The sequence below is a fragment of the Dasypus novemcinctus genome, chromosome 12 (genome assembly GCF_030445035.2).
Source record: "Dasypus novemcinctus isolate mDasNov1 chromosome 12, mDasNov1.1.hap2, whole genome shotgun sequence".
Classification (NCBI taxonomy): Eukaryota; Metazoa; Chordata; class Mammalia; order Cingulata; family Dasypodidae; genus Dasypus; species Dasypus novemcinctus.
Window position 1 is genome coordinate 107,272,092 of NC_080684.1, and position 137,618 is coordinate 107,409,709.

Sequence of the window (137,618 nt, forward strand, 5' to 3'; positions counted from 1 at the left end):
CCAAAGCCAAACAAAGACATCACAAGAAAGGAAAATTACAGACCAATTTCTCTAATGAACCTAGACGCAAAAATACTTAACAAAATACTTGCTAATCGTATTCAACAACACATTAAATGTATTATACACCACGACCAAGTGGGATTCATCCCAGGTATGCAAGGATGGTTCAACATAAGAAAATCAATCAACGTAATACACCATATAAACAGATTGAAGGAAAAAAATCACATGATTATATCTATTGATGCAGAAAAAGCATTTGACAAAATACAGCACCCTTTCTTGATAAAAACACTCCAAAAGATTGGAATACAAGGGAATTTTTTGAACATGATAAAGAGTATATATGAAAAACCTAAAGCCAATATTGTTTACAATGGAGAAATCCTAGACTCCTTCCCTCTAAACTCAGGAACAAGACAAGGATGCCCACTGTCTCCGCTCCTATTTAACATTGTCTTAGAAGTACTTGCTCGAGCACTGAGGCAAGAACCAGAAATAAAAGGCATTCAAATTGGAAAGGAAGAAGTCAAAATTTCATTATTTGCAGATGACATGATCCTATACATAGAAAACCCTGAGAGATCTACAACGAAGATTCTAGAACTCATAAATGAGTTTAGTAAAGTCACAGGTTATAAGATCAATGCGCAAAAATCAGTAGCATTTCTGTACACCAATAATGAGCAAGATCAGGAGGAAATCAAGAAACAAATACCATTCACAATAGTAAATAAAAAAATCAAATACTTAGGAATAAATTTAATTGTAAGATTGTTCAAGGAAATCAAAGAAGACCTAAATAAATGGAAGACTATTCCTTGTTCATGGATAGGAAGACTGAACATTATTAAGATGTCTATCCTACCAAAACTGATCTACACATTCAATGCAATCCCAATAAAAATCAACGCAGCCTTCTTTAAGGAACTAGAAAAACTAACTATGAAATTTATTTGGAAAGGAAAGAGACCCCGAATAGCCAAAGACATACTGAAAAAGAAAAACGAAATTGGAGGAATCACACTACCTGACTTCAAAACATACTATAAAGCTACGGTGGTGAAAACAGCATGGTATTGGCATAAGGAGAGACACATAGACCAATGGAATCGAATTGAAAGCTCTGATATAGAACCTCACATATACAACCACATAATATTCGATAAAGGCACCAAACCCTCTCAACTGGGAGAGAGTGGCCTATTCAACAAATGGTGTCTGGAGAACTGGATAGCCATATGTAGAAGAATGAAAGAGGATTACCATCTCACACCTTATACAAAGATCAACTCAAGATGGATCAAAGACCTAAATATAAGAGCCAAGACCATAAAAACCTTAGAAAGCAGTGTAGGGAAACATCTACAGGACCTTGTAATAGGAAATGGATTTATGAATATCTCACCAAAAGCACGAGCAGCAAAAGAACTAATAGATAAATGGGACTTCCTCAAAATTAAAGCCTTCTGCACCTCAAAGGAGTTTGTCAAGAAAGTAAAAAGGGAGCCCACACAGTGGGAGAAAATATTTGGCAATCATATATCTGATAAGAAACTTATAACTTGCATATACAAAGAACTCCTATATCTTGAAAATAAAAAGATAAACAACCCATTTAAAAAATGGGAAAAAGACTTAAACAGACACTTCTCCAAAGAAGAAATACAAATGGCAAGAAAGCACATGAAAAAATGTTCCAAATCTCTAGCTATCAGGGAAATGCAAATCAAAACTACAATGAGATACCATCTTACACCCATAAGATTGGCAGCTATGAAAAAAACAGAAGAATACAAGTGCTGGAGAGGATGTGAAGGAAGGGGAACACTCATCCACTGCTGGTGGGAATGCAGAAGGATCCAACCATTCTGGAGAACAGTATGGCGGTTTCTCAAAAAACTAGCCATAGATTTGCCATATGACCCAGCAATACCACTGCTGGGTAGATACCCAGCAGAACTGAAAACAAGGACACAAACCGATATATGTACACCAATGTTCATAGCAGCATTGTTCACTATTGCCAAAAGTTGGAATCAACCCAAATGCCCATCAACAGATGAGTGGATCAATAAAATGTGGTATATACACACAATGGAATACTACTCGGCTGTAAGAACAAACACACTACAAACACATGTGATAACATGGATGAATCTTGAGAACCTTATGTTGAGTGAAGCAACCCAGACATTGAAGGACAAATACTACATGACCTCAATGATATGAAATAAACAAGCTGCCCTAGATAGCAAGAGACTGAACGATAGGCTTACAGGAAATCGGAGGGTGGAGGAAGGATATGAGCCGATGTCTGCAGGGGTGGAATTTAAGACGAGATGGTGGTAAGTATGAACACAAAGAAGAGATAAAAGGGGGGCAAGGGGTTGCCTTTGGTTGGGGCTTTGCGGGTTTGAGGGTGGCTGGGGAGGGAAGGATGGGTAACGTTGCCCAAAAGTGGGGGGAGGGAGGGGTAGCATACGAACACAGGAGAGGGTCAGGTGTTGGTGGAGAGTAAAATGCCGAGAAAATCATATCAAAATATAATAAAGAGGGTTACCTGTTTAGAATGCTCGGAGGGGAGGGTCTGATGCAGGACGGGCTCCTGGGGAATGTCTAAATGCTCATTCTGCCAGAGTGGGTGACACCATGGGGTAGAAACCCAAGTAGTGAGAGTGGGGGTGGACCCACATCCTGGGGAGGACTAATGCCATCAAATAGAGGGAACTGTATCCCTCGAGAGAAAGGGTGGCTCCCAGGGCATTGGGGCAGTTGAGCAAGTTAGGCCCTGAACACTATTCCATCTATCTCTGGAAGTGGCTCCTCAAGAAACGGAGGTTGGCTGTCACTGTGGGCACCAAGGTGGAAGGGAAAATGGACGTTAAATGTGTGGAACCAAAGTAAATAGGGGGTAAGAGAGGAGTTTCTTAAGAGTACACAAGGATGGATATAAAACATGTAATATTACCCCATAACATATAGGAGATGACAGACTGATAATGTAAACCATAATGTAAAACATAGGATAACTAAAAATGTAAAGAACTGTGTATCCTAAAGTATGCAGCACAATGTAAGCACAGATGTCACCTTGCTAGAAAGCTAATGTCTCAGACTCTGTACATCACTTTAAGTAAATATGATATGAATAGGTCGTAAGAGTATCACTGTGGAAGGGAAAAGGTTTTCTGGTGGATGTGTGGGAGTGCTGTATATTATATATATACATTGCTGTGGTCCAGGACTCCTGTGAAGAAAAGCTGAATAATTAGGGGGGGGGAAAAAAAAAAAAAAGAAAAAGATAGGATGTGGAATTTTTTCAAGTCAACATTCTTTATCTAAGTTCTTCATCTAACTTTATCCAAGTTCTTTATCTATCCTTTAAACCCATCGCTATATGCCATTCCCTAGTAAGGGACCATGACATTATATTGGGCTTCAAATTTCGGGGAGTTCTGGATCACAGAGTGTTTCAACAATGGCAATGGAGGGATACTGGTATGGGATACCAATGACAGGTGATATATGGCTGACAGGGAGCTGTGCAGAACATATGTCCAGGGTGCATGGTAATGTATGGATATACTCATAGTGGCAACAATTAAAAACCACAGTAGGGGGGGTACTGGGTTCCTGGCCAGTGGTGCTCTGTTGTGGTCCCTAGGGGAGCAGCGACAGTCTCCCAGGTACAGTGGCGGGGACCGGGAGGGAGTGAGGGTTCAACAGTGAGCCCCCGATGCTAATGACTATGCTTGTGAGCTGATAAACCTAAAATAAGAACAAGGCCTAGAGCAACATTGTGCCTGGGAATTTCCTCCTGTCAGCCTTCATGTTACTCAAATGTGGCCAGTCTCGAAGCCAAACTCAGCATGTAAATGCAATGCCTTCCCCCCAGCGTGGGACATGACACCCGGGGATGAGCCTCCCTGGCAACGAGGGACCACTATCAACTACCAACTGATGATGCAACTGGAAAATGACCTTATTCGGAAGGTTCAATGCGGAGCGGCAGAATATCCATGTCTACATAAAATACCATGACTTTAAAATGCTGTTTGACCTAGAGTAAGGGGGAAATGGAAAGGAGAAATGAGTTTATATGGCTACGAGTTTCTAAAAAAGAGTCTGGAGGCTGGCAGAAGGATTGCCCTCATGCACAACTGAGCAGAGTCAGAGAGACAGATAAAGCAGATACAACCCCCAGATATTGGTTCCTGTGAGGGCTAAAGAGACCCATGGGAGTTATGGTCATGGCCGATGGGGTTAACTACCAGGGCAGATGGCCCCTCTTTGGAAATGGTGTTTATGTGTGATGAATCTGGACTCAGATGGGCTCTCCCTTCATAAGACTTTCATGCTAATGTGCTGGAGGTGCAGTTAATGTTGGGGTTTAAGATATATTTAGGGGATTTGAATCTCTGGACTGACAATGTGATAGCCAGGTCCTGAGCCTCAACAGACTCCAGCACCTACAATCTGATCTATTGGACTTACCACACTCAGCTAAGATGGAGTTGAAGGACAACCACCACACCATGGAGCCTAGAGTGATTACAACTGAAAATGGGAGGATTGCATCCAGCATCCATGTGGAATCTCAGCCTCCTCTTGACATAGAGGTGCAATGGACACAACCAATCCAATGTCCACATAGAAGAGGTGGCATTGGATTGGGAAAAGTGGACATGGTGGACGATGGGTATGGGGAAAGGCAGGAAGAGATGAGAGGTGGAGGCGTCTTTGGGACATGGAGCTGCCCTGGATGGTGCTTCAGAGGTAATCACCGGACATTGTAAATCCTCACAGGGCCCACTGGATAGAATGGAGGAGGGTATGGGCCATGATGTGGACCATTGACTATGAGGTGCAGAGGTACCCAAAGATGTACTTACCAAATCCAATGGATGTGTCATGATGATGGGAACGAGTGTTGTTGGGGGGGGGGAGAGGGGGGGTGGGGGGTGGGGCTGAATGGGACCTCACATATATATTTTTAATGTAATATTATTACAAAGTCAATTAAAAAAAATAGAAAAAAAATAAATAAATGAATAGAAGAGGGAGTACGTACTAACTCTTTACATGGGGGCAATTATTACCCCGATTTCAATATAAGACAAAGTCATCAAAAGAAAAGAAAACTGCAAACCATTATCTCTAATGAATATAGATGCAAAAATCCTCAACAAATACTAGTGAACTGAATCTAGCAACATATAAAAAAGATTAGATGCTATGATCAGGTGGAATTTATCCCAGGAATGCAAGGTTCTTTTTACATTTAAAAATCAATCATGTAATAAACCATATTAATAGGATAATGGACAAAAACCACACGAACATCTCAATAGATGCTGAAAAAGCATTGGCATAATACAGCACTCTTTCATGGTAAAAGTAGTTTAAAAAATAGGGAGAGAAGTAAACTTCTGCAACCTGACGAAGGTCATCTGTGGGAAACCCGCAGTTAAAATCTTACTTTATGTGAAGGACTGAATGCTTTCCCCTTAAGATCAGGAGCAAGACAAGGATGCCCTCTATCACCACTTCTACTCAGCACCATACTGGAGGTACTAGCCAGGACAATCAGGCAGGGACAGGAAATAAACGTCACTCAGATTAGAAAGTGTGGCAATTTGAAATTATTTTATGAATTCCAAAGAGAGAAAGATTGTTCTTAAACTAATCTGTTCCTGTGGGTGTGATACCTTTTGCTTGCATTAAACTCAGTTGAGGACCCTTTGATTAGATTTCTTTGTAATTTATTTCTTCCCCTTCCCCCCTCCCCCCCAGTTTTCTGCTGCTCTCTCTGTCCATTCACTGTGTGTTCTTCTGTGTCCACTTTTTTCACACGGGGCTGCTCTCCTTGCAGGGCGCATTCCTTGTGCGTGGGGCTCCCCTACATGGGGGACACCCCTGCGTGGCGCGGCACTCCTTGCACGCATCAGCACTGCACATGGGCCAGCTCACCACATGGGTCAGGAGGTCCTGGTTTGAACCCTGGACCTCCCATGTGGTAGGCGGACGCTCTATCCATTGAGCCAAATCCGCTTCCCTGATTAGATTTCTTGATAAGGTCACTTTAGGGTTTTTGCACTACATCAGTGAGGTTCCAGCCAGCTTGGGTCTCTGCCCTCTGGCTGGGTCTGATACAAATGGAGACACAGAGGGAGACAAACACAGACACAGATAAGGGAAGCTGCCATATTTGATCCTGCAATGATGAGAGAAAGGACTCCAGTTTTGCCACAGCTGAGCTGCAAGGAGAGAAGCCCCAAGAAGCTCAAAGAGTGGAGGTCCAGGGAACTCAAAAAGAAACTGGGGTAGTGGAGACAGAGAGAGGAGGCCTGGTAAGAGACAAGCCCTATGCCAGACAGAACTCTATGCATATCCAGATATCCAAGCACAGGGATCCAAGTCCACAGAGACCCAGGGCAGAACACAGGCTGCCGAGGAGTGCTGCATACAAAAGAGCCCCAGGGGAGAGAGAGACAGAGACAGAGAGAGGGTAGCGCAATAAAAAGACTGGTAAGAACTGTTGTGCCTTCACTCTATCCAGTTTCAGTCAGCTGGGCACCTGAAGGCAAAATGGAATTTTCTGGAGTGAGTCAACTTTCTGGATTGACACCATCTGGCTCCATGGGGGCAGGATACCCTAACAGGGAATACACCAGAGGCAAAAAAGCCTTACAGAAAAAAAAGGGAGGGAGGGTTGTTAAACTGAACTGCTGTAAGATAAGGTGGATCCCAGAACTGAAAATTATAAAGAAAACAGGTCACCTGAGTGAGAGAGAGAATTTAAACAAATCACAGGAGCTGGGGAGAAAACTTTGCACAAAAACAAACAGAACAGATCAAGATTCCCAGAGAAGGAACGGAAGAAAGAAAGCTCTCTCCTGGAGATGAAACAACTGTACAAAAAGTGTGATCTTAAAAATTGCATCCAAGGCCAGAATCAGATGAAGAAGAGCTGAGAAAACATAGAGTTAAACATGGGCTATTCTAAAGGTCTAGAATAAGAGAGACCAAACATCAAAGAAGAATCTTAACACAAAGCCAATAAAAATAAAACTCTAGAGAAGGGGGAGAAATGGCCCTTCAGAGTTAGCTCATCAAGATAATCAGATGTTTAGACAGCAGCAAAAAATTAAAAGCCATACTAAGGAAGAGGAAGATATGGCTAAATCAAAGGAACAAATTAAAACTTCAGAAGAGACCCAGATGTTGGAACAAATAATCAAAGATGTTCAAACAAATCTCTAAATCAATTCAAGGAGATGAAGAAGACATGCAGAAAGAGAAAAAGGATATTAAAAAGACAATGTGTGAGCATAAAGAAGAACTTGAAAGTATAATAGAAACATAACAGAAATTACAGGGATCAAAGGGACCATAGTAGAGATTAAAAATACACTGGAGGCATGTAACAGCAGACGGGAACAAGCAGAAGAAAGAATCAGTGAATTAGAAGACAAGACAACTGAAATCATACAGTTAGAAGAACAGATGGCGAAAACAGGAAAAAAATTGAGCAGTGTCTCAGGGATTTGAGTGACAGCACAAAGCACACAAGCATATGCACCATGGGTGTCCCAGAAGAAAAGAGAAAAGGGGCAGAAAGAATATTTGAGAAAATAATAGCCAAAAACTTCCCAACTCTTAGGAAAGGCATAAATATGCATGTCCATCAAATGCAACATACTCCAAACAGAATAAATCCTAGTAGACCTACTCTGAGATGCATACTAATCAGAACGTCAAATGCCAAAGATAAAGAGAGAATTCTGAAAGCATCAAGAGAAAAGTGATTCATTGCATACAAAGGATCCTTAAAAAGACTAAGTGCCAATTTCTCATCAGAAATTGGAGGCAAGTAGGCAATGTGATGATATGTTTAAGGTACAGAAAGAAAAATTGCCACTCAAAAATTCTTTTATCTCACAAAACTCTCCTTCAAAAATGAGGGAGTGTTTAAAATAGTCACAGATAAAAAGAAACAGAGAATTTGTTGACAAGAACCTACCCTACAAGACTTACTAAAGGAAATTCTGCAGGTTGAAAAGGAAAAAAAAGGAGAGAATGGTTTGGAGTAGTGTGAAGAAATGAAGATCGTCAATAAAAGTAACTAAAAGGGTAAATGCAAAACCCAGTAGTACTGTATTCTTAATATACACCTCTACTCCTTAATTCATATAAGAATCAGAATACAGTTGAACAAGAAAAAGGCATATTTCCTGATAACAGTCATGCAAAATATAAAGTGGTAAAGTGGGACAGAAACCAAATAAAGAGGGGAAACAGAACAATGCTGGAGCAGAGAATGTGTATGCTATTGAAGCTAAGTTGGTGTCTTTTCAAATTAACAGGTTATAGATGTAGATTGTGTGACATAAATCCAAAAGTAACCACAAATAAATTATTTTAAAAATATTCAGGGAAGCAGATTTGGCTCAACTGATAGAGCATCCATCTACCATCAGGGAGGTCCAGGGTTTAAACCCAGGGCCTCCTGACCCATGTGGTGAGCTGGCCCACATGCAGTGCTGCGGCACATAAGGAGCGCCTGTGCCACGCAGGTCGTCCCCGCGTAGGGGAGCCTCATGTGCAAGGAGCGCACTCTGTAAGCTCAGCCCGCCTAGGAGTGGAGCCACACACAGGGAGCGCTGACGCAACAACAACAAAAAAGAGACGCAGGTTCCCAGTGCCGCCAGATAATACAGGTGGACGCAGAAGAACACACAATAATGGACACAGAGAATAGACAATGGGGGGATAAGGAGAGAAATAAATAAAATCTTTTTAAAAAAGCATATTACAAAGCTACAGTGGTTGAAATAGCATGGTACTGTCCCAAGGATAGCTATATTGACCAATAGAGTCAAACTGAGAGCTCAGAAATAGACCCCCACATCCATGGTCAATTGGTTATTGACAAGGATGCCAAGTCCACTCAATTGGGAAAGAATAGTCTTTTCAACAAATGGTGCTGGGAGAACTGGATATTCATATGCAAAAGAAAAAAAGAGGACCTATCTTATACCATATACAAATATTAACTAAAAATGGATCAAAGACTAACTATAAGAGCAAGGTCTATAAAACTCCTAGAAGAAAATATAGGGAAATATCTTCAGGATCTTATCTGAGGCAATGGTTTCTTACTTTTTTTTTTTTTTTTTGGAATTTTGGGGCTATGTTAGAATTTTCTTTTTCTCTTTTTTAAGATTTTTATTTTTATTTATCCCACCCCATCCCCCCTGTTGTCTGCTCTCCATGTCCATACACTGTGTGTTCTTCTGTGTCCACTTGCATTCTTGACAGGCAGCACTGGGAATCTGTGTCTCTCTTTGTTGCATCATCTTGCTGGGTCAGCTCTCCATGTGTGTGACACCACTCCTGGGCAGGCTGCACTTTCATTGCGCCAGGCAGCTCTCCTTGCTGGGTGCACTCCTTGCATGTGGGGCTCCCTACACAGGAGACACCCCTGCATGGCATAGCACTCCTTGCACATGGCAATACTGCACGTGGACCAGCTCAACACATGGACCAGGAGGCTTTGGGTACCGAACTCGGGGCCTCCTATGGTAGGAGGACGCTCTATCAGTTGAGCCACATCCGCTTCCCTAGGCAATGGTTTCTTAGACTTGATACCCAAAAAGCACATGCAACAAAAGAAAACAGAAAAATGGGAGCTCCTCAAAATTAAAATCTTTGTGCATTAAAGGACTTTGTCACAGAAGTGAAAAGACAACCTACTCACTGATAGAAAATACTTGGAAACGACATATGTGGTAAAGTTTTAATATCCAGAATATATAAAGAAATCATACAAATCAATGATGAATAGATAAAAAACCCAATTAAGAAATGGGCAAAAGGGAAACGGACTTTGGCCCAGTGGTTAGGGCGTCCGTCTACCACATGGGAGGTCCGCGGTTCAAACCCCGGGCCTCCTTGACCCGTGTGGAGCTGGCCATGCGCAGTGCTGATGCGCGCAAGGAGTGCCGTGCCACGCAAGGGTGTCCCCCGCGTGGGGGAGCCCCACGCGCAAGGAGTGCGCCCGTGAGGAAAGCCGCCCAGCGTGAAAAGAAAGTGCAGCCTGCCCAGGAATGGCGCCGCCCACACTTCCCGTGCCGCTGACGACAAGAGAAGCGGACAAAGAAACAAGAGGCAGCAAACAGACACCAAGAACAGACAACCAGGGGAGGGGGGGAAATTAAATAAATAAATAAAATCTAAAAAAAAAAAAAAAAAAAAAAAAAAAGAAATGGGCAAAAGACTTGAATTGACCTTTCTCCATAGAAGATAACAAACGGCTCAAAGCATGTGAAAAGATGCTCAACATCATTAGCTATTAGGGAAATGCAAATCAAAACCACAATGAGATATCATTTCACACCCACTAGAATGACTATTAAAAAAAAATTAAGTGTTGGAGAGGATGTAGAGAAATAGGAACACTCATTCATTGCTGATAATAATGTAAAATGGTACAATTGCTGTGGAAGACAGTTTGAAAGTTCCTCAGGAAGCTAAATATAGAATTTCCCTGTCACCCAGCAATCTAACTACTAGGTGTATACTGAGAAGAACTGAAAGCAGGGAGTCAAACAGATATTTGCACACTTATGTTCGTAGATGCATTATTCACCATTGCCTAAAGATGTGAACAACCCAGATGTTCACCAACCAATGAATGGACAAAATGTGGTACAGACACGCAATGGAATATTATTCAGCTGTATAAAGGAAGGAAGTCCCATGCATGCAACTACATGGATGAATCTTGAGGACCTGGTGTTGAGTGAAATAAGCCAGGCACAGAAGGTCAGCTATTGTGTGATCTCACTGATATGAACTCATTAGACTAAGCAAACTCATAGAGATAAATCTAGAATATGGGATACCAGGGGTAGAGAATGGGGAGCTGATGCTTATTTGTACAGAATTTCTATTGAGGCCGATTGTAAAGGTGAGGAAATGGATGGTGGTGATGGAGGCACACTATCGTGAGTGTAATTAACAGCACTGAATTAAGTATGCAAATGTGGTTGAAAGAAGGGGAAGTTAGAAGCCAAAACGTGAGCCTGTGTAACACAGTGAACCCCATTGTGGACAATGGACTGGGGCTCACAGTGCAAGTGTAAGAATGCTCTTTCATGGATTATAACAAACATCTGACATTAATACAAGGTGTTAAGGACGGTGGTGGTTTACGGGGAAATACATCTCCTGTAAGCTCAGGATGGTCGTTAACAGTACCGCTTTAATAGTCTTTCTTTTTTTTTTTTTTAAAGATTTATTTATTTATTTAATTCCCCCCCCTCCCCTGGTTGTCTGTTCTTGGTGTCTATTTGCTGCGTCTTGTTTCTTTGTCTGCTTTTGTTTCTTTGTCCACTTCTGTTGTCATCAGCGGCACGGGACGTGTGGGCGGTGCCATTCCTGGGCAGGCTGCTCTTTCCTTTCACGCTGGGCGGCTTTCCTCACGGGCGCACTCCTTGCGCGTGGGGCTCCCCCACGCTGGGGACACCCTTGCGTGGCACGGCACTCCTTGCGTGCATCAGCACTGCGCATGGCCAGCTCCACACGGGTCAAGGAGGCCCGGGGTTTGAACCGCGGACCTCCCATATGGTAGACGGATGCCCTAACCACTGGGCCAAAGTCCGTTTCCCTTTAATAGTCTTTCATCAGTTGTAACAAAGGTGCCACACTAATGCCAAGTGTCAACAGCAGGGGTATATGGGAACACTTTTATAGACTTTTCTGTAACTCTAAAACTTCTCTAATTAAAAAGAAATAATTTTTAAAAACAGTGAAAGAAACAGACAAAAATACTATATATTGGATGATTCTTTTTCTATATAATGTATATCTAAATAAGTCCATAGAGAAAGAACTAGATCAGTGGTTATGTAGGAGTGGGGTAGGGTAGAGGGATTGAGAGATGACTGCTAAGGGTGTGGGGTTTTTCATGTTGGAGTAACGAAATTGTTCTAAAACTTGATTGTGGTGATGAATGCACAACTCTGTGAACATACTAAAAGCCATTGATTGTGCGCTTTGGATGGATTGTATAGTATGTGACTGTATCTCAATAAAACTGCTTTTTAAATATAGACAAAGGATTTCAATGGAAGTTCCTCCAAAGACAATATAAAAATACCCACTAAGCACATGGACAGATGGTCAACGTCATTATCCATTAGAGAAACACAAATCAAAACCACCATGAAGTGGACGGCTACGATTTAAAAAGCACACAAACTGATCATGACAAATGTTAGTGAGGATGAGGAGAAACTGGACCCTCACACCTTGTTGTGGGAATGTAAAAACCACAGGCACGTTGGAAAACAGTTTGGCTGTTCCTCAAAAAGTGAAACACAGAGTTACCGTATGAGCTGAAAATTCCACTCCTGAACACACACTCAGAGCGGAATTACTCGTCATAGCCAAGTGGAAGCACCCAAATGTCCATCAGTGGATGAATGGATAAACAAAAAGTGGTATGTATACACACAATGGGATAGTGTGCAGACACAAAAAGAAACGGGATGACACATACTACGACACGGATGAACGTTGAAAACATCACGCCAAGTGAAGGAAGCCAGTCACAGGGCCGCCTATTGTATGAAAATCCAGAACAGGCAAATGCATGAGAACGGCAGGAGGATTGGTGGTGTTTTCAGGGGCTTCTTTGGGGCTTTCTTTTGGAGGTGCTGAAAATATTCTAAAGACGGACAGTGGTGTGAGTTGTACAACGCTGGGAATATCCTAACGCCACCGAGGTTTAGCCTTTAAAGGGGTGGATTTTGTACTAGTGAATTATACCACTAAAAGCTGTTCTGCTACAGAGAGGGGTGAAAGAGATAAAAAAAGAGAAAGAGGAGGGAGAGAGGAAAAGAGAAAGAGAGAAAGGAGAGAAGCAGCCACGTGCTGGCTTTGCTGCAGTCTAAACGAGGAGCATCCACAATCACCTGGAAAAAGGTGTTAAACTTCACCTCCCTCTTCCACCTACTGTGTGTGCGACTGCATCTTCTCCAAAGACTTCAGTAAAAGCCGCAGGGTGCAGGAGATCGGATGTGGAGGCAGATGTCAAAATCCAGCTGTCCTCTATCGAGCCAGTCATGAACGAGATCTGCAGTGAAGTCAAACAATGTCATTCTTTGGTTTGAAAAATATTATCATTTTCAAAAATGCTGTTTATTTAAGCATGGATGGTTTATTGTTGCTTGTATTTGGTTAATAAATATTTGGCTTCTTTCTCAATTTTACTTTCTAATACAGTAAATATAAAAGGTAGAACCCACTTTTTGGGATTCTCAATGAGTTCTGAGAACGGAAAGGAGGCACGAGACCAAGGCGTTTGAGAACCGCTGTCCTCCACAACCGCAGCACAATTTCCAGTGCCGGGAAGCCCGCACTACGCCACCGAATCAACTCAACTACAGGCCTCTTTCAGATTCACCAAATACCCCCCAAATCTCTTTCACAGCAAATGAAAGTTCTGGATGACGCGTTGCCTTCCGTTTCCTCTTCCTTTAGTCTCCTTTCATCTGCAACAGCTCCCCCGCCTTAGGGTTTTTCGTGACCTTGGGGTTTTTGGGCCAGTGACCTTGAAGAGGGTCCCCCACCACAGAGTCAAGTTTACGCATTTAGGGCAGGAAGTCCACAAAAGCCACGTCGCGCTTCCTGTCTGTCCCATTCCTGGAGTGCATGGTGTCCAGGGGCCTCTCCCAGCCTTCTCCCCGAAAAACTTGCCATCTTCCCCCTTCGTGTAATTAATCGGCATCTGATGGGGCCATATTTCAAGACTTTGTACATGTTAATCAAACTTTCATCCTTAGTTTTAGCACCACTGATGATTCTTGCCCAAATCAATTATGATAACAATTGTTAAGTGGTGATTTGCTTTTTATTTCATCATCATTGTTGTTGTTAATCTCAGATAAGAACCGGACCCCCAAGAGGCTCCAGGCTAGGGAGGGGGATGGACCAGTGAGGCGGTGCGAGGCTCTGGGGCTAAGGGGGCACAGAGCCTGGGAGGCCTTCCTGGAGGAGGTGGTAGCTCAAGTAAGCCCTTACAGGAAAAACCGAAGGTGGCAGAGGAGATGCCCTGCAGAAGGAAGAGTGAGTGCAAAGCGGGGGAGAGGCTGGAGACAGAGGCAGAGTGGGGGCCACAGGCCTCCGTGAGGGCCGCAGGCCTCGCCAGCGCCTCTGGAGACGCGCCTCCGGGGCCGTTTGGAGAAGCGGGCTCTCGCGGCCCTGAGCAAGGTGGGCTGCCCAGTGGGACAGAGCCTGGAAGCGGACGGAAGGATCCGGCGAGAAAGAGGGTCCATGCAGAAGGGTGGGACACAGGGGGGCTCACGTGGACCTTCACCCGGGCAGGTCAGGTGGTCTCACGGTCCCCTGAAGAAACGCAAGTGCAGAAAGGCGAGGCACGGGCCGAGGCGCCCCGCAGAGCCTGGCCTGGCGCACAGCCCCACGGGTCGATGGCACGGGACGGAAACATGGGTGCAGGGGGGAGGGCCCCCGGCGGGCCTCCCTTGACCCCTGTGCCTGGCACTGGAGACCCTCCGACGAGCCCTGGAGCCCCGCCCTCAAGCAACCCCCAGGCTGAAGTGTCCCCCGCGGCCTTCTCAGGCCCCCTTCCCAAGGGGACGGGAGCCAGGCGCAAGGAGTGGGGGGGACCGCGCAGAGTTGGGGGCGCCGGAAGCCGGCCCTCAGTTGCTGCTGTTCTAGTGATCGGCCAAGGCAGGCCCCACCTGGAACTTTCTTCCTCCCAGGGGTAGGGTCTCTTAGCCCCGCCGCTTTCCAACAAGAAGCCAGAGCGTAATTTTAGGCCAAAGGCGTGGGTGGGGCCGGGAAGGTCCCGGCAGTGGGCGGCTGTTGTGACGCCGAGCCCTGGGCTGGCCCGAGCAGTCCAGTGTGGGCAGACAGCAGAGGGGGGGCTCTCCCCTGACCTGCCTGGGCCGCCCCGTTCAAGGCGAGGAAGCCCCAGGCCCAGCGCTGGCGGCGAAAGCATTTCCCAGCAGAGCACCAGCCGCTGGGCACAATGGATTGCGCGTGCTCGGCCCGGGACAGCCCCGTGTCTGCTTCTCCCAGCGAGTAAGGAAGCATGCCCTCCCGGTGCGCGCTGGCGGCTGGCTCCTGGGCCCTGGCACGGTCAGCACCCTGCGCGGGAGGGGATGCTGGAGCCGGGCTAGCTGGGGGCCCGACCAGGACGGCGGCTGGGTCACGGAGCTGGGAAGGAAGTGGTGGCACGGTGGAAAAACCGAGGGCGAGGGAGACAGCCTGGCGGGCACCAAGCCCAGGCCTGCCGCTCCCAGGTGTGCGGCTCGGGGAGGCGGCTCGGCCTCTCCCAGACTCAGTTTCCACAGCTGGGGAGCGGGGAGGGGAAGAGTTGCCGGCGGGGCTCTGCGGAGGTGCTGCGGATAAAGCACCTGCCCGCAGCGGGCGCGCCACCAAGGGGTGTGCGGGCGCCCGACCCCTCTGCTTTCCTCTGGCTCAGCAGCCCCCATAAGGGGCAGGCTCAGAAATCCCTGTCCAGGTGCCAGGGGGCCGTCCCCTCGCACCTGGTGTAAGGAACAGGCCAGTCCTCGAGCGGCTTGAAATTGGGATGGGAAACAAGACAGGTGCGTGAAATGTCAGAGTCACGGCCAGTGGACACCGCCACTCAAGCTTCCATGCGGGGAGTGGCAGCCTGCGCTGCTGGAACCAACCCTCCCCTGGCAACAAGTAAAGATTGGGGGTAAAAAATCATTTTTAAAGTTTACCTAAAAGCACCTGAGAGTTGCCAGGAGGGTGAGGAAGCTCTGGGCCAGTTTTGGGGGCTCCTGGAGAGGGGCACCAGAGCGGTGTCCGCAGTTAGGGCTTGGCCAATTGGCTTTGACTTTGAGGAGGTGGATGCTGCACCGAAGTCAAGACGCCAGGAGACACCTCACCCAAGAGGAAAGCAGGGGCGGCCCCGATGTCCCCCCAGACCCGCCTCCCACCCTGCATCGGGACGGACGGTGCCTTCGGTCTAAGAGGGGCAGCACAAGGAGAGGGAAGGAACGGCTCAGCCGCGGGGAGCCGCGGCCTGCAGCTCTCGTTGGCCCGGGGAACGTCAAGCCATGACCTTGGCTTCAGGTCGTCTTGGGCTGATAGATGTAGATGCAAATAGACCCTACGAAACCCCCACCAACACTTTTCCAAGGGTCCTGAGAAGCACCCAAGACAGCCATGCCGAAAAGGAAGCAGGCCGGAGAGCGAGAGCCGGCGGGGAACATCCCAGAACCCTGCCCGGGCTTAGCGCGCCGTCACCATCGCCGTCAGGCAGGCAGCACGTGCTCCAGCGAGAGAAGGGAGGGCCGAGGGGTGCAGCCCTTCCTCCAGGAATCCAGGGGGACCCACGCCGGCCAGGGTGGCAGGGGAGGCGGTGCAGTGCGCGTGGCCTGTGGCTGATGGGCAGGTGGGAAGGAGCGGGTCCACGCGGGCTCACCTGGCGCTCCTTCTCCCTGGTCCTCTGTAAAGGTAAGTTCAACCTAAGCAGAGAACAGGGAGAAACTCACTTCCTGCCTGCGAACCGCGTAGCCAGAAACAGGTTCACTCACGTCCACTTCCACCTGCGGTTGAAGGGACTCTTCTTTCCCCGCGAATGGACTTGGCACCCTTGCCAAAAATCCGCCGGCCGTGGACGTGGGGTTGATGTCTGGGCCCTCGGTTCCACCCCACTGCGCTTCGTGTCTACCCTTGGGCAGCACTGTTTTCATTATTACGGCTTTGTACTAAGTTTTGACATCGGGAAGTGTGAGTCCTCAACTCGGGGCTTCTTTTCCCTTTTGGCTCTTCGAGGCCTCGTGCGATCCCGTATGAGTTTGAGGATCGACTTGTCCGTTTCTGCAAGGCTAAGGGGTGCTCTTCAGCTTCCACTCCAGCCACTCTCTGTGGCTTACAGCAAGACCGCCTTCCACACTGGCCATCTCTGTGGCAGTGTTACAGAGCTCCCGTGGAACATGCTCCCGTGGAACGGTGCTCCCGTGGAACAGTGCTCCCGTGGAACGCCGTCCCTGCTCCTTCCTCCAGCTCTGGGCAGGTGAGAACATGCCCCCCGAGTCTGAGCCTGCTAGTGCTCAAGAGCCTTCCTTGGCTCCCCAGTGTCTGAAGGACAATGTCCCAGCAACGTGGCCTGTGTTTCAAGGCCCTCCACGAGCCAGGGCCAGTGTCTTCTGCAGCTCCAGCCTGGCCTGCCTGGGTCCAGGGCTGCCTCGGAAGAAAGGTCATTTCTAGATAGTTCTGGTCTGTTCTGCACTCTTCTCGGTAAGCTTATTAGGTGCTGCTGCCACAGCCTTGGGGGACACAGAGCCCTTGCGCAGGAGACCCTGTCTGATGAGGGAGGCAGCAGCCAACAGGCCCGATGAGAATGACGTGGCAAGAGCAGAGGCTGAGCTTTGCCTGGGGCCCTCGGGGCCACGAGGACAGGCACCCCACCCAGCTGGGATGGGGGCCATGGGCAGTCAGGGTGGGCTTCCAGGAGGAGAGTCCCTGAGCTGACAGCAGTGATCAGACAAGAGGGGGGGATACCTGCCCAGCTCACAGTGCACCCCAAGTCCAGGGAGCAGGGGGTGCTGGGAAAATACCTGGCCACTCCCCAAGAGCCCAGAGCCCTCCTCACTGCCCTGGAGGATGCCAGCGCTGGGTCACTGGGGGTGGAAACAGCATCACCTTAGGAAGAGCCTGCTCAGTGCTTGGCACCTACTGGCACTCAACACGTAGTTGGGTTTTTTGTTTGTTTTAAATTTTATTTTATTTCTTAATTATCTTTTTAAAAATTAATAGATCACATAAAACGTTACATTAAAAAATATAAACTGTTCCCACATACCCCACTCCCCACCCCCATCATTTCTTTATTGTATTTTTTTGAAGATACGTAGATCACAAAAAATATTACACTAACAAATACGAGAGGTTCTATTTTGTTGAACGTAGGATGGACAGTCCCCGAGGTTTGATTTACTCTAACGCTCCCTCCTGGAGAGGTGCAGGGGGTTTCGGTTCCCGCGGGCCTTCCCACCCAGCCGTGCAGGATGCTGTCTGCCGGGGAGCAGGTCCCTGTCCTCGGCCAGCCCCCAGCCACCGCCGCGACCCGAGAGGCGCTGGACCGCCTTCGTGTGCGAAGCTGGAATTCAGCTTGGGTCCCGAATCCAGGAAACTCCCAGCTCGCTCGGCACACCTCGAGGCTCCGGGTCAGAGGGAAGGCTCTTCCCCCAGCCGGCGCGGGTACAGCGCCTGCAGCTTCCAGGCAGCCGCCCGCGCCCTGCGCCCTTGCTTGGTGGAGATCAAAATCAGGGCCTCACGTGTCATTCTAAATTCCACGCTGCAAGTCCCAACACCAGCCCAAGTGTCGACTGGAAGGGAAGCAGCACAAATAAAACCTGAGCTGAGAGTCGGGCCGGGCGCGGGAGGCCTGGGGAGTGGGCTCGCGGGAGGGGCGCGAAGGCTTCGCCGGGGCCGGGGGCTCCGGGCACAGGGCGCCCGGGCTTCGGGCTGCTATGAAGCAGTAAACGGCTCCGGGGTGGGGGGCTGCCAGCTTTTGTGTTTTGCCAAGTCAAAACAAACCTATCCCTACTGCCGATGGCTGACACTTCATCCAAGCCAGGCATTTTCATTAAGAAAAGGCATTTTCAGCCACAAAAAGGAATGCAAAGCGTGTGACCACAGCCGGGGGTGGCGGGGAGTATTTCTTTAAACTGAAGAGATGTTGCCTTGCTTTTTTTAAAAAGATTTATTTTATTAATCCCCCCACCCCCATTTTCTGCTCTCTCTGTCCATTCACTGTGAGTTCTTCTGTGTCTGCTTGTCAGTGGCCCTGGGAATCTGTGTCTTTTTGTTGCGTCATCTTGCAGCGTCAGCTCTCCGTGTGTGCAGCGCCATTCCTGGGCAGGCTGCACGTTTTACACACGGGCAGCTCTCCTTGTGGGGTGCACTCCTTGCACGTGGGGCTCCCCTATATGGGGGCACCCCTGCGTGGCACGGCACTCCTTGTGCAGCAGCACTGCGCATGGGCCAGCGCCACACGGGCCAGGAGGCCCCGGGTTTGAACCCTGGACCCTCCATATGGTTGATGGACGCTCTATCAGGTGAGCCACGTCCGCTTCCCTGTCCTTGCTTTTTATCTTATTTTGCTGCAGAGCAGGAAAACTTTGCGGGATGGCCTGCCCCTCCCAGGGGGCTGGGGCCACTGTCCGAGTCCCCATTTTCTCAAAAACCAAGGCCCGCGGTGCCAGTGTCACATCCTCTCCATTCCCCGGGCCCCATTTACGGAGTGTGTGGAGCATCGTGGGTTCCGGGTGTGGAGTTCGCAGCCAGAGGCGCGTGCACGCAGCCCGGGCAGGCTGGGAGGGCCTACGGGGCGGACCTGGGGAGGACCTGGGGCCACAAAATCAGCACCTTACCAGGTATCAGGGAGGGGTCAGGCCCGGGCAGGAAGCCGCCTGGAGATCCTCGCCGTATCCAGACAGGAGCCGGAGGCCGCAACGCAGGGAGGAGGGCGGTTTTGCCAGGGGGTGGGGGTCCAGCAGGCTTCCTGGAGGAGGCGCCCTCCCGGAGCAGGCAGAGCCCTCAGGCAGGTGGTCTCTGCGTCCCAATGTGGCCTTGTCCTAGCCCTGAGCTCGTGCTCTCCCTTGTCCTCGCAGCAGGACCAACTGAGGGAAGCACCTGCGCCGTTTTACAGGTGACCCAGTGCAGGCCAAGGGGACGGGGAGGCGGTGGAGGAGGGAGTGAATGCAGGTGCACGTGACTCCAGATCCCACCACCTTAATGCAGGAAAATGGGTGAAGCGAGCCCGGGGCAGGGGCGAGGCGGGGGGGGGGGGGTGTCGACATGCATATACGGCATTCGTGGGGAAGGGGCACCGCCTTCTCCCTGCACGCCCCTCGCCCCGGCCACCCACAGAGGTGCAGTTCAAAGGACCGCTGGGCTGGGGTCCGATGGTTACAAACCCCGGGTCCACGCAGAGCGGTGTCCTTTGTCCCCCGTCTTCATCTTTCCAGCGAGACTCCCCTGGCGTGTCACACGTCCCTGGGAAGCTCCAGGTGCCTGCTCTGAACAGGACGAAAGACACCGGTGACCCAGCCCTGGTCCCAAGGGTGTCAGCCAACGGGAGCTGGAAATGCGTGTGCTGAGAAAGGGGCCTCCCAGGAATGGACGCCAGACGGGAGGGGGCGATGCCCAGGGGGACGGCCTGCGGCTTCTCCGGCTCGGACAATCTGGCCCCGTGCAGGTGGAGACCACGGCAAGCCACTTCCCGGGGACAGGTGAGCTAGCAAAGGGGTTGAGTGCCAATGACAGCAGTCATTGCTGGGCCTGCCGAAGGTTCCAGATCCTGCAAACCGGCTGTGCAGGACTGCGGAGCTTTACCCCCTCACTTCAACAATAAAAGAGTTGTTTCTAATCTGGTGGAGTCACCCCCTGCTTAAAACCCGCCAACAGCTTCCCGCCGCCCTTAGAACACGCTGCCAACTCCCACGAGGCCTGGCCCTCTTGGGGCACTGGCACCTCTCTTCCCCAGGGCGTGCCCCGCTCCCCTGCCCCAGGCAGTCACCCTAGCACCCCGCTCCTGTGGGGGAGCCGGCCGAGGCCGGGCAGGCGACATGGGGTAAGTCTCGGGCTCCCACACGGGCCTCTGGCCAGGCCGTGGGGTCCCGGACGCACCCTCAGGCAGGCTGTGGCTCGGTGGGTTTGGACTCTGAGCACCCCGGTTCCAGCTCCCTCTCGGAGACCTGGGCCAGGTGTGTGACTCCTGGGAAGCGGAGGCCAGCCGCAGCCCGGGGACCGTCGTTAAGTCCCAAGCGGCAGCCGGACGAGGCTTCGTGCCCTGGGCCGGCGAGGGTGGTGCCGGCACCGCTAAGACAGAGGCCGCGCATGTGTTTTGGGGGGTCGCGCCAGGGGCAAGCCGCAGCCCAGCGGGTCAGCGGACTCTCCCTCGCTCAGCCCGCCGCCCCCCTGCCCCATCCACCGCCTGACCCGAGGGCAGGCGCCCAGGAGGTCAGAGGCCACTGCCCTGGCTGATGACACACCAGCACAAACACCAACTCATCAGGAGGGCTTGGCGGATCAGCACAGGGCGCCCCAGCGCCCGCGCGGCCTTGGCGGGTTCCTGGAAGAGCGCTTACCTAAGCCGCAGGGCAAACACGGCGGCCTGGCCCCCGACGCGGGAGACGCTCCCCCCGGCAGGGCAGGGTCACACTTCCCTCTGAACACAGATGGAGGCGGCCTTGCTGATGGAGACCGCTCCGGTCACCGAGCGCCCCCAGCTTCCCGCTTCTCTCGTGCAGGTGGGGGGATCTCCCCTGCCTGGCGGGGTTGGCAGGGTCCCGGCGGAGACCCGGCAGGGCAGGTGTTGGCTCTGCCACTCCTCGCTATGGCCACCGGTGCAGCCTGGACCTGCCTGTGCAGTGGCTTCCTGCGACATAGGCACAACCGCCAATGAAGAACATCTGCAGATTAGACACCTGTGGAAAGGCTGATAACCAAATGCGCGGCAAAGAACGCAAGCCACCAACGCAAGGAGGGAGGCCCCGGGCCAGGCCCCCGGCTGCTGAGGAACGCCCTGTCTTTCCAAAGAGGAGACCGGGTGGTGCAGACATTGTGCCCAGAATGCTGATTTGTCCCCATAGCTGTAGGTTCCCGCTCAGGCACCGTCCAGGAGGCTGTCCCCCTCCGCTGCCTCAGCAGGAAGGAGGATGGCCGGACTTCCTGGGGCTCGGGGAAGGAGGCAGGGGCGGTCCTTTGCCACGGATGCCCCACACTGGGGGTGGCGGTTGGCGTGTGCCCATGTCAGGCGGGGGTGTCCAGGGGTCAGGTCGAATGCTGGGCCAGATGTGGCCACGAAGGTGTTTTGCAGACGGGCTTGGCACGGACAGGCAGTTGACCAGGTGGAGGAGAGGACGCGACGACGAGGGCAGGCTCCCCCCCCTACCCCCAAGGGGCCTCCAGGGCGGGGACAGAGGCCTCCAAAGAAGAAGAAATCCCGCCTCGGGCCCCGGCAGCTCCTGCTGTCCAGCCCGCTGGCCTGTCCTACAGATTTTGGACTTGCCATTCCCCCGAGCCATTCTTTAAAACCAGCCTCTTCACATATCGATCCTCTTTCTCTGGAGAACGCTGTCCCACATCCCGGGTGTGTGACAAGGTCTACGTGGCGAACAGCAGGCTGTGTCCACCTCTCTCACTGAGGGGGGTTCCTCAGAGAAACCCACCAGCCCCTAGAGGTGACGGGGGTGAGGGAGTGTGGGGGGGTAGCATTTCCGGCCAGGATCAGACGCCAAAGGGAAGTTGGGAGGCTGCTCCCAGGGCCCGGGCACTGCCAGGGGAGGCACACGGAGGGCATTTGTTCACAGGAAACAGCCCTTGACGCGGGGACGAAAGAGATTTTCTCTCCCCCAAACCCCGGGAGGCCCGAGAACCCACGAGTTTCATTCTTCTGTCTGCTGAGTACACACAAACGCTCTCTTAAACTGTCACAGCTTCCTTTGTCCTTGCTCGTTACCTTTTTTGCCAGGTCTCGCCAACTCCCTGGGTGGCCTGGGTGGGCTAACAGCTGGTCATCCCCGTGCCTCTGGAGAAAGCAAGCCAGCCCCCCTGGCTGTGGACTCGGGGTACCTGACGGTCGGGACCTGGGGTATGCCACTCCATGCCCCGAGGAGGCAGCCTCTGACGGGTCCACTGCCACCAGACCCACGAGGCTGGGGTGGCCACTGGCTGGCATTGGTGACCGGCCGCAGGATAAAGAACAAATGGCGCTGCCTGTCCACCCTATGAGATACCCACCCATGATACAACGTGTCTGATCGCACGACTCTGGCACACGACGCAGACATTGGCTCTTACTAGCTGGCACGAGCAATGGACGTGGGGCTGCTCTCTCTGGGTGGAAGGGCGTGTGGGCGCCGCGAGGGCAAAGGGCACCCCGGGCCAGGTGATGGTCCAGGGGAAGGTGAAGGCAGCCTGGCTCTCTGCCGCCCCGAGCTCGAGGCCGCCTTTCTCTCCCCGAGGAGGTCCTCCTGGGCACTCGCTGCCACAAATAGAACAGCGGGAGGGCAGGGAGAGGGCTGGCATAGCACACATTTCGTTCCCAAAGCAGGGGCCCCGGCGCTGGCACTCGCCGCGCCGCGCATTCCGCGCCCGGAGGCCGGGTGTCAGGGCCCGAGCCGCCCCGGCGCTCCCTGCCCCCGCTCCTCGCCAGGGCGCGCGGCGCAAGGGGCGCGGGAGGGCGGGCCCGGGGCTGGCCGCGGCGCCCGCGCTGCCCTTCACCCGCGCCCTGGCACCGCCGCCACCTGTTGGCGCGGCCCCGCGGCCCGCGCGCCCCTTCCCCGCATTGTAGGTCGCGGGGGCCCGGGGACAAGGGCCTTGCCTGCCCGTCCCCAGCGACTCCAGGGCCCCGGCCTGCGGGACAGATGCGCGCAGCCGGGCTGGGCGAGGGGTCCCCGCCAACGTGGCACCGGCGCCCCGCGAGGCGCCCACCCGGGGCCGCGGCCTCGCGCCGGCCCGTCCCCCGCCCGCGCCCTCTCCGTCCTCGCCGTCCTCCCCACCGGCCTCTCCCGGGGGCGCGCGCTCCGGCCCCGGCCGCACGCACGCGGCCTCAGTTTCCCGGGGGCAGCCCGGCGCCCCGCGGCCCCGCCCCCCGCCCCGCAGCCAATCGGGCGCCGCCGTCCGGGGGTGTGTCCCGCCGGGGGCCGCGGGGCGGGGGGCGCGGGGCGGGCTTCCGGGCGGGGCCGGGGGCGGCGCGGGGCGCGGCGGGCCGGGGCGCGGGGGCGGCGCCGGGCAGGGCCGGGCGGGGCTGCCCGGCAGGCGCGGGAGCGGCGCGGCCCAGGTGCCGGCGGGGGCGCGCGGGGGCCTTCCCACTCCCGGGCCGAGGACCGGGCCGGCGGGGCGGGGCGGCGGCCGCGCATGCGCGCGGGCCCGAGCGGGGGACCCCCCGGGCGCCGGGGCCGCCCCCTGCTCGGCCTCTCGGCCACTCAGCCAGCGCCCCGGCCCGGCCCGCGGCCCCGGCGTCGGCGGCTGACGGTGGCGCGGGGGCTGCGCGGAGGTCGGGTTCCTGGCGGGCGGGCCCGCGCGGCGGGGCGCGTCACCGACTTGGGGGGCGTTTCCCGAGCCCCCCGCGGACCCCCGAGGCGGGGCGACTGCGAGGCCCCGGCCGAGCGCGGCACGGGCAGGTGCGCCCCGACGGAAGGAGCCAAGGAGCGCGCGGGGGTCGCGGCCGCCGAGCCGTCTTCGAGGACCCTCGTTCCCCCGCGCGGCCCGGGGGTCTCGCCGCGCGGGGCCCGCGCCGTCCGCCGGTGCCATCGGCTGGGTCGGGGGGCGTCTCCGCGCCGGGGTCTCCCCGAGCCCCCGCACCCGGCGAGGCGCTGGAGAAGCCGCGGGGCGCAGGGGTTGCCGCACGAAGTTGGAGCGGGCCCTGCCCCCGCGCCCACCCGCCCGGCCGCGCGCGCCCTGGCCTTCCTCGCCTTGTTCAGTTTTAAAAGGGGGAGCGGGGGCCCTCGAATGTCACCTTCTCCAAACTGGGGCGACCTGGGGCGCGCGCGGGCCGGTCGGGAAAGGCGGGGCGGGGAGGTGGGAGCGACCCTGCGCCACCGCTGCGGTGGCCAGCAGCGGGGTCACGGTGACTTTCCTCTTCCAAGGTGGTGGCGCGTTGGGGGCATCCAGGGAACACGCTGTGATCGTTTGCTCCTTGACCTTCGGGCCGCGCAGGCCGGCGCGCGAGGCCCTCCTTCCCGGCGAGGACACGCTCGGGACCCGCGCGGCGGCGTCGGCAGGTAAGGAGAGGAGCTGACCGACGAACGTCCCCCAGGTCTGCGGGCGCTGCTGGCGGCCGCGTTCCTGCCGCCCTCCCTCTCCATGAAGGTTAGAGGCGCGTTCAGGCTTTTAAACCAAGGCGCATCTGGAGCCCCTCCTGGTGAAGTTTCGACCTCCTGGGAGTTTGACTAAGAACTTGCTTTCCCGCAGGCCCGGCTGCTGTAATTTAATACTAGACCGTGTCACTTGGAGAAACGTTCTTACTTAGGTGCGATCACTGACCACTGAAGAGCGGCCTGCTGTTTCCTAGCCGCTCTGAGTCTAACCTGGATATTAAACAGATGGCTTCTGGGAGAGCTGGCCAGTGCTAGAACTCCCGGCGCAGGGACGGCCACAGAAGCCCCGCACGTTCAGCGTGGCGTGGTGGTCCAGTCCACGACAGGCCAGCAGACCAGATTCTCTGCAACTCTGGAGCAAAAGTAAATTCCCTAAAGGTAGAAAAAAAATGTTTGCTTTCACCCTCTCTTCCCCCATCTTAAATGTATGATAGGGGACATTCCATAATCATAAAATAGTTCTTTTGACAAGTTCATGTGTGCCAAACTTGTGAACAGATTTTAAACACTCCATCCCTCGCCTCCCTTTTTCCTCTCCCAGTCTTTGTCCGCGGTGTGCGCGGAGACCTTCCTAGCAAGCTGGATGAGTGTTCTGGCTTCTGAGCGGCTGGTGTTCAAGTTTTATTATCTGTGCTATTCGGCAGCCAGAGGAGAGGCCGGTAGCCTTTCTGCAGATTTGGAGCTGGAGGGGCTGTGTTTGCACTTCTGGTTTGCGTGGTATGGTGGAGAGTCAGTTCTCTAAATATTCCATAGATGTTTCAAAAAAAAAGGCCTGGTTTCTGTTGTAGGAGAGATGTGGGATCCATTCACCCCTTCAGCCTACTTAGTTCCGTAGACTAGGTGACCCCTAAGGCAGCGTGGTGGGGCAGAGGTGAAGGCGGGCAGGGTCCAGCTTGTTACAGGTGCTTGTAAATGAGGAAGCAAATGGGGGAAAGTGAACAGTGTTGAAAAGAACCTGTTTCTTCTTCCAAATCCTTCTGTTGCTGGAGCACCGTGAACTTCTTGTGGAAGGAGGTACTACCCACCTGTCCTCCAGGTAACAGGTTTCAGGTGACGGAGCCTCACGTGCGCACTACCTGGAGGCGTGGCCGTTCCTCGGTTTCCGTAGTATTTCATTACTTAGCGGGCTGTGGCAGTGGAGGCCAGGAAGGCGTCATGTGCTTCTAAGAGGGATGAGCATATTCCTTACTCAGTCAGCCCTGTCGGCATTCTTTTTGTGGTCAAGTGCATCTAAGGCCAGGACAGAGTCAAATAAAAAGGATTTGGAACTTGGGGTTTGCATGCGGACACAGCTTCATGGAGCGGAAAAGGTGTCCCACTGTCTCTCGCCAGGTTTGGGTTCTAGTCCCTTAGCTTTGTCCACCTTCCAGACTGCCGTGTTCCCACCAGAAAACGGGTTCGTCTCTGTTCTCCCTCCCCGAGGGGTTGTGAAGCTCACAGGTGGTGGCTCCTGTGAAGACTCTGGGAACCCCAGAAACCTGTGCCTCCGAGGAGGTGTCTGGAAAAGGTGGGACCCCTCCGCCTGACCTGGTACCCGTGTTGATTTTGCTCTGATGATTGCTCAAAGGCTTTGGAAAAGAAACACCCACCCACCCCCACACACACACATTTTTTTCCCCGTTTTGAATAGATACACAAGCGTCCAACATCAAGAAGAGCGAGAGCACCCCACGTGGCTCCTGTTTGCTTTGACCGTAGACACGACCTCAGGTTTGGGGGCATGCCGTTTTGCGTTTGCCCTCAGCCACGTCGCCCTAGACCAGCGGCTCTTCACCTTTTTGGTTCCACGGGCCCCTGACTGAGTCCACACTACACTGTGTTACGTAATAACTCGATCATGCCCGCGCCAACATGTCCCCACAAGGAGAATGTTTTCTTGAATTTCACTTCAAGCTCCTGGACCCCTGGTCTGGATTGTACAAGGGTGGGTGCTCCTCCGGGGCGTCTGGCCTGCCCGCGCACCTCTCCAGGCCAGGGCGAGCTGGGGCTGTCCTGGTCGCAGCCTTGCGTTCGGCTGTTTGGGTCACCTCACCACTGAGCCTGACCCGCGGCAGGCAGAGCTTAGGTCCCATTCGGTTCTGCCCTGCTTGTGCTTTCTTCTAGGTACTTATCAGTGTTCGTTGAATGAGTAAATGATTAACAGAATTGAATTCAACAACTGTTTATTGGTAGGTCTCCATGTCCACTGCAGTACTCTGATGTGGGCCGGGGCTGGGTGGGGGCTACCTACACAGAAGCACAGACCCCGGACCGACAGATGGCCGTCTGCCCCACAGCGGCAGGACTTCCCCCCGCCGCTTTCACAGCTTCCCTCCCACCCAGGATGGCAGAGCCCATTCTTCTGCCAGGGCCAGATAGGGTGCCCCCCACATGGTGCTGGATGCACCCACGGGGTTTCCGGCACGATAGTGCTGTCACGGGGGCAGCTGCAGTTGAGATGATTCTGTTAGTAATTATTGCTAGTTTGGGCATGTTGTGCATGACATCAGCTTCTCGTGAGATAGCCTGAGAAACTTACCTAAAGTGCCATTTCATGCTGTGAGCTGATGGACTCAGATCTCAAACAACTGACTCAGGCAGAGGTGCGTTTACAGCGCTGTACGTTAGGGAGTGCATGTGTTTAACTGAATGCCAGCTCAGCGGCCAGCTGTGGAGACAGGAGAGTGCCACCGACACAGGGACTTCTGCCTGCAGGACTCAGAACTCGGGGGCTCTGCTGTTTTGTTCTGTTTGAGAGATTTGCAGACAAAAGGAGTGGTCATTTCTCTTCAGAGCTGCTGGCATGACACTCTTGACTTGAAGCTCACAAGTAAACCTTTGAAAGCGTATCATTTTGAAGACTAAGAATTAGGAAAGCAAATACAGAATGACTAATTGTCTAAAGTAAATGAAACTTCATACAAATGATTGGGAATGATAATACAGTTGAGTAAACGACACAGTGGTTCCTCTTTTATTAAGAGGATGTGCAGCCCCATTTGTAACTGAAGAGGCCTGTGGTTATGTGATAACCGTACTGAGGTCACAAATCACCAAGCTACAATACGAGCAAGCCAGTTATTTAAAGAGTGGCACGTGGATTTGTCCCTTTCGGAAACATCCTAACAAGCCAGTGGTCTGCCTTACCTGTTTAAATGCGTCTTTACAGTTGAGCGTGGCCTGTGGAATTTGGATGGCGGGATTGAGTGACAGTCACGTCTTGATCATCTGAAAGCAAGTTTTCTTCTGTTGCCTATATATTGAGTGGTATTTTTTTACCGGAACAATTCTTGGAAGCAGTTTCAGGCAGCTTCCCTGACTGAACAAGTTGACATCTAGGCTGCCAACATAAGGAAACTATTACCCTCTGCCCACGAGGAGGAGTGCATTTGATAAGTTCTAAAGTACAGTCTCATTTGGTGGGACAGCTCAGTAATCGGGTTAGTTTCCTATTTATTCACTGTCCCACCTATTCCTCTGTTTTCCTCTCTGTGTGTTGGGGGGAGATTAACACGAATGCTATTTGAAAGAAAAATCTTTCAGAGGAATTCGAAGTTTGATTCCAGTGGAGCCATCTCTCAGGACGGGGAAGTGGCTTTCAGTGGCGTCCCACAGGGCAGGCTCTGCTGTGGCGAGGGTGTGCTGGGACTTTGGGAGCCCCGAGGGGATTCTTTTGCTTATTAAGGTTTCCAGAACCTGTCACCACGGTGGCGAGGGGACTTTGACCCCCTGCCCTGAACGGGCTCCTGATGATTCACAATCACAAGCGCTTGCGGGGAGGTTCCGAGACAACCTTCCTTCTCTTTCCTTAGAAAAACTCACGTTTCTCGGAGCGTGTTCCAGAAAGGACAGCCTTCCGTGGCTGTCGTTCTCAAACCATAGACAGAAAGTTAATCTGTTACAAAGAATGAGGAGTTCTGAGAAAGGCAAGTAGTTCAAGAAAAAGTTCCGTTGTGCAAAGATTTTGAAGGTGAGAGGTTCAGTTAGAGGCATGGAGAGGAGAGAGGCCCCCGCGACCTGACGTGCGTTGGACGCTGGTGCCCCTTGAGAGGAGAGGCTAGTGCTAACAGGTGCCAGGAACTTGCGTGACAAGCGATGGCACAAGAACGTGGGGGCGGAGATGTCGGTGCCTAGAGCGATTGTCCAAGCTGGCGAGGGCGGATGCTAGAGCTGGCGCGGAAGGTAAGGCAAAGGTGCTTGCTCTCGGAAGGAGGCGGGGGTCAGGGGTCGGAAGTTCTCCAGGAAATGGAGTTGGGGGAGTTTTCACAAATGGGGAGCCCGGGACTGCTGACCTTCTGCTGGACCAACCTGGAAACCAAAGCCTGGAACTGCCAGAGAAGTGGCAGCAAGTGAGAAGTGCTGGCGTGTTTAACTGGAAGAGGGTGGTGGGGAGGGCGGGCAGGAGGGGCTTTAAGTGGAAGGCTGCAAAACCAGAGCAGTCGCAGCGCGTTCAGAGCCCAGACCTGGCGCGTTGTCAGTTTAGAATGTAATGAGTCCTTAGCAGGATAGCAGGGTAGGAAGAGATAAATACGGTATTTGTCGCTCACTCTGGAAACAAACAAAAAAAAAAGGGCTTTTTTTTCTTTTTCTTCTGTTCCATTCTTTTTACTTAGATGAACCTGACAAAGTTTGCTTTTAGTGTCTAAGTCAGAAGTCTAAAAGAAGGTGAATATTTAACCACGTTCAAGGACAACTGATAATCTTTAATGCTAATAGAAGCGCAAGGCTTAAAGGAAGAGAAACAAGAGTCCAGAGGGGGTAAATAACCAGGGAAGCAGATCTATCCATGGCAGATTCTGGGTACTATTAAAAATAAAAGAGCACTATAGCTGGGAAGTGCCAGCTGCTCGTGATGGCATGGATGGTTTCCACGTGGGCTTTCTCAGAAGTCGTTTTCCAGAAGCTGTTTCAGAAAAGAAGAATGTCCAGTTGTGGTATCAGCCCCAGTACTCTCTCTCCCAGAGCGAAACCCCTGAAAGACAAGGGAGAGCAATTACAAATGAAAACCTGGAGAAGGAATTTCTTTTTGGGGATGAAAAGGTGACATTGGAAGCTGAGATACCATGCATCCATTCACCTGTTATTCTAAGATAGCGATCCTCTGCACGTTTACACAGTGATGTGTGGGCCCTGACCCACCTGCTCTCTGCCACGTATGGATTGCTCACTGGCCTGGGCCTCAGTTTCCCCATCTACAAATTGAAGGGGCTGCTGGTGGCTGTGGGAGATTGTTGTAACTGGCACATAGTAAGAAGTCCGCAGCTGCTCCCTGCTTCCGGTCAGCTCTCTCCAGCCTTTGTATCGACTCATTGTTGGATAGTTACCGCTTTCAGGGGTGCAGGGGGAGCACACACCCCGACTCTCTCTGCCCTGGCTGCCTCCAGTCCCTCTCAGGGCTGTGCTCCTTCCTTCCACATCTGTCTGGAGGACTCTCCTTGCCCAGACCCCCATCCTGCTCCCCCACCCCATACCCTTGAGACCCCTCAGCTTCAAGCTGCGCTCTCGGAACCCTCCCAGGACTGTGCAGCCGAGGCAGAGCCTCCGGGTGGAAGCTCTGTTGGGGCCCCGCAGGTGCCTCCTCGAGTGGCTGGTGAAGCTGAGTGTCGCTCACGCTGGTTCCACGTGGGCCTCGCTCACCACCATACTCTGGATGTGCCACCGGCCAGTCCTCCTGCCGGGACACCTTCCACTTGAGAGGCCTTCAAGGTGTCATCAAAGCCCGCCTCCTTCAGGAAGCCTTCCTGATTTCACCCCCAACCTAGAGGCAGGCTTTTTGTCCATCAGACTGCCTTTGACAGTTTGAATCTCTCTGGTTTGGCACTTTCTGCCTTCACTTCAACGATTGCCCATTGAGCCCATCAGTCGTGTATTCATGAGCTCATTCATGTTTTCAGTGCCACGCACTGTTCTAGACGCTGGGGAAAGCGGTAGAAAAACAAGATAGAATTCCCTGTCCTTTGAAAGCCCTGCATGAGGTGATGAGTGGGGCGTCCAGGCTAAGGGGAAAGGAAGGAAACGGATGTAGCTCCAGGAGCTGAGCTCCTGCTTCCCACATACAAGGCCCTGTGTTCAATCCCTGGTACCTCCTATAAACAAGCAAACTAAAAAATCGGCTCTCATTGGAGAACAGATGTAGCTAGTAGTTAAGCACCTGCTTCCCACGTGCAAGGTCCTGGGTTCGAGCCCTGGTACCTCCTAAACAAACAAACAACAACGAAGACACACATGGCCACCTGCCGCGTGGTGAGAGGTGGACTAGACGGAGGCTGGGCAAGTCTGTCCCAGAGGCCTGCGGCCGGCGAGGCAGCGTGCAAGGCTTTCACAGGGATTGGAACGGACAGCTCAATACCTACTCGTCTTTAAAGTCCGGGATTTCTTTTCCCTAATGGTACTAAGTCGGGGGACAGGAAAGAGTGAGTGGAAATTATCCAGAAAATTTTAGAACCCACTTTAGTCCTTTAGATTCAAGGTATTAAGTGCTCAAGTTAATCTTCTTTTAACCCACTTATGTCAGCAGAATTGAAATCTTAGGTGATGACACACCAATTCCGTATCTCATGACCTATAGTCAAGAAACATTCTACATTTAGGATCTTCTTTTTCATGGTTGCCAAAAGTTCTAGCATTAAAAACAGAAAAGCGGGAAGCAGACTTGGCCCAATGGATAAGACGTCCATCTACCACATGGGAGGTCCGCAGTTCAAACCCAGGACCTCCTTGACCCGTGTGGAGCTGGCCCACGCGCAGTGCTGACATGCGCAAGGAGTGCCCTGCCACGCAGGGGTGTCCCCCGCATAGGGGAGCCCCACACGCAAGGAGTGCGCCCCGTAGGAGAGCCACCCAGCGCGAAAGAAAGTGCAGCCTGCCTAAGAATGGCGCCGCACACACACAGAGCTGACACAGCAAGATGACACAACAAAAAGAAACACAGAGTCCCAGTGCTGCTGACAAGAATACAAGCAGATACAGAAGAACTCACAGTGAATGGACACAGAGAGCAGACAATTGGGGTAGTGGGAAGAGGAAAAAAATAAAATAAAACAAAACAAAACAAAAAATAGAAAAGCCCCACATGGGTGACTCTATCTTAATAAAATAAGCATAATAATCTCTGCCCGAGGGCAAACTCGGTGGATAAGAGCAGCGATGTGGGCTCTAGTGCACTACCTCTGGGTTTGATCAAAGTGAATAAGGCAAATGATTTCCTAGACAATGCGAGTCTCTTATGAACGCCCCTTTTCCAAGGTAATAGAAAACTGGTGATGCTAATCCCTAGGAGAGCAGACGGGCTTCTTGCTTGCCCAGCGGGCAGTGGGCAGGGAGGCAGCACCACGTGCTCTCAGGACGGCTGGCCTTGCTCTGTCGGGTGGGAGCAGAGCTGCTGCCGGCTGTTCTTGGAGAAATCACCCTCACCCCCTTTCTCCAGGTTCGATGATGTGTTACGTCACTTTCAACCACCAGACTCACCACTTTCTGTTACACTTCCTAGAAACTGGCAAGGGCCTTGATCTGAAAAAAAAAAGCCAAATGGTAACTGTAAAACTAAAAAATGCAAAAGAACTGAACTAAAGCATTCTGTGGATAGCTATAATGGCAGAGCAGATGCCACTGAGGAGAGAACTGGTGAATTGTAGGAGAGAGAGATCAGGAGTAAAAAATACCTAAAATGAAGCACAGAGAGACAAAAGGATGGAAATGCAGACGTAGAGAATAAAGTGAAAATTTCTGCCATGCAAGCGCAGTTGATTCCCATCAGCCTCAGCAGCCGTGACCTACAAGGTCTCTGCGACTGTGGGATTTGTGAATACTAAATATTACCCCAGGGTGGTACAGGTGAAATTCCTGGGAGCCCCGGTCGTATGTCCTCAACCATCAACGCATAATCTTGTCTTATGTGTGTTTCTGTTTAAAGACACTTCGTATCTTTTGCCCCTTCCTTGAATTTGCATACAACGATTCCCCAGGAAATTCTTTGCTTCACCACCTTTTAGAGACGGCCGCCATTGAACCTAGAATCAGTATCACTGTCTGCAGAACATTTTAGAGCAGCATGTAAACAGAGCCTCAACATAAATTTAAGCGTGTTTAGTCATAAATTGCATTCGGGTGCAGGTAGTTGGATCATTCACACTGACCTCACCGCCACCAGTGGTATAACTCACGCGTGAACACAGCTGGTCTGACATGCGTGTTTTCTCTGTGAAGCCTGTCACAGCCTTCTTGCACTAAGGGGCACTAGACAGCACTGAGGCACTGTGCTTGGAGGCCTAGAAAATGTAGCACTAAACATACCATGAAAAGCACCGCAGTCCATGGGATGAGAGCGGAAACAAGAGGCTGCGTGTCACCTGTGCAACCTCAGCTGGGCACAGGCGTGTCGGGTGACTCAAATTTTTGGCTGCTCTGTGCATGTCCACAAATGTCCATGAAAGCACCATATACAGAATATACAGATAATGGGTATTGGCAAATTGGAATTCCAAGAGGAAAAGAGAGAGCGAACATTTGAAAAGAGAGAGGCCATATTTGAAGAGGAAGTGGTTAAAGGTTTTTCCGACACTGATAAAAGACATCATGTCACAAATTCGAGAGGTTTAAAGAACTACAAGCAGGATGAAAGAAAAAATAGTACCTAGACACATTGTAGTAAAACACTGAAAAGCCAAAGGCAAGAGAACTAGAGGTGAAGGGGAAAAAAGACATTACTTTCAAAGGAGCAACAGTTGAGAGCTAATGGAAGCCAGAAAACAATGAAATCACATCTTCATCATGCTGAAAGTTAGGTTTATTCCAGGAACACAAGTTTAGGTCAACATTTAAAAAGTAATCAAGCAACAAAAAATAGGAAATCCTTAGGGACAAAATGTGCAAGACACTGAAATCTATAAAACATTGCTGAAATTTAAAAACACCTAAAGAAATGGCAATGTATACCATGCTCTTGGGTCAGAAGACTGAATATCATGAAGATGGCAGTTCTTCCCCAAATGATCTGCAAATAGACAAATAGGTGAGTGAAACAGAATAACAAGTCCAAAAATAGACCCACACATATATGGTCAATTGATTTTCAACCAAGTGCCAGGTTGGTCCATGGGGGCAAAAGGTGCTGTGACAGGTGGGTTGCCATATGCAAAAAATGAGCCTTGATGCTCACCTCACACTAGATACAAAACAAAAAGCAAAGAACTTGAAATGGGGTCATAGACGTACTTGTAAGAGTTTAAAAAAAGAAAAACCTATAAAACTTCCAGAAGAAAATATAGGAGAAATTCTTAGTGATTTGGGCTTTGGCAAATATTTCCTAAATATAATTCAAAAAGCATAAACTGTAAAAGGAAACGTAAATGACTTTGACTTCATCAAAACTGAAAGCTTTTGCTCATCAAAAGACATTGTTAAGAAAATGGAAAGAGGGAAGCGGATGTGGCTGAAGCGACTGGGCTCCCATCTACCATATGGGAGGTCCAGGGTTTGATTCCCAGGGTCTCATGGCGAAGGCTAACTGGCCCATGTGGTGAGCTGGCCTGAGTGGAGAGCTGGTGCAGCAGGATGACTCAACAAAAAGAGACACTGTGGAGAGACAACAAGAGACGCAGCAGACCAGGGAGCTGAGGTGGCGCGAGAGACTGAGCGCCTCTCTCCCACTCTGGAAGGTCCCAGGATGGGTTCCCGGTGCCGCCTAAAGAGAAAACAAGCAGACACAGAAGAATGCACAGTGAATGGACACAGAGAGCAGACAGTGAGGGGCGGGGGGTAAAGAAAGAAAGAAAGAAAATGAAAAGATAAGCAATAGGCTTGGAGAGAATATTTGCAAAACATATATCCAACAAAGGACTTATAGCTGGAATATATAAGGAGCACTTACAATTTAATAAGACAAATAACAATAAAAAACAGACAAAATAGTTGAAAGAATTCTTCAACAGAGGGCACTGCATGGCAGTTAAGCATGTGACCAGATGCTCTACATCTTTAGTCATTAAGGAAATGCAAATTAATAGTGGTAGATATCACTATTATTAGTAGAGAGATATCACTAACTACCCACTAGAGTGGTAAAATTAAGAAGTCAACCAAGTGTGGGTGAGGATGTGAAACAGCTGGAGTGAGTTTCCCTCACTGCTCATGGGAACGTAAAATGGTGCAGCCACTCTGGAAAACATTTGGCAAATATAACATATTATTATCAAAAATACCACATATCCATTCATACACAGAGACAGAAAGTAAATTAGAGGTTAACAGGGACTGGGGGAATAGGAAATTAAATTGCTTAAGGGACACAGTTTCTGTTTCAGATGATGAAAAATTTGGAGACAGTTGAACAATATTGTAAATGTAATTAGTGCCACTAAATTGTATACTTAAAATAGCAAATTGCATATGTGTGTGTATATATATACCACAATAAAAATATCTTATACCTAGGAATAAATTTTAAAAAGCTATGCAAGACTTTGACGCAGAAAACTGATTATATTTTTAAAAGAATAATAATATTCTTTTAAATAAATAGATGGGTATTTATAATAAATAAAATAGATAGATGGGTATACCATATTCGTGAAAGGGACAACTCGGTATCGTACAGGTGTCGGTTCTCTCAAGCGATACGGACATCTGGCCCCAAGCCCTTGTAGGCACCCCGCTTATATTTAATGGAAAAATGGGCTCTGCAGGGCTGATTACAGACAGTTCAAATGGCCGTAAAGCCAGTAACTGCACCCCTTCCCAGAGTGCTCTCAGGAGGCACTTTGGAGTCCAGCCATGCCCTTTAAACATTGCTGGCACCCACTCTATCGACGTCTTTCACGGCTCCGTTTCTTAAAATGGTGTGAGATTTTTTGTAAGAAAGGAGGCAATGGTTATCATTTAGCACCCATGTCAGATTCCTTCAGTAAGTGTTTATAGAAGGCCTGCCTGTTTGGGGCAAGGAAGGCCAACGAGATGGGATGCTGCTGTGAGGCGTGACAGGTCAACAGGGCTGAAAAAGCACCCGTCCATACCTGTGAGCTGAGGGGTTCTGGGGAGACTTTCAGGAGGCACTGGTATTTGAGCGTCCCCTAAAACGTGTGGGGATGAGTGACACTCCAGCCAGAAGGAACTGGAGAAAGTGTAGAGGCGGGAAAGCATGGGGTCGCCACGACGACTGCCAGAGCACTGGGACATGAAGCCTCGCTCCTGCACCTCTGGCGTCGTCACGTGTCTGTAAGGCCCTTCTCTGTGCCAGGCGGCGCGGGTGGGAGGGGCGTGGATGGATGTTGATAGAATGGCGATAGAATGGCATGCCGAAGGTGCCACGATATTAAAATCGGTGGGTCTCGGGGTAGGGGTACGTTGAAGTCCTCTGTGTGGGATTTGTATTATTTTTGCAACTGTCCTCTGAGTTTGAAATTATTTCAAAATAAGTTTAGAATGATAATGATGAAAGGGCCCCCTCTGGCTCTTGTCAGAGAAGTGAGAGACGGGTAGGAGGGCATACGATGGACAAACGAGGTGATGCATTAGGAAAGCACGGGCCTGTGTCCCCAGGGCTGGGAACAGGAGCTGGTGACCTCGGATGCTGCCCGTCCTTGGTCCATTTCTTCAGGTGTTTGGGGTGGGGGCTGTTGGGAGGAGTCCCTGCGCTCGCGGTGGGAAACGGGGTCTGTTCTGTGCGCTACTCCAGGAGAAGAACCTGGCAACGAGGCCCGGGACCCTCAGGGAGGGGAGGAAGCAGGTGGGGGCGGGCAGTCAGAGCCCGGGGTGGGGGCAGGGGCCCTGTGAGCCTGCAGGTGGCACTGGGACAGAAACAGGTGGATGGGTGGAAGTAACTGAAGATGAAACCATCTGTGAAAACAACATACACCCCAGACTCCTGGGGACTATAAGCCGTCACCTTGCGTGGACTTGAAAGACCAGGGCCACGGCAGGGTGGGCCAGGTCCAAGCCCGTGGACGGTCGCTTCGGCCTCCGGGTCGTCCGCGACGCGCTCTGCGCGCGGGCAGCGCTGCTTTGACCCACAGGCCGTGCGGCCCGACCCGCGCTCGGCCCCGCGGAAGCACGACGGGCTCCTCCTCCGAGTCCCTGGCACGGGGTGTGATGAGGAACCCTTCGTAGGTTTCCTGTTTCTTTTCTTTTTATGCAGAACTTTATAGCAGAAAATTCCTTTTTTTCCCCTTTAGCAGATTGTCTCTTTTCCCTTAGTGCACTCGCCCCTTTCAGTTGAATTCTTCCTTTCTGCAGAGAAGGATTGTTTTATAACCAGCCACTGAGAGGCTCTTGTTACTGATACTCGCTGAAGGTTTTGAATTGTTTTGAGCTGTTTAAAATCTGCGTTACCAGATAGATGTTGTTACTTATTTCACTGTCTTCTTCTTTGGGGATTTATGGAGTACTGATGTTTTCAGTTTTATTTTTCGTGTTGAAGAGGAATGGAAGCTGTGTAGCTCTGAGAGCCTCTACTTCCCATGTCGGAAAGCCTTGTAAACGTTTCCAGCTGGCAGACTGACGAAATCGAGTGTGTGGGAATGGACGGAGAGGTTGGGAACCTGTCTGAGTGTAGTTTTGGAATGGGGCGCGGAAACCTTGAGTTAGAAGATTTTATGAAGTGTTGATTCATCTGAGCAGATACCTACTGAAAAATAACTTTTTATAAGTAGTTCTTACAGCAGTTTCCACCTTCTATTAAAGAGGGGAAGGAGAGGTGGAGGCGTTGTTTAAAAGTGTCAGTATCATAAAAGATGTTGAAAGGCTGTTTTAGAAGAAAATATGCTACAGAGAAATGACAATGAAATTCAACACCTGACCCCTAGCCTGGGTCCTGTTCTGGAGAGGAAAAAAGGCTGTAAAGGACATTATTGTGCCAACTGAAAAATTTGACTGTAAGTGGTACGTGAAGGCATGGCATCGCTGTTCGATTTACTGACATTGACAGCTGTCCTGGGGGGATAAGAGAACCTCCCTGTTTTTAAGAAAAGCACACTTCAGTATTTAGGGGTGGGACCATGGTGTATATAAGTGGGCCCCAAATAGACATGCATGCACGTGTATTTGTCCTTATGTATGTAAATGTGCCTGTATATTCACATGTGTATATTTCATACATGTGTGTACATGTGTGTGGCTGTGTATGTATATTGCTGGCTATCTGGCTACCTACCTTTAAAAGAAAGAGCAAATGATAAAAGCAATGGATAAACTGCTAGTCATAAGTAAATATGAGTCGAGGATATATGGCGTTCTTTGTTCCATTTTTTTCAATCTCCAAATAAAAAGTTAAACAAGCAAATACAAAAGACAGTTTCTACATTACATATTGTAACTACCTTTATTACCACATATAGATTCTAAAAACTGCAGATCAGAATACATAACAAATCACCTATTTTATTATTTTTTAAATTTTTTTATTTTTTCAAGATTTATTTTATTTTATTATTTATTTATTTAATTCTCTCCCCTCCACCCTCCCCGCCCCCCCAGTTATCTGCTCTCTGTGTCCATTTGGTGTGTGTTCTTCTGTGTCCGCTTGTATTCTTGCCAGTGGCACCGGCTGCATCAGCTCTCTGTGTGTGCAGCGCCATTCCTGGGCAGGCTGGGCAGCTCTCCTTGCGGGGCGCACTCCTTGCGTGTGGGACTCCTCTATGCAGGGGACACCCCTGCGTGGCACGGCACTCCTTGAGCGTATCAGCACTGCGCGTGGGCCAGCTCCACATGGGTCAAGGAGGCCTGGGGTTTGAACCTTGGACCTCCCATGTGGTAGGTGGACACCCTATCCGTTGGGCCAAATCTGCTTCCCATATTTTTATTTTTTTATTGTAACATACATACAATATGAAATTTGCCGCTCAAACCATTTCTAAGTATACAAATCAATTCAGTGGCATTGATTACATTTAGAGTGTTATGCTACCATCACCCATTATCAAAACTTTTTCGTCACAGATCACCTATTCTTAAAATATCTCTCTGAATTTTGCCTCCCTTTCAGTGCCTTTTTTAAAATGAAGCTTTTTAGTTTGAGTTTATTATAGAGTCACATGAAGTTGTAAGAAATAATAGAAATATGCTTTACTCAATTTTACCACAGGGAAGCAGACTTGGCCCAATGGATAGGGCGTCCACCTACCACATGGGGGGTCCGAGGTTCAAACCCCAGGCCTCCTTGACCCGTGTGGAGCTGGCACATACGCAGTGCTGATGTGGGCAAGGAGTGCCCTGCATGCAGGGATATCCCCTCGCATAGGGGGGCCCCCAGAGCCCCCCAGCGCAAAAGAAGGTGCAGCCTGCCCAAGAATGGTGCCACAGGCAGAGAGAGCTGACACAACAAGCTGACACAACGAAAAGAAACACGGATTCCCGGTGCCACTGACGAGGATGGAAGCGGTCATAGAAGAACACACAGCGAATGAACACAGAGCAGACAACTGGTGGGGGCAAGGGGAGAGAAATAAATAAAAAATAAATAAATAAATTTTTTTTTTTTTTACCACAGGTAACATCTTACAAAACTACAGTAGGGTGCTACTGCCAGGTATTGGCCCCGATGTGGCCAAGCTCTAGAATGCTTCCCTCAGATTCTCCTTTTCTCCTTTTACAGCCACCCCCACTCCTTGCCCACCCCTACCCCTTCCCTAAACCCTGGCATCACTAATCTGTTCTCCATTTCTACACTTTGTCATTTCAAGGATGTCATTACATTGAATTGTACATTTCGTCATCTTTTGATTGCTCTTTTGACTTGGCATCATTCCATTACGATTCCTCCAGGTTCTTGCCCGGATCGGTAGTTCCGCTCCTTTCTGCTGCCGATCAGGGCTCCGTGGTAGTCCACTGAAGCCCATTCTGGCGTGTTTCCCGATTTTGGTTATTATGATTAAAACTCTGTGACCATTCATATACAGTTTTTTGCATGTTTTTTTAAACAATATTAGTTTCATTGAAATGTAATTTATATACTATACAGCACTGATTTAAAGTATACAATTCAATATACAGTATATTCGCAGGGTTTTGCAGCTGTCACCACAATCTAATTTTAGAACATTTGGTCACCCTAAAAGAAATCCCTTACCTACTGACAGTCGTTTCCAGTCCCTCCAACTGCTCCCCAGACCAGGGCAACCCTGATCTACTTTCTGTCTTCCCAATGCAATTTGCTTATTCTGGCCATCGCATATGAATGGACTCATACAATATGTGGTCTTTTGTTTCTGGTTTCTTTTACCTAGCATAATGTTTCAAGGGCCATCCATGGTATATATTGTATCAGTACTTCCTTTTGTTTTATTGCCAGAAAAGATTCCATTGTATGGATATACCACATTTTTTTATCCATTCGTCTCTTGATAGACACTTGGGTTGTTTCCACTTTTGGCAATTGTAAATAATGCTGCTGTGAGTATTCATGTACAAGTTTTTGCATGAATGTGTGTTTTCCTTTCTCTTGGCTATATACCCAAAGTGGAATTGCTGGGTCATATGGTAACTCTATATTTATGTTTTTAAGAAATTACCAAACTGTTTTCCAGAATCACTATACCATTTAACACCAGGATTGTATAAGGGTTCCAATTTCTTCACATCTCACTAACACACTTTATTGTGTCTTCTTTTAAATAGTTATTCTTGTAGTTGTCAAGTGGTATCTCATTGTAGTTTTCATTTGCATTTCCCTAATGACTAATAATGTTGAGTATCTGACCTTGTAGTCATGTGCCTATTGGCTATTGTTTAAATGTCTTTTCACATCCTCTGCGCATTATTAACATTGGGTCATTTGTCTTCTCTTTGTTGTATTTTAAGGGTTCTTTATATATTCTGGATACAAGTTCCATATCAGGTAGGTGATTTGTAAATATTTTCTCCTGTTCTCTCAGTTGTCTTCTCACTTAATTGATGATAGTGTTTATACTACAAAAAGTTTTACTTTTGATGAATTCTAATTTATTTTTTATATTTTCTGTCACTTGTACTTTTGGTGTGTGTACAGGTTTTTGTATAAGCATAAGTTTTCATTTCTCTGTGATAAGTGTCTGGGAGTGCAATTGCTGGGTCACCTGGTGGTTGCATGTTTTATTTTAAAAACTGCCCAACTGTTTGTTGAGTGGCTGTACCAATTTTTATTCCCACTAGAAAGGTATGAGTGATCCAGTTTCTCTGCATCCCTGTCAGCATTTGGTGTTGTCATTTTAGCCATTATTTTATTTTAGCCATTCTGATAAGTGTATAGTAATAACTCATTGTGTGTTGAGTTTGCATTTCCCTATTGGTTATTGGTGTTGAACATCTTTTCACCTGTTTATTTCCCATCTGTATATTCTCTTTGTTGAAATGTCTAATCGTGTCTTTTGCCTATTTTCTAATTGGATTGTTTGTTGTTTTGCTAAATCTTGAAAGTTCTTTATATATTCTAGACACCAGTCCTAAATTGGATATGTGATTTGTAAGTAGTTTCACCCAAACCATAGCTTGTTTTCATCTTCTTCACAGGGTTTTTTGCAGAGTAAAAGTTTTTTTTATTTTTATGGGGTCTAAATTACCAATTTTTCCTTTTATGGATCATTCTTTATAGCATTGAATCTAAGAACTCTTTAGCTTCTCAAGATGGGTGCTGAAATCTGCAACTATAATTGTGGATTTGTCTCTTTCTCCTTTTGTTGCTCTCAGTTTTTGCTTCATGTTTTTGAGGCTTTTTTGTTTGGTGCATATACTTACAGTATTGTTATGTCTTTCTGGTGGATGAATTCTTTTCTCATTGTGTGACTTTAGTAATTTTTTAAATAAAATTTTAATTATTTTAGTTTTATGGCATACTAGTGTTCATCCTTTTTTATTTTCTTCAGAATTCATTATTCCTAACATTAGGCCTAGGTCTGGACTGCCAAAAACAATTTGTATGAAAATTAGATAGTTTCACATCCTCCAAAGTTCATAATGAACTCTGGACAATCTTGTGTATTCCTTGAAGAACACAAGTTTTAGGATGGATTTCACAATTGAGTTTAAGTAAAAAATTACATATGTTTGAGGTGGGAGGTATATCAGAATCTTGGGCAAATACTGAAGAAGGTGTATTAGAGTTTCAGGTATTTATTCAAGGAGATATAGTTAGATTCTTGGGTGTGTACTTAAGGAGGCATATTAAGGTTTTGGTATATAGCCAAGGATGTGTATCAGGAGCTCAAGTTTATACCCAAGGAGTTGTATCAGAATTGCTGAAGAATGGGTAAATTTTAAAAATATAGCTAATAGTTCATTTACTTTGAAGTTTAAAACAACATTAAAGGAAAATCTAAGATATTTTTATTTATCAGATGGGAACATGCATGTAAAAAGATTGAAAAACACACTGACGATGGCCTTGTCACTGACTTATTCTATGTGTGTAAAAATGACTGGCCTCACAGCCCAAGATGGAATATCAGGGTCCAACTTATCCTCCTGCCTGAGACAACCAAAATCCAAACAAAATATGCGAAACATTTTTCAAGACACAACACCAGATGATTAATGGCACTGATTATAATGAAATGGGAAATGAACAAGGTAAGATCAACAATTAATCCAGCTTGCCACCTGGAGAAAGCTTCCAGGCTACGGTGCAGGGACCCTGGTGGAGCACAGCAGTTGAGGAGATGGAGCTGAGGGTCTGAGGAGACCAAAATGGCTAGAAATCACAAGGCAAAATGCCAGATAAGAGAGCTGTACAGAGAAAGAATTCCAGAATCTGCTAAAATACTGAATGGCACATGCATATGAGGAAATTCCCAGAGGCTGGGAAAAGAACCATCTACAAGGATTAGAGGGAACAGTGCCCAGCACTTACACTGGGCCAGGAAGAGTGCTTGGCACTCACTCAGGGCTGGAAACAGTGCCTGCTTCTACCTGCCAGATGGAAAACATAAGACTCCAAAATAAATTGGGTAGAGTACTCAGAAGGGTCTTGCCCCAGTAGGGAGGAATAATTATCCAGCACATTGCTCTGGTCCTGCCTAACAAATCTTCAAATAAGATACAAAAGGATCCAACTGTTTCTAAGTCGTTTAACTATATTATAGAAGGTCAAGAATATTTATAGGACTATAAATATATCCAGCACTGAGCAAGGTAAGATCACAATATCAAAGATTATAATAATTATAATTATAATATCACATAAAGATTATGAGGTGTGCAAAGCAGCAGAAAAAGAGAATCCATAATGAGGATAAAAGCAGTGAATTGAAGCTAACCCAGATGTTAGGATTAACGACAACATTAAAACAGTTATCATGACTGGGTTACACATGTTCAAAAAGTTAAGTGGGGATATGGAAGACATTTTAAAAAGATGAAAATTAAATTTCTAGAGATGAAAACTACACAAATGTTAAAAATACACTGGTTGGATTAATGGCAGATTAAACACTGCAGAAGAAAAAATTAGTGAACTTGAAGACAGAGCAATTGAAACTATCCAAAATGAAACACAGAGAAAAAAAGATTTTTTAAAACTGAAAACAGGATCAGCGAGCTGTGGAACAACTTTAAGTGCCCTAATCTATGTATAATTGGAGACCCTGAAAAAGGGAAGGGGAACAGAAAAAAATTTTTGAGGAATAAGGGTGTCAGTTCATCAGGAAGATATAACAACTCTAAAAGTGTATGCATCTAAGAACAGATCTTTAAATACATGAAGCAAAAACTGATAGAACTGTAAGGAGAAGTAGACCAATTCACAGTTGAGGTAATTATAGAACAAATATAGAGAAAATCATCAAGGATATAAAAGATTTGAACAGCACTATCAGCCAATTTAATCTAATTGACACTTAAATATACCACACTCCACTCTAAAACAGCAGGAATATACATTCTTTTTAGGTGCATACAGAATATTTACCAAGATAGACTTTATTCAGAGTCATAAAAAAGTCTTAATAAATTTAAAAAGATACAAGTCATACAAAGTAAGTTCTATGACCATAATAGAATGAAAATAGAATCCAGTAACAGAACAATATCTGAGAAATCACCAAGTGTTTGGAAACAAAATAGCATACTTCCAACTAATCCATGGGTAAAAAAACAAATAAAGAAGGAAATTAGAGTGTATTTTGAACCAAATGAAAATGAAAACAAAATCAAAATTTGTGGGATGCTATTAAAGTAGTTCGAGGAAAATTTATAACAATAAATATATATATATATATTAGAAAAGAAGAAGGGATTCAAATCAATGACCTTAGCTTCCACTTTAAGAAACCAAAAAAAAAAAAAGAGCAAATTAATCCCAATGCAAGCAGGAAAAAGGGAATAATAAAGATCAGAGTGGAAACCAGTTAACAGAAAACCATTTCATTATAATCAGTGCCATTAATCATCTGGTGTTGTGTCTTGAAAAATGTTTAGTATATTTTGTTTGGATTTTGGTTGTTTTCAGATAAACAAAAGCTGGGGGAGTTCATTACCACTGGGCCTGCCCACAGGAAATGCTAGAGGGAGTCCTTCATGTTGAATGGAAAGGACACTAGACAATAACTCAAAGCTGTGGAAGAAATAAAGACCTCCAATGTAGGTAACTATATGGGTAAATACAAAAGCCAGTATGATTGCATTTTCATTCATAATGTTCTTTTACCTCTTCTATGGCTTAAAATTTAAATGCATAAAAACAATCATAATTTTTGTTACTGGCACAATATGTATAACAATGCAATTTTTAACAACAACAGCATAAAGAAGAGGGACAGGGATATAGAAACAGAGTATGTATAGGCTATTGAAATTAAGGTGGTATCAACACAAAATAAAACGTAGTAGATTTGGGATGCTGAATGTCATCCCTATGGTAACCACACACACATAAATAGCCTTAAAAATCTACACAAGGCAGGTTTGAGGCGACGCAAGCTCCAGCCAGGATGATCGAGGTTGTTTGCAACAGCTGCCTGGAGAAGAAGGTCTGCATGAAACGCCACACTGAAGGCACCATCAGGGACCCGAAGCAGATGATTGCAGCCCAGACTGGCACCTGTTGGAACAAGATTGTCTTGAAGAAGTGGTGCATGATTTTTAAGGACCACGTGTGTCTGAGGGACTATGAGTCCACAGTGGGATGAACCTGGAACTTTACTACCAGTAGAGCAGAATTCCTCCCCCTTACTCTCCCTCTCCCCCACCCCCCGCTGGTATGGAGCTTGTTTTTTAAAACTCACGTTAATAAAAACTTAGATGCTGAAACAAAATCTACACAAAAGGAATTGAGAAGTGATTTAAAATGGCTCATTCAAAAGATCATCTAAACAAAATGAAAGCAATAATCAAGGAAATGAGGGAGAAGAAAAGTCTTAAAACCTACAAAAAGCAATGATCAAAATGGTAGAAGTAAGTCTTTATGAGTAATAACTGTAAATGTAAATGGATTCAATTCTCCAACCAAGAGACAGAGACTGGCAGAATGGGCAAGGAAGCATGATCCCACTGAATGGTGTTTACAAGGGACTCATCTTAGATCCAAAGACAAAATCATGTTGAAAGTGAAAGGTTGGAAAAAAATATTCATGCAGATAATATCCTAAAGAGAGTTGGGGTGCCTATCCTAATATCAGAAAAAATACATTAAGTAAAAAACCTTTATAAGAGATGAAGAATACTATATTTTGATGAACGTCAATTCAACAATTAAAGATATATATGCACCTAACAACAGGGCCCAACATATATGAAACATTGACAGAACTGAAGGAAGAAATAGAGAAGTCTTCATTAATAGTTGGATATTTCAATACACCAGTTTCAATACTGGATAGAATGTATAAACAGAAGATCAACAAGGAGAGGGGGGGAAGCGGACTTGGCCCAGTGGTTGGGGCATCCATCTCCCACATGGGAGGTCCGCGGTTCAAACCCCGGGCCTCCATGACCCGTGTGGAGCTGGCCCATGCGCAGTGCTGATGAGCGCAAGGAGTGCTGTGCCACACAAGGGTGTCCCCCACATAGGGGAGCCCCATGCACAAGGAGCCCAATAAGGAGAGCCGCCCAGCACGAAAGAAAGTGCAGCCTGCCCAGGAATGGCGCCACACACACGGAGAGCCGACACAACAAGATGACACAACAAAAAGAAACAGATTCCCATGCTGCTGACAACAACAGAAGCAGACAAAGAAGAAGACGCAGCAAATATACACAGAGAACAGACAACTGGGGTGGGGGAGTAGAGGAGAGAAATAAATAAAATAAATAAATCTTAAAAAAAAAACAAGGAAAGAGGGGACTTTAATAACACTATAAACCAACTAGATCTGACAGACACTTATAGAAACACTGCACCCAACAACACAGACTACACATTCTTTTCAAGTGTTCATGGATCATTCTCCAGGATAGACCATACACTGGGGCATAAGACATCTCTATAAATTTAAAAATATGTAAATCATCTAAGGTAATTCCTCTGACCACAATGGAATGAAGCTAAAAATTAATAGCAGGACAACCAGAAAATTTAGAAATATGTGGAAATTAAACAGCACATTCTTAAACAACCAATGGGTTAAAGAATAAATCACAAGTGAAGTTAGAAAATACTCAGAGTTGAGTGGAAAAAAAAACATAATATAACAAAACTTAGGGGATACATCCAAGGCCAAGGCAGTGCTCAGAGGGAAATTTATAGCTGTGAATGCCTATATTGAAAAAGACCTCAAATCAGTAACCTAACTTCACATCTTGAGGAACTGGAAAAAGAAGATAAAAATAAACCCAAAGTTAGCAGAAGGAAGGAAATAACAAAGATTGGAACAGAGATAGATGAAATAGAGAACTGAGAGAAAAAATCAGTTAAGAGAATCAACAAACCCAGAAGTTGGTGCTTTAAACAAAATCAATAAAATTGACAAATCTTTCACTCTATCTTACTGGCAGGAAAAAAAGAAAAGAAAAAGACAAATAACTAACATCAGTCATGAAAATGGTGACATCTCTGCTGAACTTATGCAAATGAAAAAGGATTATATGAGAATACTCTGAGCAATTGTATGCCAACAAATAAGGTGATCTAGACAAAAGTGGGAAAAATCCTAGAAACACACAGATTACCTAAACTGACTCTAGGAAGAAATAGAAAACCTCTATGGACATACAACAAATACAGAAATTGAATCAATAATGAAAAACCTTCCACCAAACAAAGTCTAAATAGCTTCATTGGTAAATTCTACCAAACATTTAAAGAAGAACTAAAAACATCAATTCTTTTTTCAAACTTTCCCAAAGAATTCAGAAGGAGAGATCACTTCCTAATTCATTCTATGAGGCCAGCATTACCCTGATACCAAAACCTGATAAAGATGTCACAAGAAAAAAAAAATTACACAGTAATTTCTCTTATGAATATTGATGTAAAAATCCTTAACAAAATACTAATGAACTGTCTCTAACTTAAAATGATTATACACCATATGCAAGTGGAATTTACCCCAGGAATGCAAGGGTGGTTCAACAAGAAAATCAATGTAATGTACCACCTAAATAAAATGAACACCAAAGATAAACACATAATTATCTCAGTAGATGCAGAAAAGGCATTTGACAAAATTCAGTACCCTTTCTTGAAAAAAAAAATTAGAAAATTAGGAATATAAGGGAATTTTCTCAATAGGTAAAGATCATTTATGAAAAACCCCAGCTAATATCATACTCAGTGTGAGAGACTGCAAGCTCTCACTTTAACATCAGGAACAAGAAGAGGGTGCCTGCTTTCCCCACTGTTTTAAAATATTTAATAGAAATTCTAGCCAGAAAAATTAGGCAAGCTAAAAATAAAGTATCCAAATTGGAAAGGAAGAAATAAAACTACCTCTATTTGCAGATGAAATCATCTTACACATTGAAAATCCTCAAGAATCCACAAGAAAACTACTAGAGCTATTAAGTGAATTCAGCAAAGTGGCAGGGTACTAGATAAACATGCAGAAATCAATTGTGTTTCTAACACTAGCAAAGAACAATCTGAAGAGGAAATAAAGGAAACAATTCCATTTACAATAGCATCTGTTTTAGTTTCTTGGCTGCTGAAACAAATACCTTACAATGCGGTGACTTAACAACAGAAATTTATTGACTCACAGTTTTGAGGACAGAAGTCCAAAATTAAGGCATCAGCAAAGCAATGCTCTCTCCCTGAAGACTGCTGCGTTCTCAGGCTGGCTGCCAGTGATCCTTGGCCCTTGGCTTTTCTGTCATGGCAGTGCACAAGGTAATATCTTCTCCTTTCTCCTCCAGGTTCCACTGATTTCTGGCTTCTCCCCATGGCTTTCTCTCTATGTTTGAATTACTGAAGGACTCTAGTAGTAATCAGGATTGAAGCCCAGTTGGCCACATTTTAACTGAAATTAACATCTTCATGAGATTCTATGTACAGTGGGTCCACACCCAGCAGAATGCATACCAAGACTAAGAACATGTCTAAACTGGGATACACAGTTCAATCCATCACAGCATCTAAAAGGATAAAAATATTTAGGAATATTGAGAGATGTTATTAATGGGGAAAAGAAGGGGAGGTGCCAGGGTATATGGGAATCCCCTATATTTTCAATATAACATTTATGTAATCCAAAGCTGCTTTTAAAATAAAATAATATCTAGGAATAAATTTAAGAATGTGGAAGACTTGTATACTTAAATCTATAAAACATTGTTGAAATCAATGAAAAGGCTGTAAATAAATGGAAAGACATCCCATCTTCATGGATTGGAAGGCTTAATATTGTTAAGATATCAGTACTACTCAAAGTGATCTATAGATTCAACACAATCCCGATCAAAATTTTAGCAGCCTTTTTTTTACAGAAATGGAAAACCCAACCCTCAAATTCATAAGGAACTGCAAGGGACCCTGAATAGCCAAAACAATCTTTAAAAAGTGCAATGTTAGAGGACTGACTCTTTTCCAATTTCAAACCTTAGTACAAAGCTCCAGTAATCAAAACAGTATGGTATTGACCAAAGGATAGACAAATAGATGAATGAATAGAAAGTCCAGAAATAGTCCTACACATCTATGCCTGATTTATTTTCAACAACGGTGCCTAGTATATGCAATGGGGAAAAATAGCCCCCATTTAACAAATGGGAATGGTATTGGGAAAACTGGGTATTTTTTCTTTTTTAAGATTTATTTGTTTTTTTATTCATTTCTTTCCCCTTCCCCCCACCTCAGTTGTCTGCTCTCTGTGTCCATTCGCTGTGTGTTCTTCTGTGACCACTTCTATTCTTATCAGTGGTACCGAGAATCTGTTTCTTTTTGTTGCATCTTCTTGTCGTGTCAGCTCTCCATGTGTGCGGTGCCATTCTTGGGCAGGCTGCACTTTCTTTCGCGCTGTGCGTCTCTCCTTACAGGGCTCACTCCTTGCACATGGGGCTCCCCTACGCAGGGGACACCCCTGCATGGCAGGGCACTCCTTGTGCACATCAGTACCGTGCATGGGCCAGCTCCACACCGGTCAAGGAGGCCCGGGGTTTGAACCATGGTCCTCGTATGTGGTAGGCGGATGCCCTAACCACTGGGCCAAGTCCGCTTCCTGAAAACTGGGTATTCATATGCTAAACACTGAAGTTGAACCCCTAAACTCACATCATGTGCAAAAATTAACCCAAAATGGATCAAGGACATAACTATTAAGCTGATATTATAAAACTCTTGGCACATAATGTAGGGAAAATCTTCATGACCTGAGATTTGGCAATGGATTCTTATATATGGCATCAGAAGTATGAACAACAAAAGAAACAGCAGATAAATTTTATTTCATTAAAATTAAAAACTCTTGTGCATCAAAGGATGTTATCAAGAAAGTGAAAAGATGACCTACAGAATGGGAGAAAATATTTGCAAACCATTTATCTGATAAGGGCTTAATATATAATATCTTTATATATTAATGCTTAATGTATAAAGCATTTTACGGTGCACAATGAAAGGAAAACCCAATTTAAAAAACAATGAACTTAGATATAATATTTCTCCAAAGAATATATACAAACAACCAATCGGCACATGAAAAGATGCTGCACATCTTGAGCCATTAGGGAAATGCCAGTCAAAAAGGGGGAGCAGATGTGGCTCGCGCAGTTGAGTGCCTGCCTCCCACCTGGTAAGTCCCAGGTTTGGTTCCTGGTGCCTCCTAAAGAAGACAACAACAAATAGGCAATGAGCAGACATTGAGCAAAAACAACAAGCAGACAACTAGCAGACAAGGAGCAAAAACAAATGAACAGACAATGAGCAAAAACAAATGATCAGGGAGCAAATGTGGCTCAAGCAGTTGAGCACCTGCATCCCGCATGGAAGGAGGCCCCAGGTTCAGTTCCCAGTGCCTCCTAAAGTGAAAAAAAAAAAAAATGAGCAAAAAAAACAATGAGCAGACAATGAGCAAAGACAACGAACAGAAAATGAGCACAAACAACAAGCAAAAACAATGCGCAACAGACAAGGGAGTCATCTGGGGGGAAACAAAATCAAAACCACAATGAGATACTTCATACCCACAAGAATGCTATTACTTTAGAAACAGAAAAAGCAAGTGTTGGAGAGGATGTGGAGAAATTAGAACTCTAGTTCATTGTTGTGTGGTGCAGCCATTGTGGAAAGAAATAAGGTGGTTCCTCAAAAAATTAAATACAGAATTACCTTATGACCCAGCAATTCCACTTGTAGATAGAAACCTGAAGAAAGTGAGAACATGGTCTCAAACACTGTTCTTGGCAGTATTAGACAAACAGGGAAACAACCCAGGTCCATCAACAGATGAAGGGACAAACAAAATGTGTTCTTGTAAAGAATAGAATATTATTTGGCCATGAGAAGGAATGCAGTTCTGAGACCTGCTGCATCATGGATGAACCTTGAAAACATTCTGCTGAGTCAAGTAAGCAAGGCACCTAAGGACAAATATTGCATGATGTCACTTACGTAAGATTTCTAGAATTAGAAAATTTGTGGTCAGAATGTAGATTAGAGTTTACCGGGAGATGGAAGGAGGGGTAGAGACTGTGGAGTTTTTGCTTGGTGGGTATAGAGTGTAGATAAATTAAAAGAAGAAAAAGATTAATTTTGTTACATGAATTTCAATTTTTTTTTAAGAGGGGAGAAATTAAAGAATCGGTTGATGTCCCGAGCTGGAGGGTGAGGCTAAGGACTGTGGGGACATCTGGCTGGATCCCCAGCCTGGGGCTCCTGGTATCTGTCTCTTCAGTCCTCCCCAGAAGTGGGAGTTGATCTCCCAGATGAGATGGTTCAACCTCTGCCTAGGGAAGGCGTAGGTGGGGGCGGAGACTCAGAGCTGCCAAGGTCTAGGAGCGAAAGGTGTCAGCGTGGCCAGTGTATGAAGTCCCTGGACCCTTTGCAGGCAGTAGCCCCACCTTCCCCTGTAGCCAGCGACCCCCCATACCAGATCTCAGATGCCCTAAGCTTTTCCCTCCAAGAGAATAAAGCGCCCCGCATCCGGGGAGCCGGTCGCCAGCCGTGTGGGAGGAGGAAGGGTTCCACAAGTCCAGCTGCTGCTCCAAGTCATGGAGCCACCCTCCTTGCTCTCTCCGCATTTCTCGCTGCCGGAAGTACCTGGTACCGCTGACCCCTGAGCTTTTCACATCCTGCAGGGCAGTAAGTTGACTCTTACTTTTCGCAGGGCTGGCTTTGCATTCTGCTGCCTCAAATCTCTGAAGTTTGTGTCCTTTCCCGCCCCCAGAGTTTTTTTCTGTCGCTCTCTCCTCTCCTGCCGTTCCTGGGCTTCACACCTTCCGTTTATATGAAAAGATCTTTTCCTGTGGTTGTAGGGGGGATCTGGTCAAGAATGACATTAAATGCATATGGCGGATTCAACAATTTATCTCAAAGTCCATATCGCTTTTTACAGAAAAGGAAATAGAGGGTTAGTAATTTCAGGTAGATTTGCTCAATGTTACACAGCCAAGAAGGAACACTGACCATTTTGACTGGCTCCACAATCTGTACTTCCTCCTCATTTGGCTAAAATTAAATTTTTTATTACAAAAAAAATCACCCAGCAAAACGTACTCCTCCTTTTTCAGTGCGGTGGTTGTACTTCCCTCGACAGCACTGGGCACTGTCTTGTATTCTGTCTTTTGGGGGTGGTTGCAGGTGAGCATTTTTTAATCTCCTACCCCACACTGGCAATTATTTTGTAACTTCTTAAAGAGAGGAACCATGTTTTAGTCATCTATCTCCCAAAATGTCCCAAAAGCTTTGGTGGCTATAGAAATAAAACCGTAATCTTGTATGTCAATTAGCTAGATAGAAATGGCTGGAGAAAAAAAATACTTCTTCCCTTTCCACTCTCTTATCCTTATGGTGAAGGATGAACAAAAAGTGAGAAAATAATATAAACACTATGTTGACTAGCTCAAGTTTTTGTGGGTTTTTTCCTTGCTTTTATCTAATGTCCCATAGAGCAGAAACAGAATGAGCACATGTCGATCGGTTCAGTTAAAGAGCATCTTTGATTCCTGGTGCTCATTAGTTTGCCAAAGGGCTGCTGGTGCAGAGTACCAAAAATGGGTTCTCTTTTATAAAGGGGATTTATGTGAGGTGAAAGTTTACAGTTCCTGGGCTGTGAAATATCCAAATCAAGGCCCCATCAGAGGTGTTTTCTCATCAGTGTCAGCTGCTGGTGATCTGGGGTCCAGCCAGGTGGCAAATCAAGATGGCCGCCGCTCTCGGCCAGGTGGCAAATCAAGATGGCCGCCGCTCTCGGCCAGGTGGCAAATCAAGATGGCCGCCGCTCTCGGCCAGGTGGCAAATCAAGATGGCCGCCGCTCTCGGCCAGGTGGCAAATCAAGATGGCCGCCGCTCTCGGCCAGGTGGCAAATCAAGATGGCCGCCGCTCTCGGCCAGGTGGCAAATCAAGATGGCCACCGCTCTCAGCCGGTGTTGCCTCCCCTCTGGGCTCTCGTTTCTCAGAGCCTGCCTCCAGGAGCTCAGCTGTGAGCAGCCAGGTGTTGGCCTTGTCTCTTTCCTTTTCCAGTCTCGCCTCCGCTGTCATCCCGAGTTCGGCACAGGCTCTCGACAGTGTGGCTCATCTCTCCCTGCGCCCCACTCCTGGACCCCTGGAGGGGCTCCTCTCCTTGCAGCTCCTCTGCGGGTGAACCTGGAGTCGCTTCTCTCACATGGCAGCATCAGACATGGCGGCTCCCTTGTCCTGTGTCTGTGTTTTTATCAGGCCCAGCAGGGGGACAGAGACTCAGCCTGAGTCACGCCTCACTGGCATAGCCCAGTGGATAGGGTCTCACGCCCCCAGGAATGGATTAGTGCACAAACGTAATCTTTCTCTTTTGGGATCCTTAACATAATTTCAAACTGCCACGCCAGGAAACATGGAGAGCAGAGAATTCAGAATACCTGTGCCGGTGCTAATTGACCTTGTGACTTTGTGTTATCACTTAGGATTTTGTTATAAAGATGCTTTTCCCCTTGTGGCAAGGTGATTCATTTTGGGAAACTGGTGTTCTGAGCGGGCTACAGAAGAGCTCATGGGCTGCCAGACCCTTCCGTGGGGCCTGTGTGATTTCGGCATGTCCGGAGCTTCGGGAGAGGTGGTTTTAGTTTCCTGGCTGCTAAAACCAACACATACGATGGGTTGGCTTAAGCTGTGGGAATCTGCTGGCTTGTGGTTTTGAGGCCAGGAGAAGTCCAAAGGCAAAGGGTCAGCCAGGCAGTGCTGTGTTCTGGGCTGACAGCTGACGGTCCTTGGTCCTTGGCTTTCTCTGTCACATGGAAAATGCACATGTGGGTACTTTTCTCCCCTGGGTCCCACTGACTTCCAGCTCCTAGGAAGACAGCCCTGTCTCAATGAGGCCTCTGGTAATAGGATTAAAACTCTAAAAACTGAAGGAGAGAGTTCTAGGGAAAAGGTTTCAATGTGGACGCACGTCTTTATCAGCTTCCTGGAATCGTGGAACCAGAACTGACCTTTGAGATATCGGCCTACACCAGAAGTGATTATCTTCCTACTTGGTTACTCTTGGTCTTAAGCACATTTGGACTCCTGTACATTTGTCCCTAGAAAAGATAAAGCAAAAGGGACTTTTCCCTTTTCTTTAAAGCCAACATGGCACATTTGTTGGAGAATCAAGACACTACAAGATTGGCAGTGTAGGACACCCACAGGCTGGGTGCCGTCTGACAGCCTTGAGGAATTTGCTTTCTTTTGCACTATTTGGTTCAAGTAACATGAAGTCCTTCCACGTCTTAGGCATTTGTTCTTGGTTCCTTGTAGGCGCTAACGTAAATTTTCTTTTTGGATCGGTTCATTCAAATATTTTGTGCAGTGCCCTTGAAACGCAATGCATGGTTTGTGTACTTCATAGTTTGGTAAGAGAAAAAGAAATGCACTCCCCCCACACACTTTCCTGCCTTCTTTTCCTGCTGAATTTTAGGATTCAGCTGAGTGTCCCTTCCTTTCTGGAGCCTTCCCTGGCCCATCTGAGATTCCCTGTATTATAGCACCCATCTCTTTTTACATCTCTCTTCACATAGTACTGGCCTCTTGTTTTCTTCTCCATAAATGAGACTATAGTATCTCCTTCACCCTTTTGCCAGGAAGATGAAACAAAATAATCCACCTTCCTTTCACTGAGGACCTGGTCCAGTGCAGGGGCTCAGTAGGGAGTGTTTTCCTCTTTCCCCCTCCCCTGCACTATACCCACCACCCAGCCACTGCCCTGGCCTGTGGGCTCCTTCCACGCTGTCGTGGCCTCTCTGCGTTCTAAGTGCTAAGAACAGTCACAGACTCAAGTGGATGTTCAACATATGTTTCATGAATATTCATAAGACATAGTCTCCCATCCCAAACATGATCAGATTAACTTTGAAATGAAGACGAAGCTTTATCATGTTTGCCTGGCATGTGCTGATATATTTCTGTCAAAATGCATGAGGCTTTCCTTCTTCTGAAGTGTCGTCATTAATTGTGTGTCACGTTCAGTTGTTTTTTTCTTAACTTTTTTTTATATATAGATGCCCTTTTTTTCTTTTTTTTTAATGGGTTTTTTTAAAAAAGATTTATTTATTTCTCTCCCCTCCCCCCCCCACCCTGGTTGTCTGTTCTCTGTGTCTATTTGCTGCGTCTTGTTTCTTTGTCCGCTTCTGTTGTCAGCGGCATGGAAATCTGTGTTTCTTTTTGTTGCGTCATCTGGTTGTGTCAGCTCTCCGTGTGTGCAGCGCCATTCCTGGGCAGGCTGCACTTTCCTTCACACTGGGCAGCTCTCCTTACGGGTGCACTCCTTGCACGTGGGGCTCCCCTACGCGGGGGACACCCCTGCGTGGCAGGGCACTCCTTGCGCGCATCAGCACTGCGCATGGGCCAGCTCCACACGGGGCAAGGAGGCCCAGGGTTTGAACCGCGGACATCCCATGTGGTAGACGGACGCCCTAACCACTGGGCCAAGTCCGCCGCCCCTTTTTTTTTTCTTATCCCCCCTCCCCCTCTTGTCTGCGCTCTGTGTCCATTTGCTGTGCGTTCCTCTGTGTCTCTTGTGTTCTCATTAGGTGGCTCCGGGAACCATCCCAGGACCTTCCAGAATGGGAGAGAGGCAGTCATTCTCCTGTGCCACCTCAGCTTCCTAGTTCGCTGCATCTCATATTGTCTCTCCTCTGTGTCCCTTTTGCTGTGTCCTCTTGCTGCATCAGCTCCTGGGTGGGCTGCACCTTGTGTGGAGGGCACTCCTTGCACGAGGGCACCCCTTTGCGGGGCAGTGCTCCTTGCGTGTGGCAGCACTCCACATGGGCCAGCTCGCCACACGGGCCAGGAAGCCCTGGGTATCAAACCCTGGACCTCCTATATGGTAGGCGGACGCTCTATTAGTTGAGCTACATCCACTTCCCCATGTTCAGTTTGTTTTTTTTCTCTCTCTTTATTTATTTTTTGAATGTAACATTCAAAAAATATAAGAGGTCCCCACATGTCCTCCACTCCCTCACCCCTCTCCTCCCACATCAACAACCTCTTTCATCATCGTGATACCTTCTTTGCCTTTGGTGAATACGTTTTGGAGCACTGCTGCACCACATGGATAGTGGTTTACATTGTAGTCTACACTCTCCCCAGTCCACCCAGTGGACCATGGCAGGGCATGCAATGTCCAGCATCTGTCCCTGCAGCACCACACAGGACATAAGAGCCTATGTGCCTGAAATATGAACTAGGCCTAGAGCTGCAGGGTGCCTAAGAGTTACCACGTTCAGTTTTATAACTGGCGAGGCCACTGATCCTTGGTTGTATTCTCTTTGGCCTCGTTCTGTCACTGACATACTCAGAATAAGTGAGCAGTGAGAGTGGACCATGTGCCAGCCTCTTCGCTTAGCCTTAGAAAGAGGGCGCCGACACCTGCTATGCGCTAGAAGAAGGACCCGGAGATAAGCAGGGCACATTCGCTCCCCTCAGGAAGTGTGCAGTGGAGTGGCAGAGAGAGGCACGTAGGACGTTACAATGCCACCCTTAGGGCAGGGCAGAAACAGGCCGAGGTGCTCCGGGACGCAGCGGAGAATGGGCTGAGTGCCCGACTTCACAGCGGAAGAGCTTGTGATGCCATCAGCAGCTCGTTTGAGCCTAATTTCAAAAAAAAAAAAAAGCCTAACAGTGTAGGAGACGGGCTACCTGAGCATTAAAAGTTACTAATTAATGTTGAAATTCTTCCAGTGTTTTCACTTGTCCTGTGCTTAGGTCCCCCAAACAGTTTCACGATTCTAAGCCTGTCTTTATTTTACACATTGCCGTTTTTGTAAACTGTGCTTTATGGTTCTCAAGGGAGTATTTTGATTGATATATGATTACTAAGACCTAAAATGAGAATTTCAGTGGTTTCCTTTGAGCTTGTAATGGGCAAGATGCATCTCTAGCATTTAAATTTGATAGGAAACTAAAAAAAAAAAAAAAGGGATTTAGAAACTTAAAGTGTCTCAGGTTAAGAAGGGAACCGGGGCAGCGGATGTAGCGCACGTGGTTGAGCACCTGCTTCCCATGTACGAGGCCCTGGGATTGATCCCTGGGACCTCCCCCCACCCCCAAAAGAAAAGGGAACCAGAGGATTGACCTGGAAAACCAAATCACTGCCAGAGCTGGGCACGGAAACTTCCTTCCTCAGCAGCGCCGCTCCTTGCCTTGCCTTCCAGGTCGCGTGGACTCTGGGGCAGTGCTGAAACCGCAGGCCTGGCCGAGTGCTCTTTGCGTCCCCTGGCTGTGGCCTGAGCGGTTCTGTTTGTGCTGAGGAAGGTGACCGTTCGGTGCGCCTCTTCGTCCTCCAGAGCACTTGAAGCGGGGTGCACGTGGCTGCCCGGCTTTGCTCTTGGCAGTGAACGGGGCAGCTACAGGATTAGGTGGACGTTAGACGAAGAGGCAGGATTTCCCCATGACTCCTCTGCTCCCAGTGGGACTGGGAACAGCCAGGATGCCAGAGCGTGCCGGGAACCAAGGCGCCCAGGTCTGCGTGTGCCCTGGCGGGCGCTGCTGCAGGCATGCTAAGAGCCAGCCGCGCCTCCTCTGCTCCAGGCAGAAGCTGGCGGGGGCCCGTGGGCCCGGCGGTCAGTGCCCAGCACAGGATGTGCCTCGCTCGTCTCTTTGTCAATGTCAAGATCGACGTCTCATTGGCTAAATCTCAGATAGCCTTGAAAAGCCCCCGACACTGTGAAATGTCTACGAGCCGCTAATGCCTCGAATGTGATGACAAGGAAACTGAGGCAGTAGATCAGCCACAGGTCCCAGCTCCTGGCCCACACTGGAAGAAAGAACCCCTGCAGCAGTCAGAAGCTGCCTTCTGCGGGCGTCTCCCACCGCGGCACTGAGAATCGACGGGGGCGAAGGGGCAGCTGGCGGCATGACCTCTGCCCAGCTATTTGTTTTTATCAGGCTGAACTTCGAGGTTAATCTAGTAAGTCAGTGACTGGAGTGTTTGAACCTTGTGTTCACAGTGAAAAGTACTTTAAGTAACGCTTACCCCATTACCTTGCTATTTGAAGAAATCTTCCTTTGGATAAAACACAGAATAAAATATGATCAATGCACAGCTCGGTTTACACTAATGGATTAAAGAGAAAAAAAGTCTTCCTAATTCTGGGTGAAAGGTTAACACTTCTGATTTTTTTCCTGTGTGTTCCTGTAACTATAATAGTTATGGTCTGAAATCTAAGCATGTTAGAGTCCCCTCCGACTCTCAGAAGAACGTGAGATGTGAATTTCACAAAAATGGGTGCATTATTTTGTGCCCATTTTCCGTTTCTTGGTGAAGCCCCACTGTCCCTCTCTCTTCGCCCTCATAACTCGCGTTTACTTGAAGCAAGCTGAACTGAGAAAGCATCTCTGCACCACACACTCAGGGGATGGGCGTTTGCTTCGGAAGTGCCCTTGCTCCATCGGAAGGGCACGGCGTGCGAGGCAAGGATGCTGGGGCAGCTGCCTTGGGTTGCACGCGTGGCTCGTGGGACGTGCACCCCGCCTTTGCCCCCCCCATGCCGGGTAGGTGGGCATCGTAGGAACCACTTCTCAGACGGGAAGACAGTTCTGGAAGTTCAACATCGCTCGGTCGCCTTACTGGGCAATGGTGCCTCCGCCAGGCTGAGGGAGGTGGGACGAGTGGGTACTCGAGAAGGCCGAGAGGGTTAGAGCCGATTAGGCGGGTGGGTGAGGGCAGAGGCTGGGAAGTGAAATCGGGCTCCTCCAGGCCACTGGGCTACCAGGGAGAGAGAGGGACAGGGACAGGTGCAAGACTGGATCGGAGGCAATGCGCTGTGCTGAGGAGCTTGACCTTGAGACCGGAGGCCACGGGGAGTCTTCAAGAGCATTGAGCGAGAGCCGCCATTTTGTCACTTTATCCCTATGCAGAGTGTTCTGCGGCTGGCTGAAACAGTCTAGCATTGTCTGGGGCTTGCCCAGAGTTTTAAACGCCTCCAAGTACTTGTTACTGTACAGTATTTTCTAAGGAATAAACGCAAAGAGTTACCCGGGTGGCTACAGGGAGGACATTTCAGAGCAGCTATTGCACCCACGTGCGTGCAGCTGCTCCACCCAGACCACGCTGGCCTTGTTTCTAGAATGTGCCAGGCGTGCTGCCACCTAGGATCTTTGCACTTGCTGTTCGTTTTGTCTGGAACCTTCTCCCTCACGTCCTTATCAGCCAGGCCTTCCCTGATCTCCCTATCTTTATATTTTAGGCACCACCCATCCCCCTGGCCTCTCCTGTCACCAGCACACGTGCCATACGTTTGCGTCTTTATTTGTTCACTATCTCCCCGCTAGAAGGGATGCCCAGGAGAGCCGGGCCTTGGCTTTTGTCCACCGCTGTGTCCTCAGCACCTAGAATAGTCCTCAGGAAGGAACAAATGATGAACACATGAGACCCAGCTGGATCAGCTTTGGCTCTTTAAGCATTTGGCCATTTAAATATTTTCGTTTTCCTAGTATGCTTGTCTAGACTTGAGCTGATAAAAGATGGCCAGTAATATTATTTTTTAGATTAAGAATTCAGGTATGTCTTTAATAAAAAGTGACGTCTTCGCTAAAAGAAAAATAATGCCCTTCTTTTTTTGTTTTTAAGATTTATTTATTTCTCTTCCCTCCCCTCCCTGCCCCCACAAGTTGTCTGCTCTCTGTGTCCATTCGCTGTGTGTTCTGTGAACACAGCGGCACTGGGAATCTGTGTCGCTTTTTGTTGCGTCATCTTGCTGCGTCAGTTCTCCGTGTGTGCGGCGCCATTCCTGGGCGGGCTGCACTTTCTTTCGCGCTGGGCGGCTCTCCTTACGGGGCGCACTCCTTGCGCATGGGGCTCCCCTATGCGGGGGACACCCCTGCGTGGCACGGCACTCCTTGCGTGAGTCAGCACTGCGCATGAGCCAGCTCACCACACGGCTCAGGGGGCCCGGGGTTTGAACCCTGGACCTCCCGTATGGTAGGCAGCCGCCCTATCCGTTGGGCCAAGTCTGTTTTTCTAATGCCCTTCTCTATCAGCATCGCCAATGACTTCTCTTTCCTCCCAGCAGAGTGGCGCTCGGTGCCATCTAATCAAGATGGTGGACACAGAAAGCCTGATCTGCCCCCTGTCCCCTCTGGAGGCTGATGATCTGGAAAGTCCACTCTCTGAAGAATTCCTGCAAGAGATGGGAAATATTCAGGAGATCTCTCAGTCCATTGGTGACGATAGCTCCGGAAGCTTTAGTTTCACAGAGTATCAGTTTTTGGGAAGCGGCCCGGGATCAGATGGCTCTGTTGTTATAGGTAAGTGTGGTGTTTCCTGGAAAGCTTTGTTTAGGTTTTCGTTTTCGTTTTTTCCCCTCAGAGAAACTTGTATTCTTTAGTGGGAAAAGAAGCCACATATTTCTGCAAGGAAACCTCCTTAGGCACGACCGAGCAGTACATCGGGGACCTGGAAACTTTAAAGGTGCTTCTCCCTCTCCATAGGACGCCTTCTGGTTTTATTTTTATTTTTATTTTTAAAGGAGCTTTAGATTACATAAATGTTACAGTTCACCTTCTTTTAAAAGCTATGCACAAATCAAATAACGTCTGAAATTCCGTTTAGACAGTCGGCTGCATTTAAAAAGGCAGTTGTCAGGATAGATTTCCTTAAAGCGGAGTTACAAATAGCACTTTTTATCGAAATTTATGGTAACAATTCACCTACTTCATATACTGCTCAAAGAAATACGTCATGTGTCAGACAAGGCAGACACACAAAAGTAAAAAACATGGCAACTGACTGTCTCTGGGAAAGCAGAAATAGTGACCGGTTCCTCTCACGAGGCCCAGCTTTAATCAGCCAGAATTACGTTGGTGTAACCACCCCCTCGTCTGGAAGGAAACTGCGTCTGGGGGAGCCTTAGCCACACGAGGATTCTTGGTGGCCCTGGGTCCTGCGTTAGATGGAGGGAGTTGGATTTGTCCTTTGGGAAGAAGCAAGGTGTGTGCAAGGCCTGCAGCTCCGAGAAAGGACTGGGGGGGGGCTCTGCTGGGGGGCGAGAGAGAGAAGGTTCTAGAACCTGGCACCATTTGGCGGAAGGACTCCGTGCTCTTGGATCCCCCAGACTTCCCTCAGCTTGGGTGTTTGGCCTGGGGCCCCAAACTCGCTTCTCCTGCTTATTCCCGTGCCTTCTGCAAGCCTGCATGGGGCCCCCCACCCTCCGAAAGAGCGTTTTGGTTTTTTTTTTAAGATTTTATTTATTTATTTAATTCCCCCCCTCCCCTGGTTGTCTGTTCTCTGTGTCTATTTGCTGAGTCTTGTTTCTTTGTCCGCTTCTGTTGTCAGCAGCACGGGAAGTGTGGGCGGCGCCATTCCTGGGCAGGCTGCACTTTCTTTTGCACTGGGTGGCTCTCCCTACGGGCGCACTCCTTGCGCGTGGGGCTCCCCTACGCAGGGGACACCCCTGCGTGGCAGGGCACTCCTTGTGCGCATCAGCACTGCATGTGGGCCAGCTCCACACGGGTCAAGGAGGCCCGGGGTTTGAACCGTGGACCTCCCATGTGGTAGACGGACACCCTAACCACTGGGCCAAGTCCGCTTCCCTCAAAAGAGTGTTTTAATGGTCCTGCGCCGACTTGAGTGAAGGTGAGGCCAGGGGGCCCCGTTTCTGCTGCAGGAGTGAGCACTGAGAAGACCTGTGGGGGAAGGGAAGGCGCCCTAACACCCAGCCAGCCTGCTGGGAACGACTCCCCAGGGACGCTCGCACTGTTGGCAAGGGGGCGAGCCCGAGAGCGCCCGGCCTGGCGGCTTGAAGGACAGAAAACAAACCAAATGTTCGTGGCGGGAGGGGACACAGCGTTGGGTTTGTGCAGTGGAATATTGGACGGTAGTTTAAAAGAATGAACTGACTCTATGTGTGTTAACACGAATCCCTCTAAAAAGCAATGTTGAATGAAAACTCACAGGCTCCAGAAGAGGACATATGCAGAACGGTTCAGTTTACAGAAAAGGTTCAACACCCAACATGCAGCGCACTGCTAGTGGAGAGGGGCACACATGTATTTCACAAGTGTCTGCCAACTCTGAAGATCTCGGTCAACTGAGAGAGGGGGAGGTGGGCTGGGGAAGGGTGCCACAGGGCTTGGGCTTGAACTCTCTCTAGGATGTAGTGTTTTTTTGCATTTTTAATGTTTTTATTTTGAAAAAATTTCATATACCAAAAAATGTTGCAGAAACCCACAATTCAAAAAAGAGAGAGAGTGGCAATTAAAGGCAATATATGATCCTGGGCTGCATCTACTAATGGAGGAGAAAAGGCCCAGGACGATGTTATGGGGACATATGAAAAAATGAGAATATAGACTATAACCTTTTTATCAACATTAAATTTCTTGGACTTGATAACTGTGCTTACAGTGGTTACATAAGTGAATGTCCTTGTTTCTTAGGATATTTGTACATGGAAGTATCATGTGTTCAAGAAACATGAGGTTCTCAAAAGTTTAGAAGATAGACGGATAGACAGACAAATGGGTAGATAGGATGATAGGCAGTTGTGGCCAAATGTACAACTGCTGCATCCAGTGTCTGGGCAGGAGAGTATTTTAGAGTTCTCTGTATGGGTTTTGTATTATTTTTGCAATTGTCCTGTAATTTTGACATTATTTCAAAATAAAAAGTTTCAGGAAAAAAAAGTTACAAAAATAGTACATTCCCATACACCCTTCCCCCAGCTTTTGCAAGTATCAACATCCTATAGAAACAAAGTATGATTCTCATAACCAGGAAGTGAACACTGGCACAGTACTCTTAACGAACTTAGAGACCTTATTCCAGTTTCTCCAGTTTGTCTGCTGACTCCCATTTTCTGGTCAAGAATCCAATCCAGGGCTGCACTCTGCATTGAGTTGTCTCTAACTCCTTAGCACCCTCCAAGAGGCCGTATTTGTTTTTATTTTCTTCTCTTCATTAGCATGTATTTTTATTTTAAACTCAAAGCAATGTGATAAAAAAAAATTAACAGTAGTAAACCTGGGTGGCTGGGTGTGTATTATATTGCATATTTTTCTCTTATGTTGGAAATTTTTTAAGAAAAAAATAAAAACAGCAGGGAAGAGTGTTCTGGCAGAGGGAATAAGCAGCAGGTGCAGAGGCTTCTATGAGCTTCCTAAAAACTCAGGGAGGAGGGTTTTAAAAATAAATTCAAAATACGGAGAGAAACTTGGGGAGTGAATGTCTCCGGTCACATAGCCAGGAGAGACAGGCCGAGCCTCCCACTGAGGCCAGAGCCACGGATGCAGCACGCTGCCACAAAGCGCCACTCGAGAGCCAGCCGCACTCTTGATTTAGTGTATCAAGAATGGCGTCATCCCAGCGAGACCCGAAGAGGCGGGTTCCTGGACACGGGTGACCTTCGAGCCACGCTGCTTTGTAGCAACCGTGGCAGACTGTACTGTGGTTGTCACTTTGACTCGCTTTTTCTTGACATCTCCGGAAGGGGATAAGCTTTGGGGAAAAGGATCAATTGTGCAAGTGATGGCAGCTTCTGGAAGCAGTGAGAGAGGGGTGGGTGCAGAGTCATAGAGCCCAGCCTCACTGAATCCTGGCAGCAACATTTTGCAGTAGTTGTTCTTTACTGATGAGGAAAGGAGGCGCAGGCCCCAGGACATTGACGCATGCCGGAGGTCACAGGACCAGAAGCAGACAAGTTGGCATTAAAACACAGCTCTCACGACCTCAGAACAGGTGCTTTTTCCACCGCATCATAAATGCAACCTCACATTAGTTCACCTTTTTCTGATATTGACTATTGTAGTATTTTCCAGGAAATTATTTTTTTCTTTATCTAGGGATTTGAAAAGATTGATCTGTTTTTTTGTTTGTTCATTTGAGCACCATTTGTTGAAAAGACTGGGCTTCCTCCACTAAGTTACCTTTGCATCTTCACCAGACGTCACTGGACAATGTGGGTGGGGTCTTTTTCTGGACAGTGTTCATTACACTGATCGATGTGTCTCTTTTGACACCAATATCAGAGTGTCCAGATAACCGCACTTTAGAAATAAGGCGTGAAGTCAGGCGTTGTAAGTTCTCCACTTCATTCTTCTTTTCCAATGATGTTTTGGCATTCTAGGTCCTTTTTGTTTCATATGAATTGTGGAATCAGCTTCCCAGTTTCTACAAAAAGGCCTTCTGAGATTTTGATGGCGCTTGCCCGGGATCTGTAGGTCCATTGGGGAAGAATCCGCATCTTAACAATCTTGAAGCTTCCGATACCTGAGCATGTTCACATCTCCGTTTAGCTAGGCCTTCTTTAATTTCTCTTTGATGTTTTGGGTTTTTCAGCACACAGGTCTTTCAGATGTTTTCTCAAACTTATTGCTAAGTATTTCATATTTTTAACGCTATTGCAAGTGGTATTTTTAAAAATTTCAATTTCTATCTCAATATAAGTCATCACTATATAGAGAAATACATTGATTTCTGTATATTGATCTTATATCCTACACCCTTGCTAAACTTACTCATTAGTTCTAGTAGCTTTTTTATAGCTTCTTTAGGATATTCTACATAGACGAGGATGTCATCTGAGCATAGAGACAATTTTACTTCCTCCTTTTCAAGTTTTTATTTCTTTCTCTTGCCTTATTACACTGGTTAGAATCTCTAGTCATTGTTGAGTGGAAGTGGTAAAACAGCCTTCCTTGTTCCTGATCTTAGGAGAAAACATGCGATCTTTCACCATTATGTGTGGTGTCAGCTGTACTTTTTTCGTAGATGCCTTTATCTGGTTAAGGAAGTTACTTTCTGTTCCTAGTTTGCTGAGTTTTATGAGCAGTAGAAATTGGATTTTGTCAAATACTTTTTCTGCAGCTGATAAGATGATCAAATGGTGTTCTGGGCAGTGGTGGTGGTAGTTTTTAGTTAGTTAATATGGTGAGTTCCATTGTTTGATTTTCAAATGTTAAGCCAACCTTGCATTCCCAGGATAAGCCCCTCTAGTTCATAATGTGCTGTCTTCTTTGTATATTGTTGGGTTTGACTTGCTAAATTTTTGTTAAGAATTTTTGGATCTGTGTTCATGAATGATAATGGTTCCAGTTTTCTTTTCTTTTTAATGTCTTTGGTTTTGGTAACAGAATAATGCTGACCTCATAGTATGACTTAGGAACCATCCCTTCCTCTTGAATTTTCTGGAAACATTTGGGTAGAATTGGTATTATTTCTCCCATAAATGCTTGGTGAAATTCACAGATGAAGCATCTGGGTCAGGAGTTTTCTTTGCAAGGGGGCTTTTAAACTACATAGAGGGGTATGGGTGTAGCTCAGTAACTGAGCACCTGCTTCCCATGTACGAGAGGTCCTGGGTTTGATTCCCAATACCTCCTAAAAACAAAACAAAGAAACAAAAACCCGACTCTCACTGGGGAGTAGATGTAGCTCAGTGGTTGAGCACCTGCTTCCCATGTACGAAGTCCTGGGTTTAATCCCTGGTACCTCCTTAAAAAAACATTGTTGGGGAGTGGATGTAGCTCAAGTGGTTGAGCTCCTGCTTCCCATATGCAGGGTCCCAGGTTCAATTCCTGGTACTTCATAAAAACAAACAAAAAACCTACATATGCATTTTCTTTAATATATATGGGGCTATTCAGCTTATCTCCTTTAATAAGCTTTGCCAGTTTGTCTTTCAAGGAATTTATTCATTTCATCTAAGTCATTGCATTTATTAGCATGTTGTTGTTCATCATGTCCCCTTATTATCCATCGACTCTTTATATAGTCTAGAATGGTAATACCTGATTTCTGATATTTATTATTTGTTTCTTTTTCCTTTTTCGCTCATCAGTCTTGCTAGATGCTTATGAATTTTGTTTTCTCAAAGAACTAGCCTTTGGTTTCATAAATTTTTCTGTTTTCTATTTCATTGATTTCTGCTCTGATCTTTATTATTTCCTTTCTTCTGCTTATGTTGGATTTAATTTTCTCCTTTTTCTAGTTTCTTAAGAGGTCATTGACTTGAGACCTTTCTTTTTCTCCAATATAGGCATTTAGCCCTATGAAATCTAACTACTCCTTTAGTAGACTGCCACAATTTTTGATAGGCTATGTTTTCATTTTCAGTTAAAATACTTCTTAATTTCCTTCTTTATTTCTTCTTGAACCCAAAGGTTGTTTAGAAGTGTGTTATTGGACTTGCCAAATATTTGAGGATTTTTCAGATATATTTCAGTTATTGATTTCAAATTTATTTCCATTCCATGGGAGAACCTACTTTGGATGACTTGAATCTTTTTAAATTTGTTGAGCCTTGTTTTCATGGCCCAGAATATACACTATCTTGGTAAATGTTCTGGATGCCCTTGGAAAAATGTATATTCTGCTCTTATTGGGTAGAGTGTTCCATATATATATGTCAACTTGATCAACTTGGCTGATAGTTTTTCAAATCCTCCATGTTCTTATGATTTTCTGACTACTCGTTCTATCAATTATTGAGAGGCAGTGATGTTGAAATCTCCCATTATAATTGTGGCTTTGTCTGCTTCTCCTGGCAGTTCTGTCAGCGTTTGCTTCATGTATTTCAAAACTCTGTTATTTGGTGTAAAAGATTGTTTTGTCCTCCTAATGACCCAATCACTTTATGCTGATGAAATGGCTCACCTTGTCCCTAGTAACAGTCTTTGTTTTGAATGATCTTTGGTGTTAATTTAGACTCTGCAGCTTTCTGCTGACTCGTATTAACATACCATCCAGTCCAGGATCCCACATGACATTTCATTGTTACTTCTCCTGGAGCTCCTCTTGCTGTGACAGTTTCTCAGACTTTCCTTGTTTTTGATGTCCTTGAAAGTTTTGAGGCGTGGTCAGGGATTTTGTAGAATGTCCCTCGTTGGGGATTTGTCTGATGTTTTTCTCATGGTTAGACTGGGTTATGGGTTTTGGAAGGCATAGAGAAAGGCCACAGGGGCCAAGTGCCGTTCTCGTCATATCATATCCAAGTCCCTGCCACCAACATGATAAGTCATATTGGTGTAGCCCTTGAGTACCTGGCTGAGGTAGCATTTGTCAGGTTTCTCCACTGAAAAGTGATTCTCTTCTTCCCCCTTTCCATACTGAACTGTTTGGGAGAAAGTCACTATGCACAGCCCATACTTAGGAGTGGGAAATTGTGTTCTACCTCTTTGTCTCCTCTCCCATTCATTTATTTATTCAGTCATTTACATCAATGTGGACTCATAGATATTTATTTTATACTTTGGCTTATAATTCAATATTTCTTTATTTTGTGGGTCAAATTGTTCCAGCATTGGCCAGTGGGAGCTTGTTGGCTCCTGAGTCCCTTGGACATACCCCACTGTTGTGGTTTTTAAATATTTTTGATCACTTCCTTACTTTCTGACACTTCTAGATGCTCCAGGCACATCTTGTATATTTCTAGCCCTTGTTCCAGAATCAGTCATTTCTCTAAAGAGCCCTGGTTCCTAATTTTGAAAAATGGTCTTAGAAACCAAACTCTGGTCATTAAGTGTGTTCATTACAGAGCTCGTCCTCACAGCTCACAACAGTTCAAGGAAATATCTATAAATATTTCTGTATGTAACCATATCTATATATGTTAAATTAAACAAAAGTTCATACTGATGTCTTCAACTCTAATCCATTACCACATGGATGGTTCTAGCTTCCTTCCCCTGCGTGTCTGTGATCTCCTACTCCAAGGAGAAACCCAGCTCTCACCATCTACCATTCATGTGTGTAATTGTTCACCTCCTTTACACATGCCTACCTGCATCAGAATTGTCGGCCCGCCTACCCATGGGACACAACATTATCAACTAGAGTATAGCACTTATATGGAATTTCTTCTTTCTTTCCCTTAGGCAGACTCCACTCATTTCTAGAGTTTCTTTGATCAGCACCGTTTCCCCCCACCCGCTGCAGTGAGGCTGTAAAACAATTGGATGGTTTCATCACATTCTACATTCCATCCTGAGATCTATGGACCCCCTATATTGTTTTTGTTTTATTTGTATATATTAAGGTTCACTCCTCATACTGTAAAGTGTTACGGGTTTGGACAAATGCATCATGTCACATAGTCACCTTTACAGTTTCATACAAAATTATTTCACCCCCCCAGCAAACCCTTGTTCTTTACCTATTTGTCTCTGCCCTCATCTCTGGCAACTAATCTTTTTACCGTTGCTCTAGTTTTGCCTTTTCTGGAACGTCAGTTATCTCGAATCATATGGTATGTAGCCTTTTCAGACTGACTTCTTTCACATATTTCAGAATATGTGTTTTAAGATTCATCCATGTCTTTTCATAGCTTGATAGGCCTATTTCTTTTAATACTGGAAAATATTCCATTATAGGGATATACCACAGTTTATTTAGCTGTTCACCCATTGAAGGACATTTTGGTTGCTTACAGTTTGGGGCAATCATGGATAAAAGTGCTATAAACATTTTTTGAGCAAGTTTTGGGGCAGACATAAGTTTTTCCTATGAGCGAGGTAAGTGCCCAGGAGTGCAGTGCCTCAGTCACGTGGTGAGCTCATTTTGCTTTGTAAGAAACTGCCGAAGTGTCTTCCAAAGTAACCGCACCATCTTGCATTCCCATCCGCGATGCGTGGGAGTTCCTGCTGATGTGCCTTTGACAGCGATGGGCATCGTCAGGGCTCTGGACATCAGCCGTTCTGGTCGGTGCAGCTCACCTGGGCGGAGGTGTCTCGTTCTTGTTCTCTAACAGTGAGCGATGCTGGACATCTCTCCCTGCCCTCATTTGCCAACTCTCCATCTTCTGTGGCCAGGTGCCTTTTCAGCTCTTTTGCCATTTGTTTAAACTGACTTCTTTGTCTTCTTACTCTTGAATTTTAAGAGCTCTTTGTATATTTTGGACACACATCCTTTAGCAGATGTGTGCTTTACAGGTATTTTCCCTCAGGTTGTGGCTTGTCTTTACACTCTCTGAACAGTTTTACAGAGCAGAAGCTTTAAATTTTAATAAAGTCCAACTTGCTGTTTTTCTTTTGTGGCCTGCACTGTTGGTTGCCCACGTGGATTTTTATTCTGTCTTCTGGTGCTCTTTTCCAGGTTAACAATTGCAAAAGAGCTGGCAGGATGGGAGCAAACAAAACCATGGGCTCTGGCTTGGTCCATTCCTGCCGCCTGGGGCGTCCCGCAGGTGGAGGTGTCCTGCAGGTGGAGGTGTCCTGCAGGTGGAGGTGTCCCGCCGCCTGGGGCATCCTGCAGGTGGAGGTGTCCTGCAGGTGGAGGCGTCCTGCAGGTGGAGGTGTCCTGCAGGTGGAGGTGTCCTGCAGGTGGAGGTGTCCCGCCGCCTGGGGCATCCTGCAGGTGGAGGTGTCCTGCAGGTGGAGGTGTCCTGCAGGTGGAGGCGTCCTGCAGGTGGAGGCGTCCTGCAGGTGGAGGTGTCCTGCCGCCTGGGGCATCCTGCAGGTGGAGGTGTCCTGCAGGTGGAGGCGTCCTGCAGGTGGAGGTGTCCTGCAGGTGGAGGTGTCCCGCCGCCTGGGGCGTCCTGCAGGTGGAGGTGTCCTGCAGGTGGAGGTGTCCTGCCGCCTGGGGCGTCCTGCAGGTGGAGGTGTCCTGCAGGTGGAGGCGTCCTGCAGGTGGAGGCGTCCTGCAAGTGGAGGCGTCCTGCAGGTGGAGGCGTCCTGCAGGTGGAGGTGTCCTGCAGGTGGAGGTGTCCTGCAGGTGGATGTGTCCTGCCGCCTGGGGCATCCTGCAGGTGGAGGCGTCCTGCAGGTGGAGGTGTCCCGCCGCCTGGGGCGTCCTGCAGGTGGAGGCGTCCTGCAGGTGGAGGCGTCCCACCGCCTGGGGCGTCCTGCAGGTGGAGGTGTCCTGCAGGTGGAGGTGTCCCACCGCCTGGGGCGTCCTGCAGATGGAGGTGTCCTGCAGGTGGAGGTGTCCCGCCGCCTGGGGTGTCCTGCAGGTGGAGGCGTCCTGCAGGTGGAGGCGTCCTGCAGGTGGAGGTGTCCTGCAGGTGGAGGTGTCCTGCCGCCTGGAGCGTCCTGCAGGTGGAGGCGTCCTGCAGGTGGAGGCGTCCTGCAGGTGGAGGCGTCCCACCGCCTGGGGCGTCCTGCAGGTGGAGGTGTCCTGCAGGTGGAGGTGTCCTGCAGGTGGAGGTGTCCTGCAGGTGGAGGTGTCCTGCTGCCTGGGGCGTCCTGCAGGTGGAGGCGTCCTGCAGGTGGAGGTGTCCTGCTGCCTGGGACGTCCTGCAGGTGGAGGTGTCCTGCAGGTGGAGGTGTCCTGCCGCCTGGGGCGTCCTGCAGGTGGAGGTGTCCTGCAGGTGGAGGCGTCCTGCAGATGGAGGCGTCCTGCAGGTGGAGGCGTCCTGCAGGTGGAGGTGTCCTGCAGGTAGAGGTGTCCTGCCGCCTGGGGCGTCCTGCAGGTGGAGGCGTCCTGCAGGTGGAGGTGTCCTGCTGCCTGGGACATCCTGCAGGTGGAGGTGTCCTGCAGGTGGAGGTGTCCTGCCGCCTGGGACGTCCTGCAGGTGGAGGCGTCCTGCAGGTGGAGGCGTCCTGCAGGTGGAGGTGTCCTGCTGCCTGGTACGTCCTGCAGGTGGAGATGTCCTGCAGGTGGAGGTGTCCTGCCGCCTGGGGCGTCCTGCAGGTGGAGGCGTCCTGCAGGTGGAGGCGTCCTGCAGGTGGAGGCGTCCTGCTGCCTGGGACGTCCTGCAGGTGGAGGTGTCCTGCAGGTGGAGGTGTCCTGCCGCCTGGGGCGTCCTGCAGGTGGAGGTGTCCTGCAGGTGGAGGCGTCCTGCAGGTGGAGGCGTCCTGCAGGTGGAGGTGTCCTGCCGCCTGGGGCGTCCTGCAGGTGGAGGTGTCCTGCAGGTGGAGGCGTCCTGCAGGTGGAGGCGTCCTGCAGGTGGAGGCGTCCTGCAGGTGGAGGTGTCCTGCCGCCTGGGGCATCCTGCAGGTGGAGGTGTCCTGCAGGTGGAGGCGTCCTGCAGGTGGAGGCGTCCTGCAGGTGGAGGCGTCCTGCAGGTGGAAGTGTCCTGCCGCCTGGGGTGTCCTGCAGGTGGAGGTGTCCTGCCGCCTGGGGCGTCCTGCAGGTGGAGGTGTCCTGCCGCCTGGGGCGTCCTGCAGGTGGAGGTGTCCTGCAGGTGGAGGCGTCCTGCAGGTGGAGGTGTCCTGCAGGTGGAGGCGTCCTGCAGGTGGAGGCGTCCTGAAGGTGGAGGCGTCCTGCAGGTGGAGGTGTCCTGCCACCTGGGGCGTCCTGCAGGTGGAGGTGTCCTGCCGCCTGGGGCGTCCTGCAGGTGGAGGCGTCCTGCAGGTGGAGGCGTCCTGCAGGTGGAGGTGTCCTGCAGGTGGAGGTGTCCTGCAGGTGGAGGCGTCCTGCAGGTGGAGGCGTCCTGAAGGTGGAGGCGTCCTGCAGGTGGAGGTGTCCTGCCGCCTGGGCGTCCTGCAGGTGGAGGCGTCCTGCAGGTGGAGGCATCCTGCAGGTGGAGGTGTCCTGCAGGTGGAGGTGTTGGCGAGGGAGCCCGATGCACGGTCTAGCGTGCGGGGGCAGCTCAGCAGGAGCTAGCGAGAGCTGGTGCGCTGTGGGGTGCAACGCAGTGGCCGGGGAGGCCTGGGGGTGGGGCTCTGTGGACTCGCCGCTTTCCAGGGGTCCTGAAAGGCCTCCCACGCTCAGCCCAGTGCCCTGACCTTGATCTCGACCCGGGGCGGCCACTCCGTGGCTCTCTGTAACTCTTGCCTCTTTGTCCTAGACACCCTTTCACCAGCTTCAAGCCCTTCTTCCGTCACTTGCCCAGTGGCTCCTGGTGGCACAGATGAGACCCCCAGTGGAGGGTTAAACATCGAATGCAGGATCTGTGGGGACAAAGCCTCGGGCTACCACTACGGCGTCCATGCGTGTGAAGGCTGCAAGGTACGGGGCCCTGGGGAGGGGAGAGGTGGCCTGCCTCTCATCCTGGTCTCTGGTTTTATACCCAAATATGTTTTTCGAGTTAATTTTTTAGAGAAGCTTTAGATTACATAAATATTACATAAAAAATATAGGGGACTCCCATATAACCACCCCCTTATTTTTATAATTACTTCAGAAGGTTGTCAGAAAGTGCTAGATAAGAAACCAACCTAAGTTACAGGTTCATTGGCTCTTCGGAGAGTCTGCCCCAGATCGTCATACTGTGCTTGGTCACTTCTTTCAAACAAAAGCCGCATGGAAAATGACCACATCATCCGAATACCAGGTCAGAGCTGTTACCCACCATCGCTACGACTCTCACCAGCAGGCCAGGGGGGGCAGGTGTTGCCATCAGACAGGTGAGGGCACTGGCAGTTGGGCACTTGGTGGCTCACTCAGGAACCCACAGCCAAGGTCCAGGCCTAGTGCTGGACCCCTGGTCTCCCGGCCGCTACTGCCCGCACGCCAGAGCCTCCCCACCTGAACCGCAAGCCCACCTGTGCATCTCCTCCTACTCACGCCAGCTTTTAGGACAAGCAAGGTGACCAGACCTCCCGCTGAATACGGCCAGCGTCAGGGTCCCCGAGGCCGTTGCCAGCATGATGGTTGGGAGAATCCCAGCCTGTTGCCCTCCAAGTAATGCCTGAGCCACCGACCTTCGACTTCCAGCGTCCACTCTCACATCCGGTGCCTCCCATGCCTGTCCCGTGGGAGAGCTGGTCATTGGGCTGTTGAGTCCAAAGCAGAAATCCGCTTTGCTAGCTCAGGCTGAGTACTGAAGCGTTGACTGCCTTCCAGAAAATGCCACCCCTTTGAGGCTGTGCCGCTCACGGGCTCTCTTGAAACACGCCTTTCTGGGGAAGCGGTTATGGCTGAACTGATAGAGCATCCACCTACCATATGGAGGGTCCAGGGTTCAAACCCAGGGCCTCCTGACTCATGTGGTGAGCTGGCCCATGCGCAGTGCTGACATGTGCAAGGAGTGCCGTGCCACACGGGGGTGTCCCCGCATAGGGGTGCCCCACGCACAAGGAACGTGCCCTGCAAGGAGAGCCGCCTCACACAAAAAAAGCGCAGACCGCCCAGGAGTGGTGCCACACGCACGGAAAGCTAATGCAGCAAGATGATGCAACAAAAAGACACAGAATCCTAGAGCCGCGTGACAAGAAACACGCCTTTCTGCCCCAGCCAAGGCCAGGCCTCCACGGTCTGGCTGGCAGGTAGACCGGACAGCAGGTGGCAGGGTGCTCTGCCCCAGACGGTGACGTCCCCTCTCCTCACTCTTCCTCTGAGGAGCCCTGCTTACAAACGAACCCAAAGAAGGAAGTCATGCGACGATGTCAGCCTCCCCCCATGCGCCCCGGGAGCCCCTGTCCCCTTACATGGCTCTAATTACCACCTGGGGATATGGAAGAATGATTTAAAAACAAGTAGCGAGACCCAGGGGTGTCCCCCGCGTAGGGGAGCCCCACGCGCAAGGAGTGCACCCGTAAGGAGAGCCGCCCAGCGCGAAGGAGGGAGCAGCCTGCCGAGGAATGGCGCCGCCCACACTTCCCGTGCCGCTGACGACAACAGAAGCGGACAGAGAAACAAGACGCAGCAAAAAGACACAGAAAACAGACAACCGGGGGAGGGGAGGGGAATTAAATAAATAAAAAAATAAATCTAAAAACAAAACAAACAAAAAAAAACAAGTAGCGAGAAAAAGCAAACATAAATTCCTTGACATGTTTTCTAACCACTCTTTAAGTAAACTTAAAAAACTGCTTATAAAGGAGCCTTTTCTTCAGACCATGGCTTAATACCTCTTGTTTACTTTCATTTTTAATGAACTAAATAGTAAAGTTCTTACTGGGTCAAGTTTAAGATTATTTTATAAAGCAAGAAAATTGTTTTCAAATAGCTGGTTTCCTTTTTATTGTTACAGAATTAGTATCCTTTTAGACAAACAGTGAACCTTACCATAAACTACAGACTACAGTCAATAGTATATTGGTAATAATATCGTTTCATCAGTTGTAACTGAGGTACTACACTAAAGTGTTAATAATAGAGAAAACTGTGTGTGACGGGGTATGTGGGAGCTCTGTACTTTCCGCATGATTTTACTGTAAACTTACAACTTCTCTAATAATAAAATTCTTTTATAAAGTTTTCCAGAAAGTTTTTAGTCATAAATATGCGTATGTCATATGAGAGGTGTATTAGTCAGGGTTCTCTAGGGAAGCAGAATCAACAGGAGCTACCTGCCAATAGTAAGAGATTGTATGAGTCTCTCACTCTCATAACGCACAAGTCCAGGTTCACAGGCAGGCTGCAAACCAGGGGCTCTGATGAGGGTCCAGTGAAGGTCCTTGATGAGTTCTGGGAGAAGTTGGCTGTCCAAAGACGAGATGGGAAATTCTGACTCAATGCTGGAATCCCTTCCCCTTTTAAGGCATTCAACTGATGGGATAAAGCATCCCTCACTGCTGATGGATGTAGATGCAATCAGCCATCTGTGCAGTAAAACCACGGGTGACTAAAGTCCATAATGTCCTTGTATTACAGTTAGCCCAGTGCTTGCTTGACCAAACGGGGCACAATTACCTGGCCAGGTTGACACATTAGCCTAACCATCACAGGAGGGAAAAGTTACATTTGTATAAACCTTATTAGTGGGGGTAGGTAACTTTTTGGAAAACTATTTGTACCTTTCCAAGTCAGACAAGGACATTGTGAAAGTATTTTTAATTTTGCCACATTCTATTTTTTATGTTAGATGTTATTAAAATTTTCAGTTTGTCCCAATTAGACTTTTTAGAATTAAAACTTCTCTAAATTTAGTTTGCATAAAAAGAGGCAATAAAACTGCCAAGGTAAAACAAAAACAAAGTATTAACAGACTTATGAGTGGTCCTTATTCTTTATTAAACTGTGTCTTAATCTCACAGGGCTTTTTCCGGCGCACTATTCGACTAAAGCTGGCGTACGACAAGTGTGATCGTAGCTGCAAGATTCAGAAAAAGAATCGCAATAAGTGCCAATACTGCCGTTTCCACAAGTGCCTGTCTGTTGGGATGTCGCACAACGGTAGGTGAGGCGTCTGCAGGCTCTCCAAGTCCAGTTCTCAGCTCACCTTCATTGCTTGGCTGGAAAGGACCAGACTTTGAGTGCAGGTGCTCCAAATTAATTTGCCCATGCATTTTAAAATTGTAATAGCCTAAGAAAATAAAAGTTTAGTTTCAAATAGCTGAGATTCAGCAGAGCACTTATTATGCAATTATGGAATTGTTGCTGGAAACTTCAAATGATAAGGTTTTGATATAAAATGTAAAACCAGTTGGAAATGGCAGGGATTGCATACATACTCCTCATAGAGATGAGGGATGTGTCATTATAAACATTTTACCATTTTATAACTAATTATTTTCAATCAGACTCTCATTTTAGAATGTGCTGATTTCTTTGTGGAGGTAAATTTAAAATAACTAGTTCAGAAGTGTTGTGTCTCTACCTTCTGGAAAAAGAAAAAGGTGTAATAGCCACTCACCTGAGACCCGTTGCCATCCCTTTACTCTAACAGATGGCTTATGTACCTAGAGAGTAAGCAACATGAAGCTCATTTTACTAATTAAATGAGTAATGGTGTCACCCCCTTTTTTTTAACCTTTAAAAAAAGAAAAAGTCTCGGATTTATGGAGTTTTATTGCCACATCCCCAGCACTGAAAGTTGCATAGCAAGGGGAGATGGATTTTAACTCACCTGTAAGTGGCCATTCTTAGTTTAATTTGTGGTGCGAAGTTTTCATCCAGCCATCAGTGGTCGTTCTGTGCTGCCTCCACCACTGTACTACTCATTTCTGGATGTTTCCCACCGTCCCATCCCCGCCCCCCCTCCAGCAATTCGTTTTGGACGGATGCCGAGATCTGAAAAGGCAAAACTGAAAGCAGAAATCCTCACGTGCGAGCATGATGTGGACGACTCCGCAACGGCCGACCTCAAGTCCCTGGCCAGGAGGATCCACGAGGCCTACCTGAAGAGCTTCAGCATGAACAAGGTCAAGGCGAGAGTCATCCTGGCTGGGAAAGCCGGCAACAACCCAGTAGGTGCTTCTGCCACTGCGCAGGGCAGCGCCTGCGTGCTCGTTAGGGACGTGGCGATGAGAGGGGTAGGGGAGTCCGAGGAAACACGTGTCAGATGCCGAGAAAATGGCATTTCTTCCAAAGGCAACCGAAAGGCCGTGGCCGTGAAGTGTTCCATTCTAGTTAATAACTTACCACGTACTAGGGGTTGTTTCTTAACTCTTTACAAATCCCTATGTTAAAGCCAAAAAACTGAAACCGTTCATGTCCCACTCAAAATTTGGGGCGTATGGCCCTTCTCCTAAAACTTCTCCCTCCTCCAGCCCCTCTTCCCACCTTCTTTTTCTTCAGCGAGAGGGCAGTGACATTTCCTAACTTAAAAAGGATCATTTGTTTACTTTCTTGTCTTTTCAGAACATTCTGGATCTTTCCAGTAGCACCTAAGATTGCCTTCCTCCATTTTGTTGCTTGCCCGGCCCGTGTCATACTGTCCCCACCCCCATCATGAAACAAGTGTCTGGCTCCATTAGAACTAATCTCAGAGCGCTACCTTCAAAGGGAGGGATGGCTCAAGGTTGCTGAATAAAGATATTCTAGCCTTTTTCCTGTGAACGTGGTAGAACACATTTAATTTGTATTAATGAATAGCTTGAAGCAATTAGTATTGGGAATTACAAGCTGAAATTTTTAGTCACAAGAAAATTAAGTACTTCACAAGCTACTGACTTTCATGAACAAACCCAGGCTCTTTTTTACGGAGTCTTTAATTCCTCAGTATATTCTCTAGTTAAAGAGAGTGAGACATTTTAGGACAGTTCAGGCAAACTATTAACTTGGCAGCGCCTACCCACGCCAGGCAGCCGCTCCTACAAATCAGACCCCTTTTTGATCTCAAGAATGAAAACCAAGTGTTAACCTAGTCTATGACGAAAATGATGAGCAGAACCCAGAACTTAGGGTGACCCAGACTTCTGCTTGGGATCTCACGTTTCTCCTTTGGGTTTTAAGACTGTCCAGCAAACAGAAGCCCCCTTCGCTCTGAACGAAGCGCTCTTGTTTGTTATTAATTTGGTTTCCAGAGAGGATCCTTCCGACGCTCCCAGGACGTCCACGGGGCTCTCGGAAGGCGCCCGGCGGCCTCGGGCGCGGCCGAGCTGGGCTGCAGGGGCTCGGCGCCCGGCGGTCTGGGATTGGGTTAGCGGTTCAGGAGACACGGGACGTGGCCCTGTGGCCCCTGCCCTGGCCGCTGAGAGCCGCTGTGTAGGATGACGCCGTTCTCCCCAAGCCGGTCCTTTCCCACCATGTCCTTGACTACGCGCCGCGTCTTGGGGGCACTGCCCGCCCCCTTGCCCCGTCCTAGCCTGCGTTGCGCCTTCCAGAAGTCCCCACTTCCCTGTCTGTGCTCAGTGGGGGGGAGGCCCCCCGGTGGACGCGCCACCCCCAGAGTGTGTGGACTGCAACCTCAGCGCCCTGGGTCTGTGCGTGGTGGGCTCCGAGCCCAGCCTGTGTCCCCAGCCGGCTTGGAAAGTAGCCCAGTGGGTGGGCGGGGGTGCCTCCCAGGCCAGGCTCCCGCCCGGAAGCTCTGCCCCGCCCGCGCAGATGGCTCGGGGTGCACTAACCGCTTCGTGGCGTCCCCACCTGGCGAAGCAGCACCCCTTGTGCCCCTCGCCCAGTCGCGGCCGGCGCAGCAGCCTCTCAAGCACCCGACTCGGTGGGCGTGCGGTGGGCCTCAAGAGGACGTGTGAACACACACGTGCTGGCGCGCGGGCGCGGCCGCGGCCGGGGCAGGAGAGGGCATGACTGTCCTCCTGTCCCAGGCCGGCAGGCAGGTGATAATCGCAAGCTTGGGGGCCGGGGAAGGGGCGGTCAGGAGCACGAGCCTGGCCCGGGCTGCCTCCCCGGCACTGTGCCCGGGACAGGCTTCCTTCCTCAGCACCTGCTGGGCCAGGTCACCCCCGGCGCCCTGTGCAGGCTCAAGCTCGGCCCTCGCGTCTGGACACCTTGATGGGGAGGGACAGGTGCTGGGCATGTTTTCCCGCCAAGGCTGTCCTCCGGGCAGCTCCAGGACAACTGACTTCTCTTTGCCGTGGGCTGTTCTGGTCTCTAGACCGGAGAAAGCCAAGACCCTCGGCTGACCAGAAGCTGTTCCGGCGCTGGGGTGGGAGGACGGCTCGCGGCTTCGGGCAAGGCCGGCTTTCGGGATGATGGAGGGGCCGAGCGGCCCTTTCCTTCTGGAGCCGGGGAGGGGCCTGAGTCCTGTGGTGTCCGAGCTGTGGGCCCGGCAGTGGCCTGGGCCCTTCGTGTCAGGCAGGCCCTGCTGGGGGCTCGCTGCCCTGCTGATTCGAGGGTAGGGGGGACAGGAGGGGAAATGGGGCAGGCTCCCAAGACGGGTGCTTTTCAGCAAAGGGTGACAGAGAAAGGACGTTGACCTGCCAGGGGCTCAAATCTCGGAAGGACTTGGGAGGAAGCAGTGTGAGCACCAAGCTGTGCGGAGCGGCGACGAAGCCAGCGCCTTCTCGTGGTGTTTGCTGTTTGCTCCCCCCAGCAGCCAAGGGCTCAGGCCCCCAATGCTCGCACATGTGCACGCACACACACGGGCACGCTGACACGCTCACGCACACGTGCACATGGACTCACCCCTCGTGTAAACCCACACCCCTCACACACACACATACACACGGGCCCGCTGACACACTCACGCACCCGCACATGGACTCACCCCTTGTGTAAACCCACACCCCTCACACACACACACGGGCATGCTGACACGCTCACGCACACGTGCACATGGACTCACCCCTCGTGTAAACCCACAGCCCTCACACACACACACGGGCACGCTGACACACGCACCCGCACATGGACTCACCCCTTGTGTAAACCCACACCCCTCATACACACACACGGGCACGCTGACACGCTCACACACACGTGCACATGGACTCACCCCTTGTGTAAACCCACACCCCTCACACACACACAGGGGCACGCTGACACGCTCATGCACATGTTGACATGGACTCACCCTTCATGTAAACCCACACCCCTCACACACACGGACACACACGGGCACGCTGGCACGCTCACGCACATGTTCACATGGACTCACCCTTCATGTAAACCCACACCCCTCACATACACGCACACACGGGCACGCTGGCACGCTCATGCACACGTTCATGTGGACTCACCCCTCGTGTAAACCCACAGCCCTCACACGCACACGCACACACATGGGTCCGCAGACACGCTCACGCACACGTGCACATGGACTCACCCCTCGTGTAAACCCACACCCCTCACACACACACACATGCATACACACAGGTATGCTGACACACTCATGCACACATGCACACATTCACCCCTCGTGTAAACCCACAGCCCTCACGCGCACACACTCTCATACATGCACTCACGCACTCTCGCCTCATGCACACACAGTGACGCTCACCCAGGCTTCGCTGCTTTTGGTTTCCAGTGCTAGCAGCATGTCTGAAAAGTAGGTCAGCATGTTCCGTTAAGAGAAGGAGCAGAAAATTCTTTGGCCCTGAATATTTAGACTCCAGACATTCAAGGTATAAAGTGACAGTAAATGTAGCATTGCTACTTCTTTTAAAAATCCCACAAACATATCAGAATTTATCCATTTGTGGGCATCATGTTTTTTCAGAGTCCCTTATTGCTCAGAATTGTCAGATATTAGCACCAGCCTTTGAACATCTTCAGATATGGAAAATTTTTACCTCTGAGAAGATGACTGAAGTTTAGACAAAACCGTGAGTTATTTGTAGTCAGCCTGGTATCTAAAATGGGATTAAACAGAGTAAAGCATCTGGTTAAAAAACAACCAAACAGCAATGTCCTCGTTTCTTGGGGCTTGAAACAACAGAAATGGGTCACAGTTCTGCAGGCTCTGAACTCAGGGCGTCAGCGGGGCCGTGCCCCCAAGCCCGTCCAGGGGTCCCTCCTTGCGCAGCCGGCTCCTGGTGCTTGCCGCCAGTCCTTGGTGCTTAGCTGGTGGGCGACTCGCTCCGCCTCTTCTGTCTTCCGCGGCCTTCTCCCCGTCTCCCACCCAAATCCAGTCAGGCCTCCTTTTAACTAAGCCCGTCTTCAAAGACGCTCCTTCCAAATAAGGTCCCCTTCGCGGGACCCAAGCGTCTTTTTGGAGGACACGAGTTGACCCTGCAGGCAAGGTGACTAATCGGTGGCATGTGGCTGAGAACAGGTCTCACCCCAGTTTTGAAGGAGGAATTCCAAGTGCTTCTCCACATCTTAGGGTCTCGGGAATGAGGGTGGCCGCCTGGCACTGTCTTGGGCTGGCCTTGCTTCTTTAGGTGGAACTGCCTTGCGAGTCTTGGGGTTCGCCTGCTGCGTTTTGGTCAAGTATTCCACGTACCACTGGAGTGGTCTTCAGAGGGAAGGACACACCTCATATTTTACACCGTCTCTAGAAATGTGTAGTAAAACATAACCAAAAGCTTAGTAAATCATTTCATTCAACAGTTCCACCAATACTCCACAAGGAGATTTTTTTAAGAGGTGACAGCTGCCTAACTTTTCATTTAAATGCTGTTGAAGTGTGATTTGGGGACTAATTCTTGGAAGCAATGTCATTAACACATGGAGCAGAGTCAAGTATGAGCATGCCAGTGAGGGGGCTTCCTCGGGTGGGCATGGTGTGATGTCAGGGAAAACGGCGTATTTTCTGCCTCACGCTGTTTAAAATCTTACAACGTGCTTCATTTAATTTATTTGAAACGAACTCCCCTACTCTTGGGTATATTCATATCCAAGCACGAGTATGAAAGGCACGTTCAAACATTAAATAAAAGATGTATGGAATTTTAAAATAGGATATTAGTAAAGTTTGGGAAAACTTTCAAGTATCTTTTACTATAGCGTTCTATTTAGCTTTAATAAACATCAATTTCTTACTGTTTGAACCTGTTTTGAATTCGAATGACTTTCAGTTTTGCCCATTCAATAAAGCTTGCTTTTAAAAATCCAAAGCGCTCATTTTTTTAAAAATGAAATGCACTATTTGTCAGCACTTCAATCCCCGTGTGTAAGAGGATATTTCACCTAAGCCTGGTCCAGGGCCAGCTCCATGGGGGCTGGCCTCGGGGTCTCCCAGCGTCTCGCGCCCAGAAGGGCTCCCACTGGGACTTCAGTGCTTTGTTGTTACCATCTCAAACGCCTTCTTAATTTTTGAACAGCGGACCTAACACGTTCATTTTGCGCTGAGCCTCAAAAACTACATCTCTGGTCCTGCATGGGTCCTAGAAGAGGTCCTTCCAGAACGATTCAGCCTGCTGCAATCAGACACTTCGGGAACCATTGCTTAGGCTGTATCTCCAGTCCTGAAGATTCTCAGTACACATCTGTTATGTTAGAGGCTCTGGGAGGTCCTCATGTAAACGAAATCTAAACAACTCTGTTTACAATCTGTTTTGACCCCAGACTCTTTTTTGGGTTGTTTATTTAACACCTTCATTTCTGCTAAATATAATTTAGAAAAAAAGCAATGATTTGAATTAAGGTAATGTGGTGGGCTAATAGTATATTTTCTGGAATTGCAGGAATATTGCCATCTATACTTTAAAAATATCACTCTAGTCTGTCTCATAAATGTCAGTTCCTTAAGTCTGAGCCTCACCTTGTGGTGAAGCAATATGTTTAAAATCAAGCTGGCAGAATAGTAAAATAATCTCCCCCTCTTAACAAGATTCTGTTGTTTGGTGCAGCATTGCCGAGAATTATGTCCCTTTTAATCCGAACTTTTGAGCTGACTCTATTAAATTCCTGAAATTTAAAATAATCTCTTTTTCCTTTCCATTTTACCAGTTATGAAAGGGATAACAGGTAGATCCAGGATAATCCAGATGCATTTTAGCATTTTCTCTGTTGTTTCAGAAGGTTACAAAAGGATTATTGAGTTTGAGCTTAGCCCATCGGAGTACAGAAATTTAAAAGCTGTGCAATTATAAAGTCTTCCAGTAGGAGAAAGTTGGAAGAGAAGTTGCTTCTGGAAATTATCTCAATGATGTTAATAATAACCAGCATTTGAATGCTTACGGACTGCCAGACACTGTTCTAAGTTTTTACACATATTGACTTATTAAATATTTGCACAGTCCTTTGAGAGGTCTATTGATTAATTTATGACAGAGGGAACTAAGGCAAACAGTGAAGTTAAGAAATGTCCAAGAAAGTGGTAGAGCCAAGATTTGAGCAGAGGCAGCCTGACTCCAGAGTATTCTAATCACTCTACTATAGTTCTCTCAGTCATAAAGCTGGAAATACCATGAAGAAAGCCATAAATTTTTCTAAGCTTTAGTATATTGGAGATGCTTCCAAAGAACTACAAAAAGAACTGCGGTTAAAATTAAGTCTAAAGGAAACAGCATTCAGTTACAGTCAACGTGTAGGTGTGAAATGAGAGTTCAGTAGCATTGCCGGGAGTCACATTGCCCTGGCCAGTGCCGCGTCTGCAAGGACGTTCTTTTTTCCAGCCTGAGACTACTGAACCTTCGTGTCTAGACCACAGAGCACGGTGACCTCATCATTCTGTGTTAGCCTCTGTTTTACAAGCGTGATACTTTCCAGCTATAGCTTGGGATTTTATACTCAGGTTCACTGAATAAAAAGACAATTAGGATTCCTGTCTCTTTGTTTTATTTAACTTTTTAGGGAGGAAATTTGAGTTTATTTGTGTGTCTATTAAACAACACTCAAATGTATAAGATATATTTGGCCAATAAATTGAAATCTTTCAAATCTCCCTTTAAAAGAAGCAAATAACAAAAAAAATGATGCTCTCCATGTATTATTTTAGGATGTATAGTACTTCCATTCAATGTGTAACTTAGTGATAAAACAACTCCCCCCCCATATGGTTCTCTCTTACTGGATTTACAGCCTCCTGCAGATTCTCCTGTAGCGTCTCAGGGCTCAGCCAGAGATGTGAATTGCTGTGTATGTGCATTCAGGATTTCCTTCCAGGTATCACCACCCATCACATAAAATTTTGTATAATGAGCTAATTTGAGAAAATGCCCTTATTAAAAAGAGACTTATGAATTGTTAGTTTCATTACTAATATGTTTAAGATAGGAGTGTGGCCTTTGAGTCCTCTATTTCCATAAATATCATAAATTGAGGTCCATTTCCATAAATATTAACACTTAGTTCTAGAAGATTTGTAGCCACCACTTATGGTCATCTCCTGTACTTGAAGGTTGAAGGTAATTTTTGCTGGTAATCAGTTTGGCGAAAGTTTTTTCTGTAGTGTTTTATAAAACTGTTTGTGAATGAAAATTTTGACCTAATGAATAAAAAAACTAGTTGGTTTTTGAAATTTAGGTTTATCTAGTCTGATGTTAAAATAATGAATTGGATTCATTTGTTTCTTGCTTTGGATAGTGTGGGTTTGTTGGGAGGTGACAATGGGAATTATTTTTGAGTCTTATAAGGCTGAAGTTTTTGCTGAGGTTTGATATTTGGGTGGTTGGAGGGGAGGTATCAGGGCACACTGCTTTTTTGGTTTTTAGGTACCAGAAAGGGTATTTACATTTTCAATGCTTTTCATTTCTTCCTGAAAAATATGAATGTTTTAATCTATTACCTGTTTCCTTCAGTCTGAAGTTCTTCTTTTAGCATTTCTTATAGTGCAGGTTTGCAAGTAATGAATTCTTTTTATCTGAAAATATCTTCATTTCACCTTCATTCTTGAAGGATGTTTTCACTAGATATAGAATTCCATGTTGACACATTTTTATAGTTTAAAGATGTTACTCCACTATCTTCTAACATAGTTTTTGGAGAGAAATCATTTGAATCATTTTCCCCTGTATGCAATGTTGTCTTTCTCTTTGACTGCTTTCAAGGCTTTCTCTTTCTCTTTGATTTTCAGCAGTTTGACCAAGATGTGCTTAGGTGTGATTTTTTATCATCTTTACCCTGCTTGGGATCCTTGTCTGCTCTTTCCAACATCTGGGTCATCTCCGTGTTGCTCTCTGTTGCCTTTTCTCATGAAAAAGGTCACATTTCTCTGGTTCTTCATTTGTGGAGACTACTTTTGAATTGTATCCTGGACATTATGGATGTTCTGTGGTGGAGGCTGGATTCTGTTATGTTCCTCTGAAGAGTGTTGGTTTTTTGTTTTGTTTTGTTTTGTTTTAGCAGGTAATTAATTTGGTTTGACTCAAACTGCAAACTCCATCTCCCCTGTGGTGGGTGGTAGCTCAAATTCTAGTTCAGTTCAGCATTCGTAAGCTGTGCTGCTTTGAATCTGCCGAGTGCTTTCGTGGTTTAGGAGTTGATTTTTGGGCAGTTTACACATAGAAGTTGGGGTTCCCTTCTCTTGGCTCACTCCTTTCCAGAGTCCTGCCCCCCCTTCCTCCCTCAACAGATCCCAGTGACTGTGATTGTTCCATGCTCCGTCCTCTGGTTCTTCAAGTCAGAAAGCCTGCAGGTTTCCGCTGGAGATTGGGCTGCTGTAATGCAGCCTGCCCTCCGGCTAAAAGCTGAAAAGATGGGACAGTCACCACGCGCCATTCCTTCTTCCGAGGGTTGACTCCCTCCAGATTCTGCCTGCCTGTGTTCACTCTCTCCAGTGCCTTCCGATCAATGATTTTGAAAATTTTGTCCAGGATTTATAATAATTATCTGTGGGAGGATCAAGTACACTAACAGCTACTCAGCCAAGTGCTGGTATCTGTTGGGTTTGATTCTGTTTCCTGTGGCCCTTTCTTTTACTTTCAGGCAGAACGATGCCCAAACTTTTCCAAAACATTGGTACTGTGGCCTGTGGTGAAGGTCTGTGGGGACACACAGTTTCAGTCTTCCTTAACTTGACTTGAGATGTTTAGAAGTTTGGCTTTGAATTTCTTATGTAGAATGTATTCTCTAATTCAGTGATCATTTTTTAAATACCCTCTTTCCTTAGAGGCAGAATTAAATTTTTTTGTCCAACACTAGATAATAAATTCTTATTCTGTTGAATCATTTAAAAGATAATCTATCTGATTGTTACCAACCCTGATGTCAACACATCCACCTTGACTCTGTACCAACTACGTCCCCAAAGGTGCCCCGAGAATGGTTCTACACTGTGATTTCTCTCGATCTCTTGAGAGCCCAGAAACAGAGACTACTTCATGTCACAGGTGCAGGTGCTTTGTCGGGCAGGTGTGTTTCCCACTGGCAGGGTGATTCCTCAAGTCATTGCAATGCTTATTACTCTGGTAGGGATGGAAAACAGTGCCTTGCCTGGTTCCGTTGTCAGTCTGTGTGTCTACATGCAGCAGAACAGGTTATGAATCAAAGAGATCCTTTGTGTGCTGTAGTGTCTTCTGTTCTACACACAGGTAGATGTGGAGCCCATTTTGACTGTGGTGGTCTTTGTACCCCTTCTGGGAATTTTGGCTTCAAATAGTATGTCCAGCCATCTCTTTTTTCCACCAATAGATCTTTGTAAGATGGCAGGACCAGTGGCTTTCAATGCAAATGGTACCGGAACGTGTAGGGAGCTGGCCATAGGAGTTGGCACTTGTGCCAGAGCCTGAAAGATGGATAGGAAGTTTCTTATGTGTAGAGAATGGAGGGTCTTTGGAGGCTTTTCTAGTTTATCCCAGAAAAGCAAGTGATGAGCAGTGCTTCTTTACTCATTTCTTCCCAAATGCCAACTTCCTGAGTTACATACCTGCCAGATTTGTTCATTTAAGTCAGTATTAACAGTAATGGTAACCTCTAACGTTCCTAAAATGAGAAAATTAAGAATTATTGTCACTAAGCCACCTGCAGTAGTATTGGGGAGTTCAGAGGCTATTATAAAGCATTAAAGGGGCTTGGGAATGTTCTCTTATTAGCGTTATTGCCACAACCTATCCTTCAGTTTCTTGGTCGTTCAGTCCTTCCCCAGTATCAGGCAATGATGATATTATAGTTCTGTCTAGTGTCTTATAAGGCCCAGCTAATTTAAGGACAAGGAGTGTGTTTTCTACATACACTGAGTTCCCCACAGCACCAAGCTTGGTCATTTGACCGCAGTGTAGCTTGCCACAAATCGTCTGCCTTATTTCAGTGTCTTTCTTCATAGCCTTTTGTCATCCATGATATGGAGACCTTGTGCATGGCGGAAAAGACCTTGGTGGCCAAGATGGTAGCCAATGGCATACAAAACAAGGAGGCTGAAGTCCGCATTTTCCACTGCTGCCAGTGCACGTCGGTCGAGGCCGTCACAGAGCTCACAGAATTCGCCAAGTCCATCCCGGGCTTCGCAAACTTAGACTTGAACGATCAGGTGACTTTGCTCAAATACGGAGTCTACGAGGCCATATTTGCAATGCTGTCCTCAGTGATGAACAAAGACGGGATGCTGGTGGCATACGGAAATGGCTTCATAACTCGTGAGTTCCTCAAGAGCCTGCGGAAACCGTTCTGCGATATCATGGAACCTAAGTTCGACTTCGCGATGAAGTTCAATGCCCTGGAACTGGACGACAGTGACATTTCCCTGTTTGTGGCTGCTATCATTTGCTGTGGGGGTGAGTTCTCTATTTACTCTGCTGAGCCCTGATCCCTCAAGCTCCAGTCTTGAAGACTTTTACAAGGCACATCCAGATCAGCTTGAGCTGGCTGCAGTAGAGTGAGTGCAGGTAGGACGGGAAGGGGGCTGAGCCCCTGGGTGCCTACTGGCTAGAATTCAAGGATCCGACCCACATGGCAGCGTGTTCTATTAAGTACCGTTCTAATGTTATTCTAGTTACGTCGCTGTTGATGGATTTGTGATATTTCATAATGAAGGATATCGATAGCAAACTGGCACTCAGTGCAGGGTTTGCTTTGCCAGAGGAACAGGATCCAGCAAAGGCAAACTGGGCCTCTGCAGAGAAGTTGGCTCTGCAGCCCCAGATTTTTGGCTCTGGGTTATGTTTCTTTAAATAGCGCTGCCCCAGGTCTAGGAAGGCCACCCCTCTACTGTAAACTTAGCTGACCTTGGCCAGCCCCGGCGGAGGCTTCTCAGCGTGGCCACACCGCTGCACGCCGCCCCAGCCCTCCGAGATTCACACGCGCGTGCATCGAGGCGGGCCACCTGCTCGGCCCCATCAGCGCAGCCCTGTGATGTCCGTCCCTCTCAGCTGGGCTGAGAGGTCTGATGTCAGCTGGGCTCTGGTCTGAGCTACAAATCCCCCTTATCCCTTTGTACACCTAAGATGTGGTGTTGTACAAAAGCAACTGCAGAACTGTTTCTAGATCATAGCATCCATTTTTGCAAAAGAAATGATAATTATACCTAAATCCTAGATCTCGAGAAAAATGCCTGGCGAGATAGACATTAAGCCTGTGATGGTGGGGCTAAAATTATGAGGAGGGGCTCGCTTTTCATTTTTTTATACTTCCTTGTTTAAAAACTTAATAATTACATATCTTTTACAACCAACAAGCGACAACATTTTTTTTTTTTAATCTATGTTATTAGCAGACACTTTGGAAAATCATAGGAATGAAGAGGGTTCTGGAGTGGACACTGCCTGTTGAATGTGGACTGAGGCAGAAGTTTCTGGACCGAGGGTCGGGACGGGTGGTCTTCGACTGTCCTGGAAAGTCTGGTGCCCTTGGCTGAGTTCCCACGGGGAGCCCTGGGGTCCCAGGGTGGCGTCGCCCCTCCTGCCTGCCCTGTGCCCTCCAGGGGCCCCGTGGCTCTCCCACCAGTACCATCCTCCCGTTCACTCTCCCTCTCCTTCCTGTTCAGCTGACTCCTGTAGGAAAGCCCTCGTAGTCGTGCTTTACGCCATGAAACCTAAGTCGACGGATAATCACGCTCCTCGGTGCCGGGGAAAAGCTTGAAGCCAAATACCTAATTTTGACTCAGGAATAAGAACTTCATTTCCCATACTAAGCAAAACCGGTTGTAATCATCATCAGAATGTATAGTGACTCGAATATTTTGGGTTTTTTTCCCCTGGCAGGTGGCCATTGGGCAAATTCAGATGATGGGTCAGTATCGTCAGGGCGTCAGCCAGTTGGACGGAGGCCTCGGGTCCAAAGAGGCAGGAATGGGTGCTACTCCTGCCTGCCCCTTAGTGAGGCCCGCTGGTCTTAGAAAAGTCCCTTTCTACCTTCTAGACCAGGTGATGGTACCTGAGGGCAGCCACGCATCCTGGAAGGGAGGTGTGGGAAACTGCAGTGTGGGGGACGCCGGCGGCCTCTGCGGCTGGCGTAGGGTCACGCTTACGCACTTCTCTTTCTTTCCTTTGAGAATAGATCGGCCCGGCCTCTTGAACATAGGACACATTGAAACAATGCAGGAGAGCATCGTGCACGTGCTCAGACTCCACCTGCAGAGCAACCACCCAGACGACGCCTTCCTCTTCCCCAAGCTCCTTCAGAAAATGGCGGACCTGCGGCAGCTGGTCACGGAGCACGCACACCTCGTCCAGGTCATCAAGAAGACAGAGTCAGATGCGGCGCTGCACCCGCTGTTGCAGGAGATCTACAGGGATATGTACTGACGGCCTTTAAATAAACAAGAAAAGTCGGGACCTCTTCAAGGACACTTACAGCCGACAGCACTACAAAGGAGAAATGCGAGCACCACGACTTTGCACAGACTTCCACCGTTTCAACGCTGGAGAAGGAAGGAGAGGCTCTAGGTAACCGGAGTACGAGGCCACAGCTCTTCCTTGTTTTAACCAGTACTTCAGAGAGCGTACGGGGTGTTCAGATGCTGGTGATGAGCAGCTCACGGGCAGGGCGTGGGAAATTAAGATGACGGTCAACATCTGATTTAACTCCCATGACGTGAATCAATGCCAATTTCTTATACTGCCTTAGTAATTTAGCGTTTACTCCATCAGTAACCTCAAAATAAGTGGTATCTCTTCTCTCTCTACCACCCTGTGACTGTTGTGCTCCTTTATATTTTGAAAACTAATCAGCACTTTTTAATGCCTTTTATAATCCTAAAAATCTAGATGTATCCAAAGGTTAGGTATTTATAAAGCAACAAAATATTTATTTGGAAGACATCCATTCTTTTTCTGCATTTTTAAGAAAGACAGCACCCTGCTTTTTAATCATAAGTCTTAGAATTTTAAAAAATATTTGATAAGATATCAAAATGCAGCAGTTGTTTTCTTTTCAGGTCCCTCTTTCTGTGGTTGTAACTAACATGTGAACAAGCCTACTTCCAGATTTTTAAAGACCCCAGGAGACTGTGTCGAGCACTCTCTGGACGTGATGGACATATTTTTAAGCTAGCATCCGTGGTCATCAGAACAAGAAAAACTCTTGAAGATGTGTTAGTTTCCTCTTCCTCTCACTTCTTTTTCCTTCCAAGTCCGAACCCGCTGAACCAGGCTGTTTGTGGGTACAGTCGTATTTAGGGGGACGTTGTTGAACTGGTTGTTTTTAAATGTTCCTTTGAGCCCCGTGTATCAAGGCAGCTTCTTTGTCTGGTCCTGTCCTGCTTTTTTCAAATATGAAGCTTCTTTTTTTTTTTTTTTTTAACCCCTGGGAGGTAGGAGATGCTCACTGGTGTGGAAGATGAAGCACGTAGGACTTCCTAGTGCAGGGAGGGGTGGCCAGACGTGCCTCATATGGCGGCTCGGGTAGCCTCAGACTTCACAGCGGCCTGATTCTTTTACTAAGGTTCAGATAGTTAAGGGTCCTTTTCCCACTAGGCTTATGGTCGCTTTGCCAACAACTGAAGTGTTAGTTTTAGCCTTAGAGGTCGACTTCTAAACCTCATTCCAGCTGGGAAAGCAACGTTGATTGTGGTTTTTTGTCTAGAACCTCTGGTTCTGGAAAGCCTCTTTCCATCCACTGCAGTAGATAAGCTGTACCTCTGGAGAGCCTTCCACAGCACCCCCGGAGCCAGCACTGGCCTGAGCCGCTGCCCCTGAGGCCTCTGCTCTGTAGAAAACTTGGCTCTTTTCAGGTCATTGTTATTTGCTGAAGACTGATTAGGATCTCCACCGTTAAAGTTCCCAGGACAGTATCACTGAATGTGACCCTGAGAAGCACAGGAAGACTGTGAGACTTCAATTAGGGAAAGAGTGAAAATTTACGACCAGGACATCCCTTTTAAAAATGACACCTTTAGTGAGGTTTTTTGGTGTTTTTTTTTTTGAAGATCTATCTGGTCAGAGACCCTGTGGCCAGCTGGAAGTAAGCACTCTGCACCCCCTTCGTTAGGAACTGGAACACAGCAGAGTGTTCCCACCGGGGACACTGATCAGAGGTCATCCCAGCTGGGAACGGAGCGAGCCCTCGAGTCACATGCCTGTCTATTTAAATGTTCTAGATGAGAACCCTCTGTTCCGAGGACACCCGGGCTTCATCTGCCCACGGTGGCAAGGTCAGAGCTGGGTTCTCACACCAAGTCCACGATCCCTGCACTGACGGTGGCAGCCTCTCTCGCTGACGTCCCTGGACGGGTGTCATTCAAATAAACACGGCCTGGGAAAGCCAGCCTTGAGACCCAGGTTTTCAGAAATGTCATCCGTCTGTTTCACTTTTCATGGAGCCCATCTAGAGGAGCTCCTCGCTGGACGCTTTTGGCAGTGGCAGAGGAGCCGGCCCGAGGTGGCGGCTTTGCACCATCTCCCCGGAAGCCCAGCAGCACTCGCCAGCGCTGGGTTCTGAGGGTCTAAGACCACCAGCGGTGGCCCTGGTGAGGCCAGAAAGGTGACCGCAGGTGACCTCCTCCAGTGACATTTTCACTCATATATGAAAGTCATGTGAAATCCCGTGTTCCCATTTCTTTGTCACCTCATGGCCACTAACTGCCACTCGATGCTGGATTACAGGATACTTCAGGCCACCCTCATTTGGAGCGTCGAGGACCAAGTATCGGCTGATGATTCACTAGCTCGGAATCCTGGGGACTTCCTAACAGAGCACTTACTGCTCGCCAAGCTCCAGCGGACGTTGGCACAAAGAACAGAGAGGCAGCGGGTCAGGACGTTTCCAAGCAGGCGGGCTGAGACCCCCTCAGCCCCTCTCACCTCCTGGATCCCTCCTCCTACGAGGCATTGCTGAAACCTGGCTCTCCGTCTTCTCAGCTTTTAGTCGTCAAAAGTGCCAAGTACCTCGAGACCACGAACCCCCCAGCCGGCCTTCGTCTCGTGTGGGGACCACGAGGAAGGGGCCTTCAGTGGTGCCAGCCCCTCCCTGGGATCAGGGAGGATATGGCCCCCTCCTCCAGGACCCTCGGCAGCCCCTTCCTCTTTCTGCTGGTGGGCACGGCACACCAGAGCTCAGCACCCACGGCTCAGCCGGAAGCCTGGCGCTGCGGGTCCTAAGAAGCGGAGTAGCTTCAGAAGCCAAGATGCTCCCCGGCGGCTCGGCGGCGAGGTGGATTCAGTGGCCGAGTTTCAACATCGTGGAACACGGTGGCCCGCCCACTTCTTTCCTCCTTGCTCTTGACCTTTCTACAGCTCGCCATGGAGCTCAACTTCAAGCACTTTCCTAAAGAACATATATGTGTCTACATGTATAACGAACATGAAGTAGCGTGCCTAGACTGGGCACCCAGCGCATTCGAGGATGCCCAGGAGCGCTGTCCCTGTTTTAAAGGGATTCTTTTTGAGGATCACAGAATGTACCTTTTGGCTCGGACTCATGTGCTTCCTACACCAAGCCATTTAATTAAATTTTAAAAACCACCCTAAGGGAAAGAAACCGCCCTGTAGGTCCTGTGAGTAGGTTCCCGGGACAGCACAGCCCGTGAAGGTTGTTCCCATAGAAGCGGAAGCCACACATCTGGTATGTGACAAGTAAGCTGTTAGCTTAGCAACTACTTTCTGCCCAGAAGTACAGGAGACCAGCTACCTCAGTCGCCATGGCAACAGGCACTGGTGAAACAGAGGTGCCCACAGCGCCAGGGCCTTTTTGAGGCGTTTATCGTCAGACCATTCGGGAGCAGGTGGGGGACGACACACACACCTGCCTTTGGTGGCCACTGGGAGTTGGTGGGCACAGGGATTTTGAAAGGAACTTGGGTTTTTCACAGGTAGCCTGAAAGATGCACCTGTGCACATGTGGCTGCCCCATTTGGTGACCATGAACTCGAGCACGTCTGGGTGAGAGAGGCAGCCAGGGCCGCCTGCTGTCCCCACCGCCCCCCCCCCCCGCCTCCGTCCTGCGCGCCTGCTGGCCTCGGACGCGTGCGCTCATAGAACAGCAGAAGCGCAGCCTCGCAGCCGAGCTTCCCAAGCCGGGGCTTCTCCCGAGCCCCCGGGCTTCTGCCCTGGAGCACAGGCCGCGCTCGGGCTCCACTCCACACCTCCGCCACCGCCGGCCAGGGCCACCAGCTGGACACACGCCTGAGGAGTCGCTTTGAATTCCTGCTTAAATGTGGGGTCACCGTTTCAACAGAGTCGCGCGCTTCCACTTCTGACTGGCTCTCAGCCCATGAGGCAGACCCCCCGAGGGAGACCACCCCGAGCCAGCCCCTGGGCCGGCTCGCCGGACGCCACCTCCACCCCCCCGCCCCGTGGAAGCACGCAGCCCTGCCGGATGGGCCGCGGCGGGCCCCTCGTCCCTCGCTCCCCCACGGCCACCCTGCCTTCTGGGGCCCAGCTCCTTTCCAGCACTGCCCTGCTGGGGGCGGCGGGGGGAGCCACTGTGGTCGCCTCGGCCCGCCTGGCACGGGCCACCTTGGTGGGTTACTTTCGAAAAGGCTCTAAGTCCAGCACAGCGGCGGAGCTTCCGGAGAGGCGAGGAAATCCAGAGAAATCACTCAAGACGGGCACCTCCAACCGAGGGCTGGCTGAGGGTGACAGGCGTCCCAGAGGCACCCGGCGTTCAAACCCGACTTTATGGGGTCTTCTCATCCTCAGTGGCCTGCCCGGCTTCTCATGGCTCTCCGCCCGAGGGAATTCCCAGGCTCCACTGGAACAGATGCTTCCGGCCCCCCAAATCTCAGGATCAAGTTTTCAGCCACGGCTGCTCTGCGTGTCTGACAAGAGCGAAGGCCGGGAAATGAATGTCCACGACCGCCCGCTGCCGACAGGCCTGGGGACAGCCCGGCTGTCCTTCGTGCCGAGGGGCAAAGCAGGGGTTGTGACGTTCATCTGCCGGGAGCAGCGGGCAGCCGTGCCCAGCCACCCGGCAGTCCCGGCTCTCCCCCTCCCCGCTGCACAGGCCGCGCCCAGGCTGCGCCCTCCTGAGAGGTCCTGCCTGGAAAGACCCAGTAGCGGCTCTGCGGGTTCGGGTCTTTCCTGGGTACTTTTAGGCACCATCGTAGTGGAAGCCAAGAAAATGGCTGCCTAGGATCTGTCACAGAACACAGGCGGTGTGTGCTGTTTCTCCGCAGACTACAGTACAAACTACAATGCGGGCGGGAAGTCCCGTTAAAAAGAAAGAAAATGAGCCTCCATACTCTAGTTTGAATCATGACAAGGAGCGTTCCATTATGCTATCTTTTTGGAACACAGCAGGTTCTTAAACTTTCAGTGGAGTGGGCTGTAGGCTTGTCAAAAAAAGATAAAGCTAGGGGAGCAGATGTAGCTCAGGGGCTGAGCACCTGCTTCCCGTGTACAAGGTCCCGGGTTCAATCCCCAGGACCTCCGTTGAAAAATAAAAAGCTAAGCTCGTGGCCCAGGTGAAGAGAACAGAAAGCCAGGCTGCCACACAGCTGTTTCCCACACGGCCCCTTTCCCTCTGAAGCCTCCACCACGCCCCAGGTCGGGAATGGGCTGACTGGCCTGTTGCTTCCCAGACTCAGCGATGCGAGAGCTCTAACCACTTACTCCCCCCCCCAAGAGCCCCTTCGGCCAGGGTGAGGCGCTGGATAGTGTGGTTCAGCAGAAATAGACACCCGCGTGCCCCCGTGGGGTCCCCCCAAACAGAACAGACCCGAACCCCGCCCACCTTCACAGCCACGTCTTGGTTGAAGCAACTGACAAAACATCAAGAACTTTGGTGCCTCCAGAGCTGTTAAATTTATTATTTGTAAAAGATAAGAAACATTGGTTTTTATATCATAAACAGCAAATTAAAGCCTAGGACTTTTTATTAAAAAAAAAAAAAGTTTGCTAGTTTGGGTCAAATGTGAAAAAGTCCATGCTTTTCTCCGGAGAAGCCCTCTGTATGCCACCTGCTTGCGCTTCTCCCTCCGGGCGTTTGTAACTTGTTAGCACGAAGTCTGCAGAGAAGCCCCCAAGCGTCAGCCTTGCCTCCCAGGAGAAGAGAGCAAGGAGAAAAGGGGTGCAGGGGCACCCCCACCCCGAGTCTCCAGGCCTAGGCAGGTTGCCCTGGGCACCAGAACTCAGCTCTGTCCCCTCAAGGCGGAGAGCGTCAGATTTCAGGCCCTGGAGAGGTGAGTCAGGCCTTTCCAAGGGCAAATTATTCACATTTTGAAAACTTGTCTTCTCTTTTTAAAAGCACAGACAGGTCTGTTCCTTTCTCAAGCCTAAAAAAAATTTTACCTCAAAAAGGATGACTACCACTAAAAACCCTTTATGGTAAGATTGCAGTATTCAGGTTGAGTATCACTATTTTTTTCTACACTGTATGGTAAAAAGAATTCTAATAGAGTTATGTAATATATATTGTGATTTTACCTTACAATCATGCATCTAGTAACAAACAATGGGATGCTTCTGAAATCAGTGTTAATTGATGGTATTTTTAAAAGCCTGGCTCCTGGACCTATCAGAAACACAAAGGACGTGGAAATAAAATTGCACAAACATACGCACACATTCACATGCACATCAAAACTTCTCATTTCTCCTGAGCCACGTAGGATTTATTTTTCCTGTGTAAATGTGCTCCCTTTGCCGTATTTCCTATGCAAGAAGTGCGATTGTATTTTTATACAAAGTTTTGAGTAGAGATGCTATCAAGATTGCACCAGGAGTGTTTTGCTCAAGACGGTCGACTAGTGCAGTTTAGTCAACAGCTGTCAGCTCTTCAGGGAATTACGACCTATGGGTTGTTACCAAAGAACTCGAGCAATCTGAAATACTGAGGAAAATCATTCACGCCAGGTGGGTCCCAGGGGGACCCGGTCCCGGAGCTCGCCCGGCTCCAGCCGGGCTTCAGCAAAGTCCATGGCTTTGACTCTCTTGGCAATAGTTCTTCCGGATGTGCATGCTCAAGGCCCCCGGAATCCACACTGCCCCTACACCCCGAGGGACAAGGATTCGATGGGACCCTCGTGGGGATGGTACCGGTTTCCAAGGCGAGGCCTGAGCTCAGGTTCCGGACGCATTTATTTTTACAGTTCTCGGTGCCTTCAGAGACTAAGTATTTAGGGGCTTCCAGACCCTTTGTTTTTTGCTACTAAGCAGGGGCAGGCCCAGAGTCGCTACACTGCCGCCAGGCTCCGGGCTGCGCCCCTGCTGGGATCAGCGCCGCGGGAGACGGGGTGCCAGTGTCAGGAACCGGCTGACGGGCTCCAGGCTTGAGACGATGGCTCTGAAATAGTGTAACTTTAATTTTAAAAAAAAATTGTGGGTCTGATTCCTTTTGCCGTAGGAGATGGAGCTGATTTTCTGTATTGATTCCTCCTGGATGTATGGGAACTTCTGTGTTTGGAATGCCCTACTGTAAGACTGATGAATGTAAAGAGTAAATTTCAGGGTACAGTTCTGCCTTAACGGTTTTAAAAAATAAACTATTTTTTAAAATTACCTGTGAGTTTTAGTCATGCTGTGAGGTGAAATGTTTGGTTTGAAGAAAGCAAGGCCCTGGCGGCAGCTCCTGCTCTCAGCCCCAACAGTGCATCCCACCCCACTGCCCCGAGGTGAAACAGCTGCAGCAGGCTCCCCCACATGCCCTGAGGGTGCACAGTGGGCCTGGGCTCAGGTGGCCCAAGGTCGTGACAGCCATTAGTCTAAAGTCCCATGAAGCAGAAAATTTGAGCAGGAAAGGTGACGTTTTTGTTTTTTGTTTCTTACATTTTATACAGAAGTCCAACACACAAATCAGTAAAAGCTCTTTATTCATTCTTCTGTAAAACAGTGAGAGCTGGCCTTCCAGTTATTACAAAATGAGAGCAGCTTCTGCCCTCTTGGCACTGCTCAACGCAGGCCAAGTGCACAGGAAACGGACACCAGTTGCTGCTATGGAGGTGACAGGCGATAGGGATGCCAGAGGAATGGGGTGCCACAAGGGACAGTAACACAAGGGCAGGCGGGTGTGGGGGACGGGCGTGGGGAGCAGGGGTGCCCTGGGAATACCCACTAGGCTGGGGCTGGACCTCACGGCTGACTAGGGAGAGGAATCCACAGGTGACCGGGCGGTTTGGAGGTGACGTGTGAGGGAAGCTGAGGGTCCCCTCCCGCAGGGCTGGCGTGGAGCAGGGCCGAGGGAGCGCACGCGGCTGGAGGGCCCGGCCAGCGCCACTCCTGAGTGTGCAGGGGAGAGTGGCTTCACAGGAAGGATACTCTTCCCAAATGGACCAGTTCTTTGGTCTTTAAATATAACCATACTACACACCAAAGTGAAAAACAACATTTTCCAGCATCACCCAAGTATACAGACTCCTCCTTTCCAGGCTTCCCAAGCTCACTCCAAGAAAGCAGCCTCTGTTGATGACTCCTTAGAACGGTTCGCTGCAGTGTCTGTTCGGTGTTGCAGCTCCCCACCCGTTGTGAGAGACCCAGAGCAGGCAGGGGCGACGAGCCGGAGGCCCTGGTGCACGGCTGGCCCCGGAAGGAAGCGCGCGGGAGGCCGAGCCCAGCCTGCACCGCCAGGCCCTCCAGGGGCGCTCACGGCCCTGTGCCCCTCAGCACCGGGCCAGGCTTGCGGGGTGCCTGGCCTGGCTCCTCTGGGTCCTCCTCTGTCCGGCACTGCCCCGTGGCTGCTGCGAGCGGCCTCCCCAGCAACCTCGGCTGCAGCCGCTGCCCCGACGGCCCGGGTAGGGGGCCAGGCCGCGCTCACGTCTGAGGGCGGGCTGGGCCGGAGGGCGTCTTGGAGGCAGCTTTCCTTTTCTCCAGGTCTTGCCGAATTTCCTGAGGGAAAGCCTCGACGTTCTGCCGGGCACACGGCAGGCAGAATCGCCTGGAGTAGAATAAGCTGCACTCCTATGAGGGGGGAGGGCAGGACTGAGTGCCATGGGAACTTGGGGATGGGCCCCCAGGATGCATGGGGAGCTGAGAGGTGGGACAGCGAGAGGGTGCCAGGACACCCCAAGGAGCTGGCTCTTGGGCTCGAGGAAGCTGCTGAAGGCTGTGGGGGAAGGGGGCAGGTAGGGGGGAGGCTCAGGACATGGGGTGATGGTAAGAGTCACATCTTGAGATTTAGTGGGGGCTCCGAGCCGGGCGCCCGGGGGTCTGTGCACGGGGTGATACAGCACACAACTGCTGCAGGCAGGGGTGGAGGGGGAGCTTAGGTCTGGGCCTCAGGGACCGGAGGCGTCTGCGGGACCCCCAGGGAGAGAAGAGGCTGGCTCCAAGAGGGTGGGCAAGGGCCAAGGGTGGAGGTGAAGTGGGGGGCCTTCCTGGCAGAAGGGGCAGCCCAAACACAGGCATGCAAGTGGGACAACAGGTGACAGACCCAATCACAGGGAGACGTGGGCTCCCCGGGCTTAAGCTGCACCCCCGCCCCGCTGTCGGCCCCGGCGTCGGCTCCAGGCAGTGCCCAGGCAGCACCCACTGGGTGCCGCCACTGCCTGGTTGCGAGAAGGCTTCGAGGAACCTGGACTCCTGCAGGTGCCGGCTCTGGGCAGGTGGGGGAAGTCATGCCCACCCCAGCCCCCTGGGAGCCCCGGGAGTCTCCACCTAGGGGTGTCCTTCCTGGGGTGCTCGCAGAGCCGGCTGGACCACGCCAACCCCGCCACCCCAACCAACTTGGCAGGCTGGCAGGCCGCTTCCCAGCTGGGCATCACAGCTGGGGGCAGCTCAGCGGTCCCGGGAGGGCAGGTGCCAGGACGGGAGCTGGCCAGAGCTGCCCGCTGGAGGGCTGGCAGCAGGCGTGGGGCCCGGGCGCCTGAGGGTTGCACTGGCTGGGCCTGGACTATCCCCACCCCCGCCATGTCAGGGCACCCTCCATGCTCACCCCCCCAGCACCGACCACCCCCTCCCCGGTCTCAAGCCAAATCCACCATCAGGGAAAATGCACCCCGGGGCTGGGCGCCCCCAGCACGTCCCCCACCACACCCCATGGCTGGCTGCACACACCCTCCCAGTCACGGAGCCTGTGGACATGTCATCTTCAGGTGTCACTTCCTGGTCATGTCCTGCTGGGGGGAATGGGCGGTGTTCCCATGTCCCCCTTGGCTGGGATGCAGATGTGATGGCAGGAGCAGGAACAGCTGAGGACAGCGATGGTACCGCCCCAGCCTGCACCACCCACGGCTGGACTCCCGTACAGAAGACAAGGGAACAGATACGAACTGACCTTCTTTGGGATCTCCCCACACAGCTGCAGAGGGTGCACCTCAACCAAGAAAAGCTGGCCCTCCTGCGGTTCCTGGATGAACCCTTCAGGGGGGGCTCACTGGCTAACCACCTACTACTCAGAGAAATGCTGGAGCCCTGGGATCCCTGTGGGATCACCCCCCTCCACTCACTGAGCGCAGCCCAAGGGCCAAAGCACGGCTGCAAGGCCGCCCCCCCGGGCTCATCCCAGCCCTGCCGCCTTGACTCCCCAGATCCTTCCCCACCTCCACAGACCCCAGCCTTGCCGGCGGCTCTGAGCTCTCTGCAGTCGTCCCCACGCCTCTGCCCACCCAGGCTTCCTCCCGCCCCACCAAAACGTCATCAGGCTCCTAGGCCCTGCCGCCCTGGCCCTGGAGGGTGGAACCGGCTTGACGTGTGCTCTGTGGTCCAGCGTCTGGCATTCTGCTCCTGCGGGGGAAGGCTGGGGGGCTTCCCGGACCCCAGCCGCCAGCCACACTGACCACACTCCCAAAGCTGCTCTGCTCCCCTCTCCAGCCCTTAGGTTTCCAGCAGCAGGCTCAGCTAACCACGTGCCCGGGCACTCGGCCTTGCTGACCCTCAGCTCCCCCGTCTATGAAACAGGGCAATACTGCTTTACCTAATGGCTTGGGGAAGGCTTGAATGGAGCCTCGGCTGTAACACAGGCCCGAGCACAGGGCCTGCACACAGCCGATGCTCAGCAAGGCAGCTGCCTCCTGGAGAAGGTTGCTCCAAGGGCAACCACCAGCGCAGAGCAGCGCAGGAGGCCATCTGCACTACTGGGGGCCTGGGGGCGCTCCAGGCTCTGGAGTGACTCGGGCTCCCAACAGGCTCCTCGGCCCTCGCTGAGACCCTCTAGCTGACCCTGGCTTGCCCCTCCCCATGTCCTCCCCTCTGCTGATGGGGGTCCAGGGCCTCTGAGAACCCTGAATGTCTTTCCCCTGGAGTCACCACGGCAAGGAAACGCCAACGTTCATGGCGGCCCCGGGAGGGTGCTCGCACCCTCGGCCTAGGGCCTCCTCTCCCACAACCCCGGGGGGTCCCAGGCACGAGGCAAAGGGGCGGCAGCCCCAGCGCCCTGCGTTTACCCACCGGGCCCACACACACCAGCCGGCTGCACAGACTGCATCGAGAGCCGAGGATCAGGAACCTGCCCGTGTCGGGGGTGAAGGGGTCCTTCATGACGTAGCTTTCCTCCAGGAGCCTGGGGGAGGCAACGCCGAGGTCAGGCCGGCCGCGAGCGCTGGCTGCCGTGCGGCCACAGGACAAGCCTCCTTGTGCCCCGCCTGGGCCAAGCCGCCTGGACACGGGGCCCTGCTCTCTGCTCTGGAACAGCCACAGTGGGGGGCTGCCACGGGAGCCCCGGGCCCACCCCCATTCCAGGGGCAGGGGGCAAGACCCCATCTGAGCCTGCAGGCCCCCCAGCACCCCACGCAGGGAGACCCAGGGAGGGCCCTTTCTCCAGGGCAGTCCTGGCCTCATGCTACACACCGAGACCCACGGGAGGACGTGAGGACAACCCCCCCAGGTTCCTGGGCGGCGAGGCCCCCAGCCAGGAAAAACCAGCCCTGCCCCTGTGCCTGGGTCCCACTGGGAGTCACACACCGTCGGCCCTCTCACAGTGGAGCACCTGAGGAAGGACAGGCTGCCAGGCCCTTCCTGTTCTAGAAAAGAAACCAGCCCCGGGACTCTCTGGCTTGACTCCGGGCCAGCTCTGAGCAGACTCCACCAAGCTCTGGCCTCTGGGACCCACTCCCGCCCACACAACAGCTGCAAGGAAGACAGGCGTCCACTGGGAGCATCTCCATGGCAACCAGCAGGGAGGGCACCAAGGCACCGCCCCCAAGAGGAGGCCCCCAGGGTCCCGGGGACACAGCTGAGGGCTGGTGCAGGCTGAGCCACGGGGCTTCTCCTGCAGCTGGAGCAGGGGCTGGACTGTGGGCTGCGGCGGGGAGGGGCTTGGAGATTCTGGAAAAGCCAGATGCCCTCTAGCCTTGACCTAGCCTTTTAGGTCACAGCCTGGGGGGGGCTGTCTGGACCACTGGCCCAGAAGCCAGGTACTCACACGACAGACTGCGTGCCAGGAGGCTTCTGACCCACGTAGCTGTACGGAGCTGCCAAGGTGCAGAGGTGGCACTCGAACACTCCCAGAGCGTGGCGCTCTGCCTCAGCAGCCATCTGCAAAATCAAGGGAGGGCAGCGGCACCTCGCGTCAAGAACCACCCACGGCATCGCAGAGGCTTGCCGGCCCGCCGCGTCCCTCGCCCTGAGACCCACACAGGGCCCCCTACCCCTCAGACGCCACCAGCCAAGACCACCCCAAGGGGAAGATGTGGGATTCTCAGCCCCCAGAACTAGGAGCGACTCGAAGATACAAGTTCCACCATGATTAAAAGGAAAAGGATAGAACAGTTCTAGCAAAAGATTGAGGTAGAAGTTTGGGATATAATTTGCCTTGTGATGTTTGACTCACTGTTTATACTCTGAAGGTTATATTTTAAGCTATTTGGGATTTGCTGTTGGAAGGATCACTATACTAGATTTATGGAGGAATGAGTCACAAATGACTTAGAGAAAATACTGTATTATAGTTCACTTCATCATTTTCTGTTGCAAGGAAGCCACTCTACCACAGAATGCTAATATGCCAGTGGTAGCCAGTACCTCTTATATATAGGTCACTGCAAATATTGTTCTGAAATATTCAACTTCAGAATTACATTTTTAAAAGTAATTGTTTTAAATCTATTTTGTAAAGATAAAAAGTACACAGAATTTCTGGAGTACAGATTAAATTATTTGCATACACACACAAAAGTAAAAGGATAGAAAAGGATATACCATGCAAACACCTTCAAAAGTGAAAATATCAATTCTCCCAAATTGATCTATAGTTTCAACACAACCTTTGTGAAAATCCCAAAGATGTTTTGAATAAACTGACTAGCTGATTCTAAAATTTATATGGAAATAGAAATGACCTAGGATATAAAACAACTTGAAACAGAAGGAGAAATTTGGAGAACTCACAACTAGTTTTCAGTACTGTAGCAGGTTGATATCGTTATGAATTTCAAAAATAGATATTGGATTATGTTTGTAAACTGGTCTGTACCTGGGCAAGATTAAATTATGATTAGGGCTCTGATTGGGCCACATCAGTTGGGCCTTGAGGCCCTACCCCTTGGTAGGTGGAGACTCAAAGATAAAAGGCATGGCAAAGGACAGAGCTGGAGTTTTTTGATGCTGGAGTATTGATGCTGGAATTTTGATGTTAGAGTCTTGAGCTGGAGCTCCGGGAAGTAAGCACACAGGGGAGCTTGGTTGTAAGGAAAGAGAAACAAACCCCAGGAAGAGGGCAATGCTGAGCCCAAAGAGAAGCAAGCCCCAGGAAGAGAAGAACCCAGGAAGGCTGAACCCTCGCAGACATCAGCAGCCATCTTGCTCCAACATGTGGCAATAGACTTTGATAAGGGAAGTAACTTAGGCTTTATGGCCTGGTAAATGTAAGCTTCTACCCCAAATAAATACCCTTTATAAAAGCCAACAGACTTCTGGTACTTTGCATCAGCACCCCCTTGGCTGACTAATACAAGTACTTATAATAAAGTTATGGTAATCAAAGCAGGATGGTACTAGCGTGAGCATTCACAGAGATCAACGGAACAGATAAAAAATTCCAGAAGCAGACCCACACACATAAGGACAGCTGACCTTAGTAAAAGTGAAAGGCATTTCAGTGGAAACAGGAAAGTCTTTTCAAGAATTTCGAGAAAACATTTGGAAATCCACAGGCAACAAAATGAACCTCAATCCAATCCATACCACATACCACGTACAGGATTAACTTAATACAGACCATAAACCTAAATATAAAACCTAAAGCTAACGCTGCCGGAAAAAGACACAGAAGATCTTTGTAACCTCAAGTGTGGCAAAGATTCCTTGGACATAACAACAAAAACATGATCCATAAGAGAAAATTCTGATAAACTGAACTTCATCAAAATTAAGAATTTGTGCCCTTCGAAAAAACAGCATTAAGAACAGGCAAAGACAAATCACAGTTTGGGAGAAAATATTTGCAAATCATGTATCTGACAAAAACAAAAAAACAAAAAAAAACCACTTGTGCCCAGAATATACTCTCAAAGCTCAACAATAAGCAAGCAAACAACCCATTTTAATAAAGGACAAAAGAGCCATTTCACCAAAGAAGAGATAAACACAGATGGCTGATCAGCACATGAAAAGATGCTCAACATTGGCCATTAGAGAAAAACAAATTAAATCACAATGAGATGTTACTACACATCTATTAGAATGGCTAAAATTAGAAAGAAGGGCTACACCAAGTGATCCTGAAGATAGGAGCAAGTAGAGCTCTGGAAGAGCAGCTGGTGCACAGTGAAATGGTATGACCACTTTGGAAAACAGTTTGGCAGTTTCTTAAGGAGTTAAACACCAGAAGTGGGTGTAGCTTAGTCACTGGGAGCCCGTTTCCCATGTACAAGGTACAATCCCCAATACCACCTCAAAAAACAACAACAAAAAAAAAACCCAAAAGAATACCTACAATGTGATGCAACCATTTCTAGGTATACCCAAGTGAAATAAAATGAAAGTATATGCCTACAAAAAGACTTGTTCACAAATTTTATAGCAGTTTATCTGTAATAACCAAAAGCTGAAAACAATCCAAATACCCATCAACAGGCAAATAAACTGCTATATCCATGTCATGGAATACCCCTTAGCAATAAAAAGGAATGAACTATTGATACATGTAGCAGCATGGATGAATCTAAAAATAATTATCCTGGGAAGCAGACTTGGCCCAATGGATAGGGCATCCGCCTACCACATGGGAGGCCCACGGTTCAAACCCCAGGCCTCCTTGACCCATGTGGAGCTGGCCCATGTGCAGTGCTGATGTTGCGCAAGGAGTGCCGTGCCACGCAAGGTGTCCCCCGCGTAGAGGAGCCCCACGTGCAAGGAGTGCGTCCCGTAAGGAGAGCCGCCCAAGGCGAAAGCAAGTGCAGCCTGCCCAGGGATGGTGCTGCACACACGGAGAGCTGACTCAGCAAGATGATGCTACAAAGGGAGACACAGATTCCCAGTGCCGCTGATAAGGATGGGAGCGGTCACAGAGGAACACAAAGGGGATGGACACAGACAGCAGACAACTGGGAGGAGGGGAAAGGGGAGAGAAATAAATAAAAATAAATCTTTAAAAAAATAAAATAAAAATAATTATCCTGAATGAAAGGAGTAATACAAAAGGAGTATGTACCACAGGATTCATTTATACAGAATCAAATAAATATATACCTACAGAAAGCAGATCAGTAGTTGCCTGGCAACAGGCAAGGAAAGGCAGAGGGATCACCAAGGAACACCAAGAAATGTTTGGGGTTGACGGATATGTTCATTATCTTGACTGTGGTGATGGTTTCACAGGTCTATATATATGTCAAACTTAAAACTACATACATCAAATGTGCATACTTTATTGCACATTAATTATGTCAATAAAGCTGTTTAACAGAAAGGAAAAGGTACACAATGCAGACACTAATTTTAAGATGGGGATGTCTGCATCAATGTCAGACCAACTGTCTTCAGGAAACAGACACATTTTATAGTGCTAAAATAATTAATTAAACAAGGAAATAAAAATCCCAAAGGCTAGTGCACCTACTAGCAGAGCTTCAAAGCACATGAAAGAAAAGCTGACATAATAAAAAGGAGAAATAGAATAGACAAATTATGGTTGGAAATTTCAATACTCCTCTCTTAGTAAGTGACAGAACATGTGGACAGAATATCAGTAAAGAAACAGGAGACTTCAACAACACCATCAACCAGCTTGACCTAACTGACATGTATACAATATTCTATCTAATAACAGGAGAATACACATTATTTTCAAGTGCACATGAGCTGTTCACCAAAATAGGCTATATGCTTGGCCATAAACTTAAAAAAGACTGAGATCAGTGGGGGGGGTCTAGCTCAGTGGTTGAGTGCCTGCTTCACAAGTATGTGGTTCCGGGTTCAATCTCTGGTACTTCCTAATGAGAAATAAATGAAAAAAGAAAAAGATTGAAATCAGACTATGTTTTTTGAACATTAAAGAATTAAATTAGCAATCAGTAACAAAAAGATACCTGGAAAATCTCTAAATATATGAAAATTAAGCAACACACCTCTAAATAAACCATAGTTCAAAGAAGGAATCATAAGGGAAACTAGAAAGTAGTTTGAACTAAATGAAGGCTAAACTACAACATATAAAAAATATGTAGACTTCAGGTGAGGCAATGCTTACAGGGAAATTCATTGCTATAAATGTTTATGTTGGGAAAGAAAGTTTAAACTCAATTACCTAAGTTTCTATCTTCCAGAAGCTAGAAAAAAGCAAGTTAAATCCAACATTAGTGAAAGAAATAATAAAAATAAGAACACAAATCAAAGAAATAGGAAATGGACAAGTAGAGGAAATCAATAAAACCAAAGCTGGTTATTTCACAAGTTTAAAAACGTGAAACATCTAATCAAGGAAAAATGGGAACTATACAGACCACCAGTATCCAGAATTCAAGTGGGGAACTCATTAAGACTATAGACGTGGAAAGGAAGGAATGTTTGAACAACTCTCTATCAATAAATTTAACAACCTGGATAGAATGGATCCATTTCTTGAGAAAAAAACATCAATTACCAAAAGTGACTCAAAAAGAAATAAAAAGACTGAATAGCCCTAATCTATTAGTAAAGATATATTCATAATTTAAAACTTTCCCAAAAAATGACATCAAACAAAACAACCTGAAAAACTCCATTCCTAAATGTTTTACTGGCAAATTCTGTCAAGCATTTAAGGAAGAAATAATACCAATGGTAGGCAAATTCTTTCATAATATAGAAGAAGGAACATATTTCCCCAGTGATTTTATAAGGCCAGTATTACCTGGACACCATAATCAGACAAAACGATTACAGCAGAACTACAGACCAATATCCCTCATGAAAAGAGATACAAAAATTCTCAACAAAATGCTGCAAATGAATTTACGAATGAATAAGCAGTCTCATGCATCATGTCCAAGTGGATTATCCCTGGAATCCAAGGTTTAAGGGTTGAAAATCAGCCAATGCAATCTATGACAGTAGCAAAATAAAGGAGGAAAACCACATGGTGATTTCAACAGATGCAGAAAACACATACAATATTCAACTGAATTTTACAAAATTCAAAGGGTTTGAGCAGTGCTGGCAGGAGGAGCCCAGCTCTCCCACATGAAACCTAATGGCCTCTCCAACTGACTACAGCATAAAGTCCTCGGCATTCAAGGCTCCACTAATTTGGATACCACCTTTCCCCACACTGATCCCCCTTCCCTCCCACACCAGCTCACTCATTACCCTTCAAGTAGTCCCTGCACTATCCTATCTCACTTTGTCTTTTCTCTCGCTGTTTCTTCTACCTAGAAGGCTTTCCCCCACATCTCAACTATGACCTTGAAAATTTTCTTTCTCTTTGGTTTTCAGCAGTTTGAATATATATCTAGGTTTGGATGGGTTTTTTAAAAAAAGTTTTTATTTTTAAATACTTTCACACGGGACAGTTACAAATGTAACACTTATCACTGCTATGTACATTTCCCAACAATGTAGAGATATTCACTTATAAAACCACCTTAAGTACAATTATTAAGTTCAAGAAATGTAGCAATGATATAAAACTTAGTTTATACTCCAATTTTTTCATGTCCCTTGAAGCCTTTCCCTCTCCCTTGTTAATCCTATCCAGGATCATGCATTGCAGTTAATTGCTTGTCCTTTTAGTTCTTGTTTCTTTCTTTTCTTTTTTAATTTTGAGAACATATATACAACAAACTTTTCCAACTCAGCTACCAAGCATACCACTCAATGGGATTAGTCACATTCACGATACTGCAGTATCCACACTACCTCCCGTTACTAAAACTTTCCCATCTCCCCAGACAGAAATCCTACACCCATTAAGTATGAACTCCCCATTCCCCATACTTCTGGTAACTAGTATTCTAATTTCTGTCACTATGCGCATGCATATACGCCAATATTTTCTTTGTAGTCACTACAGGGTTATATTTAAGATCCTAAAGCTATAACAATCTCATTTGCTTGGTTTATTAGTTAGCCAAAGGGGTGCTGATGCAAAATACCAATAATTGGTTGATTTTTATAAAGGGTATTTATTTGGGGTAGGAGCTTACAGATACCAGGCCATAAAGCAGAAGTTACTTCCCTCACCAAAGTCTATTTGGAGCAAGATGGCTGCTGACGTCTGCAAGGGTTCAGGGTTCAGGTTTCCTCAGTTCCTTCCTTCCAGGGTCTTGCTTCTCTTTCTTCTGTGAGCTTACTTCCCAGGGTTCCAGTTTAAGGCTTCAGCATCAAACTCAAAACTCAAACATCAAAACTCCAACACCAAAAATCCTCAACTCTGTCCTTTGCCATGCCTTTTATCTGCAAGTCCCCACCCACCAAGGGAATGGGTACTCAACACAAAAGGTTTACTTGATTAAGTAGTCAAGTAAACCTCTGAATTCAATATAATCTAATATGCCCAGAGGAAAAGACCAGTTTACAAACATAATCCAATATTTCTTTTTGGAATTCACCAATATCAAACTGCTACACTTGGGTATCAATTTAACTTCAACAGTATACATAGACCATCTCTCCACTTTTATATAGTTATCACAAGTTTCATGTTTTCACACTATGAGTCCAAAAACCACTGATTTATTATTGTATTTCATGCATTTGCCTTTTAGATCCTGTAGGAAGAAAGCGTGGAGTTACCAGCCAACAATTTTTAATAGTACTGGCATTTATATTTACCTTCACTGGAGATCTTTACTTCTTCACACAGCTTCCATCTTTGTCTACTGGCCTTTCCTTTCCACCTGCCTCTTCTTCAGCATCTCCTGTAGGGCCAGTCTGGTAGTGACAAACTCTGTAAGCTTTTGTGGATCTGAGAACATCTTAATCTCTTCCTCACTTTTGAAAGAGTTCTGCCAAATATAGAATTCCTGAGTGGCAATTTTTTCGTTTTGTTTTCAGCACTGTAAATATTTCATCCCACTGCCTTCTTGCCATTATGGCTTCCAATGAGAAATCAACACTTAATCTTATTGAGGCTCCCTTGTATGTAACCCATGACTTCTCTCTTATGGCTTTCCGAATTCTCTCTTTCCCTCTGTGCCATTATACAGTTTGATAACACTGTACTGCAGCGTGAGTCTATTTGGGTTTATCCTGTTTGGAGTTCACTGAGCATCTTAGATGTATATACTCACGTCTCTGAATTCTGCAAGTTTCTGCCATTGTTTCTTTGAATATTCTCTCTGCCCCTTTTTCTCTTCTCCTTCGGGGACTCCCACAATGTATTTATTGGTATGCTTGATGGTGTCCCACAAGTTCCTCAGGTTCTGTTCACTTTTCTCAATTCTTTCTGAGACTCAATTATCTGGATTGTCTTATCTTCAAATTCAGATTCTTTTTCCTGCCAGCTCCAATCTGCTGTTGAACCAAGATACTTTAATTACATAAATGTTACAGAGTATAGGGAATTCCCATATGCCCCACACCTCCCACATTTACCCACATTAGCAACATCTTTCATCAGTGTGATACATTTGTTACAATTGATAAACACATCCTGGAGCACTGCTACCAACCATGGATTATAGTTTACATTGTAGTTTCTCTCTCCCATTAGACTCTATAGGTTATGACTGGATATATAATGGCACGTACCTGTCACTGCAATGTCATTCAGGATGATTACCAAGTCCTGAAAATGTCCCCCTATTATACCTGTTCTTCCCTTTCCCTAACCCCAGAACATCCATGGGTCACTGCCTCCACAACAACGGTATTTCTTCCATTGCTAGAATCACAGTAAGTCTATAGCAGAATTCTGGTAAGTTTATTTTAGTCCATAGTTCATTTCCCAATCCTGAGGACTCTGGGATGGTGATGCCCACTCCACCATTACTTGAGGGGGGCTTTGATCCCAAACATCTGATGGATGGGACTCCCTTGCTTACAGTTGTAGGCACTCTCAGTTCCTTGTTGCGTTGTTTGTCCATCATCGCCTCCCTGTTTGTTGCCCTGGGTGAGTCTATTGAACTGGAGAGTAGTTGTTGCAACTCTGTTGAGATTCAGGGCTCAGATGGCACATAGAAAGCCCAAAGAGGGAAGTGGACTTGGCCCAATGGATAGGGCATCCTCCTACCACATGGGAGGTCCACAGTTCAAACCCCGGGCCTCCTTGACCCATGTGGAGCTGGCCCATGCACAGTGCTGATGCATGCAAGGAGTGCCCTGCCACACAGGGGTGTCCCCCACATAGGAGAGTCCCATGCATGAGGAGTACGCCCAGTAAGGAGAGCCATCCAGAGCGAAAGAAAGTGCAGCCTGCCCAAGAATGGCGCTGCACACATGGAGAGATGACACAGCAAGATGACACAACAAAAAGAAACAGATTCCCAGTGCCACTGATAAGGATGGAAGTGGTCACAGAAGAACACAGCAAATAGACACACAGAGAGGACAACTGGGGGTGGGGAGGGGAGAGAAATAAATTTAAAAAAAAAGAAAGCCCAAAGATTTAAGTCTCTTGGATGTACACCTACCAACTCTAGTATTAATTATAGGTTCAAATAGACAAAAGAGTCATTCATAAGGAAAGCACTGGTGAGTCTAACTCTGTCACACTGGGGAGCATAAACACCAGATTAGGGCCCACTGGCAAGGGGCCAAATTCCTGAGCTGTCTGCCCTGACTATAGTGTCTGGACATCTCCATATCCCTGAGGAGCTTCGCTATTTGGGGTAGTATCTACTTTGGCTGTCAATGAGATCCTGCTGAGATGTGCATAAGTGCTACCTCTGGGATGCCCTCCTGACTCACTTTGAAGTCTCTCAGCCATACAAACTCATTCGTCTTTAGCTTTTCCCCCTTTTGGTTGAGGTCTTTTTTCTTCTTTTTGGTACTTGGTAGCAATCCCTCAGTGCCAGGGAGGCTCATCCCCAGGATGTGTGTGGATTTTTAGTTATTTTTCTTCCTTGTGCTTCTTTGAGCAAAGTCTGGGATCTGTGATTTGATATCTTTCATTATTTTTTGAAAATTCTTGATCTTTTAAGCTTTTTTTCTTCTGCTTCATTCTTTCTCTCTCTTCTCCATTGGGAGTCTATCACTAAATATGTTGGACCATTTGACATTCCCCCACAGTTCTTGGTTATTCTGCTCTGAGTTTTTATTCCTCACTTTTTTCTTTGTGTTTCAGTTTGGCTAATTTCTATTGACGTAACTTCAAGTTCATTTTTCCCCCTTGGATATGTCAAGTCAACTGATTTTGCCTTTTGAAGGCATTTTTCACCTCTGTTATGCTGTATATTTTGGCATTTCCATTTAACTCTTTCTCATAGTTTCCTTCTCTGCTGAAATCCCCATCCATTTATCCATCTTGTACATCTTTTTCACTGGAACCTGTAAGATATCAGTCATATTTATTTTAAACTCATGTGAAAGTTCTAGTATCTGGGTAATATTTGATCCTGATACTGTTGACTGTTTTGACTGTTGACTTTTTTTCTTGCTGTTTTATATGTCTCAATTTTGGCTGAGAGCTGGGCATTGTTTGGAAGATAGTAGAAGCTGAGGTAAGTAGAACTGAATGCATGAAATGGGCACACCTTCCTTTTTTTCTTACAGGTTTTGTGGGGGAGGGGCACTGAGTCAATCTAGTAGGAGTTAAGGTAGGTTTGGTTCTGTAGTTGATATAGTTATCCTCAGAGCACATTTGTCTTCACATTTGTCTAACTGTGTTAGTCAGCCAAAGGGGTGCTGATACAAAATACCAGAAATGGGTTGGTTTTTCTAAAGGGTATTTATCTGGGGTAGAAGCTTACAAATACCAGGCCATAAAGCAGAAGTTCCTTCCCTCACCAAAGTCTATTTGGAGCAAGATGGCTGCCGACATCTGTGAGGGCTCAGGTTTCCTATGTTCCTGCGGCTTGCTTTTCTCTGAGTTCAAGGTTCCTTTCTTCCTGGGGCTGGCTTCTCTTTCCTATGTGTGCAGAATTCCAGGGCTCCAGCATAAGTCTTCAGCATCAAACTCCAACATCAAAACTCCATCATCAGAAACCCTCAACTCTGTTCTTTGCCATGCCTTTTATCTGTGCCTCCCGACCACCAAGGGGTGGGGACTCAACACCCCAATCATAACTCAGTCATGCCCAGGTACAGATCAGATTACAAGCATAATCCAATATCTATTTTTGGAATTCATAACCATATCACTAGCATTACTTTGTGCTGACAATGAGGACTCCTTCCACCAGGTTTTTCTCAATGTCTTCTCTACCCTCAGCTTTGGCCTTTGTGCTTCAGATAGTTCCCTCCATACACTCCTGCCCCTCTTCCTGGTGGACTGCTGCTGCTTGTTACTTGGGGGCTGCTTGCTGGTGGAGTCGGGTCCTCAGTTGTCCTAATGCAGAGGCAGGCCCTGTGCCCTGGGTCTCAGAGGTGAGGCTGTCCCAATAATCCTTCCCCAGCATTTGGAGACCTCTAACGATCTGGCCCCAAGTCACTTTCCTAGCCTGTCCCAGCAGTGGATGATTTTTTTTTCCATTTCTCTATTCCAAGCTGCACTGGTTCTTCACCTGTGCCTGAAAGGTTTGCTGCCCTTCTCCCAGGGGGTTACGTTTCTGTTCCACATGGCTGAAGGATTCAGGCAGGACCAGGCAGAGAAGCATCTAGCCATTCTCCCCCTTCAGGCCTCAGCATTGGGAAAGGGGGTACCCAGGGAAGGTCTGTGGAGAAGAGCCTGAGAGTGGGCACAAACTCCCCTTGTTTCTGTGGCTCCCAGGGGTTTACTCTTACAAGAGCCCACTCTGAGTATATAGCATTTTGTTAAAACTTCTGGCTGAACTCTTCTTAGCTGTTTGTATAGGCTTCCTTCCATACATTCTGTTTTGGGGACACCTGTATTTCCTCAGATTTCTGGCTAAAGATTGCCCTGTGACCTCATCTCTCTGATGAGTTCAAGAAAAAAAAATTTTTTTTAGATTATCCACCTTTTTCTTTGCCTACAGAATTTCTGCTCAACTTTCAGAGTCTTTACCAAATCAACCAAATCAGCCGGTTCCTACCTCCCAGCTGTCATCTCTTCCCTCTTCTAAACATGACCATGTGATGCATGTTAAGCCGCATGAGCCTCGGAGATGGAGAAACCGGATTCATATTCGGAAAATACAGGTTAGGGAATGACACGTGGGCCATTTTGGTTCTTAAAATATTCAATTCTGGATGTGTGCTCCTAATTCCATTTATCATCCATACCATACAGAAACCATGCCCTTCCCAAGGCTGGGACCAAGCCCGGGCACAGCGGTGGCTGTGAGCTCGTGCCTTACAACCTCTGAGCTCTGCTGTTCCCTCCACCGAACCCGCTCGCTGCCCCTCCTCCCACCCGGCCCTCCAGGAAGCCCGCCCTGAGCTGCGCACGAGGCGGGGAGGCTCCACACGTCCAGGTCGGCCACCCCCGGAGTTCAGAACCTTTACGGGCTTTAGGCTCTGCGGTCCTCGCCACCCGCGGAAGGGACTTTTTCCGAGACCTCCGTCCCGTCGCACTGACGCTCAGGTCCCCACTGGACCCCGGAACCCTCCCCTAGCGAGGACGCGCAGCGAGGCCGCCGCCAGCACCCCCACGCTTACTCACCTCCGTCAGCCGCCGCCGCGCGTGGGCCTACGCCCATGGCGCATGCGCGGACCCGCCCACAAGCCCGCCCCTTGGTTGGCAAGGATCTGGGCGCGTGCGCACAACTAAGTAGGCGGGGCTTGCTCGAGCTCCCCGCCCCTTCCTGTCCTTCCGGCCACCACGGAAGCCAAGGCAGCCCCAGCGCGGCAAGGTGTTGGAGCTAAGGCGGCCGCGTCTGCGACTGCGCCTGCCCCGGCGAGCGCACGCGCACTCGGCCTCCTGTCTTGGCCGCTCCGAGGCTGTCGGCTTCTTTCTGGGCTTTCCGCCGGATGCCGGGAAGTTAAGGTTGCCGGTGCGTGGCCTCCGGATGGCCGAGGGGCGCGGAGGTCGACTTCCGTCGCCGTCAGGCTGCGTCTCGCTGTAGAGCGCACCTGGGCCAAGCGTCCGGGTCTCCGAGGGGTCGCTTGCGGCTGCTGCCCGGCCCCGCCTTAGGACGTGCGCACGGGGTCTGCAGGCCTCGGCCCGCCCACAGCAACGAACAAGGTGGACTCCAGAGGAGGCCTGTCGTCTCCTACCGTGCGGGCGCCGAGGACGCTGCGTGGCCTCAGGGCCTGTCACTCCTCTCCCCGAGCCGCAGAGTGGCCGTCGACGCCCCTCGTGGGCCACACCAGCGTCCTCTGCGCCGCAGGCCGCTAAGCCTTCTGCCTGCGGGAGCTCAGGCAGGCTGTTTGTAGACCTTAAATGCCCGCCCCAGCCCACCTTGTCCCACCCCACGCCTGGCCCCTCGCGCGCGTGGGAAGCGCCGTTCTCGGGGTTGGGGCGCTACTCGGGGCTCCACTGCTGATCCCCTGAGACCGTGGAGACCCGCCCCCAGCCGCAGCGGGTCTTCACCTGTGCCTTCGGGGCGCCAGGTTGCGCTGCCCTCCCGACACCAGGTGTACGGTGTGTGTTGCGCAGGTGAGGAGAAGGTCACCCTCTTCTGCCAGTGTGCGCCGCCCGGCGGGCTTGCTGGGGTCCCGCTCTGCCCTGTCTTCCCTTACACGGCTGTATTATTGGGAGCCGCTGTTAGTAACCGCTCCTGGGGGGCGGGCACTGGCATTCACAAGGTGTGCCGGATCTCTGTTCCTGTCTGACTAGAATTTATCCCTTATTTGTCAAGCCATATTCAAAAGAACCTTGTCGCCAGACTGGAGTCTGGGACTTACTCCTTTGGGGAACTGAGAAGTAAGAATTACACAAAGTAATTTGGTAAGGCTGGGAAGCAGACCCTCTCTTAAACCTGGCCAAGAGGAACGGTACCCTGGGCCCCAGGAATTAGGAAGCAGTTTGATTTTGTTGCCAGCAGACATGGCTACAATTGTGCTTACAGCAGTGCCATTCTTTCGATCAATTCAAAGATCATATCCTGAGATTTTTCTTTTCTGGATGTCCCCACAGATGGAACATCTTGATGTAGCATTTCAAATTTGACCTTATAACCACGCTGGGTTAAGTGTAAAGAGGGGTGCAGTGAACTGAAAGTGTGCTCTGGTCAGAGCCCTTGGGCCAGTATGGACCACACTGCTCCATGCCCCCCCCACCACCACCACCACCAGGGAAGTCAGAAAAGCCAAATCTGACTTTCTCATACTTGCATTTGACTGAACTGGGGTGCGTCACTAAACCTCTTCATTTTTCCACTCGGCAGAGAAGTCCACTCCTCACCCCAGCTTCCCAGACACCCCCTGAGGGGGAAGCAGTAGAAGGTGTGTGTGTGGGAGCAGACGTGGCTCAAATTCTTGAGCGCCTGCCTCCCACATGGGAGGTCCCAGATTCAGTTCCTGGTGCCTCCCCTAAAGAAGACAATGAGCAGGCATCGACCAAAACTGCAAGCAGACAATGAGAATAAAATGAGCAAGCAGACAATGAGAATAAAATGAGCAAGCAGATGAGGGAGCCATCCTGCGGGAGGGGATCTTGGAAAAAAAAAAAAAAGTGTGTGTATTGTAAACATCCCAGTGCTGCTCTGGGATCTAGGGGACCCAAGAATGAATAGCATACACCTGATCAAAAGCAACTGCCCCCCTGATTAATCCACCCCCTTTTCTGATCCTCTGTGTAGCCCCTCACCCAGAAATCATTGCACGTCTCAGAAGAAATTTTACATTTTATTCTGATAGAGCTTTAAGTCGCATCTACATAGATGACCATGCTTCTGAGTGAAAATGTTAACAACTGGTAGCCCATGTTTCTCTTAAACAATGAACCAAGTTTTCATCATTGTTCTTAAATAATCGTACCATAAACAACCAAATGACCAAACCCTGGATGTATATAGTGCCACAGTCAATATATAAAATATTTACCATATTTCAGTGTGAATCCAACACACCTCTGTTTAACGAAAACCATGTCTCTTGGTCAGGAAACGTTATTACATTTTACATCTTTAACTTGCAGCAGACTTAAGGAGTGGATGGGAAAGTTCAGGCTTCTGACCCCCAGCTCCCATCCCAGCAACACCCCACAAAGCCCCTCCAGCCCTGGCCCAGCAAAGCTGAGTAGTCTGGGGCTCCGCAGGGAACCAGGAGGCACCACTTGGCCTCCAGGCTGGGCCGAACAGAGAAGCAGCAGGACAGTGCTACTCCCTGGCAAGGTCCAGGGTGGGGCCTCTCCAGCCCTCTCCCCTAAATCTGGTTCTCAAAACTAGTGGCTCTATTCCCTCTAAACTGCTGCAGGCTCCAAAGAAATCAGGACTGTCTTGGTAGGAGGCGTCACAGGATACCCATCTAGGGGAACTCCCTCTGCGAATCCTTCTCTCCACAGAGGCTACACAACACTTGGACACACTTCCGTGCTCCAAAGAATGGAGGCCAAGAGTGGTGATACTTTGAAATGCAGGAGGTGTGCTCTGTGTGGGATTTGGGGAGAAAGCACAATGGGGCCACTGAATATGCTCTAATCCCACAAACTGAGGATTTGGGGAAATCCCTTCCATGTGGCTCTTGAAACCATCATCAGACTACAAGGTAAACCATTTTCTTCCCATTAATGATTCTGGTCTTTAGCCCCAGATATCGCTGGCTGTTCTTCTCTGGCTGCCCATATAGCATGTCGGTGAAGAACTCAGGTTCATCTTTGGCCTTAGATTGGCAGGTCAGACAGCGAAACACAGTCCGTAGCCTATGATACAGGTAGGTGATGGCCTCTGCCTCGTCCGAGGGCTCCTCATACACTGGCTGCTTCATTTCCTCATAGGAAGACAAAATCACTGCCTGAAATAAGTTGATCAAGATGCAAATCATTACCAGCATGAAAGATGAGAGGAAAAGGACCCCAAGAACCCTGTTATTGGAAAATTTAGTGTTCTGGAAAGCTGACACGCAGTAGGAGAATATCGTCTGAGTGGCATGAATCAAGTTATTGTAGTTCCATTCATGCTGACCAAATACCAAGTAGCCAAAGGCCATGTACACAAAGAAATACACGGATACCACCAAGGCCATGTGGTAGATGCCAGGAAGGGCGGTTTGGATGGCCCTCTGAGCCAGTCGCACATCGTAGAAGAATCTGGAATACCTGAGGGTTTTCAGAATTGTCAGAAATAACAGGAAACCCAAAATTATCCTCATGATGTGATCGACATGAGAAACTGCATGAAATGGTATGAAATCCTCGGGGTTGGTCAAGTAAAACTGAATCACATCAGTGGTCAAGAAGTGTTTCCAGAAAAAAAGCACAATCAAGACAGTAAATATGCATTTTAAGGCAAAGTTGAGTAAATTATACACACTCCACAGGTAGGAGACTCTTTCTTGGAGAATGATATATCCTTCATCGAAAATATAGGCTAAAAAAAAAAAGAGAATGGCCAGGTACAAGTAGATTTCTAGCGAAGTTTTATGGTTGAAGTCAGGAATTGAGAATGAATGCACAGATATACTTGTGTTTACAACTCCTAACTGGGAAACCTCGAATATGACAGAAATGCTACAGAACAGATTTGCATCTGGATTATAAGTCGTGAGTTCCAGAATCACAGCCCACGTCTTTTCGTCAAGCCAGTTGCTTCCTTGGAGGCCCCTGAGCCTCAATGTGGAATTAAACTGCTGCTGTTCTGGAAAAAAATAGAATACATACCCTCCTGACCCATAGGTATGGAACAGTCCGTAGGAATAATACACCCATTTCTTTGCTTGCGGCTTATAAGTAAACCCAGGGGTATCTTTGCGGATAGCCTGCTTATCAACTTCATTCCAAGAGTTAGAATAGTTTTTTGTGTCTTCTGGGTCAACACCATACTGGGAATGACAATGGAATTCCCTTCTGGCGCTGTCCGGTACAAACTTTTTGGCAGGCAGACACACCTTTTTACCAGGTTTTGCTCTTACTTGCCTCATCGATGGAAGGCCAAGGATTTTAGATGAGCTGTCAAGGAGAAACGTGGGATTCCTGCTGTTATGGAGCAAAGGCACCAGCACTCTGTTTAACCACCTGTAGATGTGCTCCAGCTTCGTCACTGTAGCAAGCTCCACAGAGAACTGGTCACGAATAAACTGGTTATAGTAAAAGCTGTCAGTGGAGTGCAGTAGGGTGATGAGGCACAACAGAAGGGCTAGAAAGATAAAGTGAGTAAGAATGTAACTCAGAAACAGGATAGCTCTCCGCTTTATTCTCTTCTTTCTTTTGAATACTCTAATTTCATACTCTGTGAGGGGCTGGTATGCCCTCGAGCCTCGCATCTGGGTAATGTGTTGATGTAGCATTTGCATTTCATTTGGATCCCTCCTCATGCCACCAAGCCTGAGCTCAGCATAATGATACCTGGTTACCCATGAAAGGTTTTTACAGTACTTGGGCTGCTGTGTTCTGAAACCTGACTGGAGCATAATTTTAAGTGGCTGCACCAGAAAAACTGACTGAGAGAATGAGCAAAACGATGTAAAGAGCCATTCCATTGATTTGCCATAGCCATAAGTCAGTCCATAAAATACAATAAAGAATGAAGATATGCTTGAGATGGCAAAAACCAAGAACCATGCAAGGTAAACACACCACCAGGGCAGAAGAATCATGGGCTTTTTATGAGGGAGCTCAGGTTTCTGCTGAGAAGGGGATGCCTCAGAATGCACGTCCCGATCATCTTTTATGTTGCTGTTATTGGAATTCGTCATTGTCTGGTGGGTCTGTGGGGCTTTCGGTTCAGCTGTTGCAAGCTGGCTCTGTGTTTCTAAGGTTGCATGGACAGCAGCTTTAGGAAGGCCAGGACTCCCCTTAGATGAGAGCTTTCCAGCCTCCCCACCATGTGCTGTGGTGGTTTCCTGAGCAAACCACTTTTCCAAACGTTCTTCCCAGTATCCACTTTGTTCTGACATCAGGGAATGCTTTTGAGATGACACCTCATCTAGATTTACCCGAGGTGGTTTCTTTTGGGAATAGATGAACAAAAAGCTTATTATGACTTGCACAGGGACTGTAATTAAGGCACTTTGAATTCCTATCACCATTGATCTGATGTAGTGTACCTGAGTGAATGCAGTTTCTTGTTGATTCAGATTAAAAAACATAATATTACAAAAAAGAGAGGATAGCAACAGTGCTAAACAACAAGACAACCTTTGGAGCCTATTGAATGATTTAGCAACGACATTGGCAAAAATAGAGAACCACATATGATTTTCCCCTAACTGATTAGTCACATCTATAAAGAAAAAGTCCCATCTGGTTAGAGGCTCATCTGGGCGGGTAACATGAAATGTTCTGTCCAAAGAGGTGTCCACAGAAAGCCATTTCCGGCAGATAAACAGCCAAATACATCCGTGAAACAGATTTTCCACTTTGATTCGACTTAAATACCAACTGGGCGCTCTGCCCTCATTGTTGTGCCACACACGAATGGAATAGATGTCTCCCAAATCACTTTTTGTCGTTAGGAGAAAGGTGTTGATGCTTCCTTGGTAATGAGTCTTATAATGTGGATGTCTTAAGCAATGCACGTCACTCGTACTCTCTGTCCCCATAAGTTGGATAAAGACATTGGCCCTGGTCCCAGACCCCCAATGGCTTCCCGTAAAAATTGTCACCAGGTAGCATATGTTATCATAGGGGTCATTATCAGGCAGAACTATTACATTTTCCCTGAGAAAATGGCCCATTTCCTCTTTGCGCACAGCCCAGAGAGCTAGGACTAGGTACACGAGCATAATAAAAAGCACGGTGAGGAGGGTCACAGGGTTTTGGTTCACATTCCTGATGACCTCTAACTGAAGGTCCACGTAATTAGGCACCACGGTCACCTGTGCTGTCAGGAAGCGCACATGCAGCAGAAGGTGGGCCTGGGCTGTGGAGCCCGGCAGGCGTGGGGTCCTCGCCGCGTTCTTGCAGGCGCAGTGCACTTTGCGCCAGGAGGTCTTCTCTCCTAGGGTGCAGCTGTCTTCTCTCCATTCGCTCTGGATCCCATACATGTCCAAGCAGCGAATGCTGAAAAGAGAAATTCTCACTAGCTTGTCCCTGGGCTCCAGGACAAAACGAGGGGCCTGCAGAACCACGGCTATGACGCACCTGGACGAGTGGCTGCGCGGAGCCGCCGCCTGCAGCAGGGACTGCGGAAGGCAAACCAGGCGGGCCTGCCTCACTGCACAGGCCGGGTCAAAGAGGCGGTTCTGGCTGACGGTCGGAGGCACGTTGTGGGGCACGAGGAAAGTGGCAACAAGAGCAGTGGGGGTAACGTAGCCTCCAGCATACACCAGCACCTGAAACAGCACAGTCGCTTCAGTCACAATGTGGACTAACACCTCCCTCACTGAGCTACTGTCCACCTGAAAGCGGAACACCCCTGCCGTCGTCCTGGAGAACCCGTCAACATCCTGGCGCTCACTGGTGGCTCCCATTGTGAGAGTAAAAGCCGCAGGGGTTGGGGTTCTTCTGGCCAGGTGCACTTCCACTGCATCAGGCGTGAGCTCCATCATGTCCCCGTTGGCTTTGATGCCTGTCATTCCAAATCCAACTACGTCTGTCAAAATGTTTTGCCCGTAATTTAGCCAAGGAAAGGGGTCATTTGCAAACTCACAAAACATTGTAGAGACTGGAGCATTTTCAGGCAAATCAGGAGCACTGCTCACGTTCAGTGTTGGGTAAAAACAATTGCGGCAGCGTTTCTCATTCTTGAAGACCTCAGTAACATCCCACTTTTCAATTTTCTTTACATACATGTTAAACTTGCGAGTTCTCATTACAGTCGTTTCATTCCCTGGCACTTTACAAGATGAGATTGTGTCTGCTAGAGATTCTAGTACATAGAAAGGATGTTGAACAACTTCACGATAAGAAGTCAGATTAAGGATGTTAGATAAACTCGCTGCTATGCCAGTGCTCACAATTTCTATTTGTTCAGAACGAAAGTGTCTATCTCTCTGTTTATAGTTTTGTAATGCTTGATTTACTTGCCTCAGCCTCGCCCCGAGAAGTTTCTGAGCAACCTGCGTGAGCTCAGAGCCTTTCTGGGCTAATTCAGTAATAGTCATGACTACCTGGTTTATTTCCACCAAAGTGGTTACAGGAAGAATGAAGGACTGATTGACAAGGTGTTCTCGGAGATCTGCTTTGCTGGCTTGGAGAATTAATTCAGTTTTCATGTTATTCAAAACGGAAGCAACTGTGTATATTAAATAGCCTGCAGGTAAAAAGTCCTGCTTTTGAAGCAAAGTAGATAACAATGAATTGGATCCCATGGTGAGATTGCATAACTGACGCAGCACTGTCCTTGGTGAGTTTTCATCAGCAGGAGACTGCACAGTGGCGTGCAAAGTCACCTGAGAAAAACCTCCCAGAGAGTCATAAACCTGAACATAGATCTTCACCGCGTAATGACTGGCCAACTGGCCAACTGGGAGAAAGGAAGGGGGTGCTAGAGACTCAGTCCCCAAATACAGGGTGGCCCCCAAGGTGTTCTCTTGTACAGAACTTATTTCACTAACATTATGCAAATCAGAAACTATTACTTTATATGTAAGAGGGATGTTCCTATCAGTAAAATTACTACAATGGACAACAAATTTAGTATAAGCCGCAATTCCTTTAGCTGGGCTAATTTTGCATTCACCAATTCGCGGGACACGGTTAATAATAAAGGGATACCTGAAGTACAAGGTCACGCCACCCCAGGTTGTCAGAGAGAGAGAAATCTGCAACTTGACTTCCAAATAATGCCTAAAAGCGAAAGATTTTATAGACAAATAGGCATTGTTCCTCCCTGTTGCAGTCTGCCTCACCCAATCAAATAATATCTCATGACCTAAAGGTGACAAAACTGACCATTTATAGAATACACGGCTTGTTGTACAATTTGTGCAATTTAAAAACAAAGAAAACCTCTCCGATATAACTAAATGACTACCACAATTTTCAATACATGAAATGTTTGCCAAAGGTGCTGGCCCTTGGAGCACATGTACCCTTTTATCAGAAAATGCTCTCCTGTCGCTCTTCTGTATCAACATTCTAAAAAAATACACACGGTGACCTTTCAGTGTTTTTGGCAGAAGTGTTAGTACAGGGCCAGAGGCCCATGTCCACCTCAGATCAGCCTGCTCTGGGTGACAAACTTGGTTGCTCATCACTGTTATGTCATCATCATGATAGTTTCTTTCATTTGTGGTACAGAACCAAAAAAAGTTGAGTCCCTCTAGTGGGTCGTCTGCATCCGGATCAGAGGACATTGTTCCATTCAGAACCAGCCTATCTGTGAAATTAATTGTTATGTCGGAATTCCCAAGAATAACTGCCTTCAGGGGACTTCTAAGAATCTCCACATAGACGGAATCTGAGTCTTCCACCACAGGCATTTTGGCATCCCTTGTGGTAATGGACACTACCAAATTAAACACATACACCCCCGAAGGTAGAGAAGACTCGGGGACACGCAGAGACGATGAGTTTTCCTTTGTGTGGAGTTGTGGTACAGCCAAAGGATTCGTCCAGTCAGGTTCGTCCAAAGGAGAAGGCACGGAAAAGATCTGCCAATACTGACGCACGAGGAGGGCATCTGGACAGTCCGTCTCGACGGTGGCGTTAATGGTGGCTTCTGTCTTCCCCGTCAGCCGGACGTGGGGAAGGTTCTGGTCCCTGTGGACCTTCACCTGGCTGATAAGACAGGGTGTCAGCCGACAGGCCACCCACGACTCCGGGGCCTTGGGGGCGCGCGCGTTGACAGCTGCTGAAACGACGGGCGTGGGCGCGTCTGTAGGACAGGTGGTTTGGGCCACAAAGCCCGCGTGGCGGTGGGGCCCGCGAGGCGGGACGGAGCGGGCGCCGCGGGCGAGCCGCGCCTCCCCGGGCCCGAGCAGCCGGAGGTGGAAGGTCCATTCCAGGGGCCGGAGCCCCGGCGGCAGCGCGGCGGCCCACAGCAGCGCGCCCCGGCCTCGGGGCGCGGAGAGGCGCACGTCCACGGCGGCGGGCGCCGCGGGGCGCCGGAGGGCGCGGGCCCGCAGCAGGACGCGCACGCGGAGGCAGTACCGGCGCCGCCAGGCCCGGGCCCGCCGCCGCGCCGCGCGCCGCCCGCCGCCCGCCCGGGCGCCCGGGGCCGGGGGGAGGCAGAGGCTGCGGCGGCCGCTCAGGAGCACGCCGGCCCCCGGGCCCGGGCGGGGCCGCAGGCTGAGGCGGGCGCGGCCGCCCGGCGCGCCGAGGCCGGGGGCGCGCGGGGGAGAGCCGGGCGCGGCGGCCTCGCCGCACGACGGGAGGCGGTTCCGACCCTCCCGCGAGGCCGGCGCCCTGCGAGGTGCCGGGGCTGGGGGGAGGCAGCCCAGACCCGGGCCGAGGCCCAGGCCGAGGAGGAGGAGCGCGGGCCCGGGCCGCATGGCGCCCGCGGTGGGAGCCTGGGAGGGCGGCCCCCAACGGCCGCGGGGGCGCGGGGGCGCGGGGGCGCGGGGGCGCGGGGGCGCGGGGGCGCGGGCGCCGCGGGGGCAGGGGCGCCGCGGGGGCAGGGGCGCCGCGGGGGCAGGGGCGCCGCGGGGGCAGGGGCGCCGCGGGGGCAGGGGCGCCGCGGGGGCGCGGGGGCAGGGGCGCCGCGGGGGCGCGGGGGCAGGGGCGCCGCGGGGGCGCGGGGGCAGGGGCGCCGCGGGGGCCGGCGGGGTGGGGTGGGTGCGGGGCGGCGGGGAGGGAATGCGGGGCGGCCAGGGCCCCGGCTTCCCGGGCGGTGCAGGCCCGTCGGGGACCACTAGGGAGAAGTAGGTTGGCGCCGGTTCCTGACCCACTGAGAAGGCCCGGTGGGAGGAAAACCGGTTACAAAACAGCGGAAATCCAGGGGCCCGTGCGCTTCTGTACACCCAGGGTGTCTCGCTTTGAGTTTCTTCCTCTGGGTTTACTTTGCTCTTCATTTTCTAATTTCTGAAACATTAGGTCATTGATTTTAGGTCTTTCTTTTCAAAGATAAGCCTTTAAAGCTGTAAGTTTCCCATCAAACTGCGCCCCTCATATTTGTTGTAGTTTTGTTATCATCCAGTTCAAAATAGTTTTCATTTCCCCTGTGTTTTGGCTTTGACCCTTGAATTATTTAGAAGTGTGTTCCTAATTTCCAGATATTTTGGGTTTCTATAACTATCTTAAGATTACTGGTTGCTAATTTAATTCTGTTGTGGCCAGAGAATACATTCTGTATGGTTTTTGTCCTTTTAAATGTATTGAAGTTTGGTTCGAGGCCCAAGATATGGTTTGTCTGGGTGAAATGTTCCGTGTGCACTTAAAAAGAATGCGTAGTCTGCTGTGTTGAGTGGAATGCTCTATAAATGCCAATTAGATCAAAGCGGTTGGTAGTGTTCAAATCTGTCTTTTCTGAGTTTTTGTCTAGTTCTATAAACTTTTAAAATTGGCTATTTCATTCTTTAATTCTGTCCATTTTGCCTCATGTACTTTGGGACTCTATTAAGTCTATGTATGTGTAAGGTTGTATCTTCCTGATGACTGTCCCCTTTTATAATCATGCAATGTCTCTTTTTATGTCTGGTCATACCTTTGTTTTGAAATGTATTTTACTTCATAAAAATAGCCACAGTACACCTCTTACGCTTTCTGTCTATATCGCATTATCTTTTGTCACCTCTTCACTTTCAGGTTATCTATGTCTTTATATTTAACCGTGGTCTTTTGTAGGCAACAGATAACAGAATCTCATGTTTTAGCCACTCTATCCATTTCAGCCATTTAATTGAAATATTTAAGCTATCAACATTTAGTGAACATTTACTTATTGATATAGTTGGATTTAGGTCTACTCCGTTATTGTTTGTTTACTGATTATCCTGTTTTTGGTATTTTTCCCTGTCATTCCCCATTAATTCATTCGGCATTAGTCATTCCACACATATTTCTTGAGCACCTTCTATATGCCAGGCATTTTTCTAGGCTTTAGCGCTAGTCCTGGTACTCACGCAGCTTCCATTACAACGGGGGTGAGAGACAATTTTTTAAAAAAATCAAGTAAAGCTAAAATGCATGTGATTTCAGGTGTAGTAAGTGGTATGAAGGAAAAGAAGGCGGGGTGAGGCCTGAATGGGGATGGTTTTGGGGAGTCAGGGAGGTGTCATCTCGCCAGCAGGCCTTCCTGAGAAGAGGAAGCAAGCCTTACAAAGGCCGAGGGAATAGCATGCCTACCAGAGGGAACTTGATGTGCTAAAGCGTGGAGGCAGGAAAGCGAGAGAGGGTAGATAGTGTGGCTGGGGTGAGGAGAGCGAGGGGTAGGAGATGTAATTGGAGATGCGGCCAAAGACCAGAGCGTGTAGGGTCTTGTAGGCCATGGTGAGCCGTTTGGATTTTATTTCAGGTGGGTTGGGAAGCTGTGGCAGTGTTTCGAGCAGGGAATGGGCTCGATCTGATTTCCGCTTTGGAAGGATCACTCTGCTGTGTGGGAAATAGACTGCAGGTGCAGGAGTGAACGAAGGGAGGCCAATTAGGAGGGGTCATATATATCACAGGGGCAGGCCTGGCTGCTGAATGGACCACTGGTACATAAGCAGGTGCTCCTGACTTGGTTTGAGGTGGTGCTGGCGGTGGGGAGCAGTGATGGCATTCAGAAAGGGTGGCACTTGTTAATGGACTCATGTCAACAGGATCAGCTACGTAATTTGTGGGACCCTGTGAAAATTGAAAATGTGGGGAGAAGCGGACTTGGCCCAGTGGTTAGAGCATCTGTCTACCACATGGGAGGTCCGTGGTTCAAATCCCGGGCCTCCTTGACCCGTGTGGAGCTGGCCCATGCGCAGTGCTGATGTGCGCAAGAGGTGTTGTGCCATACAGGGGTGTCCCCACATAGGGGAGCCCACGCACAAGGAGTGCACCTCCATAAGGAGAGGCGTCCAGTGCGAAAGGAAGTGCAGCCTGCCCAAGAATGGTGCCACACACACGGAGAGCTGACACAACAAGATGATGCAACAAAAAGAAACACAGATTCCCGTGCTGCTGACAACAACAGAAGCGGACAAAGAAGACGCAGCAAATAGACACAGAGAACAGACAACTGGGGGCGGGGGGGGGGGGAGAAAATAAAATAAATTTAAAAAAAAAAAGAAAATGTGGGGCCTCTTGTCCAAAAATTATGAAGAATTTCAAGATGGCAGCAGCAGAACATTAAACCAAGCACGGGCCCTTCTTAGGGTGGGTTCCTGTGCGACTGTACAGTATACTCATCCAAGAGGCGGAACCTGGATTTTAAATGTGAAGGTCAATATCAAAAAGGGTGACTCCACCCTGTGTTGGTCATGTCATACCTGTCAGATTCCCAGCTGGCTGTATTTGGGAAGAGGTCTACATTAGGTTGGACCAGAGACAAACCTGGAATTCCTCAGTACTTCAAGGTCAAGCCTGGGAGGAGCAGCCCACAGAGGAGATGGAGGCAGGAGGAGAGCCAGGAGGTGTGGTGTCTTGGAAGCCACAGGAAGTTAGGGTTTCAAGAAAGAGGGAGGAGCCAGCTGTGTTGAATGTTGCTGAGGTTGAGGTCGGAGAAGAGGCTGCTGAATTTGGCCTGAGGAGGTGCCGGTGGCAAAGACGAGCAGTGTCAGTGGCATGCTGGGGACGGAAGGCTGGCTGGAGTGGCTGAGGAGGGAGTGGGAGGGAGATGAGGATGTGGAGACAGCTGAGACAACTCTTTGGGTATGTTTTGCTGCCTAGGTAGATGAGAGAAGAGAGCAGTAGCCAGAGGAGTATGGAGGTAGGGAGTTAAGGCTATATTTTATTTTATTTATTTTTCTTAAAGATTTATTTTATTTATTTCTCTCCCCTTCCACTCCGTTGTCTGCTCTGTGTCCATTTGCTGTGCGTTCTTCTGCGTCCACTTGCTTTGTCAAGTGGCACCAGGACACTGCGTCTCTTTTTTTGTTGCGTCATCTTGCTGCGTCAGCTTTCCGTGTGTGCGGTGCCACTCCTGGGTGAGCTGTGCTTTTTTCACACAGGCAGCTCTCCTTGTGGGGCGCACTCTTTGCATGTGGGGCTCCCCTACACGGGGGCGCCCCTGCATGGCAGGGCACTCCTTGCGCGCATCAGCACTGTGCGTGGGCCAGCTGCACACGGGTCAGGAGGCCCTGGGGATGGAACCCTGGACCCTCCGTATGGTAGGCCGACACTCTGTCAGTTGAGCCAGGCCTCCTTCCTGAGGCTATATTTTAGTGATTAAAGATATTTAAGATCGGGATTGGATGTGGCTCAGCAGTTGAGTGCCTGCCTCCCACATGGGAGGTCCTGGGTGATATTTAAGATATATCAGAATATATGAAGAGTAATAACATCCACATACCCACAGCCCAGCTAAAGAAATAAAACTATTGCAGTACAGTTGAAGGCCTCAGTATACCCACCAAGAGAGAATCCCCAGCACCTGCCAGAGCAGCCATTACCTTGGTTTAGTTATTATTCACATGGATTTTTAAAATTCTCTTACTACATAGGCACTTATCTTTTAGAAATACATTGTTTTGCACATGACTAAACTGTATGTAATGCTATCATATTGCATATATTTTTCTATGCATATATTTTCTATGCATTCTCACAGTGGTTCAATTAACTTTAGTTCATTTTCACAGCTGCATAGTATTCCACTTGGGCAGTCTAATTCATCAGTTCCGATGACTATTAAGTTGGCTTTCTATCTTTTTCTATTCCAAACAATGTTGCTTAGACCTCTAAGACTATCCTTTTCAGGAATGTAGCCAATATATTCGATAAGCTGATCTCAAATTTTAAGAAACAAATTTATATTCCCCCCACCTACTCCCATTGCCATCTGCTCATTCAGACTCACTGTGGGAGGCAAATTCTTTCCCACTCCTAGAATAAAAAGTTCTCTGTTTCACTTCGTTTTAATTTTGTTCTCAGTAATTAATATGTCCAGGTCTGTGTAATAGTCAAAACTCAAACTTCATTCAACATTAAACTTCTCTCCCCTCCCAGCTCTGGCCTCTGCCCCTTCTCTCCAGGCCACCTCTGGCTGCAGTAGTGGTCAAAAGTGACTCTGCCTTGGGGAACATGGTGAGTTTTTCAAAAAGCCCCTCCACACCAAGGGCCTCTTGTCTGTGGTCCCTTGCTTAGGCAGGGCCCCCCGACATCCTTCAACCCTGGGTTTGGGGATTTTGAGTGTACTCGAGAAGCTTACCACCCCCTCCAGGAGAATCCCTTGGATAAAGACCTGCCTCCCCTTCCTCTCCATTGACAGGGCCACACCGAGGCCAGAGGGGTGCAGGCACCCTGTGCTCTGACCAGCTAGGAGTGTGGCCTCCGCCACCACAGCCCCTGCCTCCTGCTCATCACAGCTGCCGCCCTCTGAGGTGCAGGTCAAGGGGTCTCCAGGAAGACCCTGCCACTCTGCAGAGATGAGCGAGGGAGGGGAAATGCTCATCACACTCACAGTGGTCTCCAAAGACAACTCTCCCAGCCTGCCGCTTCAGCCTCCAGCCTAGAAAAGGTCCTGGCGAGGCTCCCCCACAGGGCTTGGCAAGTGTGGCTCGGCCCCTCACTGAGGCTTGTGGGAGACTTCTTTGCCACCTTCAGTTTTACTCTTGGCCTTCTTGGAATCTCCTCATCGTGCAGGAGGAGGCGTTGATGTACAGCATCTTCATTTTTACCACCCAGATACTGCCAGATTATTCTCCCTAGTAGTAGCACCAGCTTATACCGGTCTGGGAGCAGGGGGAGGAAGGGGTAGAGAGTCACTCACCACTGGTGGAAAATTTAAGCGGATGCCAAAAAACACAGTAAGACAAATAAGCATTTGATTCATTAATTTCACATAACATAAACCATTCGAAAGTATACAGTTCAGTGGCATTTAGTACATTCACACGGTTGTACAATATCACCTCTTTCTAGTCCAAAACATTTTCTTCACCCCAAAAAGAAACCCCTACCCACTAAGTATTACTCCACTTTCCCCCATCCCCCCAGGCCCTGGCAACCTCTCATTGACTTTCTCTTTCTGTGGATTTGCCAATACTGGACATTTCATAAAAATGGGACAATACAATATGTGACCTTTTGTGTCTGGCTTCCTTCACTTAGCATCATGTTTTCAAGGTTCATCAATACTATAGCTTGTATCAGTACTTCATTCCTTATTTTAAAATCTTTATTGTGGAGACTTCCAGGAAGATGGCAGATTAGAGAGACACAGGACTCCCTTCTCTCCCAGAAAAATAGCTAGAGAGTAGGCAGAAACTGCCTGGATAAAAGGGGTCTAAGGCTTAGGACACCAGGGGAAGGCTGGACACCACCAGAAGAGAGAGGGGCACAAGAAAAGAGTCTCGACAGAAATATTCCTCCTTCCCCAAGGCACTGTGAAGCAGGGTTGCAATCCATTACTGGGTCCATAGCCCAGATTTGAGCAACTAACAGGGACAATCCTAAAGACCCAGAACAGGTTGAACCAAGAATCAAAGAACAGCAGTAACACACAGACTCCCACCACTAAATCCCAATGCAAAAGAGAAAAATTTAGCATCAGAATAAATTTACCATCATAATCAGATGCTTAGATATCAGGAAAAAATTACAAGCCATACTAAGAATCCAGAAGAAATGGTCCAAGTAAAGGAATATATCAAAGACCCAGATGAAACACAGGATTTGAGACAGTTAATCAATGACGTTCATACAAACCTCCAAAGTAAAATCAATGAATTGAAAGACAACATGGCTAAAGAGATAAAAGGGTGTCCGTCTACCACATGGGAGGTCCGCAGTTCAAACCCCGGGCCTCCTTAACCCGGGTGGAGCTGGCCCATGTGCAGTGCTGATGCGTGCAAGGAGTACCACGCAGGGGTGTCCCCCGCATAGGGGAGCCCCACGCACAAGAAGTGTGCCCCATAAGGAGAGCCGCCCAGCGCAAAAGAAAGTGCAGCTTGCCCAGGAATGGTGCCGCGCACACGGAGAGTTGACACAACAAGATGATGCAACAAAAAGAAACACAGATTCCTGGTGCCGCTGACAACAACAGAAGCGGACAAAGAAGAACATGCAGCAAAATAGACACAGAACAGACAATGGGGGGGGGAGGGAGAGGGAAAAAAAAGATAAAGGACATCAAGAGGACAATGGGTGAGCACAAGAATTTGAAAACCTGAGTAGAAAAATAACAGCTTATGGGAAAGAAAAATACAGTAGGTGAGATCAAGAGCACAGTAGAGGGTTCAGTTCCCAGAGCCGCCTGGAGAAGACAAGCATGAAATAAAAAATTAAACTTTAAAATAAAAATGCAGGAAGTGGACTTGGCCCAGTGGCTAGGGCATCCGTCTACCACATGGGAGGTCTGCGGTTCAAAGCCCGGGCCTCCTTGACCCGTGTGGAGCTGGCCCACGGGCAGCGCTGATATGTGCAAGGAGTGCCGTGCCATGCAGGGTGTCCCAGAGTGGGGGAGCCCCATGTGCAAGGAGTGTGCCCCATAAGGAGAGCTGCCCAGCACAAAAGAAAGTTCAGCCTGCCCAGGAATGACCCCGCACACACGGAGAGCTGACAAACAAAAAGAAACACAGATTCCCGTGCTGCTGACAACAACAGAAGTGGACAAAGAAGAACATGCAGCAAATAGACACAGAGAGCAGACAAACTGGGGGGGAGGGGGAAAGGAGAGAAATAAAATAAATCTTTTTTAAAAAAGGATAACAAAATTTTTTAAAAATAAAAATGCAATGGAGGCAAAAATCAGCAGAGTCAAAATGATAGAAGAAAGAATAAGTGATGTAGAAGACAACAGCTGAAATTGAAGAGAGAGAAGAACAAAGAAAAGAATGGAAAAATTGAGCACTCAGGGAGTTGAATGATAACATGGAGTACAACAACATACGTGTCATGGGAGTTCCAGAAAGAGAAGAGAAAGCAAAAGGGGCAGAAAGAATATTTGAGGAAATAATGGCTGAAAATTTCCCAACTCTCATGAAGGAAATGAGTTAACATGTACAAGAATTGCAGCATACCCCAATCAGAAAAAATGTAAGTAGACCTACTCCAAGACACATACTACTCAGAATGTCAAATGTCAAAGATAAAGAGAAAATTATGAGCGCAGCAAGGGAGAAGCAAAGCTTCACATACAGGGGACACTCAGTAAGACAGTGCAGATTTCTCTTCAGAAACCATGAAGGTGAAAGAGAGTGAGTGGTACAATACAATTATAATACTGAAAGAGAAAAATTGCCAGCTGGGAATTCTTTATCTGGTAAAATTGTCCTTCAAATATGAAGGTGAGTTTAAAATATTCACAAACAGAAATTAAGAGAGTTCATAAAAAAGAATCCACCTTTGCAGGAAGTATTAAACAGGCCTTACAGCCCAAAAGAAAAAGACAGGAGAGAGAGGCTTGGAGGAGACTGTAGAAGGCAAGGTGTATTAGTCAGCCAAAGGGATGCTGATGCAAAATACCTGAAATCTGTTGGCTTTTATAAATAATATTTATTTGGTATAGAAGCTTACAGTTACCCAGGCCATAAAGCATAAGTTACTTCCCTCACCAAAGTCTGTTACCATGTGTTGGAGCAAGATGGCTGCCAAGAGTTCAGGCTTCCTGGGTTCTTCTCTTCCTGGGGCTTGTTTCTCTCCAGGCTCAGCTGCTCTGCTCCTCTGTGTACTTACTACCTGGGCTCCAGCTGAAAACTCCAACCTCCCTTCTCTATAGTGTGGTTTCTCTGTGAGTCCCCACCCACCAAAGGGGCAGGGAGTCAATGTCCTACTGATGTGACCCAATCATAGCCTTATTCATTATTTAATCAAGTCAAAGTGAAACCTATAAATCCAACATAATCTAATATGCCCAGAGGGACAGACCAGTTTATAAACATAATCCAATATCTATTTTTGGAATTCATAAATAATATAAAATGCTCACATAAGGCTAGCAGAAAGAATAGCCAAAGAGTAAAAAGACAGACAAAAATAAAATATGACATTTGAAAGTCAATGAATAAAATGGTGGAAGTAAATAATTTACAGTAATATCATTGAATGTGTATGGGTTAAACTGCCAGAATGGATTAAAAAAAACAAACACATGGGCCATCCATATGCTGCCTACAAGAGACTCACCTTAGACCCAAGGATACAAATCAGCTGCAAGTGGAAGGTTGGAAAAAGACTCCACATGAATAGTAAATAAAAAAGAGTAGGGGTACCTATACTAATATTGGACAAAACAGTTTAAGTGCAAAATAAAAGTTATAAGAGATACAGACCATCATTATATATTAATAAAAGGAACAATCCACCAGGAAGAAGTAACAGTCATAAATATCTTTGCACCTAATCAGGGTTCCCCAAAATACATGAGGCAAACTCTGGCAAAACTGAAGGAAGAAATAGACATCTCTACAATAACAGTAGGAGACTTCCATACACCACTCATATATTTAGATAGAACAGCTAGACAGAAGATCAACAAGGGAATAGAGAACTTGAACACTATGATAAATGAACTAGATCTAACATATATACAGAATGCTATATTCCAAATCAGTGGGCTCTACATTCTTCTCGAGTGCTCATGGCTCTTTCTCCAGAATAGACCACATGTTGGGTCAAAAGGCAGGTCTCAGTAAATAGAAAAAGATTTAAATTATACAAAGGACTTTCTCAGATCATAATGGAATGAAACTGGAAATCAATAATAGACTGGAAAGGGGAAAGTCCACAAATATGGGAGGCTAGACAATATAACTCTAAACACTCAGTGGGTCAAAGAAGAAATTGTAAGAGATATTAGTACATCTATTGAAACCAACAAAAATGAGAATGCAATTTACCATAATTTATGGGATACAGTGAAAGCAGTACTGAGAGACAAATTTATGACCCTAAACACCTGTATTAAAAAAGAAGAAAGCACTAAAATCAAAGATCTAACTGAATAACTGGAGAAACAAGAGTAAACATTTCCAAAGCAAGAAGGAAAGAATAAAGATTAGAGCAAAAATAAATGAAATCGAAAGCAAAAAAAAGTAGAGAAAATCAAAACCAAAAGCTTGTTCTTTGAGAAGATCAATAAAACTGACAACCCCTGGCAAAGCTAACAAAAAAAAAAGAGAGAGAGAGAGAGAGAGAGAGAATGCAAGTAAATAAAATCAGAAATGAAAGGGGGAAAGTTGCAACTGACCCCACAGAAATAAAAAGGAGCATACGATATTATGAGAAACCGTATGCCAAAAAACTAGACAACCTAAATGAAATAGACTAATTCCTAAGCAATGCACAACATACATTGACTCTACAAGAAACACAAGAACTCAACAAACAATCACATTTAAAAAGATTGAAACAGTTATCAAAATATCCCAACAAATAAAAGTCCAGGACCAGATGGCCTCACAGGTAAGTTGTATCAAGAATTCTAACACCAATCCTGTTTAAACTTTTCCACAAAACTGAAGGGGAGGGAAAATTATCCAACACATTTTATGAAAACATCACCCTAATACCAAAGCCGGATAAAAATAGTACAAAAAAAAGAAAATTACTGACCAATCTAATGAATATAGAAGCAAAAATTCTCAAGAAAATGCTTGCAAATAGAATCCAATACCATATCGAAAGAATTACACACCATGACCAAATGGGATTTATTCCTAGTATGCAAGGGATGGTTCAACATAAGAAAATCAATTAACATAATATACTGCATTAACAACTTGAAGGGAAAATACCCACGTGATAATTGATGCAGAAAAGGCACTTGACAAAATCCAGCATACTTTCTTGATAAAAACACTTCGAAAGACAAGAATAGAAGGAAAATTCCTCAATATGGTAAAGGACACATATGAAAAGCCCACAGCCAACATCGCACCCAATGGAGAAAGGCGGAAAGCGTTCCCTCAGAGACGGGGAACAAGACGAGGACGCCCATGGCACCGCTGTTACTCGATACTGTGCTAGAAGCTCCAGCTAGAGTAAGTAGACAAAAATAATAAAGGCATCCAATTAGGAAAAGAAGAAATAAAATGTTCACAATTCACAGATGACATGATCCTGTATTTAGAAAATTCTGAAATGTGTAGACAGATGTCTAGTGGGCTAAGAGTTCAGCAAAGTGGCAGGATACAAGAGCAACATGCAAAAATCAATAATGTTTCTTTACACCAGTATTAAACAATCTGAGGAGGAAATCAGGAAAAAAGAATCATTTACAATAGCAACAAAAAGATTCAAATACCTAGGAATAAATTTAACCAAAAGTGTATAGGGCCTATATTCAGAAAACTACAAAACAATGCTAAAAGAAATCAGAGAAGACAAACAAATTGAAATACATTCCATGTTCATAGTTGGAAGAATAAATATTGTGAAGATGTTAATCCTACCCAAACTGACTTATAGATTCAAGGAATACTAATACGGAATTAGAAAAGGCAATTACCAAATTTATTTGGAAGGGTAAGTGCACCCAAATTGCCAAAAACATTCTAAAAAAGAAGAGTGACGTAGGAGGAATTTCTCTGCCTGATCCTGAAACATATTACAAAGCTTCAGTGGGTCAAAGCAGCATGGTATTTGGGGAGCAGATGGCGCTGAAGTGTTGAGTGCCTGCTTCCCATGTACAAGGTCCTGGGTTTGATCCCTGGTACCTCTGAAAAACAAACGAAAAAACCAACTCTCATTGGGTAGCAGATGTAGCTCAGTAGTTGAGCACCTACTTCCCATGTACAAGGTCCTGGGTTCATTCCCCAGTACCTCCTTAAAAAAAACAAACATGGTATTAGCACAGAAATAGACACATTGATCAATGGAACAGAAATCAGAGTCCAGAAATAAACCCTCACCTCTATGGCCAACTGGTTTTGACAAACCTACAAAGTTCATGAAGAGACAAAAGAGTCTCCTCAACAGGTGGTGCTGGGAGAAGTGGATATTCATAACCAAAAGAATGAAAGAGGACCCCTATCTCCCTACACAAGAATCTACTCAAAACAGATCAAAGCCTAAATATAAAAGCCAGGATCGTAAAACTCCTAGAAGGAAATGTGGGGAAACATCTTTAAGATCTTGTGGTTGGTGGTGGTTTCTCAGATCTTACACCAAGCATGAGCAAAAGAAAAAGTAGATAAATAGACCTCCTCAAAACTAAACACTTTTTACAACCCCCAGATATTGGTTCCTTTGAGGGCTAAAGAGACCCATGGGAGTTATGGTCATGGCCGATGGGGTTAACTACCAGGGCAGATGGCCCCTCTTTGGAAATGGTGTTTATGTGTGATGAATCTGGACTCAGATGGGATCTCCCTTCATAAGACTTTCATGCTAATGTGCTGGAGGTGCAGTTAATGTTGGGGTTTAAGATATATTTAGGGGATTTGAATCTCTGGACTGACAATGTGATAGCCAGATCCTGAGCCTCAACAGACTCCAGCACCTACAATCTGATTTATTGGACTTAACACACTCAGCTAAGATGGAGGTGAAGAAGGACAACCACCACACCATGGAGCCTAGAGTGATTACAACTGAAAATGGGAGGATTGCATCCAGCATCCAGGTGGAATCTGAGCCTCCTCTTGACATAAAGGTGCAATGGACACAACCAAGCCAGTGTCCACATAGAAGAGGTGGCATTGGATTGGGAAAAGTGGACATAATGGACAAAGGGTATGGGGAAAGGCAGGAAGAGATGAGAGGTGGAGGCGTTTTCGGGACATGGAGCTGCCCTGGATGGTGCTTCAGAGGTAATCACCGGACATTGTAAATCCTCACAGGGCCTACATGATGGAATAGAGGAGAGTATGGGCCATGATGTGAACCAATGTATATGAGGTGCAGAGGTGCCCAAAGATGTACTTACCAAATCCAATGGATGTGTCATGATGATGGGAACGAGTGTTGTTGGGGGGGGGGAGAGAGGGGGTGGGGGGGTGGGGTTGAATGGGACCTCACATATATATTTTTAATGTAATATTATTACAAAGTCAATAAAAAATAAAAAAATTAAAAAAAAAAAAAAAGCTAAACACTTTTGTACTTGAAAGGACTTTGTTAACAAGGTGAAAAGGCAGCCAACTCAATGGGAGAAAATGTTTGGAAATCATGTATCCAATAAGGATTTAATATCCATGATATTTAAAGAGATGCTACAACTCAACAATAAAAAGACAAACAACCCAGTTAAAAAGTGGGCAAAAGACTTGAATAGATATTTGTCCAAAGAAGAAATACAAATGGCGAAAAAAACACATGAAAAAATATTCAGCATCACTAGTAGGTAAGGAAGTGCAAATCAAAGCTACAATGAGTTATCATTTCACACCTAATAGAATGGCCCCTATTAAAAAGATAGAAAACTACCAGTGTTGGAAATGATGTGGATTCACTGTTTGTGGGGATGTAGAATGGTACAGCCACTGTGGAGGACTATTTGGAAGTTCCTAAAGAAGTTGAATATAGATTAGCGGGAAGCGGACTTGGCCCAGTGGGTAGGGCGTCCGCCTACCACATGGGAGATCTGTGGTTCAAACCCTGGGCTTCCTTGACCCATGTGGAGTTGGCCCATGTGCGGTGTAGGAGTGCCGTGCCACACAGGGGGTCCCCTGCGGAGGGGAGCCCCACGTGCAAGGAGTGCGCCCCGTAAGGAGAGCTGCCCAGCATGAAAGAAAGCGCAGCCTGCCCAAGAATGGCACCACACACAAGGAGAGCTGACACAACAAGATGACGCAAGAAAAAGAAACACGGATTCCTGGTGCCGCTGATAAGGATAGAAGTGGTCACAGAAGAACATGCAACGAATGGACACAGAGAGCAGACAACTGGGGGAAGGAAGGGGAGAGAAATAAAAAAATCTTAAAAAATATATATATATATATATTTGCCATGTGATCTGGAAATACCACTACTAGGTATATACCCAGAAGAACTGAGAGCAGTGACGCGAACAGGCATCTGCACACCGATGTTCACAGTGGCACTTATTCACAAATGCCAAAAGCTGGTAACAACCCAGGTGTCTATCAAACAATGAATGGATAACCAAACTGTGGTGTATACACACTATGGAATATTATGCAGCTGTATAAAAGAAATGGAATCTTGAAGCATATATGGCAACATGCATGAACTTGGAGGACTTGTGTTGAGAGAAGTAAGCCAGATACACAAAAAAACATACAGTATGATTGTTCTATTATGAACTAAATATCTTGTATAAACTCATGGAGTTAATAACTTGAATATGGATCACCAGAAAAATAGAATGAGGTTAAAGAATGGAAAACTGAGGGTTAATCTGTGCAGAATTGGTAAAAGATTGTTAATCTTTGGAAATAAATAGAGAAAGTGAAAGCACAACATAGTGTTTGTAACTAGCACTGCTATTATATGAGTATGACAATGGTTGAAAGGGAACGTCTAAGGTCAAGTATATTACTAGAAGAAAAGCTAAACAATGTAACATGGGACAGTATAGTATAGTAAAACCTTGTGAAATATGAATATGGGTAATATTGCCTATATAAGACTGTTTTTCTTTGAAACTTGAACAAATGATTCTTAATGTTACAAGATGTTAGTATCAGGCAAAAAAAATCACACTAAGTGAAAGAAACCAGACACCAAGTACTACCATTTGTGTGATTCCATTTATATAAAATGTAAATATAAATCAAATTATAAAGATGAAGCTAGAATAATGGTTATGTAGGGCTGGGGAAGGATTGCCAGGGGGTGTTGAGTTTTTCTTTTTGGAGTAAGAAAATTGTTCTAAAATTTTTTTGATGATGAATGCACAACATTTTTTTTTTAAGGTTTATTTATTTATTTCTCTCCCCCTCCCCTCCACCCTGGTTGTCTGTTCTCTGTGTCTATTTGCTGTGTCTTCTTTGTCCGCTTGTGTTGTTGTCAGCGGCATGGGAATCTGTGTTTCTTTTGGTTGCGTCATCTTGTTGTGTCAGCTCTCCATGTGTGCGGCACCGTTCCTGGGCAGGCTGCACTTTCTTTGGCGCTGGGCGGCTCTCCTTACTGGGCGCACTCCTTGCGCATGGGGCTCCCCTACGTGGGGGACACCCCTGCGTGGCATGGCATTCCTTGAGCGCGCATCAGCACTGCACATGGGCCAGCTCCACACGGGCAAGGAGGCCCGGGGTTTGAACTGCGGACCTCCCATGTGGTAGGTGGATGCCCTAACCACTGGGCCTAGTCCGCTGCCCCATTCTTCTTTTGATGGGCATGTGGGTTGCTTCCATCTTTTGTCTTTGCTTATTTTTAAATTGGGTTGTCTTTTTGTTGTTGAAGTCCTTTGCCTATTCTGGATATTAAACCCTTATCAGATATATGGTTTCCAAATAGTTTCTCTTTCTTGATTACGTCCTTTGACACACAGTTTTTAATTTTGTTGATATCCAATTTATCTATTTGTCCTTTTCAGTGTCAAGTGTAAGTATCCATTCCCTAATCAAGGTTCTCAAGATAAAGTGTTATAGTTTAGCTGTTAAGAGAAAACAAGTATTTTAATGCTATAATTTTGAAAATCAAAATTAATGCAAACAATCCATGATGAACAAAATATCAACTTAAAAAAAAAGGATTTATTTTATCCCCCCCCCCCATTTTCTGCTCTCTTGTGTCCATTTGCTGTGTGTTCTTCTGTGCAGCACCAGGAATCTGTGTCTCATTTTGTTGCATCATCTTGCTGCCGTGTTTGCAGTGCCACTCCTGGCGGGCTGTGCTTTTTTTGCGCAGGGTGGCTCTCCTTGCATGTGGGGCTCCCCTACACGGGTGACACCCCTGTGTGGCATGGCACTCCTCATGTGTGGTAGCACTGCATATGGGCCAGCTCACCCCACAGGCCAGGAGGCCCTGGGTTTGAACCCTGGACCCTCTAGGTGGTAGGTGGACACTCTTATCAGTTGAGCCAAGTCCGCTTCCTTATCAACATTCTAGATAAAGACAGGATCCCACCCTATATGTGTACTGCTCACCTCACGCACCCCAAACCCTGCCAGGTGGTGGGTTGGGGAGGGGGTTATCCTGCATTAGGAGCGAGCAGACTCAGCCAGGGCAGGTTTGTGGTTGGCTGTTGGCAGAGCTCAGGGCCAGAGAGAGAAACTGAGCGTTCAGGTAGAGGAGAGTAACGTTTCCGGGGCAACGTCCTTCAGAAAGGAGGACGGACGAGTCCCAGGACGCAGTGGGTAACACAGTATGGCTGGGCGCTGGAGCGGCCCCCGGCCTGCGTGCGTGCCTCCGGGT

General features: G+C 48.1%; 3 protein-coding genes and 1 long non-coding RNA gene across 19 annotated transcripts; 1 reads left to right on the plus strand and 3 right to left on the minus strand.

Moving 5' to 3' along the window:
- Positions 1-10,232: 10,232 nt before the first annotated feature.
- On the minus strand, positions 10,233-23,638 carry LOC139440189 (uncharacterized). 4 transcript variants are annotated; one of them, XR_011650332.1, is made up of 3 exons: positions 19,449-23,638; positions 13,028-13,147; positions 10,233-12,739 (listed from the first exon to the last, which is right to left on the minus strand). It is a non-coding gene; the product is annotated as an uncharacterized lncRNA (long non-coding RNA). The 4 variants fall into 4 exon arrangements; XR_011650333.1 differs by lacking the exons at positions 10,233-12,739; positions 13,028-13,147 and adding an exon at positions 17,317-18,401 and having other exon boundaries at positions 19,449-20,096; positions 20,707-23,638; XR_011650334.1 differs by lacking the exons at positions 10,233-12,739; positions 13,028-13,147 and adding an exon at positions 17,317-18,401 and having other exon boundaries at positions 19,449-19,808; positions 19,995-23,237.
- Positions 23,639-23,827: 189 nt separating this feature from the next.
- On the plus strand, positions 23,828-95,461 carry PPARA (peroxisome proliferator activated receptor alpha). Of its 6 annotated transcripts, none has more exons than XM_058308936.2 (8): positions 23,828-23,863; positions 24,672-24,806; positions 59,896-60,133; positions 71,548-71,708; positions 74,681-74,819; positions 75,630-75,832; positions 85,915-86,362; positions 88,083-95,461. In XM_058308936.2, the coding sequence occupies exons 3-8, from the start codon at positions 59,926-59,928 to the stop codon at positions 88,328-88,330; spliced, it is 1,407 nt and encodes a 468-aa protein (XP_058164919.1). In that variant the 5' UTR covers positions 23,828-23,863; positions 24,672-24,806; positions 59,896-59,925; the 3' UTR covers positions 88,331-95,461. The 6 variants fall into 6 exon arrangements, with proteins under 6 accessions (XP_058164919.1, XP_058164918.1, XP_058164920.1 ...); XM_058308935.2 differs by lacking the exon at positions 23,828-23,863 and adding an exon at positions 23,932-24,206; XM_058308937.2 differs by lacking the exon at positions 23,828-23,863 and adding an exon at positions 23,932-24,206 and having other exon boundaries at positions 59,899-60,133.
- A 294-nt stretch (positions 95,462-95,755) lies between these two features.
- Positions 95,756-112,260, minus strand: CDPF1 (cysteine rich DPF motif domain containing 1). Of its 8 annotated transcripts, none has more exons than XM_071219115.1 (6): positions 111,972-112,069; positions 107,542-107,764; positions 107,084-107,182; positions 100,257-100,369; positions 99,284-99,395; positions 95,756-96,856 (listed from the first exon to the last, which is right to left on the minus strand). In XM_071219115.1, exons 4-6 carry the CDS (start codon positions 100,367-100,369, stop codon positions 96,710-96,712), a joined length of 372 nt encoding a protein of 123 aa, XP_071075216.1. In that variant the 5' UTR covers positions 107,084-107,182; positions 107,542-107,764; positions 111,972-112,069; the 3' UTR covers positions 95,756-96,709. The 8 variants fall into 8 exon arrangements, with proteins under 8 accessions (XP_071075216.1, XP_071075215.1, XP_071075212.1 ...); XM_071219114.1 differs by having other exon boundaries at positions 107,084-107,256; XM_071219111.1 differs by adding an exon at positions 109,160-109,738 and having other exon boundaries at positions 107,084-107,764; positions 111,972-112,015.
- A 1,818-nt stretch (positions 112,261-114,078) lies between these two features.
- On the minus strand, positions 114,079-122,302 carry PKDREJ (polycystin family receptor for egg jelly). The gene has a single exon (XM_058309144.2). The coding sequence runs from the start codon at positions 122,300-122,302 to the stop codon at positions 114,947-114,949; it is 7,356 nt and encodes a 2,451-aa protein (XP_058165127.2). The 3' UTR covers positions 114,079-114,946.
- Between the last annotated feature and the right edge of the window lie 15,316 nt (positions 122,303-137,618).

Excerpts from the sequence above, each read along its gene's own strand:
- PPARA (XM_071219107.1), top strand. The coding sequence starts at position 59,875 with ATGACTTCTCTTTCCTCCCAGCAGAGTGGCGCTCGGTGCCATCTAATC. Across the intron at positions 71,709-74,680 it reads ATGCGTGTGAAGGCTGCAAG|GGCTTTTTCCGGCGCACTAT; the intron begins GTACGGGGCCCT and ends TTAATCTCACAG. Across the intron at positions 75,833-85,914 it reads GGAAAGCCGGCAACAACCCA|CCTTTTGTCATCCATGATAT; the intron begins GTAGGTGCTTCT and ends CTTTCTTCATAG.
- CDPF1 (XM_071219115.1), bottom strand. The coding sequence starts at position 100,369 with ATGGCTGCTGAGGCAGAGCGCCACGCTCTGGGAGTGTTCGAGTGCCAC. Across the intron at positions 99,396-100,256 it reads CCTGGCACGCAGTCTGTCGT|GCTCCTGGAGGAAAGCTACG; the intron begins GTGAGTACCTGG and ends TGCCTCCCCCAG. Across the intron at positions 96,857-99,283 it reads GGCTGGTGTGTGTGGGCCCG|GAGTGCAGCTTATTCTACTC; the intron begins GTGGGTAAACGC and ends CCCCCCTCATAG.
- PKDREJ (XM_058309144.2), bottom strand. The coding sequence starts at position 122,302 with ATGAAGAGCAAAGTAAACCCAGAGGAAGAAACTCAAAGCGAGACACCC.